The sequence below is a fragment of the Lissotriton helveticus genome, chromosome 1_2, assembly GCF_964261635.1.
Source record: "Lissotriton helveticus chromosome 1_2, aLisHel1.1, whole genome shotgun sequence".
Taxonomy (NCBI): domain Eukaryota; kingdom Metazoa; phylum Chordata; class Amphibia; order Caudata; family Salamandridae; genus Lissotriton; species Lissotriton helveticus.
The window spans coordinates 440,189,751-440,322,379 of record NC_136058.1 but is presented as its reverse complement, the minus strand read 5'-3'; the positions used below and the strand labels follow the sequence as shown (position 1 = coordinate 440,322,379).

The 132,629-nt window shown below is 46.6% G+C and overlaps 1 protein-coding gene and 1 long non-coding RNA gene across 4 annotated transcripts; both read left to right on the top strand.

Moving 5' to 3' along the window:
* The first annotated feature begins 17,398 nt into the window (after window positions 1-17,398).
* On the top strand, window positions 17,399-18,794 carry LOC144807677 (uncharacterized). Its single transcript, XR_013606377.1, has 4 exons — window positions 17,399-17,474; window positions 17,580-17,682; window positions 17,804-17,964; window positions 18,705-18,794. It is a non-coding gene; the product is annotated as an uncharacterized LOC144807677 (long non-coding RNA).
* A 9,015-nt stretch (window positions 18,795-27,809) lies between these two features.
* LOC144807675 (uncharacterized) lies at window positions 27,810-103,405 on the top strand. Of its 3 annotated transcripts, none has more exons than XM_078673311.1 (3): window positions 27,810-27,942; window positions 95,419-95,586; window positions 99,321-103,405. In XM_078673311.1, exon 3 carries the CDS (start codon window positions 100,037-100,039, stop codon window positions 101,216-101,218), a length of 1,182 nt encoding a protein of 393 aa, XP_078529437.1. In that variant the 5' UTR covers window positions 27,810-27,942; window positions 95,419-95,586; window positions 99,321-100,036; the 3' UTR covers window positions 101,219-103,405. The 3 variants fall into 3 exon arrangements, with proteins under 3 accessions (XP_078529437.1, XP_078529439.1, XP_078529438.1); XM_078673312.1 differs by having other exon boundaries at window positions 27,872-27,942; window positions 95,534-95,586; XM_078673313.1 differs by lacking the exon at window positions 95,419-95,586 and having other exon boundaries at window positions 27,818-27,942.
* The last annotated feature ends 29,224 nt before the right edge of the window (window positions 103,406-132,629 follow it).

Genomic DNA, 132,629 nt, shown 5'->3' with positions numbered 1-132,629 from the left:
TTTGTCCTTTTAGGGCTTAGAACCTCCGGCTGGAGGTCCTTGATAGATTTGAGCAACTTGTCCTGATGATGACCCTATGGATTTGATAAACCGACGTGGGACCGAAACGTCGACGCCTAACACCACCTAGTTGTCATTTGCACCACTCTTTTGTGTTGTTATAATGAATGAAGTGTATTGACACTAATTCCTCCCTACATGGTATTTTGTTTGTCCATGTTAAAAACAAAAGGTGTTGTATACTACTAGAAACGAAATCAGTATAGAGAGTAGTATTTATGTTGCCATTTTTATGTGTTTTGATAAAGAAAATAATCTTCAAAAAATAAAAAACAGTAAATACTGTATTTTCCTTGCATTTATTAAATGACGGTTCACTGTTGTGACCAATTTAGAATTTACTAAAAAATATTTAAGTGACTCCTATGAGGACAAATTGTAATCTTGTGATTTGCATATGGCCATGTCTGAACTGGGGTGGCGGAGTGAGCTAAAGAATGGTGATGGATTAAACCCAGATCAGTTGACTGGGTGTGAGTGTTTGTGACATTCCCTTGAAACAGGTAAGTAAATACGTTTTGGTTATTTTTGCAATTTAAAAAAATATTTTTAGATTTCAAAACTCCACACTTCGAAACATTTTGGAGAAAAAGTGTCCATGTAATCCTATGTAGGAAAAACAGGTTAACGGTTCTCAGGTAAGTAATTGACTGTGGGAGTTAAGGTTCTTGCGATAGACTCAGGGGGTCTCTTAGGGTCAGTGATGCACTGTTGTTGCAACCTCAGCGGCACTAGGACGGCCGGGTGCAGAGTGTTGAGGCCCAATGTTATCCTATGGAGGATAGGGGGGCTTCGTTTGGTGGCGGCTGGCAAGCAGGCCACAGGATTGTGGGAGAAAAGCTCCTGGGGTTTAGCTCAGGGCAAGGTGGGGACCAAAGGTGTACCCTCAGCGGCACTAGGACGGCCGGGCGCATGGGCTGTTTTGAGGTTGGGTGCCCTGTTGATTTTAATGGAGATTCTCCGGGACAAAGAAACACTGCAGGCTTGTGGACGAGGATCTTCCAGGAGCGACCACCACTTCGCGTGGTAAGTTGGGATCTTGTAGGTTGGTTAGGCACCGCTGGGTTGGGCACACAAGGCCGTGGGGCGTCGGATGTAGGGGTGCCTTTGGACGTCGGGTCCTCTGGATTGAGGCTACAGACATCTTCTGGAGGCTTGAGGCAAGTCATGGGTCACCGGATCTCGGGTCAGGATCGCCGGGGGGACCTCCTTGGGGTGTTTTTCCACTCGAGCTCGGGTCGGGTTCGGCGGGTGTGGAGTGGGCTGGATTCTCGGTTTCTGGCTGGCATCAGAAATTGCAGTTTAAACACGTCCGGTGTTCACAGTAGAAACAGTCTTGAAAGTGAAGGCAGGCAGGTCCTCTGGGGTTTGTGAAGGTGCTGGCTGCTGGAAAGGCCGGGGTTTCGCAGGAGAAGGTTCAAGGGGAGACAGGCCTATAGGGCTGGGGCCAAGTCAGTGGGCGTCGTCCTCTTGTTAGCTCTGCACGGCTTCTCGTCCTTCTTCTCTTCTTTTCTTGTTGTTGCTGGATCTGAGGAAGGAAGGTTCAGGCTGCCACTAAATACTAAATTTAGGGGCATTACAGGTAGGTAAAGGGCAGGGACCAATGGGTCCCTTCCCTGGGGTGGGTACACCCCTTATTCTGTCACTCTCCAGTGGGAGGGGGCAAGGAGCCTGTCCCTGGTTGGCTGGGTCCCCCATGCTCAAGATGGTGGGGACTCGAGGTTGTGCTTCACCTCGCCTCCCCCACCTTAGGGGTGGAGTTGGCAGAGGTGGGCACACCTCTCTTCCGCACTTGTTTTTCCCGCCGGTTCTCCCGCCCAAAGTGGGGGGTAGAACCAGTGGGGACCCATTGCTGAAAGCGGCAAATGGTCTGGAGAGTCTCATTAAGGTGGCATGGCTTTGAAGCTTCCCCTTTGTGAACACTGCCTATCCTGGGGGAGGAGGCTTGGCACCTCCTCCCAGGATGTGCATTGTTTCAGGCCCACGAGACCAGCAAGCTCTCGACCCAGGGGTCCAGAAACATGTCTGGTGGTGGCAGCCTAAGCAGCCACTCAGTCAGGTCCCTAGGAGTTGGTCGAGTTTGAGGGGGCATCTCTAAGAGGCCCTCTGTTGTACATTTTACATTAAATCCCACACTGGTTTCAGTGTGGGTTTAATGTGCTGAGAAGTTTGATACCAAACTTCCAAGTCTTCAGGGTAGCCATTATGGTGCTGTGGAGTTCGTAATGACAAGCTCCCAGCACCATATATTCTTAATGGCAGCACTGCACTTACAATGCCCAGGAATAGACTTGGGCACTGTAGGGATATAGGGCTCATGCACCTGTACACTCACCACTGGCATAGTGCACCCAGCTAGAGGAGTGACTGATGTATGCCAGGGCAGTGGTTTTTGGGCATGGCACACAAGGATGTGTGCCATGTCGACTCTTCACTTTGTTCTGCACCAAGTTACTGCAACAGAAACCCACTGTTCGAGGCATATGAGCTGCAGAATTCACACTCTGTGCATAGATCGCCATCTGGTGTTGGGTTTGGATGCTTGCACCTTGTTGTCTTTGAAGAAGTCTTTTGTAGTCACGAGATCGGTGACTCCTCTCTTGGACGATAGTGTGCATGGGCATCGACTCCATCCTCAGATTGTTTTTTTCCACCATCGGGTTCGGATGTAACTTCTGCGCTCCGGTTCGGCACCATATCTCCAAACCTTTTTGATGCGCAAACCATCATAAAATTCAACAGTATTGTTTCTCGATCGCGTGACCTTTGATGCGCTCCTCAAATATCCCATTCCGGTCGTCGACACGGACCGCTGGGCCTATCGACGCCATTCGGGCCTACGGCTCATGGAAAGGACTCCACACAGTGACCACCACAAGGTCTGTAATCTGGATCTCTCGACAGAGCACGACGAGAATAATTGCCATGCCTGTGCCTCCTTTTGATCCAAAAAGACCATCCGTGATCGTTGGGCCCGATGACACATCATGGTGCAGCAAGCAGCTCTGGTACCGGTGGACATCTTTGATGAAGGCCCGATGTCCCGGAGGAAGATTCGGAGGGACTGGAAATCGTGTCCGAAGCAGGCGACTCCAACTCAGACCACCCCATCCCTCCAGATCAACGAGTGAGTACCACTGCCGCAACCCCAACCCCACCTGCAAAAAAGAAGGCCCTGGTCAAGACTTCGCCTGTTGACCGAAAACAATATTCAGAAGCCCCACCCCAGGGCTCGGCTCCAAAGACAAAGGACAAGCCTTCAGGCAGCTCGTGACCGAGCAAGCTGCATGTTAGTGTCCCACAGGCTCCATCGGCACAGAAGTCGGGAGCACAGCCTACTCCCAGAAAGATATCCGCATCGACCACCCCGACACCGAAAGAAAAGGCATCTGATCCAAAATCAACACATTCGGAACGGAAAAAGATTTCCGCCTCCACATCGTAGCCGAAGGATCCAAAAATACCTTCCAAGGCTCCGGAGCAGACCTCGCTTGGACCCGAAAAGATCGGCACCGAAAGCATCTACCGAAGAGGAAGAACTTTTTCGACTGGATGCTATCGATCCAAATAAAAAAACACTCCACATAGACCCGAAACCGGACATGTGTCTACTGTTCCACACAAGAAGAGGAAACTGGACACCAGGCACCCTGCAGTGCCTGTTAAGAAAAAAACTGTGCTACTAAACCTATACAACCCTCTTCTCCTGCTCTTCCTACCAATCCTATCTCTCCTTCACACTCTCCTATACTTCCACCAAACTCACCATTACCACAGGTCGATGATGATTTAGGGGATGGGGGAGGCAACAATGAACCTTTTACAGACCCTGATACCAACAGACGTACCACAGGACGACTGGGACGATTATGATGACCTGGTCGACCCTCCAGACCTTCCTGATCCCCAGGTATACCCAACGAAGCTATCTCCCCCAGATGACAATATTGGTTTTAGTAAGTTGGTAAATAGGGCAGCTACATACCCTGGTGTTTCAATGCATTCAGACACTTTTGAGCAGTCACTAAAGACTGTACAAACCCTGCCAATGTTAAAAGGGGTCATTAAACATGCCCCTGACATATTTAAAGACCCTGTTAGAGCTAGAATTCTCAATCTGAGAATTGACAAAAAATATAAACCTCCTCTCAATCATCCCACCTACATCAAAAGTCAACTCCCTTAAGATTCCCTGGTGGTAGCTAACGCTAGAAAAACGGGCTAATTCTCAAACCTCTGGTGAGGCACCACCTCCGGACAAGAAGTATAAATTATTAGATGCTTCCAGCAAACGAGTTGCTGCTCAAGCAGCTAATCACTGGAGGATAGCCAACACACAAGCATTGCTTGCTAGGTATGATAGGGCTCACTATTACCAACTGGAAACCCTATTGCAACATTTACCAGATCAATACAAGACCAAGGCCAATGATCTCATCCAAGAGGGTAAATTAATAACCAATGCATCAATCAAGTGTGCCCTTGATGCAGCAGACACCGCCTCTAGGGCCTTTAACACTAGCGTGTTACTCAGACAACATGCTTGGTTGCACATTTCTGGCTTCAAACAGGAGGTACAAACAACTATCCTCAACCAGCTGTTCAATCAGCAACAACTTTTTGGACCGGCTGTAGACACCAAAAAATTAAAAAGGACACAGAGACTGCTAAATCCATGGGAGCATTACAGTCTCCATCCACACATGGTTCCTTTCGCCCCTCCTTCTATAGAGGATAATCCAAGAACATTGGTACAGACACTGCTTCCTCTTCATACAAAAACACCACATAAACATCTCTCAGTAGGGGATATATTTGAGAGGTGGATACAGGGAAAGTAACAACAAAGGGAGAGGTCGAGGTAACAACAACACTCACACCTCCCCCGCTAGGAAGCAGTGACTTCCCTCCAGCCCATTCCACTCCGGTCGGAGGGAGACTATCACAGTTCCTACCTGTCTGGAATTCCATCACTATGGACAAGTGGGTAAGACATATTATCCAGTATGGTTACTGCCTAGAACTTTCTGCTACTCCCCTCAACTTACCACCCAAACTGCATCCAATGTCCGGGGAACATCTAACACTCCTCAAACAAGAAGTTCTTTCACTGCTTCAAAAGCACGCAATAGAACCAGTTCCCATACAACATCAAGGAACAGGGGTTTACTCCCTGTATTTCCTAATTCCCAAAAAAGACTCTAAGACCAATACTGGACCTCAGACCTCTCGATTTTTATGTTCAATCAGATCATTTTCACATGATCACTCTTCAGCAGATCCTTCTACTGCTTCAAAGCGGCGACTTCCTTGCCACACTAGATCTCAAGGAGTCCTACTTCCAAATTCCCATTCACCCTGCTCACAGGAAATACCTAAGATGCACAGTGGACGGCCAGCATTATCAGCTCAAGGTCCATCCATTTGGGGTGACCACAGCACTCCGGGTGTTCACAAAGTACCTTGCAGTAGTAGCAGCGCACTTAAGAAGGCAGCAAATCCACGCATTTTCATACCTGGACGACTGGCTCTTAAAAGCCAAGTTACACGACTTAGGGATCACACTAAACTACACCAAGTCACACCTTCAACCCTCCTACATACATCAGTATCTAGGAGCTACAATCGACACTTGCAAAGCTCTAGCATACCCCAATCCAGCCAGGATAGCCAGCATGCAAACCCTCATCACCAAGTTTCAGCCTCAACACTCTCTCTAAGCACAAGTGTTTATGCAGCTAATAGGGATGATGGCCTCTTGCATTTTCATCGTACCTCACGCAAGGCTTCAGATTCGCCCTTTACAAGAATGTTTGGCATGTCAGTGGAATCAGGCTCAGGGACAACTTACAGATCTGATGTTGGTAGACAGCCAAACACATCGCTCTCTGCAGTGGTGGAACACACAAAACCTTTCCAAAGGATGGCCGTTCCTAGAGCCAGTTTCACAAATAGTGCTAACAACAGACGCATCATTCACCGGCTGGGGAGCCCATTTCCTAAATCACACAATTCAGGGCAAGTGGACCACTCAACAAAAAGCGCTCCACATCAATCACCTAGAACCACTGGCAATATTTCTAGTTCCAAGTACATCTTCTCAACAAGGCTGCCTAAGTCCGGATGGACAATATGACAGCAATGTACTACATACAAAAGCAAGGAGGAACACATTCTTTGCAGCTGTCTCACCTAGCGCAAAGTATATGGAGGTGGGCCATTACACAAAACATATATCTCCTGGCCGAACATCTTCCAGGAGTAAACAATCAGATAGCGGATCTGTTAAGTCGTAAAGTAAAAGTAAAGTCCACATTTGTAAAGCGCACAATCACCCGTAAGGGTCTCTAGGCGCTGGGGGGCCGTCGGGAAGATTAAGCGAGCTATTGCCCAGAGTCACATGGTGCTGGGCTGACCTGCCGCCGGAGCCGGGGATCGAACCGTGGTCCCCAGATTCCAGCGTCAGTCGCCCTGGCCGCGGCGCCACACCTCAGACTCAACAAATACACGAATAGGAACTTCATCCACAAGTCCGTCAACCTTTCTTCCAAATGTGGGGCCAACCAGACATAGATCTGTTCGCCACACATTCAAACACAAAATGCCACACCTTCGCTGCCAGGTTCCCAAACCCATTGTCCAAGGGCAATGCAATATGGATGAAATGGCCAGGGAGATTTGCGTACGCTTTTCCGCCACTCCCACTCATCCCACTAGTAGTACGCAAGCTCAAACAGCAGTCTCTCAAGATGATCCTGGTTGCTCCCACATGGGCACGGCAACCATGGTTCACAACACTCCTCGAACTCTCAATAGTTCCACACCAAAAACTACGTCTGTCCCCAAATCTTCTGACGCAGAACCATGGAGAGATAAGGCACCCAGATCCAGCACAACTGAATCTAGCAATCTGGCTCCTGAAATCTTAGAGTTCGGTTACCTGAACCTCCCACCGGACTGTATGAATATTATTAAAGAAGCTAAACGCCCCACTACTAGAGCTTGCTATGCAGCTAAATGGAAAAGATTTGTCATTTACTACAATAACAACAAAATTGACCCATTCGATGCTTCAATTCAGAACATTATTTGCTATTTACTACATCTACAAAGATGAAATCTTGCATACTCATCAATCAGATTACATCTAGCTGCTCTTGCAGCCTACTTAAAAAACAGGCAACATTGGTCATTGTTTAGGGTACCTGCTATCAAAGCCTTCATGGAAGGCCTTAAAAGAATAATTCCAACCAGACTGCCACCATCTCCAGTGTGGAACCTAGACAATGTTCTTACTAAGCTCATGGGTCCCCCATTTGAGCCTTTACACAAATGCGAATTACAATTCCTTACATGGAAAGTAGCTTTCCTTGTCGCAATCACCTCTCTCAGGAGAGTAAGTGAGATTCCGGCTTTAATCGTACAAGAACCATTTTTACAATTACATCGCAACAAAGTGGTTCTTTGCCGTTAACCAGAAGCGCGGAGAGAAGCCACAATAATTTATTAGTTCTTCAGAAATCTAACGTGGAGCATTGAAATTTCAAATGAATATACGAATCTTTTACTTATACTTTAAGTTCTTTGACTCTAAGTTCCCAGACTGATTGTAACAAAATGTAAATTTTTAGCTAGGACAAGTAAATACTGTCCTTATAGAATCCTTTTGGGATCGTAAAGAAGTGTCACACTCAGCGCGACTTCTTGCAAATTTGTTTTTCTACTGCCCTGCACTGAAAAACTAGGAAAGATGACATCAAAGATGGCATTATGAACTTTGGCACTGTATCTTATATAGCAATCCTAATTTAACTGATTTTCCTAATTATGTTACTTTGCCCTGTGGACAAAACATCGATCCACAGTTTTCATCTCATGCCGGCTGGTAAGTGAGTCTTAACATGCTTTCTAGTGTTGCGAGTGTTGAGATGAATGCATCTAAGGTAGTTGGGTTCTTTCCTGGTAGGAGGGTTGGCGGGCCGGATGCTGGTGAAGCTGCAGTTCCGGCAGGAGAAGGGTCCTTGGGTGCGTTTCGGGGCAGCCAGGCAGCAGGTGCATGATCGTCTGGGGTTGAGTGCGTGGAGGGAGCTAAAGTAGTTGCGGAGACGGGCGTCGTGGCGTTCGCGGGGGCTAGGTGTTCTGGCTCTGGGCGCGGTCCAGGCGCGGATGCCATAAGAAGGGGAGGTGGAAGGGAGGAGCAGCTGGGTGGTGGGGGCAGGCGAAATGGCAAGCGGGGGAGCAGGGGCGCAGCAGCGGGAAAACTGGGGAGGAACGGCGAGGATACAGAAGGCAGAAAAGGCACAGAAATGGCACAAGGGGAAAAGGAGGAACGGGAAGACAATCAACTAACAATTCAACAAAATGCAATACAAAATACACTAAGGCGAAGTGTATCAAGAGGGGGGGCGGGCCGGAGGGGACGCAGCAACGGAGAAATCATGGGAGGAATGGCAAGAAGGCAGAAGGGCACTGGGCACAGAAGTAGCGCAAGAGGCAAAAGGGGAAATGAAACAAACAAAATAAACAATACAACAAGCAATACAATGACACATAGCAACCTACCACTGGTCACCAGGGATGGGGCGCAGGTGGTAGCCTGCAGGTGGAGGAGGGCCCGAACTCACGTCCAATGCAGCTGCAGTGAGCTGGGAGACACGAGCAGACAGGTGGTGCTGTTGCGGCGTGAGGAGCCACCTGCCTGTGAAAGGGTCAAAGGTCGTTCTCCTCACCGTGCAGCAGCCGCCATAAGAAGGGAAGATGGGAGGGAGGAGCATTTGGGAGGTGGGGGCGCATGAATGGGCGAGTGGGGGGTTGGGGCCGCAGGGGGCGCAGCGGCGGGGAAACGGTGACCGGCGAGGGCACAGAAGGCAAAAAGGGCACAGAAATGGCACAAGAGGAAAAGGAGGAATGGAAAGGAAAACAACTAACAATCCAACAAAATGCAATACAAAATACACAAAGGTGAAGTGTAGCGAGCGGGGGGCAGGGCCGCAGGGGACACAGCGGCAGGGAAACCACAGGAGGAACGGCGAGAAGGCAGAAGGGCACAGGCCACAGAAGTAGAACAAGAGGTAACAGGGGGAATGAAGCAAACAAAATAAACAATACAACAAGCAATACAATTACACAAAGCAACCTACCACTGGCCACCAGGGATGAGGCACAGGTGGTAGCCTGTGGGTGGAGGAGGGCCTTGAACTCGTGTCCGAGGCAACAGCAGCGAGCTGGGAGACACGGGCAGACAGGTGGTGCTGTTGCAGTGTGGGGAGCGACCTCCCTGTGACAGGAAATCTATTGTACTACCTTCCCCTGCTCTGCCATGGCCCAGCAGCAGGAGGGGGACAGAATTGTGTCTGGCATCGGCAGCAGACCTAGGTTGCTGTTAGGCTCTGTAACGTCGGTCCCAGGAGCAGGGAAGGTTCCCCGGAAGAGCTCTCTTAAGACCATTTCACGGACCAACTGATCGATCTAATTGCTATACATGTGCTCTCCTCAAATACATTTCTTTTGTTGGGGGATTTTAATTTTCATGGTGAAAATCATACGAACCCTGAGGTTAATAAACTCCTCTCTACTCTTGACATGATTGAACTCACCCAAAGAGTTACAGGCCCAACTCATCCAGCTGGCCACTCGCTAGACCTAATCTTTTCTAATATTGATCATCTAACCTGTAACCTCCCAGACTCTCTGACTTGGACTGATCATTCAATGATCAGGTTCTCTATCCAACAGCCATGCCCTAAGAGCTCAGACTTAAGTGCAGGGAAGAAACAAGTGGCGCAAGACTGTGGCGAAATCTTTCTGTAGAAGCCTTTAATGAGGATTTTCACCTGGAATCACCAAAGAAGGATAAGAATGCTCCTACGACGTTGGAAGAACTTAATACCGCCTTCGTGACAGTTTTGGATTCTCCCCAATGTCCACCATCAGCCCCCTGGTGCACTTCGGAGCTAAAGATTGAAAAATCCAAATGCAAGAGATTGGAGAGACTTTGGCGAGTTAGTAAAGACCCACAAAACAAACTACGGTTTAAATAATTCTTGTCTAGCTGTAATCTGAATTTAAAATCAGCCAGACGTCTATTTATTATTAACCAAATTGAACGTGCCACTAACGTCCCAAAGGCCCTTTTTAATATAGTAAAAGACTTTGTATCTCTTCATGTCTGTAGACAATTGCCTATGGAAACCCAAGATTTTTGTAATTCATTAGCAATCTATTTTCAAGAAAAGATAATTAATATTTATGCTAACTTTTCATCGATCACCTCTCAAGACCTTGAAGCCTCTACTAGAACAGAGGGCTTAGAAAAAATGGCAGCTAGCACCTTAGATTGTTTCGAGTTAACCACGCTTGAGGAAGTTTCCAATGCTCTCTCCTTCTCAAAATCTGGCTCACCCTAAGATCTTTGTCCTCCAAAGACAATGGCCCTATTAGCCACTCATTGCGTGCCAGCAATTCTAAATATCAATAATTATTCAATACAATCAGGTACCATTCCAATAACATGGAAGGAAGCATTCGTACGTCCAATATGGAAGAAACCAACTGCGGATCCCCGAGAACTCAGCAACTACCGCCCTATTTCTTTACTACCCTTATTGGGCAAGCTGCTGGAAAGTATAATTAACAAGCAACTAAGTCTATGCCTGGAGTCCAACGAAATTCTGGATCAATCACAATCCGGGTTTCAACCGGGCTTCAGTACCGAGACTGCCATGCTCGCTGTAACTTCCTCGCTCAGACAGAAAATAGACATTGGAGGATACTGATCCTTCTAGATCTCTCCGCAGCTTTTGATACCATCTCACATTTAGTGCTCGCGGAGAGACTAGCTTCCTGTGGCATTCAAGGGACAGCCTTGAAGTGGTTGCAGAACTTTGTCAGACAGGACACAAACTATCATGCTAGGGCCATATCTGTTAGAATAATTTGTAGAACAGCTAGGTTTTGAGATAATTTCAGATGCTGATGATACTCGGCTTATATTTACTATTGGCCCAAAGATAGAAGCAGAGAAATTGCAGTTCTCCAGCGGAATGCTTGTAATCTCTAGCTGGATGACACAGAACTGCCTCCAGTTGAATCCTGGAAAAACCGAGGTCATGCTAACGGGGAAAGCCTTAGCTAGCTGGTCTGATGAATGGTGGCCCTCACAATTGGGACCAGCTCCTGTTCCTAAAACATGCGTTAAAAATCCAGGCCTAAAATTAGATCAGTCATTAACCATGAAAGACCACATTGCTGCCACTACTAGCTCCTGCTACTATAGTATGCGTTTACTCTGCAAATTCTTCCCTACTTGCCCACTAATCACCGCAGAACCTTAGTTCAAGCCATGGTCATCAGCCAATTAGACTATGGTAATGCTCTGTTGGCGGAAGTGGGAGAGACCCTGCTTACTAAATTACAAGTGATTCAGAACACGGCGGCCGGAATGTTACTGAACCGCCCTGCTGGCTCCCCTTCTGCTCCCTTGCTGAGAGAGCTGCATTGGTTACCTGTAAGGAAGAGATCCTTTTTCAAAATCTGTTGTCTCACTTACAATGCGCTGAATGGCAGAGGCCCTTACTATCTACAAAAGAAACTCACCTTTCATACACCGAACAGAAACCTCAGATCCAGTACTCTAGGCCTTCTACAGGTTCCTCGTATACGTTTGAGTCAGACTGGTGGAAAAGCTTTGTCGTATCTGGCCCCAAGATACTGGAATAAACTACTGCTGTCCCTAAACAAAATTTCCCTATACAGCACCTTTAGGAAACAACTAAAAGCATTCCTGTTCTAACTCTGTTCTGACCTTCAGTCCTCGGGCCAAATTTCTAGGCGAGCGCTGAGATTCCCCCGGGTGAGTCATGCGCTATAGAAATTAACGTAACATAACATGCCTGAATGTAGCTAAACCAGAACCCCTAAATGTGCGCTGCCAGCTTTGCTCAGTTTGACTTCTAATTATTATAGCAGCGCTTCAGCACTTGACAGTTCAGGAAGCCATACAAAATGTGTGTCTTTGCGTTTCAGTACGGTGATGCAGACCACCACATTGAAATGTGTTACTCTAACCCCTGATGCATGGTACTTGGCAGGCCTGTTCCCCTCTACGCAGGCACCCTTGCAGTATGGTGCAAGGCTGCCTGCATTGGTGCTAGGCAGCTAAATGCAGCACCAGCACAGGGAGAAATGCAGGGCTGCACCATATTCTTGTAAATACGGAGCAGCCCTGCATTTCAGAAGAGGACAGTGCGGCGTTAAGCCAAGGAGGCTAACGCCGTACTCCTCCACTTGCTTGTAAATATGCCAACGGCCTGACCTACTTTATCAAGAGACAGAAAATCCTCTCATTTCAGAAGATGCACCGCCTTGATGAAGCATTGCTCCAGGAAACACACCCGTCACCTATTGAATATGATGAATTCATAAGGGATTGGATGAGTACGGTACTATAGGCCAGCAGGATCCTGACTACCCTTACACACCCATCTACTCCTTTGGAACATAGGGAGAGTGGGTTGGACATCTTATTTCACAAATCTAGGGGGGTTTGCACACTGCAGACATGGCGGGACCCCCCTTGGCAGATATATAATTTTGCCAAGGTTCAGATACTCAATGAATCTTTGTGAGTGGGCTCTGTCTATGCCCCGGTGGCTGACCAAACTCCTGCTCTCCTTTAGACAGCCAGGGTATTCATGAGGGGGGTGCTGGAATATGGCACCTTGACAAATCCAGAAACCATACGACCAGGCAGCCCCGAGACCGGTTCATCCTCTCTGACATTATTGATGATCATGCCTTGATGGATCCATGGTGATTGACGCACCTGAGGCACGTGGACTATACTATCACCTCCTGCGTCCATTGCAAACGTTTACGCCTTGATCCTCCAAACAGTACCTCTGATCATGATCTTCTGCTACTCAACCATAAACTTTGATGGTTGCAAACCCCTCAGGCCCATTGGCCTATGCATACAGCACGGTATAAAGCCCCTGAAAACAAGCACAGATGGTGCCAATATCTGAGGCAGCCCTTTTTTTTTTAGTAGAGTTTTATATAGTGCGACTTGACCCGAATAGGGTATCAGAGCGAATTACATAGCACCAGTTGCGTTACATTAGGACACATTCATTTTTCTTAGGCACGGGGAGATTAAGTGATTCGCCCAGAATCACAGAATGTTCAGCGCATTGCCGAGGCTCGAATCCAGTTCCCTAGGTTCGAGGTCGACCACCCTAGCTGTTAGGCCAACTCCTCTCCCCTAACTTGGAGGAGAACGTTGGGTCCATCTCCTATGCACAGGTGCTGTGGGAGGTCAGGAAGGCCCTTGAGAGGTAATTCGATGAACGATTTGGCTGCCTATAAGTGCCACTGTGAGGCATAACAGTGTTGGTTGACTGACCTCCCGCTTCACCTGACTCAGACGTATAACACATTGCTGACACCTGCTCTTCTCAAGGAGCTGCTTGGAACAAAGTATGATCTGAACTCCGATTACACAGTGAAAGACCAGAGGGATACGCTCTGTTGACGATATAGTAGGGGACGGTGAGTTGGCCCCCTGTGGTACTCTCATGTGTGATTGTGGACTGCCACAGTCGCATCACTGACAGTACCGACAGCTGCTGCAGAGCCTGCGAAAGATGCTGGGTGCTCCCCCTTACGATCTTGAGACTGACCCAATGTTGCATTATATCCTGCTGTGGAAAGGATACAAGGAGACTGGTGGGATTGTATGTTACCACTATGGACAGCCTTTTTTCGAGCACCACTGCTGTTTGTGCCTCTCACTGTCTGAGCAGGACAGACACGACCTTTGGAAAGACCATGGCAGTTTCCTCCAGGAGGTCAGGTTGAAATTCAGTTATTTCAAGTTCCTACACCACTGGAACTGGACGCCGGAGTGGATCTATAAAGCACATACTGCAGACGATTTCAAGTGCTGGAGGTGTAGAGGGTTTGACGCACTCGCCTGTGACATTTTACATTTCCTGCGGACTGTACAGTACTTTGTGCTACTGGGGCTCCGTTTGGGATACCTTGATGAGCAACCTAGGGGTGGCACTGCAATTGATGGCCCGTCTGACCTTGCTACACAAAATGTCAGCATTCCAGGATTTAACCCACCACTGTAAGAGTTAGCTGGCTATGGCCTTCGTAGTGGGAGTTGGCTTTTTGGGGGCGACCATGGAGCTTGGCACCCTGACATTTTTTTTTCCTGTTCCCATGTCCCTTCCCCTCGTGTTCTCCCTCATCCTCCTTCCCTGATCATCTGGGGAATTTTCTGAGCCACATCACCTCTATCTAGCGGGGTTATTTCATTTATTGTTTTTCCTGTTTTCAATGTCTTCTCACAAGTTCTAGTTTACTGAAGTACTGGGTTTTCAGAACCCAGCGGTGCCAGGGGTACACCCTAAGACTTCGGGTCCTTCCTGTTTCAGACTACAGAAACACAGAGTCTTCTAGGTGAAGTCAAAGATCGAATTTATTGGCTGCAACCAAGTAACAGGCGTCCTAGAAGTACAACACGGTGTATATTCTCAGGAGACTGCTCAATCCTACAAAGCCAGCCTTCTCTTTTTATACAAAATATTATGCTTCAGGCAAACATTCTTTAGTTTACAGTTCACCATTCACATATTTTCAGTACAAAGAAAAAGCAGAATCATGATGACAAGCTTATTTTCAGTTTGTCCAGCCCACAATAAATTACCCGGCAAGGCCCAACATTTTCCCTCAGATATCGGCGGACCCCTAATAAAAACGGGCACCTCCTCCTCGTAAAGCAGGTCATAAAGTAAGGCACAGAGACAGGTGTGTGTAAGATTAGGCGTGGTTTGTGTGCGATGAAAGGTTTATGGCATGTTGTGCCTTGATACTATCTCGATCGGACACTGGGAGAGGAACTGACCGAACAGGTTTGGCCTTGGGCAGTGGAGTCAGCTTGCCCAGGTCGTGTAGAAGTCAGCAAAGGTGTACGTGTCCTTCTGACTCGTTTTTGGCCTTAGTCACCAGCCTATGTGAGGGCAATCACAAAATGGCTGCCGTATACAAAATGGAACCCGAGGGTTCAGGACGGAATCTCTGGTTTCGGGGTGAAATCGTCACTCGAATATGACAAAAATGCTTGTGCATACTATACTAGCCATTCTCGGTCTGCTGACATCAAAATCATCATGATACGACGATGTTTATAACACAGGTCCAGAATTTTAAGTACTACAGACCCTCCTTTTGCCCTTACATAGGCAATAACCTATACTCATGCTAATCTGAGTCCAGGTCTATATTCATAAAGTCATTGAGATGTTGCTGTAGCATCATTCTATTGCTTAGCTCGTCCCTTGATACAGGTTTCCTTATACATGATGTAGCACAGAGGCCACATATGGCAGGAGAACACTGTACGCACAGACAGAACAGGAAAAGAATGGCTAAGATCATCCCAATGACCATCAGAATCTTCCATCCCCAGGCGGATAACAGTTCCCAGAGCCACCCCATCAACGACCAATCTCCTTTATCCACATGAATAGATTCGGAGATCTTATGTAGTTTGGAGATGGCTTGGTACACTGTTGGAGCGTTATCTGGAATGAAAACACAGCAACTCGATTGGATCACCCTACATACCCCACCTCGGTCTGCAAGTATGATGTCTAACGCGACCCTGTTCTGAAGGGTCATAAGACGATCCGACTGGCGCTCAGCAGTCAAGTTACTAAGGGCACCGGCAGTTTCAACTACGGTGGATTCAACCACCCTCGTCAATTGCCTTATGTTCCTGCCGTTAATCATGGGTCCCCAAAACGGCAGAAAACCCTTAAAGAAGTCTCCCACTTCTTGTCCTGCAGTGTCTTCTTTGCTGAAGACACCTCTAACTATCCTTGTCTTATGGTAATCTGCCGCAGCTGTATAGGTGGGAGGCAACAGGAACGAAACAAAGCATGTGCCTGAAAAGTCAGGGGGCAACCATGTATAGGCTCTATCATGGCAGATGAAATGGGTACCCTTAGCTGCTAAGAACGAAGGGGAAGTCTGGGACGCAAAAACATATGTCTCAGTGCAGATGCTCTTCCCTAACTGAGCTCTGGGATTCTTGCCAGTACCTTGCAGACATAGGTGACCCTGATGGGGTACAATCCAAATCGGGGAGGGTCTCTTCGCTTGCTGTTTCTCACTCAGAGTAACTCCATATCCGGTCACGTTCCATCCAATATACACTAGTGTCTCATCTCTCGGGATAGTCTCATAGGAAATATCTTCCCTAATCATATCTACTATACCCTTAACTAGAGCACTATTCTTTGGATTATCTTTTACAGAACGTAGGGGGTAGACTTCATGTGCGTAGATGAACATTGTTCTGTATGCCCACACAGAACCATTGTGGCTGAATGGCAGGACCAGATAAGGGATACCTTTATCCGTTGTGTGAGGCATAAGACCACACACCCAGCAGTTAGTCGTTTTCATTACTAGTTGGTGTTGGTGCAAAAGCTGAACGAAGGAGTTATTAATAAACTCTAATCTCCTAACGGACTCATGTTCAGGAAAAGGGTGGAAAGAATGCGAGGAAACAGTAGGAGGAGGTATGGGCTGTGTAGTGGGTGCAGATGTCACTCGAAAAGAGAATAAAACATATCCTATTAAAAACATCATTACACTGAACAACATAAAAATGCATAATATCAAAAAGCTTTTCTTGGTCATCATTCTACATATTTTGGCTTTAAAGTTCATTGTTTTGGCAGGTCTCTCCATCTCGAAAAACTCCATCCTCTCTAAATGCTGCTCGCGATGGTAGGGTGTTCTATGCTAAGGAATGCTTCTGTCAGTCCAGGGCAACTCCCTTAGACCAACCAGAACTGTCGACCTAACATCTTCAGCTGCACTCCAAAGACTTGGGCAACCGCGACCCTACAGCTGAACCCGGATGGTGGTTCGAAAAACAAAAATAAAAAAGTTTCTCAGAAGGGAGAGCTGCACTTTCAAAACTTAGCAAAGAAAAGGAAAAAATTGTATTAGTCCATAGTTCTCGGCCTCAGATTATAGCGTTTCTTCCCAGGTACTGTCTGGTCCTGAAACAGGAGTTCAGTCTCTGTAGTGTCCAATCGAATTGACGGTAGCACAGCTTCTTGCAAAAGATTGTCACTTTCTCGTTCAGAAATTGTTCCTTTTATACGTGCATTACTGAACGGCAGAAAACGAGGCACAGTTTCAGTCTCTGAGTCAGCGAGATAGCCTTAGCATAGTGATTTTTCTCATGATATCTAAAGAAGTTACAGGATTACAACAAATATTTTCTACATTTATTTTTCACTTGGCAGGCCTACTGGAATACAGTGCCCACCTCCTCCTTCTGGGAACTTATAGGATTTGCTTGTCCTTGGTTTCCTTGTTAACTATTACAGGTAATTTTTCTTGTGACAGCTTCTCTGTCTTTATATCTTAATCTCAGGCTTTATTCATTTCTTGCCATTTATTCATTTATTTATTTTCCCTTACATGTTTTTCAGAACATGCATATGATGTTCAAACACATGAATTCCTGAGGAGTTCTTTTTTCCTAAACTCAGGATTCTAACCTGACCCAGTCCCGACCTAACAAATAGATATATAGTAAGTTAAGTCAATGTCCTAATTAGATATGTTTAAGCATAGGAGTCTCCTATTCTGTCTTTTATTTTCGTATATTGCCAAATCTGATTATATTTCTTTTCCTATTCTATGTCACTTGGAGGTACAACCTGGTTTGTTCCATACCGAAGGAGAAAAGGATACATCAGATTTTCTATACATCAATTCATACATATTGGATGACTGATTCTGTGAATACGTGGCCAAGGCATTTCAATCTCGTCATATTCTCACTCCTTATGGGACAGCTCACATTTACAAAAGGTAATTAGATATAAAGCATATACTTGCTTGTGTGAGACGGGTTTTTGATATGATTAAACCTGTCCAGATGTTTTTCAAGGCTGAGAGCAACTCCTATTGCGGTTCTCTTAAGAACATTAGAGCTCAGACATATTTTTACCTCGTTTGCTTTTTGAGCCCTGTATGACCTTTTGGCGGGGTTAGCTTTGAAGGAGGAAGAGGGGGAGGGGTAGGGGGAGGGGGTTGCCCACTCCTCTCAGCCCCCACATACCATGTAGGACCGGGTCAGACATGAGAAATTTCTGCCTTTGGTCAATGACTCCCCAAAAGTTATTATGAATATCTATCAAGTTTTGTTTTCCCTACCAATGTGCAATTACCTACCTTCGGTGATCATTACCACAAACTGTTTATATTGTACATAGTTTTATTTGTATAAAATAGTCCATCAATATATGAACATTGATCTGCAATTTCATCTATAGGCATTCTCCCTTTGCCTAACCAAAGAAAAGAAAGAAAAGAAAATTCTGTATATATATCCTCCGCTGTACATAGTTGTTGATATCCAAAGACGGTAGCCTCTTTCTCACTATGTTCTCTGAGGATTGAGGCTATTTGTTTGTACAAGCTCCTAGGTCCGTGTTTTAACATGTGTTGTTTTTAAAAAAATCTGTTTTGTAAATTGTGTTGTTGTTAAATTGTTTATCACTTAACGTAGCTAGTATAGTAATCACTTGTTTGTATGTTTTTACCGACAGCCCTGAAGAAGTCCCAGCTTGGGACAAAACGCGTCGGCTGTACATTGTTGTTTTGAATGCACTGAAAATAAAGATCATTTGAAGATTAACAACATCCTGTCATTGCAAAACGTTCTTATTCATGCTTATTAATAGCATTGTAATTTGCTCAATTTCTTCTTGTGGTGCACCTTTGCAGTGGTTTAACTAGTCAGCGACACCCTCCTGGACCCACCGGTCATACGGCAGAGGCAAAGGGACCCTCTTGCAGTGTACACCGTGGATCCAGTTTTTCTTTCCTTCCACTCGAACGGCTGATCTTGTTGAGAGAAGGACTAGATGAGGGCCGGTCCACCGGGGCTGGTCATTCTTTGTCCATTGAAAATTCTTGACCAGCACCCAGGATCCAGGATCGATGTGATGACCTGGACCTTCAGAGACCTGAGACAGAGTATCGTGAACCTGTTGGTGTAAAACACGCAATTTAGCCGTCAATTCATACAAATAGTCAAGCAGTACAGGGTGTTCGATCTCACTGAATTTTGTCGGCCTTGGCACTCCCCTATGTTGGCCGGGCGGCCGAACACTATTTCATAAGGACTAAGTCCCACTCGCGAATGCGCAGTCATTCTTGTTGATAGGAGTGCTAAGGGCAGAGCGTCAGGCCATTTAAGACCAGAGCTCGCTTGAATTTTGGCCAATTTTAGTTTTAGCGTACCATTATAGCATTCTACTAGTCCAGCTGATTGGGGTGATTTGCAGCGTGGAATTTTTGCTGGATACCTAGCCCTTCGCATACTTTCTTCATCACTCGACCCACAAATTCACTCCCAATGTCACTCCAGACCATTCTCGGCATTCCAAATCTAGGGAAAAACTCTTTCACAAGGGCTTTAGCTGTGGATAAGGCAGTGTTGTCTTTCAGGGGATATGCTTCTAACCATCTCGAAAAGGCACAAACAACAACGAGTACGTATTTCAAATTGTTGCACCTTTCCATGTGGATGAAATCTAGCTGCAAAACCTCGAACGGATACGTTGGAGGCGCAAAATGACCAGCTGGAGTTGGGGTTACCCTACCAGGATTGCAATTCTTGACCACATTCTCTGCACACTTAGGAATTCCAGCATTTTGCCATACTGGAGCCAACATCTTACAAATCCCTTTCACACTGATATGAGCCATTCCATGGGCCATTGTAACCACTGCAAGCACATACGCATCGGGTAACAACCATCGCTGATGCTCTGACAATTCAACCCAACAACCATTTGCATCTATTTTACCCGTACTCTCTCTCCACACACTCAACTCTTTCTCTGTAGCTTCAGCTTGAATATACTTCACACTCTCTATCGTGTCTTCACACATTCCAACGTCACCAATCCATCTTGCAGGGCCTGCAACATACATTCGACTCATCACATTCCTTGCTGTTTCTTTTGCGATTTGATCAGCAAATGCATTTCCACGACCAACATCATCAGTCACCTTCTTGTGTGCACTGCATTTTACAATCGCAACTTGCAACGGCAAAGTAAGTGACTCGAGAAGCTCATTCACCAACTGACCATGCTGAATCTTGGCTCCATGCGAAGTCAGGAACCCACGTTCTTTCCACAATCGTCCAAAACTGTGAGCCACACCAAATGCATACTGGCTGTCAGTATATATGGTCACTTTCATTCCTTTCGACAACACACACGCTCTCGTAAGTGCAATCAACTCTGCTGCTTGAGCTGAATTATGTGGGATACGTGCAGCTTCAACAATCGTATGCAAAGTCGTGACAGCATATGCTGCAGTCTTATCACCATTCGGAAGCTTGAAGCATGAACCATCCACCCATAAGGTACCATCACACTTCACAAGAGGAGTGTCCTGAAGGTCTACTCTCCCTTTCGTTTCTTCTTCTCTTCTGAGAAAACAATCATGCTGTTCAGAAGCATCTGTCTCTGCTACAATTGGCAACAACGTAGCTGGATTCAACGTGTTGAATCTCTTTATGTGCACATGACTTGCTAAAAGTGTCAACTCATAACCTGACAATCGAGCACTAGTTAAGTGCTGTGTCTTGGTCCTGTTTAACAACGTGTCCACTGCATGTGGAACCATCACAACCAATGTATTATTCATCACTAAACCAGCAGACTGTCGAATAGAAACAGCTGCTGCTGCTGTGGCTCTTAAACTACTCGACAACGCTTTAGCTACTGGGTCCAAAGTCAACGAAAAATACGTGCATGGACGCTGCTTGTTTCCGAACAACTGTGTCAACACTGACAATGCACAACCTTCTTTCTCATGGACATACAATGTAAAGGGCTTACTGTAGTCGGGGGTACCCAACACAGGAGCCGAACATAATGCATTGCGCAATTCGGAAAAACTTTTCTGACACTCTTCAGACCATGGAAGGGAATTCGGTGTATCTTTACAAGTTAATGCCACCAATGGTTTGGCCAACAAAGAAAAATTCGGTATCCATTGTCTGCAGTATGATGTAATGCCCAAGAAAGCACGCACTTCTCTCTGTGTTCTTGGCACACTCAATTTCGCAATTGCCTGAATTCTTTGTGGGGTCAGTTTCCTTCCCTCCTTCGATAAGAGATGACCTAAGTAGGTCACTTCTTGTCGACAATATTGCAATTTTGAAAGAGACACTTTGTGGTGCAGCTCAGACAAATGACGCAACAATGACAATGTGGCTTCTCTACAGATTTCCTCAGTATCTGCAGCAACAAGCAGATCATCAACGTACTGAATAAGTGTAGCGCCATCAGGTAAGACAATCGTATCAAGCTGTGTTTTTAAAGCTTGACCATATATCGATGGACTTTCACAGTAGCCCTGGGGAGCGCGTTTGAAGCGGAAGCTTCGGCCTCCTAAACTGAAGCCAAAAATATCCCTACTCTCCTCGGCAATCGGGATGCTGAAAAAAGCATTCTTCAAGTCAATCACCGAGAACCAGGTCGCGGAAGCTGGAATCATAGTCAATAGGGCAGTGATATCAGGAACAACTGGAAATTGTGGCACAACTATTTTATTCACCTCTCTAAGATCAATCACGAATCTGTAAACAGGTGGTTGGGAAGGGTCAGTACGCTTCAAAACAGGCAGAACAGGACTATTGCAAACGTTGCCTCTTGTCTCTTCAATTACATCTTTTTCAATCAAATCATAAATGATCGCTAGCAACACTTTTTCACCTTCACTAGAAATTTTATATTGGGGAATGCGTGGCATTTTAACATTGGCTTTCAATGTCACAACATATGGCAGTATTTCCAAAAGACCCACATCATTAGAACCAGTAGCCCAAAGAATATTAGGGAGAAACGACAGTTCTGTCGGAAGTTTATCCTTCGACAAATACATTGGAGAAACCACTTTCTTACCCAGTGTAAGTTGTACTCCCGAAGGAGAACTGTACAAAGTCGCATACAATCTTTTCAACAGATCCAATCCTAACAAGTTTTCACCACAACCTGTTGTTAGAATAAGGGGTGCTTCGAATTCGCAAGGTCCAACAGAAAGGGACATAGGACTAGAAATCGGGTTTCTAACCGGGGCGCCAGAAAAACCTACTGAAACATTCATTTCGGCAGACAAAGGTGCGCCAGGGAGTTTAGAGTGCATAATATAACTCTTTGTAGCACCAGTATCCAACAGAAGGCTCTGACACACCTGATGTAATCACCTCAACGTAAGGTCCACTCTGATTTACTGGAACTGAAACAACTCCCTCTCTTTGTCTATGGCTGTCCTAGCAATCATTACCTTCCATATTCTCATCTTCTGCATAGGAGTCATCAGCATGGTACTGAGCTGTCTTACCAGACGCGTTATTCTGCTGATCAAAACTATTCATTGAATTCTGAGGCGGAAAGGAACGTGCGTTCTGGGGGAAATTTCCACGTCCTCTACCTCTAGGAGCTTGTTGAACACCTCGACCTCTTGCACCAGAAGCACCATTCATACGCTGTAACAAAATAGGACAACTGTACTTGAAATGATCTTCTTCCTTACAATATGAACACTGATTGGGACCTACAGGAACACGCTGTTGAGGATACTCGAACTTTTGCGAGTTCCTCTGAAACTGTTGAGGTTGCTGATAGTTACTCTGACCACCACGTGGCGGATACGCCTGTTGTAAAAGAACCTTCGTTTTTAACTCTTTCGTTTTCTTGTTTGCTCTATCTTTCTCATCTTTGTCCCTATTTTTGTAGTACTGTGCAGTAGCCAATATCTGTGCTGAATAGGAAACTGCCCAAGAACTTTCTGAATCTTTTAATTTCTTACACAACTCGGGAAGCAAATTGTGCACGAACTTGTCAACGAACAACCGTTGACCACCTTCTGTACTCATACCTTGACCACTGTGGTCGATAAACGTCTCTTCAAACCTGGTGAAGAAATCAGACACCGTCTCATCTTTCTTCTGCTTACACGCAGACAATTTATCCCAATTCACACGCATCGCAGGCATTAAAGTTTCCATGTAATTAATGATCCTACCAGGAAGGTCTGCTACTAAAGGCTCGGGTTTAGCACCACCAACTTGTCGGTCATCTGCAGCACTAATATTAGCCCATGAATCACCTCTTGATCATGATCCGCATGACGAATCTTTCCCCATAAAGGCTGTGTAACAACATTTCCAAACAACATGTCTATATCAGCTAAATTCATAATGCAAGAGCCTGCAGTCTGTGACAATTCCTTGTAATACCCTGCAGGATTTTTACGGGGATCAGGCAATGTCTGTTTAAGGGCCAGAACTTCAGCTCGCTTCCATGGGACATGTACCCAGACACGCTGAAAGTGTGCCGGTATAGCTGGGGGAACATTATTCAGACCAGCCGCTACTTCTTCCTTCCATACTGGAGGTACTTCTCTCATGGGATATTGTCTCGCCTTCCTCTTAACAGAAAAATCAGACTCAAACAACTGTTGAGAAATAGTTCCACTCCTAAACGATAACAATGTCGCGACTGCTTTCTTAACATCTGAACCCACAATTGTGCCTTTCCCAAACTCGAACCGTACACGACACAACTCAGGCGGATTGGGCTCCAAATTGTTCTCCTCTAAGTCCTCACAAACAAAAGTACACATTTTCTCAAAAACGTACCTCTGTTTTGGTGCTTCCCACTGATGGAAGACATCCATAACAGACTCTAGCTCATATCTTGTCGGGTCGGTAACCCATTTATGTGCCAAATAATCCAACGTTTCCTGCTCTCTAGAGTCAGGCAGTTGACTACGGAACTGTTTGCGTGTTGAGACAGGGGTCATACTGGATGCCCCAAATAGAGGATATAGGAGACTAGCGACAGTGTCAGTCATTCTCTGTCGAACAGAAGAAGTCGACGAGAGAACAGGAGGAAAAACAGAGTGAGACAAGGTAGATGCAGATGCAGACGCAGAGGCAGTATCAGGAGGAATACCAGAAGGGGTAGTCGATGCAGCAGGTAAAGTCGTAAGAAGTGTAGGTAGAGTAGGTAGCAAAGTCGGCGGCCCTTGAGGAGGCTGCGCCAAAGGACTAGGAGCCAACTGAAGAGGAGCTGGCGGCTGTGGAAGAACTTGAGGCACAACAATCGGGGGTTGCACGACTAAAGGTTGCGGAGGTGCTGTAGCACTCTGCGCATAGGGGGTGGCGAACTCAATAAGTGTGACATTAGGGGGTCTTTTTTAAGGTCTTTTGCTGCATCTTGCTGAAGAGGCAGCAAAACTGGATAACATTTATCAATTGCCATTTTACGTTGCCTGTGCAACTGCTCACTTGCCTGTTCTTCTTCGTTATCTTTATACTGCGTAGCAGCTTGCATTATCGAGATACCCCTTTCTCTCTTATTTCTCTTTGCTAGTTTAATTTCTTTCTGTTTGGCTTCCTTACGCCATAGGCGGAAAGAGTCAAACATCGCCGGCCGGGCTTTCTTCTTAAAAAGTTTAACTTCGAGATTATCTAAGATTTCCGTGTCAAAGCTACCATATTGGGGCCATTTTAGAACACCATCCTTTCTGGTGTATCGGATCCATACTTCATTATATGTGATGGGGCCTACGCCATGTTTCACATCAAGTTCATAAGTTGGAGTTCCAATTGGAGGAACCGGACACGAGTCCTCCAATCGGGAATCCCTATTACAACCAACACAAAACAAATTTCCAAGTCTGCTAAGACCAGGCATCTTCGCACTCTGGTCTAGCTTCAAACTTTAAAGGATTATCGAATACGATAGTCTCGTGAATACACGAGTCCCTCAGCTTTGGTACTTGCAAGTTCCAAATCAAAGATCCCAAGGGGATAACCAAATTAAGAACCAAACTAAGGACTGGGAGACGCTCCACTTATACTTAACTGAGGTCTCGATGACGTCACCAGAAGACTCGTCTATCGTTTCGCTCTACCAATCATCAAGGGTCCAAAACAGGGCGATAGTCAGGGCAGCAGTCCTTCGTAGCCGTCGGGAAGCGGGGAACCTCGCAGCAAAGACTTTCGGACCACGTCGACATGCAGGGGTCGATGAAGTGGCGGCCTTCCTCCAGAATTTTCACACGAAGCTCCTCACGAACCTCTGGCTTGGACCGGTGCCGCTGATATCGCCCCACGTGGGGCGCCAGCTGAAGTACTGGGTTTTCAGAACCCAGCGGTGCCAGGGGTACACCGTAAGACTTCGGGTCCTTCCTGTTTCAGACTACAGAAACACAGAGTCTTCTAGGTGAAGTCAAAGATCGAGTTTATTGGCTGCAACCAAGTAACAGGCGTCCTAGAAGTACAACACGGTGTATATTCTCAGGAGACTGCTCAATCCTACAAAGCCAGCCTTCTCTTTTTATACAAAATATTATGCTTCAGGCAAACATTCTTTAGTTTACAGTTGACCATTCACATATTTTCAGTACAAAGAAAAAGCAGAGTCATGATGACAAGCTTATTTTCAGTTTGTCCAGCCCACAATAAATTACCCGGCAAGGTCCAACATTTTCCATCAAATATATCGGCGGACCCCTAATAAAAACGGGCACCTCCTCCTCGTAAAGCAGGTCATAAAGTAAGGAACAGAGACAGGTGTGTGTAAGATTAGGCGTGGTTTGTGTGCGATGAAAGGTTTATGGCATGTTGTGCCTTGATACTATCTCGATCGGACACTGGGAGAGGAACTGACCGAACAGGTTTGGCCTTGGGCAGTGGGGTCAGCTTGCCCAGGTCGTGTAGAAGTCAGCAAAGGTGTACGTGTCCTTCTGACTCGTTTTTGGCCTTAGTCACCAGCCTATGTGAGTGCAATCACAAAATGGCTGCCGAATACAAAATGGAACCTGAGGTTTCAGGACGGAATCTCTGGTTTCGGGGTGAAATCGTCACTCGAATATGACGAAAATGCTTGTGCATAGTATACTAGCCATTCTTGGTCTGCTGACATCAAAATCGTCATGATACGACGATGTTTATAACACAGGTCCAGAATTTTAAGTACTACATTACGCAGTATCTTGGACTCTGCTGGATCGATAAACTTCCATCCCTGTAATATGCTCATTGTATATGAACAATCAATAGAGAATTGAGGTATTTAAAAACGACACAGGGGGTGGTGTCACTTAGCATTTGACTTTGCCAATTCCAAAGAAAGAGACATTACTGCATTTATAGACATGATCAGCACACATGTAAAGTGATAATATTGACAACCAAGTCCCACTGAAATTCAATTCAATTCAATTCAATTCAATTCAATTTAACATTCTACTGAACTGTGTGCAGTACTCATGGTGAAATATGAGAAAAGTTTTGCACCAAAATATGGGACAGAGGATCTGCTCTGTGCCGAATAGTCATGTGTGAAGTTCTAGTTAATCCCAATAGTTTGGAAGAATGGGCCAGGTTTGTGTGAGACCTCAGCACGACCTCCAAATGTGTTAGTGTCACTCGTGATGAGTGACGCTTGAAGGCTCTGATATATGCACGTCCAAATTAATGTCGCTGTTGAGGCGCTCAAGGTTGCTTGCATGACAATACTGCAAAGAGTTGACACACTCTCTAATCAATGGTGTATTGATGACGAGTGTACTGTGATATAGGGGCCTATGTGAAGGAGTAGAATATTTTTGAGTATTGAAATGCTGCTCCCCTGTTCTTCCGACCAGTAATACCCACTCATTTTTATGATACAATGCAAAGTGTGTGAGAAATTTCCGGTTCATACTTGGCTGCCCTATCTTAGGAATGAATTGCTTCAAAGATAAATTGCTTTTTTTTTGTCAGTGAATCTTTGTTGAGAGAAGGAGGTGGTTACTGTGAACAAAACACCAAAGCCTGGAAGAGACCGCTATCTTAATATTTCAGGAGACAGTTGTGCTCTTAAACCAGAAACTCAAAACCTAATTAGAACCTACAATTCAGTCTTGTTTGAGGATATAAAAAAATAAAAAATAAAAAAACCATATTAAATATAAGGAATAAGCCACAGACATAGAAAAATTAGAAATAAGTTGTTCCTTCAATTGTCGCTTTGACACATGACCTATGCCTCATTGTCACTGATCTGGTGTTTAAAACTCCATGGTATTTACCCCTGTTTACTTTGCTATCTAGGACGTTGTGGATTTGAAAAACTGCAAATAAATTATTTAAAAGAATAAATAAGCTGCCCAGTTTAATTGGAAAACAGACTGATATTCTGATATATTCTTTGAAATACAGATATATTCATTGAAATACAGATATATTCCTTGAAATACTGTCTCTTCCAGTTGTCGTCACCATTCTGTAAATACTCTTAAGTCCTTTACGTAAGTGTTTGGGAGATGCTCATCTGAAGTGAAGCTATAAATACTTTTTTACAGCAGCAAAGTGTGAGGCCCTGTACTTGAACTGTCTGACCCTTAAAAACATTCACATCTGTGACATCTGAAATCCCAGGTCTTTACAGGCACCAATGCTTGTTTGTGTGAGCCTGGAGGCGGTGGTTCCGTCAGCGGCCACCAGAGGGCGATCCTTATCTGCTGATGAAACCCCCTGAGCTGCACATTGCATGAAAGGAGAAGGGTTTCCTCCTCCGGGTCAGCGGTGGCAGAGACAGCACTATCAGCGGTGCTGACATCACTTCCTGTCTCTCCTCGTGTTTGCAGCCTGCTTCAGAGAAGAAAGGAGCCCTGTCTGGTGGGCAGATACCTTCATCTTCAGACCCTCACAGACCCCAGATCTGCCCCCCCAGGAGGAGGAGAGAGCCCGGACAGGTTTCTGCTCAGGTAGGAGCTGCTAACTCACTTGGCTGCAATTTATTAATACATGGTTCAGATTACCCCCTCCCTGGCATTCATGGTGAGGTCAGGAGGGCTCAGCTCTTCCTCCTGCTGAGGCTGAGTGGGGAGCGGAGGAGGTGAGGCCTGTCAAGGGGTGCAGAGGAGGTGAGGCCTGTCCAGGGGTGCAAAGGAGGTGAGGCCTGTCCAGGGGTGCAGAGGAGGTGAGGCCTGTCCAGAGGTGCAGAGGAGGAAAGGCCTGTCCAGGGGTGCAGAGGCCTGTCCAGGGGTACAGAGGAGGTGAGGCCTGTACAGGGGTGCAGAGGAGGTGAGGCCTGTCCAGTGGTGCAGAGGAGGTGAGGCCTGTCCAGAGGTGCAGAGGAGGAAAGGCCTGTTCAGGGGTGCAGAGGAGGCGAGGCCTGTCCAGGGGACAGAGGAGGTGAGGCCTGTCCAGGGGACAGAGGAGGTGAGGCTTGTCCAGCGGTGCAAAGGATGAGAGGCCTGTCCAGAGGTGCAGAGGAGGAGAGGCCTGTCCTGGGGTGCAGAAGAGGAGAGGCCCATCCAGAGGTGCAGGGGGAGAGGCCTGTCCGGAGGTGCAGAGGAAGAGAGGCCTGTCCAGGGGTGCAGAGGAGGAGAGGCCTGTCCAGGGGTATAGAGGATGTGAGGCCTGTCCAGGGGTGCAGAGGAGGTGAGGCCTGTCCAGGGGCGCAGAGGAGGAGAGGCAAGTCCAGGGGTGCAGAGGAGGTGAGGCCTGTCCAGGGGTGCAGAGGAGGAGAGGCCTGTCCAGGGGTGCAGAGGAGATGAGGCCTGTCCAGGAGTTGCAAGGAAGAGTGGCCTGTCCAGGGGTGCAGAGGAGGCGAGGCCTGTCCAGGGGACAGAGGAGGTGAGGCCTGTCCTGGGGTGCAGAGGAGGTGAGGCCTGTCCAGGGGTGCAGAGGAGGTGAGGCCTGTCCAGGGGTGCAGAGGAAGAGAGGCCTCTCCAGGGGTGCAGAGGAGGTGAGGCCTGTCCAGGGGGGTACAGAGGAGGTGAGGCTTGTCCAAAGGGGGCACAGGAGGTGAGGCATGTCCTTTCAGGGGGGTTCGCAAAGAAGGTGACGCCTGTTCAAGAGATGCAGATGAAGTGATGCCTCCCCAGGGGGAGGAGAGGAGGTGAGGCCTGTCCATGGGTGCAGAGGTGATGAGGCCTGTGAAGCTGGTGCAGAAGAGTTGAGGCCTGTTCCGCGGGGTTGCATAGGAGGTGTGCCTGTTCAGGGGTGCAGAGGATGTGATGCCTGTCCTGAGGGGTGCAGTGGAGAGGCCTGTCCAGGGGTGCAGAGAAGGGTGGCGGCCGGTGTCTTTGAGAGCTCTGTCCACCCCATTCCATCAGGTCAGCAAACTGGGAGTTTGGGTGGACTTGCATCTGTTCCTAAAAGGATACATTAAAATCACCTGCTCTACAGGCTTCTGACTGCTGAAAGTTATCAGAAAAATACTTCCATTCATCCCTGCTTTATCTAGGAGGGACCTGGTACAGGTTCTGATTCTATCGAGAATGGATTCCTGCCTCACCTTATACGTAGGCATATCTGAATATCGCCTACATAGATTGTTGCTACTACAAAGACAGCAGCTGGGCTGGTTCTGAGGTTTATAAAATCAAGGTCGATCTCCAACAAACTGGTCAAATTGCACCGGCTTCCTGTCCTGAAAAGATGTCAATATAAAGCACTTTATGTCATAAACGCTCTACAATCCGGGGGTTCCTTCTTATATGTCCTCGTCTTTTCCTGGTATCAGCTGGCCAAGTGGTGAGAACCCATCATGCTTTGCGGCGTAAAGTCTCTAAGTTTATAAAAATCAGAATAGATGGCTGCTCTCTGCCTGTGGTGACTGCAGGTACCTGGAATGGAATGCCCTCCCACCTGCCCTGTGCGCCCAAGAAAACATGAGTTCTTTCAGGAAACAAATCAAAACCTTTCTGTTCACGTTTAGGGGCTGTGGGATTTTGATACTTATGTGCTTATACTAGCGCCAGGACACTTCTTTCCCAAACTAGTTATTCAGCGCTATATTAATTTGGTTTCACATCTAGTCATAAGCCATCGATCTCTGGGCAACAGATTGTTGCAGCTATAGACGCCCTAGGAGGAGAAAAGGCTCCGGGATCTGAAGGTCAGTTGTAGAGTTTTACAAAGCTTAGAAATAAATTCCTGCCTGAGGTGATGCGACCCGGCTATCCCTCCTACGAGAGAGAATTGTCTTCCCGTTACAGTTGGGATTTGTCCCACATAAACCCACAGCAGTTCATCTACGGACGGTTTTCGCAGTGCTGCATCGGGAAAACACACACATGAAGGCTGATGATGGCGATAAGGGGTTTGACTCCCTGGAACAGTCTTTTATGATCGAGACGTTTAGGCGCCTTGGTATGTCAGGGAGTTTGAGATCACGTAGGAAACTGCTGGACACACAGCCTATGGCCTGAGTTTACGTAAATGGGCTCAACTCAGACGCCATTCAGATCACCTGGGGCACTGGGCGGGGACGCCCTCTGTCAGCCGTTCTATATACCAGGAACGAACCCTTAGGCCCGTGAACTCCAAGAGAGGTATACCATAACCATACTTGGCTGAAACCTTTTAGACACTGAAACCAAGAAGAAAACACATCTTTATAAATTGACAGGTTTATAGTCACAGTGGCCAGGCCTGGAGGTGCGTTGAGAGTTGAGAAGGGCAAACGACGGAACTTCAAAAATCCTTGAAGTTAGAGGTTTTCTGGACAGGTCCACTGTCCTCTGGAGATCTGATCTTTATTGAAGAGTAGAAAATAAAATATCCTCTTGGAATCAAAAGTATCACCAAATAGGTATAGCCACTATTCAATCCACTCTACTCAATCACATCTACTCAAGATCCGTTAATCATACATAAATACCACCAAGAAAGAAATTCCACATAATAGCTTTAATATAAAAAAATACAACTCATGTTATTGTGTTTTTACTTAAAAAGGAGATTATATATGTGACTCCTTATAAACAGTTCTAATTGTAATCCCCCAGTACAAAATATAATTTGGCGCACTAAAACACTTCAGATAAAAATACATGAGGTACCGGCATCAGTGTGGGTTTAATGTGCTGAGAAGTTTGATACCAAACTTCCCAGGTTTCAGTGTAGCCATTATGGTGTTGTGGAGTTCATAATGACAAACTCCCAGCACCATATACCCCCTGGCTATAGGAAGCTTTATCTTCAATGGAGACACGGCTTCTACCAATCAGAGCCCTTACATGCAAATGGTGCCCACCTACCCCAAAAAACTGCCTAGGTTGTTCTGCGGCTGCAAAAAATTAATTGCATGTTGTCTTTTTCTGTCCTGGATATCAGATTCAAGGAATAAATGGATAGTTCCAATATGTAAGAATTTGGGGATTAGACAGTGCTCTGAATCATTCTGGATATTAAAAACTGATCTTTCTCCACCAATCGTTTTTGCTGTAACAAAATTCCTAGCAGCGATGTGGAATAAGAGACGGAACTATCTGAATGTTTAGTCCAGTGGGAGAAGGCATATATATGTATTAAGCCTCGGAGAGTTTAAAGTAAAGCCGGGGTGTTTTGATGATCATGTTTTTAAATGTGTCTTATGGATCTTTGTATTTTATAGTGATGTTATAGCTCAATGGAGATTTCTTATTGATGTTTTTAATCTAATGAATTGAACTGATTTGTGGTAATCTATATTGCTGAATTTAATATGTCTGCTTTTATGACAATGTTGTTGAAATAAAGATGATAAAGAAAAGATATACTCTTAATGGCAGCACTGTACTTACAATGCCCAAGAATGGACTTGGGCACTGTAGGGGTACCAGGCTCATTCACCTGTACCCTCACTACGGGTATAGTGCACCAAGCTGGAGTGGTGGCTGATCTAGGCCAGGGCCGTGGGTTGTAGGCATGGCTCACAGGGATGTGTGCCATGTCGACTCTTCATTTTGTTCTGCATCAAAACACGCAGCCTGCAAAGGCAGTGTGTGTGTGTGTAGTGGTACAGGGCCTCTAAGGGTGGTACAATAAGTGCTGCAGCCCTTAGAGGTTTTCCCTGGTCACAGTGCCCTGGGTACCTGTGGTACCATTTACCAGGGGCTAAACTGTGGCCAAAGATGCCCATTGGGTTAGTTTTGGGGAAAGTACACAGGCCCTGGGAACCTGATTGGCAGGGTCCCAGGGCACATCATGTCCAAGTGCATCAGTGGTCTGGCAAAAAGTGGGGGGCTTACTATAACAGAAACCCACTTTCCTACAGGTAGTCTTTGAACAAAATGTGGAGAAGCATACCATGCATTCTAACTTGTCATTTGCTGGTCTATTTTCCAGAAGGGTCTAACTTGGACTCCACCAAGCACGTTTCTTCATATTTTTCAGCAATTTATTTGGGTATCCGCGTTCCTATAATTTGTGCACAAGAATTTCTGCATTCATGAAATGATCACTTTTTCCTGAGCAATTCTGTCTTATCCCGAGAAATTGGCCCGAAGGCAAATTGGCACGTAAACTGCGTGGATGATGACTAGTATAATGCAGGGCATTGTTCCTAACCATTGATTTGGTAAACGATGTAGTTCATAATCGGCCATTGTGGCCAAAGACCGCTACATCCAAAAATTTGATAGGTGACTGGCTACTGAACACACAAAATTGTATATCTACTGATCTGGCATTCAACCATTCAATAAACACATTTAAGATATCATCTTGTCCATCCCAAATGCAAACAATTCCATCAATAAACCGAAACCATTTTCGGATATGATGCACAAGTGGATTGTTATCATAGATAAACTTCTCCTCAAATTTGGCCATGAATAGCAATGGCCAGCTGTGGGGCAGAAGGACAACCCATCGCTGTCCCTTTGAGTTCCTCTCCATGGGCAGCTCGCTGGTGTGACAGTGTCTCCATGACGACACGTTGAGATGTCTGCCCCAGTACTCATGGCGGAAGGTCGAGCAGTCGCGGTGGGAGGATCTCCATCTTGGGACTGAGGTGCTGGTGTTATTGCAGAAGTGCAACAACGGTAGAGTCAGCAGTGGTTGTCTGCATCTTCGATCTGCGGTCTCCGAATCAGCGTTTTTTATTTAGCAGTTGACAGTGGCAGGACTTCTCAGCACTCTGCCACATTTCCTCTGTTCCTTCTGGGCCGTTCCTCACAACGGGCTCTGCTGCTGGTCCTCCTCAAAGGGCAGGCAGACTTCTGCCGGACAAGGCTCTCTCCTCTTCCCTCTCATCAGACAGGCAGCTCACATGGACCACTGCCAGAGGCAATAGTTTCGTCCCGGAAGACTTGCAGAAACCAGGCAATGTGCCCTCGCCTACGGGGGAGTCACTATCAGTGATACTTATCTTGAAACAGCAGCTCTTTGTGTCGGACTGTAAAGCAAGTTGAGTTACAACAAAGCCAATATGTCTGTGACCCACTTTTCTGTGGTATTTTCAGACCCTGAATGCTTATTCCCTGTCTGGATTTTCCGGTTTCCCTGGTTCTATTTCATTGTCCATTTTCTTCTGCGGCACAAACAAGGACTTTGTGCAGGGTGATTGCTGCTCACAGCAGGTAGTGATGATGCTGCCTCCATGCGGGAATACTTACAACATGAGCACAGTAAGTGTGAACATTCTAAAAGGCGGTCCTGACTCCATCCCTCCACCCTTGTGTCCAAAGTTACACCCTTCTCATCTGGATTGCTGACAATATTGCCCATCTTGTGCCATGTTAGATGGTGGGCAATCAAACATGGATGTGACTGGTAACAACATACATACACATGTGTAAACAATATAGAGCCCTGCGACCTTATATTATAAATACATGTCTCAAAATTCAAACAGGGATGCAAATGCGAGGACTGGTCATGACACGTGAATGGAACTTTACTCAATCCCCTGTAAGCACCGCAGCCGCCCTCTGACAAGTAAAGTGACCAGTTCAGCTGGTGACCTCTAAGAACATGGTACGCTGCTACCACTACTCACTGTACGCAGCCAGGGACACAGACCGCAGTCTTTGCCCCATCAACAGAGTGGTTGTAGTATCCGTCAACGTCCCCAGAGCCATGCTTTGGGTCTTCGGGTCAATTTTGGACCTAGTCATGCAATGCACACACAGTATCTTCTGCCTGCTGAGGCCAAAATAAAATCAGGATAACAGAGTCACCTGCAGTTCCATCTCTCAAGGCAAGGGTGCACGGGCTTTGTGAGGTACTGGGTTTTCAGAACCGGTACTGATCCGGTAACCCAGCGGTGCCAGGGTACACCCAAAGACCTCGAGTTCTTCCTGATTCAGACCACAGAAACTCAGAGTCTTCTAGGTGAAGTCAAGGATTGATTTTATTGGCTGCAACCAAGGTAACAAGCGTCCTAGAAGTACAACACACAGGAAATATGTTCTCAGGAGACTGCCGCAATTCACAAAGTCAGGCTTCTCTTTTTATACGAAATATTGTGCTTTAGGCAAACATTCTTGACATTTTATAATACTACAGAGATGTTTCCATTACAAAGAAAAAGCAGAGTCATGATGACAAGGCCATAGTTCAGTGTGTACAACCCATAATAAATTACCCGGCAAAGCCCAACATTTCATCAGATATCGCTGGACCCCCAATAAAACCGGGCACCTCCCCATCATAAAATAAGCGAGAGAAGAGAGCAAGGACAGGTGTGAGCAAGATTCGGCAGGGTGTGTGTGCGATGGATGGGTTTATGGCCTGTTGAGCCTTGATGCTATCTTGCTCGGCCACTGGGAGAGGAACTGACCAAACAGGTTTGGCCTGGGGCAATGGTTCCAACCTGCCCAGGTCAGAGAGGAGTCAATTAAAGGTGTACGTGTCCTTTGGGATTGAATTGAGCTGCAATATAGGCCTATGTAAAGGGCAACTCACAAAATGGCTGCCGTACACAAAATGGGAGCCAAGGGTTCAGGAGGTAAATGAAGATTTCGAGGTGAAGTCGTCAATCAAATACGACGAAAATGCTTATACATAGTGTACTAGCCATTCTCGGTCTTTTGATACCAAATTCGTCATGTTCTGATGAAGTTTTATTCTCGAGTGCAAAATTATTACACGAGTCCAGAATTTTCAGAACTACAATCCCTCCTTTTGCCCTTACATAGGCAATTAATCTATCCTCATGTTAATCTGAGTCCAGATCTATATTCCTAAAGTCATTGAGATGTTGCTGTAACATCATCCTAGTACTTAGCTCGTCTTTTGATACAGGTTTCCTTACACATGATGTAACACAGAGGCCACATATTGCAGGAGCACACTGCACGCACAGACAGAACAGGAAAAGAATGGCTAAGACCATCCCAATGACCATCAGAATTTTCCATCCCCAGCCGGATATCAGTTCCCAGAACCATCCCATTAATGACCAATCTCCTTTATCCACATGAATAGATTCGGAAATCTTATGCAGTTTGGAGATGGCCTGGTACACTGTTGGAGCGTTATCTGGGATGAAAACACAGCAACTCGATTGGATCAATCTACATACCCCACCTCGGTCTGCAAGTATGACATCTAAAGCGACCCTGTTCTGAAGGGTCATAAGACGATCCGACTGGAGCTCAGCAGTCAGGTTACTAAGGGCACCAGCAGTTTCAATCACGGTGGACTCAACTACCCTTGTCAATTGCCTTATGTTCCTGCTGTTAGCCATGGATCCCCAGAACGGCAGAAAACCCTTTGCAAAGTCCCCAAATTCTTGACCTGCAGTGTCTTCTTTACTCAAGACACCTCTAACTATCCTTGTCCTGTGGTAATCTGCCGCTGCTGTGTAGGTGGGAGGCAACAGGAATGAAACAAAACATGAGCCCAAAAAGTCAGGGGGCAACCATGTATAGGCTCTATCATGGCAGATGAAATAAGTACCCTTAGCTGCCAAAAATGCAGGGGAAGTCTGAGACCCAAAAACATACGTTTCAGTACAGACACTCTTCCCTAACTGAGCTCTGGGATTCTTGCCAGTACCTTGCAGACACAGGTGACCCTGATGGGGTACAATCCAGATCGGGGACGATCTCTTAGCTTGCTGTTTCTCACTCAGAGTAGCTTCATATCCGGTCACGTTCCAATTTATATATGCAAATATCTCATCGTCCGGGGTATTTTCATAAGAGATTTCTCCCTTAATCATGTCGACTATACCCTTAACCAAAGCGCTATTCTTGGGATTGTCTTTTACAGAACGTAGGGGTTGGACTTCACGTGCGTATATGAACATTGTTCTGTATGCCCACACAGAACCATTGTGGCTGAAAGGCATAACCAGATAAGGGATACCTTTATCCGTTGTGTGAGGCATAAGACCACACACCCAACAGTTAGTCGTGTTCATTACTAGTTGGTGTTGGTGCAAAAGCTGAACAAAGGAGTTATTAATGAACTCTAATCTCCTATTGGATTCATGGTCCGGAAGGGGGTGGAAAGAATGAGAGGAAACAGTAGGAGGAGGAGGTGTGGGTGATGCAGTGGGTGCAAAGGTTACACGAAAAGAGAATAAAACATTTCCTATCAAAAACGTCATCACACTGAATAGCATAAAAATGCACAATATTAAAAAGCTTTTCTTTGTCATAGTTTCACATAATTTGTGTTTAAAGTTCGTTGGTTAGGCAGGTCTCTACATCTCGGAAAACTCCATCCTCTCTAAAGTGCTGCCCACGATGGGAGGCTGATTCTGCTAAGAAATGCTTCTGTCAGTCTAGGGCAACTCCCTTGGACCAACCTGAACTGCCGACCTAACGTCGTCAGTTGCACCCCAAAGACTTTAAGCAATCGCGGCCCTAGCAGCGGAACCCGGATGGCGGTTCGAAAAACAAAAATAAGCAAGTTTTCAGATGGTAGAGCTGCACTTTCAAAAATAGTACTTGGAGGGAAAAAAGAAAATTTTATTTATTTGTCCATAGATCTTGGTCTTAAATTATAACGTTTTCTTCCAGGTACTGTTTGATCCTGAAACAAGAGTTCAGGCTCCAAAGTGTTCAATCGCTTTGATGGTGGCACAGTTTCTTGCAAAATGTCTTCACTTTCACGTTCAGAGTTAGTTCCTTTTACTCGAGCATCACTGAAAGGCAGGAGCTTTGGCACGGTGCTAGTCTCTGAGTCCGCAACACCCTTCTGGACCCACTGGTCATAAGGCAGGGGTAAAGGGATCCTTTTACAGTGGACCCCGTGGATCCAGTGCTTCTTCCCTTCCACTCGAACTGCCGATCTTGTGGAAAGAAGGACGAGGTGCGGTCCGGTCCACCTGGGCTGGTCGTTCTTTGTCCGTTGGAAATTTCTGACCAGCACCCAGGATCCAGGGTCAATGGCGTGTCCTGGAGTTTCAGAAACAGGAGGCAGGGTGTCGTGAACCTGTTGATGCAAAACACGCAATTTAGCCGTCAATTCATACAGATAATCAAGCAGAACAGGGTGTTCTAATTCGCTGAACTTGGTGGGCCTAGGCACTCCCCATATATTGGCCGGACGGCCAAAGACTATCTCGTAGGGACTCAGTTTCACTCGCGAATGCACAGTCATTCTGGTAGATAGGAGTGCTAAGGGTAGAGCATCAGGCCATTTAAGACCTGTGCTCGCTTGAATTTTGGACAATTTTAACTTAAGCGTGCCATTGTAACATTCAACTAATCCAGCTGATTGGGGGTGATTTGCAGCGTGGAACTTCTGCCGAATGCCTAGCCCTTCACATACATTCTTCATCACACGACCCACAAAATCACTCCCATTGTCAGACCAGATAATTCTAGGCATTCCGAATCTTGGGAAGAACTCTTTCACAAGGGCTTTCGCTGTGGATAAGGCAGTATTGTCTTTTAGGGGGTATGCTTCCACCCATCTCGAGAAGGCACAAACAACAACGAGTACATATTTTAAATTGTTGCACCTCTCCATGTGGATGAAATCTAGCTGCAAAACTGCAAACGGATACGTAGGAGGCGCAAAATGACCAGCTGGAGTTGGGGTTCCCCTACCAGGATTGTGTTTCAGACACACCATGCAATTCTTGACCACATTCTCTGCACACTTGGGAATTCCTGAATTATGCCATACTGGAGCCAACAACTTGCAAATCCCTTTCACGCTGATGTGAGCCATTCCATGAGCCATTGTGACTACTGCAAGCACATATGCATCGGGTAACAACCATCTCTGATTCTCTGACAATTCAATCCAACAACCATTCGCATCCATTCTACCCGTACTTTCTCTCCACATGTTCAACTCTTTCTCTGTAGCCTCAGCTTGAATGGACTTCACACTCTCTATCATGTCTTCACACATCCCAACATCGCCAACCCATCTTGCAGGGCCTGCAACATACATTCGGCTCATCACATTCCTTGCAGTTTCTTTCGCGATTTCATCAGCAAATGCATTTCCACGACCAACATCATCAGTCACCTTCTTGTGAGCACTACATTTCACAATCGCTACTTGCAGAGGCATGGTCAGTGATTGAAGAAGCTCATTCACCAACTGACCATGCTGAATCTTAGCTCCATGCGAAGTCAGGAACGCACGTTCTCTCCACAATCGTCCAAAACTGTGAGCCACACCAAATGCATACTGGCTGTCGGTATAGACAGTCACTTTCATTCCTTTCGACAACACACATGCTCTCGTAAGTGCAATTAATTCTGCTGCTTGAGCTGAATTATGTGGAATACGTGCAGTTTCGATAATCGTATGCAAAGTCGTGACAGCATATGCTGCAGTCGTGTCACCATTTGGGAGCTTGAAACATGAACCATCCACCCATAATGTACCATCACATTCAGCAAGAGGAGTATCCAGGAGGTCTATTCTCCCTTTCGTTTCTTCTTCTGTCTTAAGGAAACAATCATGTTGTTCTGAAGCATCTAATTCTTCTACAATTGGCAACAACGTAGCTGGGTTGAGTGTATTGCATCTCTGTATGTGCACATGACTCGCTAATAATGTTAATTCGTAACCTGACAATCGAGCACTAGTTAAGTGCTGTGTCTTGGTTCTGTTTAACAATATGTCTACTGCATGTGGGACCATAACGATCAAGGTGTTATCCATCACTAAACCAGCAGACTGTCGAATAGAAAAAGCTGCTGCCGCTGTTGCTCTTAAACAACTTGGCAATGCTTTAGCTACCGGATCCAAAGTCGAAGAAAAATATGCACATGGACGCTGCTTGTCTCCAAATAACTGTGTCAGTACTGATAATGCACAACCTTGTTTCTCATGGACATACAATGTAAAGGGCTTACTGTAGTTGGGGGTACCCAACACAGGAGCCGAACATAATGCATCACGCAGTTCAGAAAAACTTTTCTGGCACTCTTCAGACCACGGGACGGGATTGGGTGTATCTTTACATGTTAATGCCATCAAAGGTTTGGCCAATAACGAAAAATTTGGAATCCACTGTCTACAGTATGATGTAATACCCAAGAAAGCAAAGTCAAAGTCAAAGTCAGAAGATTTATATAGCGCGCTACATACCCGGAGGGTCTCAAGGCGCTTGAAGAAGGGTGGGGAGTTACTTGTCGAATATCCAAGTTTTAAGTTGCTTTCTGAATGCTAGATGGTTCTGAGTGAGACGAAGGTGAGTGGGGAGTGAGTTCCAGGTTTTAGCTGCGAGATAGGAGAAGGATCTACCTCCCATGGTGGTTTTATTGATGCGAGGTACGGTAGCAAGGGCTTGGTTGGAGGATCGTAGCTGGCGGGAGGGGGTGTAGAAGGAAAGTCGTGTGTTGAGGCATTCGGGTCCAATTTCGTAAAGTGCTTTGTGTGCGTGGGTTAGGAGTCGGAAAGTAATCCTCTTATTGACGGGGAGCCAGTGGAGGTTTTTCAGGTGACTAGAGCACGCACTTCTCTCTGTGTTTTTGGCACACTCAATTTCGCTATTGCCTGAATTCTCTCTGGGGTCAGTTTCCTTCCCTCCTTCGATAAGAGATGACCTAAGTAGGTCAATTCTTGTCGACAATATTGCAGTTTGGAAAGTGACACCTTGTGATGTAAATCACACAGATGACGCAACAATGACAACGTGGCTTTCTTGCATATTTCCTTAGTATCTGCAGCAACAAGCAAATCATCAACATACTGTACAAGAGTAGCACCATCAGGTAAAACAATCGTATCAAGCTGAGTTTTGAGAGCTTGACTGTATATTGATGGACTTTCACAGTAGCCCTGGGCAGCGCGTTTAAAGCGGAAACTTCGTCCTCCTAAAGTGAAGCCAAAAATATCCCTGCTCTCCTCAGCAATGGGGATGCTGAAGAAAGCATTCTTCACGTCAATCACCGAAAACCATGTTGCAGAAGCTGGAATCATAGTTAATAGGGCAGTAATGTCGGGGACAACTGGAAATTGTGGCACAACTATTTTATTGACCTCTCTGAGATCAATCACAAATCTGTACACAGGTGGCTGAGAAGGATCAGTTCGTTTCAAAACAGGCAGAACAGGACTATTGCAAACGTTGCCTCTTGTCTCTTCAATGACATCTTTTTCAATTAGATCGTAAACGATCGCTAGCAACGCTTTTTCACCTTCAGTAGAAATTCTGTATTGGGGAATTCGTGGCATTTTAACATTGGCTTTTAATGTGACAATATATGGTGGTATTTCTAAAAGACCCACATCATTAGGACCAGTAGCCCAAAGACTATCAGGAAGAAGCGACAATTCTGTTGGAAGTTTATCCCTTGACAAATACATTGGAGAAACCACTTTCTTACCTAAAGTAAGTTGTACTCCTGAAGGAGAACAGTACAAAGTCGCATACAATCTTTTTAATAGATCTAATCCCGACAAATTTTCACCACAACCTGTTGTCAGGATGAGGGGTGCTTCTAATTCACAAGGACCAACAGAAAGGGACAAAGGGTCAGAAATCAAATTTCTAACTGGGGCGCCAGAAAAACCTATAGAAACATTCATTTCGCCAGACAAAGGTGCGCCAGGGAGTTTGGAGTGCATAATAGAACTCTTTGTAGCACCAGTATCCAACAGAAAAGGTTCTGACACACCTGATGTAATCACCTCAACGTATGGTCCACTCTGATCTACTGGAACTGAAACAACTCCCTCTCTTTGTCTATGGCTGTCCTAGCAATCATTACTTTCCCAATGCTCATCTTCTGTATAGTAATCGTCAGCATAGTACTGAGCTGTCCTACCAGATGCATTATTCTGCTGATTGAACCTATTCATAGAATCTTGAGGTGGAAGGGGACGTGCGTTTTGGGGGACGTTTCCACGTCCTCTACCTCTAGAGGCTTGCTGAACACCTCTACCTCTTGTGTTTGAACCACCATTTGCACGCTGTAACAGAATAGGACAATTATTCTTAAAATGACCTTCTTCCTTGCAATACGAACACTGATTGGGACCTACAGGAACACGTGACTGAGTATACTCAACTCTTTGTGAGTTCCTTTGCTACTGTTGAGGCTGTTGATAATTACTCTGATAGTTATTCTGACCACCATTATTCTGGCTACCACCACCACGTGGCGGATAGGCTTGCTGTAACAAAACCTTCGTTTTCAACTCTTTGGTTTTCTTTTCTGCTCTATCTTTCTCGTCTTTGTCTCGATTTTCGTAATACTGTGCAGTAGCCAATATCTGTGCTGAAGATGAAACTGCCCAAGAACTCTCTGAATCTTTTAACTTTTTACACAACTCTGGAAGCAAATTGTGCACAAATTTGTCGACGAACAAACGCTGACCACCTTCTGTGGTCATATCTTGACCACTGTGGTCGACAAACGTTTCTTCAAACCTGGTGAAGAAATCTGACACCGTTTCATCTTTCTTCTGCTTACACGCAGACAGTTTATCCCAGTTTACACGCATCGCAGGCATTATCGTTTTCATGTACTCAATTATCCTACCAGGGAGTTCTGCTACTAAAGGCTCAGGTTTAGCACCACCAGTTTGTAGGGCATCTGCAGCAGCAATAGTAGCCCATGAGTCACCTAACTCCTGATCATGATCTGTATGACGAATCTTTCCCCATAAGGGCTGTGGAACAACATTCCCAAATAACATATCGATATCGGCTAGATTCATGATACATGAACCAGCAGTCTGTGACAACTCTTTGTAATACCCTGCAGGATTTTTACGCGGATCAGGCAATGTCTGTTTAAGGGCGTAAACTTCAGATCGCTTCCATGGCACATGTACCCACACACGCTGAAAGTGTGGCAGAATAGGTGGGTTAGCATTTGCGTCACCCTCTCTCCATTGTGGGGGAACCTCTCTCATGGGGTACTGTCGCGCCTTTTTCCTACCAGATGTATCACGCTCAGATTGAGATCCAGAAGTGCTCCCCTTACTCCGATATGACAACAATATCTCAACCGCTTTCTTGACATCGGGACCTACAATCATGCCCTCTGCGAAGTCGAACCGCGCACGACACAATTCGGGCGGGTTACATTCCAGATCATTGTCTTCCAAATCTTCACAGAGAAAAACACACATTTGTTCAAAAACGTATCTTTGCTTTGGTGCTTCCCATTGACGGAAGACTTCCATGACAGACTCTACATCATATCTTACAGTGTCCATAACCCATTTATGCGCTAAACGATTCAGTAAATCTCTCTCTCGATAGTCAGGCAGTTGACTTCGCAACTGTCTTCGTTCTGTGTTAGGGGTCGTATTAGGCGACCCGAGGAAAGGTGAGAGAAGATTAGTAACAGTGTTGGCCATTCTTTGTCGAACGGAAGGAGAAACTAACGGAAGAACGGGCGGAAAAACAGGATGAGATAAGGTAGGAGCAGAGACAATAGCAGGGGGAGCATTAGGAGAAGTAGAAGGTGCACTAGGCAAAGTCGTAGAAAGCACAGGTGAAGCAGATGTGATCGGTGAGCCTTGAGGAGGCTGCACCAGAGGAGTATGAGCCAGCTGAAGAGTAGCTGGTGGGTGCTGGTGAGGAGGAGGCAATGCAATTATAGGTTGCGCAACTAAAGGTTGCGGAGGTGCCGTAGCATTTTGCGCATAGGGCGGTGGCGAACTTAACAGATGTGTCATTAACGGATCTTTTTCAGGCTCTTTTGCTGCATCTTGCTTAAGAGTCGGCAAAACTGGATAGCATTTATCTATTACCATTTTACGTTGCCTGTGCAACTGCTCACTCATCTGTTCTTCTTCATTGTCTTTAAACTGCATAGCAGCTTGCATTACTGAAATACTCCCTTCTCTCTTATTTTTCTTCGCTAATTTAATTTCCTTTTGTTTGGCCTCCTTACGCCATAGGCGGAAACAGTCAAACATCGCCGGCCGGGCTTTCTTCTTAAAAAGTTTAACTTCGAGATTGTCTAGAATTTCGGTATCAAAGCTACCGTATTGGGGCCATTTTAAAACACCATCTTTTCTGGTGTATTTGATCCACACTTCCTTATATGTGATGGGGCCTACTCCATGTTTCACATATAATTCGTAAGTTGGAGTTCCAACCGGAGGAACCGGACATGAGTCCTCCAATCGGGAGTCCCTATTATTACAACCAAGACAAAACAAATTTCCAAGTCTAAGACCAGGCATCTTCGCTCTCTAGTCTAGTTCCAAACTTCGAAGGATTATCGATTACGATATTTCTCGAGAATACACAAGTCCCTCGGTTTTGGTGCTTGCAAGTACCAAACAAAACGATCCCAAGGGATACCCAAAACTAAGAACCAACTAAGGACTGGGAGACGCTCCACTTATACTTAACTGAAATATCGATGACGTCACCAGAAGACTCGTCTCAGTGTTTCGCTCTACCAAACTTCAAGGGTCCAAATCAGGGCGATAGCCAGGGCAGCAGTCCTTCGTTGCCGTCGGGAAGCGGGGAACCTCGCAGCAAAGACCTTCGGACCACGTCGACATGCAGGGGTCGATGAAGTGGTTGGCCGTCCTCCGGAATTTTCACACGAAGCTCCTCACGAACCTCTGGCTGGACCGGTACCGCTGGAATCGCCCCAAACGTTGGGCGCCAACTGAGGTACTGGGTTTTCAGAACCGGTACTGATCCAGGGTACACCCAAAGACCTCGAATTCTTCCTGATTCAGACCACAGAAACTCAGAGTCTTCTAGGTGAAGTCAAGGATCGATTTTATTGGCTGCAACCAAGGTAACAAGCGTCCTAGAAGTACAACACAGTGGGCAGAAGTGGGCAGCTTCTGGGACTTTCCACTGTAATGTAAGATATCAGACTCGGTACTGTGTCATGAAACAATTTGCATATCATTAGCACGTACCAGAAATGTTTCTAATCATGATATGCTGAAATACTTCTGCCGAAGCTTGCATGCTCCTCGGTTCCAGTGGCTTCCTAAGCAAGCCTTGCGTTACAAAAGCAGTTCTACTGAAGCTTAATGGAGAAGTACCAAATATCTTGTGCGGCTATGCTTATGTCAACTTAACAGGGCCTGAAGCTTCAAGCATTTGGTATAATTAAAAGAAAATGGTTTCTACACTTGCATAAAGTACAAGCCCGAAACCCATTGACCTATAACTTCCAGGATAAACACCTAACGAGAAGAACAAACGCAGAACTCAAATGTTTTGATAGGCCAATGTCATAGTCACAGTTTGATGCGCTGTAGTTGTTCACTGTATTAGCAGGTCTTTTGTAACCTACCTGGAGACGGTTGTTATGTGGTCACTATTAATAAGGGTTTATTGTTCCACATTGCGGATACACTGTCTACTTTGATACTTCTGCTTTTCCTTAACTTTTGTGTTGTTCTAAAAGTACCAGTAACCTTTATAAGCCAAGTTGGTAAGCTTTATAATGTGGTCTATCAGTTGTCACTTTATCCCCTTCTTGTTAAATATGCCAACCAAACTTGAAATAAGTACATTTTGTTGCGACAATAGCTATTGTTGCCGGTGATTTATTTTATTGCAGCACAGCAATGCCTCTATTCTTAATTGAACATTGATTATTCAAATAGTATTGATTTAATTCCAGAGTGTCTTTTGCACCATTAAGAGTTGGATCATTTTATCCTGTTAGAGTCCTGTCCTTCATCGTTGTTTTCTAGTGAGCGGCCTAGGCTCTAGAGGGTCATACGGGCTCTCCCCCTCCCTTTGCTTCGACAGTGTTTGCCTTTAGAGATGCTGATATGCAGTGCGGAGACCTGCAGTTAAGCGGCTCTGAACGAGTGAATGAAATCCATGCTGGTGGTTTGAGCTGGGAACGTGCCTTTCATGTTTATTGCTTCCATCCATCCTCCTGTCCACATTGTCAGATCAGGGGACAGAGGCACAGGAAGAGTAGGATTCGCCTGGTACTAAACAGTTTAAGTCTGATGAACACAGAACTACTTTTTCCAAAGTTTATTACTTGGCCACGTTACATTCTGGTGAATAGTCCATGAGAGTGGGCGCTGTGTACCCCCCCAGAGGCAATGTCTATGTTGTAATCAAACTCTCGTGTCATCGGTAGGCTAAGGGTAAGATTTATTCACCACTCACCCAACTGCACCAGGAACATAACTGCTGGGAACACTCCTGGCAACGCATCAACAACAACATTCCAGGAGCCGCTGGAAGGAATCTATAGTTAAAGAGGCATCACCACAGTCTGGGCCCATTTTTAAAAGCACAGCTTTAGGATGGTTGTAAATACCCCCGATCTTGGACATAAATGGGGGGAGAAGCATACATTTACTTAGTGATTCCTGAAGCTCACTATTTTACAAATTGGTAGGTCAGGGTTAAACACAGAGTCTCCTGGTTGCACAGTTTCCTAGTGCAGTAAACCACATGTGGGGTGGTGGAGATCGTGAGGGAGAGGCCGAGGGACTACAATCCTAGGATAAGGACCTGTATAGTGGCCCTGTCGAGAAGTAACATTTGGTGTTTATTTCCAGCATCTTTAGGTAAAGTGGTAAAGCCGGGATTAGATGTTATGTCTCCCCTCAGCCCCTCCTAGGATGATTGGTCTGTTTGTAAAGGCGCTTTCGTGTACTGCGTACATGTGAGGTGCAGAGCCCATTTCAGGTGTCTCCCTGTATCTAAGTAGCCTCTAAAGTTGTGTGCTGTTCCATAACGTTAGTGATACTCTGCATTCTCTCCTCTCACTGCATGTCCCGTCGCTGCTTTTTAGAGTCACTCCTTGTATTGCAATTCTTTGTAAAGCAGATGACCCTTGAAGGGAAGATTATAATCTCTCTGACAAACCTTGGTACGTAATATCCCATACCTGGGCCAAAAAACAAAAAACTGACTCTGCATGATTTACTATATGGTATTACTTCCTTAAAATATTGCTCACTTTGCCCATGCTTCAGTCCATATGAAGCTACTCTTTGCCCTCCCACCCTCTAGTCCACATAGTACACTAGATCCCGCCAGGTATTACATGCTCACCTGCATCAGATTCTCCTCGTGCCTTGCCTCTGTTATTGCATTATTTGCATCAGATTCTCTTGCTTCTTGGCTTGTGTTATTGCATTGTTTACATCAGATTCTCCGAGTGCCTGACCAGTGTTATTGCATTGTTTGCATCAGATTCTTCTCAAGCCTTGTCTGTGTTATTGCATTGTTTGCATCAGATTCTCCTAGTGCCTCGCCTGTGTTATCGCATTATTTGCGTCAATCCATGTGCCTGGTCCGTGTTATTGCTTTGTTTGTGTCAGATTCTCATAGTGCTTTGCCCGTGTTATTGCATTGTTTGCATCATATTCTCATAGTGCCTGTTCTGTGTTAATGCATTGTTTGCGTCAGATTCTCCTAGTGCCTGGCCTGTGTTATTGCATTGTTTGTTTCAGATTCTCATAGTTCTTGGCCTGTGTTATTGCAGTGTTTGCATTAATCCTAGTGCCTGGCCTGTGTTATAGCATTGTTTGCATCAGATTCTCCTAGTGCCTTACCCTTGTTATTGCATAATTTGCTTCAATCCAAGTGCCTGGCCTGTGTTATTGCATTGTTTGCATCAGATTCTCCTAGTGCCTGACCAGTGTTATTGCATTGTTTGTGCTGTATTCTCCTAATGCCTGGACTGTGTTATTGCATTGTTTGTATCACGTTTTTCTAGTACCTGGTCTGTTATTGCAGTATATGCGCTGCTTTTGGTGTGTTATTATTCTGATAGTTGCAGCTTTTCTAACAAACATGGTACCTTTTATTCCAATCAAGTGCATCTGACTGCAAGGACACTGCACTCTCCCTGCAGTAGCAATCTACTTCCTATTTATGTAGCAACAGACAGCACAACATGCCTGCCAGAGATATCGTAGGGTCAGAAACAGTACATAGGTCAGTAGTGAGTAAGATTTTAAATAAAGAAGCTGCTGTGATAGACGACACAACATCCATCTCGAAACAACAGCAGTAGGACAATGGTTCATGGAATGATAATGGTAGAGTTATTTACACGTCTGTGCAGTCCGTGTCACTTAATGTTCTTTTCTTCCACTCTCATGAGATGGTTTTACAAGGCAACTCTGAGCTCACTGAGTGTGGAGCTTCCACGAATCCCAGAGACGGGCCGTTCCAAAGACGGTAACAGAGAAGGTTGAAAGATCTGAGTCTTGATCCTGGCAGATGGACGGGTGATCCCTGAGGGCGTATTTATTTATTTATTTATTTATTTATTATAGTGTTTTGTATAGCGCGAACAAGACCCGTGGGTATCAGAGCGCTTTACAATGAGTGGTAGGTTAAAGATTAACATATATAGTAACAATTTAAGAGCAAACAGATATGAGGTAGGTAATTATATGGTGGCTTTAGGAGGAGAGTATATATATATATATATATATATATATACATAACATGAGCGTTTACATTATGAGATAGGTTAAAGGTTAGCATAAATAGAAGACGATTTAAAAGCAAACAAATATGAGGTAGGTAATTATAAGGCATTCGGGTGGTGAGTATATAAATGTAAGTATTCATATTAGCATGAGGTAGCAGTAAGGATACAACTAGGTCCCATGGAGTGACTCCTGTCCTGAGTCATCGTACAGTATTAATCTTTGTTCAGGTCGGTGTCTTTCCCTTCTAGCGACGTAGATGCTCTGTATCAGGGCAACAATAGATCCTATCTGTGCTCATCAGTCTTCACTATGTGAGGTATTTACTCATCAAGATGCTTTTCACTTCCCTCTTAAATGGTGCTGTATTTTGAATCTTTCTAATGTTTGGAGGGAGTGAATTCCAGATTCTGGGGGCTGCTCCCGAGAACGCTCGGTCGTAAGTATTTTTTTCCGGAAAATGGCTGGCCGCAACAGCAGCTCCATGGCACTCCTGGCTGGTCTGTTTCCTCCTGATAGTTCAATTTTCCCGGCTAGGTATCTTGGTGTGTTGTAGTGGAGCGCTTTAAGGGTGATACACGCTATTTTTAGTTGAATTCTGGCTTCATAGGGTAGCCAGTTTAATGCTTTCAGGTGAGGAGAGATATGGTCGAATTTCCTCGATCCAGTGATAAGTCTTGCCGCTGCGTTGAGACATGCTTTTAGTGGTGCTATGGACGTTTTTGGTAGACCGGCTAAAGTGGTGCATCCATATTCAATCCTTGAGATAACTAAGGATTGGACTGCCAGTTTAAGATCCGCCTCTGAGATGAATGGTTCAGTTTTCTTATGTAGTTCAAGTGGAAACTGGCACTTTTAGCCATTGATTTAATGTGGGCTTGCATGTCGAGGTTCTCATCTAATGTGATTCCTAGCGATTTCGCTGAGTTGACTAGGGTTGTGAGGTACTGGGTTTTTAAGAACCGGTACAGAACCGGCAACCCAGCGGTGTCAGGGTACACCCAGAGACCTCGAGTCCTTTCCTGATTCAGACCACAGAAACTCAGAGTCTTCTAGGTGAAGTCAAGGATCGATTTTATTGGCTGCAACCAAGGTAACAAGTGTCCTAGAAGTACAACACACGGGAAGTATATTCTCACGAGACTGCTCGAATTCACAAAATCAGGCTTCTCTTTTTATACAGAATTTTAAGCTTCAGGCAAACATTCTTCGAATTTACAGTATACTATTCACATTTCTTTGTTACAAAGGAAAATCAGAGTCATGATGACATGTCCATATTTCACTTAGTCCAGCCCACAACAAATCACCCGGCAAGGCCCAACATTTCATCAGATATCGGTGGACCCCCAATAAAAACGAGCACCTCCCCATCATAAAGCAAGTGAGAGAAAAGAGCAGGGACAGGTGTGAGCAAGATTCGGCAGGGTGTGTGCGATGAAATGGGTTTATAGCCTGTTGTGCCTTGATGCTATCTCATTCGGCCACTGGGAGAGGAACTGACCTAACAGGTGCGGCCTGGGGCAATGGTTCCAACTTGCACAGGTCATAGGAAAGTCGATTAAGGTGTACGTGTCCTTTTGGAATCGAATTCAGCTGGATTATAAGCCTATGTAAAGGGCAACTCACAAAATGGCTGCCATACATAAAATGGAAGCCGAGGGTTCTGAACGATAATGACGATTTCGAGGTGAAATCGTCACTCGAATATGCTGAAAATGCTTGTACATGGTGTACTCGTCATTCTCGGCCTTTTGATACCAAATTCGTCATGTTTCGACGAAGTTTAATTCTCGAGTCCAGAATTATTATATGAGTCCAGGATTTTCAGAACCACAGCCCCTCCTTTTGTCCTTACATAGGCAATTAATCTATCCTCATGCTAATCTGAGTCCAGATCTATATTCCTAAAGTCATTGAGATGATGCTGTAACATCATTTTAGTACTTAGTTCATCTCTAGATACAGGCTTCCTTACACATGATGTAACACAGAGGACACATATTGCAGGAGCACACTGTACGCACAGACAGAACAGGAAAAGAATGGCTAAGACCATCCCAATGACCATCAGAATTTTCCATCCCCAGGCGGATATCAGTTCCCAGAACCATCCCATTAACGACCAATCTCCTTTATCCACATGAATAGATTCGGAAATCTTATGCAGTTTGGAGATGGCCTGGTACACTGTTGGAGCGTTATCTGGGATGAAAACACAGCAACTCGATTGGATCAATCTGCATACCCCACCTCGGTCTGCAAGTATGACATCTAATGCGACCCTGTTCTGAAGGGTCATAAGACGATCCGACTGGAGCTCAGCAGTCAGGTTACTAAGGGCACCAGCAGTTTCTATTACGGTGGACTCAACTACCCTTGTCAATTGCCTTATGTTCCTGCTGTTAGCCATGGATCCCCAGAACGTCAGAAAACCCTTTGCGAAGTCCCCAAATTCTTGTCCCGCAGTGTCTTCTTTACTCAAAACACCTCTAACTATCCTTGTCTTGTGGTAATCTGCCGCTGCTGTGTAGGTGGGAGGCAACAGGAACGAAACAAAACATGAGCCCGAAAAGTCAGGGGGCAACCATGTATAGGCTCTATCATGGCAGATGAAATAGGTACCCTTAGCTGCCAAAAACGCAGGGGAAGTCTGAGACCCAAAAACATACGTTTCAGTACAGACACTCTTCCCTAACTGAGCTTTGGGATTCTTGCCAGTCCCTTGCAGACACAGGTGACCCTGATGGGGTACAATCCAAATCGGGGAAGATATCTTAGCTTGTTGTTTCTCACTCAGAATAGCTCCATATCCGGTCACGTTCCATCCTATATAGGCACGTATCTCATCTTCGGGGGTAGTTGCATAAGAAATACCATCCTTAATCATGTCAACTATACCCTTGACTAGAGCACTATTCTTAGGATTGTCTTTTATAGAGCGTAGGGGGTAGACTTCACGTGCATATATGAACATTGTTCTGTATGCCCACACAGAACCATTGTGGCTGAAGGGCAGAACCAGGTACGGGATACCTTTATCAGTTGTGTGAGGCATAAGACCGCACACCCAACAGTTAGTTGTGTTCATTACAAGTTGGTGTTGGTGCAAGAGCTGAACAAAGGAGTTATTGATAAACTCTAATCTCCTAGCGGATTCGTGTTCAGGAAGGGGTTGGAAAGAATGTGAGGAAACAGTAGAAGGGGGAGGTATAGGCGATGAAGTGGGTGCAAATGTTACTCGAGAAGAGAACAAGACATAACTTATTAAAAATATCATCATACTGAATAACATGAAAATGCACAATATCAAAAAACTTTTCCTTGTCATTATTTGACAGATCCTGTGTTTAAAGTTCATTTCCTTGGCAGGTCTCTCCATCTCGGAAAACTCCATCCTCTCTAAAGTGCTGCCCGCGATGGGAGATTGATTCTGCTAAGAAATGCTTCTGTCAGTCCAGGGCAACTCCCTTAGACCAACCAGAACTGCCGACCTAACGTCGTCATCCTGCACCCCAAAGACTTTAAGCAATCGCGGCCGTAGCAGCGGAACCCGGATGGCGGTTCGAAAAACAAAAATAAGCAAGTTTTCTCAGATGGGAGAGCTGCACTTAAAAAAAATAGTACTTGGAGGAAAAAAAGAAATATATTTATTTGTCCATAGGTCTCGGTCTTAAATTGTAACGTTTTCTTCCAGGTACTGTTTGATCCTGAAACAAGAGTTCAGGCTCTGTAGTGTTCAATCGAACTGACGGTGATACTGCTGGTTGCAAAATATTGTCTCTCTCTTGTTCAGTTAGTGTTCCTTTTACACGTGCATCACTGAAAGGTAGGTGACGTGGCACGGTTTTAGTTTCTGAGTCAGCGACACCCTTCTGGACCCACTGGTCATAAGGCAGAGGTAAAGGTATTCTTTTACAATGGCCCCTGTGGATCCAGTTGGCCTTCCCCTCCACTCGAACGGCTGATCTTGTGGAAAGAAGGACGAGGTGCGGTCCGGTCCACCTGGGTTGGTCGTTCTTTGTTCTCTGGAAGTTCTTGACCAACACCCAGGATCCAGGGTCGATCCGATGTCCTGGAGTCTCAGAGACCGGAGGCAGGGTGTCGTGAACCTGTTGATGCAAAACACACAATTTAGCCGTCAATTCGTACAGGTAGTCAAGCAAAACAGGGTGTTCAATCTCGCTGAATTTGGTGGGTCGTGGCACTCCCCATATGTTGGCCGGGCGGCCAAAAACAATTTCATAGGGGCTAAGTTTCACTCGTGAATGCACAGTAATTCTGGTGGACAGGAGTGCTAGGGGTAGAGCATCAGGCCATTTAAGACCTGTGCTCGCTTGAATTTTGGCCAATTTAAGTTTTAAAGTGCCGTTGTAGCATTCTACTAATCCAGCTGATTGGGGGTGATTTGCAGCGTGGAACTTCTGCTGGATACCTAGTCCTTCACATACTCTCGTCATCACTCGACCCACAAATTCACTTCCATTATCACTCCAGACCATTCTAGGCATTCCAAATCTGGGGAAGAACTCTTTCACAAGGGCTTTCGCTGTGGACAAGGCAGTATTGTCTTTTAAGGGATATGCTTCTACCCATCTTGAGAAGGCACAAACAACAACGAGTACGTATTTTAAATTGTTGCACCTCTCCATGTGGATGAAATCTAGCTGCAAAACCTCGAACAGATACGTAGGAGGTGCAAAATGACCAGCTGGAGTTGGGGTTCCCCTACCAGGATTGTGTTTCAGACACACCATGCAATTCTTGACCATATTCTATGCACACTTGGAAATTCCTGAATTTTGCCATACTGGGGCCAACAACTTGCAAATCCCTTTCACGCTGATATGAGCCATTCCATGAGCCATTGTAACCACTGCAGGCACATATGCATCGGGTAACAACCATCTCTGATGCTCTGACAATTCAATCCAGCAACCATTTGCATCCATTCTACCTGTACTTTCTCTCCACGTGCTCAACTCTTTCTCTGTGGCCTCAGCTTGAATAGACTTCACACTCTCTATCGTGTCTTCACACATTCCAACATCACCAACCCATCTTGCAGGGCCTGCAACATACATTCGGCTCATCACATTCCTTGCAGTTTCTTTCGCGATTTCTTCTGCAAATGCATTTCCACGACCAACATCATCAGTCACCTTCTTGTGAGCACTACATTTCACAATCGCCATTTGCAGAGGCAAGGTCAGTGATTCAAGAAGCTCATTCACCAACTGACCATGCTGAATCTTAGCTCCATGCGAAGTCAAGAACCCACGTTCTTTCCACAATCATCCAAAACTGTGAGCCACACCAAATGCATACTGACTGTCGGTATAGACAGTCACTCTCATTCCTTTGGACAACACACATGCTCTTGTGAGTGCAATCAATTCTACTGCCTGAGCTGAATTATGTGGGACACGTGCAGCTTCAACAATTGTATGCAAAGTCGTGACAGCATATGCTGCAGTCGTGTCACCATTCGGGAGCTTGAAGCATGAACCATCCACCCATAATGTACCATCACATTCAGCAAGAGGAGTATCGTAGAGATCTACTCTCCCTTTCGTCTCTTCTTCTGTTCTAAGAAAACAATCATGCTGTTCTGAAGCATCTGATTCCTCTACAATTGGCAACAACGTAGCTAGGTTTAAAGTGTTGCACCTTTTTATGTGCACATGACTTGCTAACAATGTCAATTCGTAACCTGACAATCGAGCACTAGTTAAGTGCTGTGTCTTGGTTCTATTTAACAACGTGTCTACTGCATGTGGGACCATCACGACTAGTGTATTATTCATTACTAGACCAGCAGACTGTCGAATAGAAACAGCCGCTGCCACTGTGGCTCTTAAACAACTTGGCAATGCTCTAGCTACTGGATCCAAAGTCGACGAAAAATACGCGCATGGATGTTGCTTGTCCCCAAATAACTGAGTCAGAACTGACAATGCACAACCTTCCTTCTCATGGACATACAATGTAAAAGGCTTACTGTAGTTGGGGGTACCTAACACAGGAGCCGAACATAATGCTGTGCGCAATTCAGAAAAACTTTTCTGACACTCTTGAGACCAAGGAAACGGGATTGGGTGTGTCTTTACACATTAATGCCACCAAAGGTTTGGCTAATAACGAAAAATTTGGAATTCACTGTCTACAGTACGATGTAATGCCCAAGAAAGCACGCACTTCTCTCTGTGTTCTTGGCACACTCAATTTCGCTATTGCCTGTATTCTTTCTGGGGTCAGTTTCCTTCCCTCCTTCGATAAGAGGTGACCTAAGTAGGTCACTTCTTGTCGACAATATTGTAATTTGGAAAGTGACACCTTGTGATGCAAATCACACAAATGACGCAACAATGACAATGTGGCTTTCTTACATATTTCCTCAGTATCTGTAGCAATGAGCAGATCATCAACGTACTGTACAAGAGTAGCACCTTCCGGTAAAACAATCGTATCAAGCTGTGTTTTTAGAGCTTGACTATATATTGATGGACTTTCACAGTAGCCCTGGGGAGCGCGTTTGAAGCGGAAGCTGCGTCCTCCTAAACTGAATGCAAAAATATCCCTGCTCTCCTCAGCAATCGGGATGCTGAAGAAAGCATTCTTCAAGTCAATCACCGAGAACCAGGTGGCAGAAGCTGGAATCATAGTCAATAGTGTAGTAATGTCGGGGACAACTGGGAATTGTGGCACAACTATTTTATTCACCTCTTTGAGATCAATCACAAATCTGTACACAGGTGGCTGAGAGGGATCAGTTCGTTTTAAAACAGGCAGAACATGACTATTGCAAACGTTGCCACTTGTCTCTTCAATCACATCTTTTTCAATTAGCTCGTAAACGATCGCTAGCAAAGCTTTTTCACCTTCACTAGAGATTCTATATTGGGGAATTCGTGGCATTTGAACATTGGCTTTCAATGTTACAACATATGGTGGTATTTCTAAAAGACCCACATCATTAGGACCAGCAGCCCAAAGAATATCTGGAAGAAGCGACAATTCTTTTGGAAGTTTATCCCTTGACAAATACATTGGAGAAACCACTTTCTTACCTAAAGTAAGTTGTACTCCTGAAGGGGAACAGTACAAAGTTGCATACAATCTTTTTAACAAATCCAATCCCTACAAGTTTTCACCACAACCTGTTGTCAGGATAAGGGGTGCTTCTAATTCACGAGGACCAACAGAAAGAGACAAAGGGTCAGAAATCGGATTTCTAACTGGGGCGCCAGAAAAACCTACAGAAACATTCATTTCGCCAGACAAAGGTGCGCCAGGGAGTTTGGAGTGCATAATAGAACTCTTTGTAGCACCAGTATCCAACAGAAAAGGTTCTGACACACCTGATGTAATCACCTCAACGTATGGTCCACTCTGATCTACTGGAACTGAAAAAACTCCCTCTCTTTGTCTATGGCTGTCCTAGCAATTATTACCTTCCAAATACTCATCTTCTGTATAGTACTCATCAACATAGTATTTAGCTGTCCTGTCAGATGCGTTATTCTGCTGATCAAACCTATTCATAGAATTTTGTGGTGGAAGGGGACGTGCGTTCTGGGGGACGTTTCCGCGTCCTCTACCTCTAGGCGCTTGTTGAACACCACGACCTCTTACGCTACAAGCACCATTTGCGCGCTGTAACAGAATAGGGCAATTATACTTGAAATGACCCTCTTCCTTGCAGTATGAACACTGGTTGGGGCCTACAGGGACACGTGGCTGAGTGCACTCGACTTTTTGCGAGTTCCTCTGATACTGTTGAGGCTGCTGAAAATTATTCTGATAGTTATTCTGACCGCTATTATTCTGATTACCACCACCACGTGGCGGATATGCTTGCTGTAACAAAACCTTGTTTTCAACTCCTTAGTTTTCTTTTCTGCTCTATCTTTCTCGCCTTTGTCTCTATTTTCGTAATATTGTGCAGTAGATAATATCTGTGCTGAAGACGAAACTGCCCAAGAACTTTCTGAATCCTTTAACTTTTTACATAACTCAGGAAGCAGATTGTGCACGAATTTATCGACGAACAGTCTCTGACCACCTTCTTTGGTCATATCTTGACCACTGTGGTCGACAAACGTTTCTTCAAACCTGGTGAAGAAATCTGACACCGTTTCATCTTTCTTCTGCTTACATGAAGACAACTTATCCCAATTTACACGTATTGCAGGCATTATCGTTTTCATGTAATCAACTATTTTACCAGGAAGTTCGGCTACTAAAGGCTCAGGCTTAGCACCACCAACTTGTCGGGCATCTGCAGCAGCAATATTAGCCCATGAGTCACCTAATTCCTGATCATGATCTGTATGACGAACCCTACCCCATAAAGTCTGTGGAACAACATTCCCAAATAACATATCGATATCGGCTAAATTCATGATACATGACCCTGCAGTCTGTGACAACTCTTTGTAATACCCTGTAGGATTTTTACGGGGATCAGGTAATGTCTATTTAAGGGCTAAAACTTCAGCTCGCTTCCATGGGACATGTACCCACACACACTGAAAGTGTGGCAGAATAGGTGGGTTAACAGTTGTGTCGCCCTCGCTCCATTGTGGGGGAACTTCTCTCATGGTGTATTGTCGCGCCTTTTTCCTACCGGATGCACCATGCTCAGATTGCGATCCAGAAGTGCTCCCCTTACTCCGATATGATAACAATATCTCAACCGCTCTCTCGACATCGGGACCTACGATCATGCCCTCTCCAAACTCGAACTGTACACGACACAACTTTTGCGGGTTGCATTCCAGATCATTGTCTTCCAAATCCTCACAGAGGAAAACACACATTTGTTCAAAAACATATCTCTGTGTCGGTGCTTCCCATTGACGGAAGACTTCCATGACAGACTCTACATCATACTTTACAGTATCCATAACCCATTTATGCGCTAAACAATTTAGTAAATCTCTCTCTCGATAGTCAGGCAGTTGACTCCGCAACTGTCTTCATTCTGTGTTAGGGGTCGTAGTAGGCGACCCGAGAAAAGGTGAGAGAATATTAGTAACAGTGTTGGCCATTCTTTGTCGAACGGAAGGAGAAACTGACGGAAGAACGGGCAGAAAAACAGGGTGAGATAAGGCAGAAGTATCGGCAATAGCAGAGGGAGCATTAGGAGAAATAGAAGGTGCACTAGGCAAAGTCGTAGAAAGCACAGGTGAAGTAGATGTGGTCGGTGGGCCTTGAGGAGGCTGCACCGAAGGAGCAGGAGCCAGCTGAAGAACAGCTGGTGGTTGCTGTAGAGGAGCAGGAGGCAATGCAATCACAGGTTGCGCAACTAAGGGTTGCGGAGGTGCTGTAGCATTCTGTGCATAGGGGGGTGGCGAACTTAATAAATGCGTCATTAATGGATCTTTTTCAACGTTTTTCGCTGCATCTTGTTTTAGAGGCGGCAAAACTGGATAGCATTTATCTATTGCCATTTTACGTTGCCTGTGCAACTGCTCACTCATCTGTTCTTCTTCATTGTCTTTAAACTGCATAGCAGCTTGCATTACTGAAATACCCCTTTCTCTCTTATTTTTCTTCTCTAATTTAATTTCCTTCTGTTTGGCTTCCTTACGCCATAGGCGGAAAGAGTCAAACATCGCCGGCCGGGCTTTCTTTTTGAACAGTTTGACTTCAAGGTTATCTAGGATTTCGGTATCAAAGCTACCATATTGGGGCCATTTTAAGACACCATCTTTTCTGGTGTATTTGATCCATACTTCATTGTATGTGATGGGGCCTACTCCGTGTTTGACATATAATTCGTAAGTTGGAGTTCCAACCGGAGGAACCGGACATGAGTCCTCCAATCGGGAGTCCCTATTATTACAACCAAGACAAAACAAATTTCCAAGTCTAAGACCAGGCATCTTCGCTCTCTAGTCTAGCTCCAAACTTCAAAGGATTATCGATTACGATATTTCTCGTGAATGCACGAGTCCTTCGGCTTTGGCACTTGCAAGTTCCAAAAATGATCCAAAAGGATACCCAAGACTAAGGACCAACTAAGGACTGGGAGACGCTCCACTTATACTTGACTGAGATATCGATGACGTCACCAGAAGACTTGTCTTAGTGTTTCGCTCTACCAAACTTCAAGGGTCCAAATCAGGGCGATAGCCAGGGCAGCAGTCCTTCGTAGCCGTCGGGAAGCGGGGAACCTCGCAGCAAAGACCTTCGGACCACGTCGACATGCAGGGGTCGATGAAGTGGTTGGCCGTCCTCCGGAATTTTCACACGAAGCTCCTCCCAAACCTCTGGCTGGGCTGGTACCGCTGGAATCGCCCCACGCTGGGCGCCAGCTGAGGTACTGGGTTTTTAAGAACCGGTACAGAACCGGCAACCCAGCGGTGTCAGGGTACACCCAGAGACCTCGAGTCCTTTCCTGATTCAGACCACAGAAACTCAGAGTCTTCTAGGTGAAGTCAAGGATCGATTTTATTGGCTGCAACCAAGGTAACAAGTGTCCTAGAAGTACAACACACGGGAAGTATATTCTCAGGAGACTGCTCGAATTCACAAAATCAGGCTTCTCTTTTTATACAGAATTTTAAGCTTCAGGCAAACATTCTTCGAATTTACAGTATACTATTCACATTTCTTTGTTACAAAGGAAAAGCAGAGTCATGATGACATGTCCATATTTCACTTCGTCCAGCCCACAACAAATCACCCGGCAAGGCCCAACATTTCATCAGATATCGGTGGACCCCCAATAAAAACGAGCACCTCCCCATCATAAAGCAAGTGAGAGAAAAGAGCAGGGACAGGTGTGAGCAAGATTCGGCAGGGTGTGTGCGATGAAATGGGTTTATGGCCTGTTGTGCCTTGATGCTATCTCATTCGGCCACTGGGAGAGGAACTGACCTAACAGGTTTGGCCTGGGGCAATGGTTCCAACTTGCACAGGTCATAGGAAAGTCGATTAAGGTGTACGTGTCCTTTTGGAATCGAATTAAGCTGGATTATAAGCCTATGTAAAGGGCAACTCACAAAATGGCTGCCATACATAAAATGGAAGCCGAGGGTTCTGAACGATAATGACGATTTCGAGGTGAAATCGTCACTCGAATATGCTGAAAATGCTTGTACATGGTGTACTCGTCATTCTCGGTCTTTTGATACCAAATTCGTCATGTTTCGACGAAGTTTATTTCTCGAGTCGATAATTATTATATGAGTCCAGGATTTTCAGAACCACAGTTGGAGTGCAGTTTAGCGCTGTCACCAGCTTGGTCCATTCCTTCATTTCCGTATGGCTCCTTGGTGGTGTAATTAATAGGAACTCAGTTTTGTGAGCATTCAGCTTCAGATGATTGGTTGTTAACCATTGCAATGTCATTTTTAACGTCTCATTCATTAGTTCAATGTCTTCAAGGGAAGCGATCTTTATGTATATTTGCGTGTCATCCGCGTACATGTGATAAGATATCTGTGAGTTACGGAGAATTTCTGTAAGAGGTTCGACATACAAGTTAAACAGGTCTGGGGATAATGTCGATCCTTGAGGGACTCCAATTGAGTTAGGGCATGATGGTGAGAGTGATTGGTTGACCAGGAATCTCTGTGTTCTGTTTCGCAGGAATGACTCGAACCATTTCAGCACATTTCCAGACATTCCCATCCTGTCCTGCACAGTAATGCTTCGTGGTTTACAGTGTCAAATGCGGAAGATAGGTCCAGGAGAATCAGTAGGCATGCTCGATTTTGATCTAGGGCCTGTAGTGCGTCGTCAATAATATGGAGGATCGCTGTTTCCGTGCTATGTCCTGCTCTGAATCCTGATTGGTAATCGTCTAGTAGGGAGAAGTTGGTGATGTGTTGGCTCAGTTGTCCTTGCACGCATTTCTCAATTAGTTTGGCAAGTAAAGGTATGTTGGGCACAGGGCGAAAATTATTCGGATCTGTTGCATCCGCTGTAGGTTTTTTGATTATCGGGACGACTTGTTCTGTTTTTAGGCAGTCTGGGAGGATCCCTTGTGATAGCGATGCATTTATAATTTTGGTCCAGATTGGAACCACAATATGGCTGATTTCTTTTAGGCATTTCGCGGGTAGAGGGTCGTGATAATGGTTATCAGGTTTGATATCTTAGAGCGTTTTGGCGACGGTTTTATGGTCATATAATTTGAATCTATCCCATTGTGCCTTGTTTTTAATCTTATTACAATCTGTTTTCAAGCTGGTGTCGATCGTAGCTACTGGTTGGGTGGGTAGGTTATCCGCAGCGCTTCTAAGCTCTTTCTCAAGCGAGTTGGCCTTCTCCCTGAAAAATGTAGAGAATTCTTCGCAGCTTAGTAGAGTTTTCGTGTTCTCTTGGGCAGATTTTGATAGTTTATTTGATTGTTGCTTTGAGATTTCGAATAATTTCCTTGGTCTGTTTTTGGCATTATCAAGTTCAGATCTTATAAATTCCTTTTTGGAATTGATGATCTTTTTGTTATATTGGTTTCTAATTTTTCTGAGGGATTTCAGCTCGGTGGATGATGGGTGTTGTCTCCATTTTCTTTCAGCTTTTCTCAGTTTTCGCCTTTCTTCGTTCAGTGACCCATTAAACCATGGATTTTTTATCTTCTCTGAGACTCTTTTCAGTTTTAATGGCATGGTGTTGTTGACAATTTTTGAAACTGATGTTGTGTAGTGATCTGTCAGATCATTTACATTCTGCAGGTTGCTAGGAAGCTTTAGGTCTCTCTCACAGCAATCTATTAGTAGCTCAATATTCTCCTCTTTTGTGTCTCGAATCCATTTTTTGAGCTTGACGGGTTGCGAGGTCTTGCTCTTTTTCAATGTGGGTATCAAAAATGTTATGGCATGATGATCTGACCAGTCACACGGGTCTATTGAGAGGATTGATGTGTCTTTGTTTCTTGAAATTATCCAGTCTAACGTTGCTCCTTTCGAGTGTGTAGGTTGCGTGCATGCTTGAGTGAGGTTTAGCTCCGAGAGGAAATCTTTAAGCGCGTTGACTAATTTGTCATTGCAGTCATCCCAGTGTAAGTTGAAATCGCCTAGGAAAATGTTATTAGCGTCGGTGTTAGAGTTGGCCATTATCATCTCCATTAACTGATCTGTGAATTTGGCGTTCTCTCCTGGTGGGTGGTAAAGCGCATGCAGGTTGCATCTCTGATTGTCTGCTGATCTTATATTAAGACCTAGGTATTCACAAGATAATAGTGGGTCGGATTGTATTTGGTTGATCTCAATATCCGATCGGTGAATGCAGGCTAAACCTCCTCCTATCTTCATTATTCTATCTAGTCTTACAATGTTATACTGAGGAGGTACTAAGAGATCCATGGTTGGAGATGATGACTCCTATAGCCACGTTTCTGTAAGGATTGCCAAATCAATTTCCTTGTTGATGATGAGGTCTGCTATGTCTGATGCGTGTTTGGTTGCAGAGCGACAGTTGAGTAGAAGGCATATCATAGGTTTCCCTGAGTTACTGGGGTTCAGATATTTAGATTCGGCGGTTAGCTGAACTTGTTGTAAGTTATTAAGGTTGGGTTTTCTTTCATTCTGTCTGGATGTTCTATTGTGATCGATCGGTACTGTTTTGATTATCTCCCCTCTCTTGCGGTTCGATGGTTCATATGATCGGAGTAGGGCAAGGGATCTCCTCCTACGACCAGGAATTCGTCCTAAGTGGTCGGTTGTGTCTATTTGATAGTGGCATGGCCGTCTCGTTGCTCTTTCTTTGTGAGGAGTGTACCAGATGTTGGATATGTGTGACCTTGGAGTGAGTGCTTACCGTCATTTCCAGTATTTTTTCCATCGCTTGTCGAGTACTAAGTGTGTCTTGTGCCATGTTGCCAATTAGTTTCTGAAGCTCTTTGATATCTTTCTGATTTTAGAGTGATCTCTTAGGGATGAGTAGCCTTTCTGTTCGCGATTTGCATTTTGCTATTCTTTGTTTCTGAACAGTTCTTTTAGCCGAAATCCTTTTCTTTTTATCCTCGGTATGGATGTCAGTGCCGATTCTGATTGCGATGTGGGATGTGTTGTCTATATTTTGTGACGTTAAGAATGCATTTGTGGGTGATGTTCTAGGTGTCTCTTGAGTTGTACCAGAGAGAGGTAAGGAATGGTTGATACCTTGTACTCTATTTGTTTCCCGGTTATCATTGAGTGGCTCCGCGCGGAGTGAGGTGTCTCTTCATTTGGGAGCGGCGTCGATTCCTCCCTTTGGAGTTGGTTCTGTTCGTTGTTCGCATGTCTTGAAGACCTCTTTGACCTTTTTGTCTTCTTCTCAGAAGTTTTCACTCCTATTTCAGTATTGTCTCCTGTTTTTGTAGCTTGATCCCGATTTCCTCCATTTCTTTTAGCGACTCTAGTAATAGTGTTGTTAATGTCTGGATTGTCTTCTGGTGGGGTCCGGTGTAGTTGATATCTTGATCCCTCTAATGGAGTCTCTTCATTTGGGAGCGGCGTCGACTCTTCTCTTTGGATTTGGTCCTGTTCTTTGTTCGCATGACTTGTAGGCCTCTCTGTCCTTTCTGTCCCATTCTCAGATGTTGTCATTCCTATTTCAATTTCATTTTTTTCTCCTAATCTTGTAGCTTGAGCCTGATGTCCTCCATTTCGATTGACGCCTCTGTTAATAGTATTGTTATTGTCAGGATTGCCTTCTGATGGGGTCTGGTGAGTTGACATCTTGCGCCCTCTAATGATTCCTTTAAGGTCGGAAATACATTGTCGAACTTATCTAGCTCGTTGTTGGCTGCTTGTATCAGCACTATTCCAGTTTTATACATGGTAATGCATAGTTCCGCTTTGCATCTTTTTGACGGTGAGATCATCATTTTTGTGCCATGTGGGATATTTTTTATAGCTTTTGTGTTAAGCAGTCTTGTGAAGGTATTGCGCCATTTAGCCGTTTTATTTGTGAAGAATATCAGGTCGTTCACTATAGTGCCTTTATCTATGCTAACGTAGAGGTCGGAGATCAGTGTGTCTGGGTTATTTCTCAAGAAGTTATGTTTGAATTTTTTTGCTGCCTTTTTGGACAACTTAGTTGGATATTTTATGGACTGGGCATTCGGGCCAAAAGACTCTAAGTAGTTTTCGTCCATGTTTGCTCCTCTTCATTGGTCTTGTGGTGACTCTTCTCTATTTGACTGCGTGAGTTCCTTCTTCAGTTGGTGTTGTAATTCTCTTAAACTTAATTACTGGCTAATGGTAGTCATAATTATATCCAATATTATGACACTAGTATTATATAATTATATCAGGTGTTGAGACAAATAGGATTAGCTTAGTAATTGTGGTGAATTGCAGTAATCCTTGATATATTCCTGATATAGATTTTACTTCCCTGTAGTTTCATCTATATTCATTAGAATGTGCTCTCATCATACTGATTGAGCAACTAGCTCCATTTCAAGATGTCCGCCGATTTGGATGTTCTTCTGTGAGCTGCACCCTTTCTTTCTCTCTACTCTTGCCTTTGTCCTCTTTCCCTTTTCATCATCTGTTTGGGGTTAGTTCCTTCCTTCCTGCCCCTGAAAAATGTGTTAGTCCTCTTTCACTTGCTCCTGCCTCAGCATTGATGCCATTTTGAGGTCCTCTCTTTATACATCTGTTCTGTTTTGTTTGGGGTCAAGGTTTGGTTCCTTCCTTCCTGCCCCGGAGAAATTCGTTAGTCCTCTTTCCCTTGCTCCTGCCTCAGCATTGATGCCATTTTTAGGTCCTCTCTCTATATGCAGTAGGAGCTAACTTTCCTTGATTATTGTGGATAGTCAAGACAAGTTTGTCCTAGGCGGCCGCCATTTTAAGGTCAGGCACGCCGCTTCGGGATTTATCTTCCAACAATTTCAAAAAGTGCACTTATTTCAGTCCCGGCATGTGTTGTTTCCGCAATCGCCGAGATCCTTTTAAATAATTGCTAAGAGATGTACCTTCACTCCACTTACGTTACCGCCCCTTGTCCTTGCCCGGTGCTGCCTCGGAGCTCAGCGCTCTCTTAACTCCTCGATCCCCTTCCTCCCGATCCATGGTACTCTCCGCTTCCATCCCCACTCCAGTCCCAGGGGCAGCGCAGAGAGTATCCTACTGTCGGCGCGGCGGATGTCTATGGCCGCAGATGCATTCACGGGGTCTGCTCTTCTGAGTGTCCTGAGTCCTCGCCGGTGCCAGTCGATCGTCGGTGCCACGGAGGATCGTCCTGTAGCCCTCTCGCGTCCTCGAGCTCCCTCGGCAGCTTTCGATGGTGGCAGTCTCGTCGTAGGGGGCAGCTACGCTACACTGTGGTCGTTTTCTGCCCGTCGTAGCAATTCTTCTTCTTATGCCTCTTGATCTGCTGATATCTCTGTGTCCGGTGGGTTGTTGGGGGGGGGGGTTAATCAGGGATTTAAACTGTATAAAGTTATCCCGAACCCGAGGAACCCCAGGAGCTCTCGTAGTGAGCCGTGTTGTTGGTCTGTGTTTCCACGGCTGTCCAGGGGGTGTAGGAAAATGTCAGCAATTTGTGGAGGTCCCTCTTTTGGGTGAGAACCACCCAGCTTCATGCAATACGGACTAGAGCAGGGGTCTTAAAACTGTGGGGCGTGACCCCCAGGGGGGCCGTGGAGCGATGCAAAGGGGTTGCGCCTTCACAGTGTCACTTCTGCCCTGGCCTCCAGGGCTTCAGCCCCCTTCCTCCCCCATCCTGTGTCTCGGACCGGGCTGCTGCAGTGCAGCTCGCGCTCCTGGGGCCTCGGCTGGGCAGTGTCTGGAGTCTTATCTCCGGCCCGAGTTTTTCACAGGTCTTTAAAGACCATTAGCATATTTACATGCCTTTGTTAACTGATTACCAAAGCTTAGTTTTTTTATAGTTCCAGTACCCCCTGGGCCCCACTCTGCCTATTCCTTACATTTGTCTTTTTACACTTACTGCTGTAGTGTGAGAATGCATTTAATTAAAAGAAATACAAGCATTTACAATGCAACGGTTTTGCCTTTGCAAAAGTTTGAGCTATTGGCATTGTAAATGACAAACTTTTTATTTATGTGTTAGTTTTGAAAACAGATAAATAAACGGCATTGTCATTTACAATGGCAATATCTTAATCTCTCGCAAATGCGAGACCTATTGCATTTTCAATGCAATAGGTCACGTATTTAAGCAAGTTTGTGCTATTGACATTGCAAATAATTTGTTTTATTTATGTTTCAAAAACCAAAACATAAATAAAAGGTCTCACACTGCTGACTCTGCCTTGAAAACTCCCACTGATGTCTCTCTCACACACACTGCTGTTTCGCACACACTGCTGTCTCTTATACACACTGTCCTCCAATCGGGAGTCCCTATTATTACAACCAAGACAAAACAAATTTCCAAGTCTAAGACCAGGCATCTTCGCTCTCTAGTCTAGCTCCAAACTTCAAAGGATTATCGATTACGATATTTCTCGTGAATGCACGAGTCCTTCGGCTTTGGCACTTGCAAGTTCCAAAAATGATCCAAAAGGATACCCAAGACTAAGGACCAACTAAGGACTGGGAGACGCTCCACTTATACTTGACTGAGATATCGATGACGTCACCAGAAGACTTGTCTTAGTGTTTCGCTCTACCAAACTTCAAGGGTCCAAATCAGGGCGATAGCCAGGGCAGCAGTCCTTCGTAGCCGTCGGGAAGCGGGGAACCTCGCAGCAAAGACCTTCGGACCACGTCGACATGCAGGGGTCGATGAAGTGGTTGGCCGTCCTCCGGAATTTTCACACGAAGCTCCTCCCAAACCTCTGGCTGGGCTGGTACCGCTGGAATCGCCCCACGCTGGGCGCCAGCTGAGGTACTGGGTTTTTAAGAACCGGTACAGAACCGGCAACCCAGCGGTGTCAGGGTACACCCAGAGACCTCGAGTCCTTTCCTGATTCAGACCACAGAAACTCAGAGTCTTCTAGGTGAAGTCAAGGATCGATTTTATTGGCTGCAACCAAGGTAACAAGTGTCCTAGAAGTACAACACATGGGAAGTATATTCTCAGGAGACTGCTCGAATTCACAAAATCAGGCTTCTCTTTTTATACAGAATTTTAAGCTTCAGGCAAACATTCTTCGAATTTACAGTATACTATTCACATTTCTTTGTTACAAAGGAAAAGCAGAGTCATGATGACATGTCCATATTTCACTTCGTCCAGCCCACAACAAATCACCCGGCAAGGCCCAACATTTCATCAGATATCGGTGGACCCCCAATAAAAACGAGCACCTCCCCATCATAAAGCAAGTGAGAGAAAAGAGCAGGGACAGGTGTGAGCAAGATTCGGCAGGGTGTGTGCGATGAAATGGGTTTATGGCCTGTTGTGCCTTGATGCTATCTCATTCGGCCACTGGGAGAGGAACTGACCTAACAGGTTTGGCCTGGGGCAATGGTTCCAACTTGCACAGGTCATAGGAAAGTCGATTAAGGTGTACGTGTCCTTTTGGAATCGAATTAAGCTGGATTATAAGCCTATGTAAAGGGCAACTCACAAAATGGCTGCCATACATAAAATGGAAGCCGAGTGTTCTGAACGATAATGACGATTTCGAGGTGAAATCGTCACTCGAATATGCTGAAAATGCTTGTACATGGTGTACTCGTCATTCTCGGTCTTTTGATACCAAATTCGTCATGTTTCGACGAAGTTTATTTCTCGAGTCGATAATTATTATATGAGTCCAGGATTTTCAGAACCACAGTTGGAGTGCAGTTTAGCGCTGTCACCAGCTTGGTCCATTCCTTCATTTCTGTATGGCTCCTTGGTGGTGTAATTAATAGGAACTCAGTTTTGTGAGCATTCAGCTTCAGATGATTGGTTGTTAACCATTGCAATGTCATTTTTAACGTCTCATTCATTAGTTCAATGTCTTCAAGGGAAGCGATCTTTATGTATATTTGCGTGTCATCCACGTACATGTGATAAGATATCTGTGAGTTACGGAGAATTTCTGTAAGAGGTTCGACATACAAGTTAAACAGGTCTGGGGATAATGTCGATCCTTGAGGGACTCCAATTGAGTTAGGGCATGATGGTGAGAGTGATTGGTTGACCAGGAATCTCTGTGTTCTGTTTCGCAGGAATGACTCGAACCATTTCAGCACATTTCCAGACATTCCCATCCTGTCCTGCACAGTAATGCTTCGTGGTTTACAGTGTCAAATGCGGAAGATAGGTCCAGGAGAATCAGTAGGCATGCTCGATTTTGATCTAGGGCCTGTAGTGCGTCGTCAATAATATGGAGGATCGCTGTTTCCGTGCTATGTCCTGCTCTGAATCCTGATTGGTAATCGTCTAGTAGGGAGAAGTTGGTGATGTGTTGGCTCAGTTGTCCTTGCACGCATTTCTCAATTAGTTTGGCAAGTAAAGGTATGTTGGGCACAGGGCGAAAATTATTCGGATCTGTTGCATCCGCTGTAGGTTTTTTGATTATCGGGACGACTTGTTCTGTTTTTAGGCAGTCTGGGAGGATTCCTTGTGATAGCGATGCATTTATAATTTTGGTCCAGATTGGAACCACAATATGGCTGATTTCTTTTAGGCATTTCGCGGGTAGAGGGTCATGATAATGGTTATCAGGTTTGATATCTTAGAGCGTTTTGGCGACGGTTTTATGGTCATATAATTTGAATCTATCCCATTGTGCCTTGTTTTTAATCTTATTACAATCTGTTTTCAAGCTGGTGTCGATCGTAGCTACTGGTTGGGTGGGTAGGTTATCCGCAGCGCTTCTAAGCTCTTTCTCAAGCGAGTTGGCCTTCTCCCTGAAAAATGTAGAGAATTCTTCGCAGCTTAGTAGAGTTTTCGTGTTCTCTTGGGCAGATTTTGATAGTTTATTTGATTGTTGCTTTGAGATTTCGAATAATTTCCTTGGTCTGTTTTTGGCATTATCAAGTTCAGATCTTATAAATTCCTTTTTGGAATTGATGATCTTTTTGTTATATTGGTTTCTAATTTTTCTGAGGGATTTCAGCTCGGTGGATGATGGGTGTTGTCTCCATTTTCTTTCAGCTTTTCTCAGTTTTCGCCTTTCTTCGTTCAGTGACCCATTAAACCATGGATTTTTTATCTTCTCTGAGACTCTTTTCAGTTTTAATGGCATGGTGTTGTTGACAATTTTTGAAACTGATGTTGTGTAGTGATCTGTCAGATCATTTACATTCTGCAGGTTGCTAGGAAGCTTTAGGTCTCTCTCACAGCAATCTATTAGTAGCTCAATATTCTCCTCTTTTGTGTCTCGAATCCATTTTTTGAGCTTGACGGGTTGCGAGGTCTTGCTCTTTTTCAATGTGGGTATCAAAAATGTTATGGCATGATGATCTGACCAGTCACACGGGTCTATTGAGAGGATTGATGTGTCTTTGTTTCTTGAAATTATCCAGTCTAACGTTGCTCCTTTCGAGTGTGTAGGTTGCGTGCATGCTTGAGTGAGGTTTAGCTCCGAGAGGAAATCTTTAAGCGCGTTGACTAATTTGTCATTGCAGTCATCCCAGTGTAAGTTGAAATCGCCTAGGAAAATGTTATTAGCGTCGGTGTTAGAGTTGGCCATTATGATCTCCATTAACTGATCTGTGAACTTGGCGTTCTCTCCTGGTGGGTGGTAAAGCGCATGCAGGTTGCATCTCTGATTGTCTGCTGATCTTATATTAAGACCTAGGTATTCACAAGATAATAGTGGGTCGGATTGTATTTGGTTGATCTCAATATCCGATCGGTGAATGCAGGCTAAACCTCCTCCTATCTTCTTTATTCTATCTAGTCTTACAATGTTATACTGAGGAGGTACTAAGAGATCCATGGTTGGAGATGATGACTCCTATAGCCACGTTTCTGTAAGGATTGCCAAATCAATTTCCTTGTTGATGATGAGGTCTGCTATGTCTGATGCGTGTTTGGTTGCAGAGCGACAGTTGAGTAGAAGGCATATCATAGGTTTCCCTGAGTTACTGGGGTTCAGATATTTAGATTCGGCGGTTAGCTGAACTTGTTGTAAGTTATTGAGGTTGGGTTTTCTTTCATTCTGTCTGGATGTTCTATTGTGATCGATCGGTACTGTTTTGATTATCTCCCCTCTCTTGCGGTTCGATGGTTCATATGATCGGAGTAGGGCAAGGGATCTCCTCCTACGACCAGGAATTCGTCCTAAGTGGTCGGTTGTGTCTATTTGATAGTGGCATGGCCGTCTCGTTGCTCTTTCTTTGTGAGGAGTGTACCAGATGTTGGATATGTGTGACCTTGGAGTGAGTGCTTACCGTCATTTCCAGTATTTTTTCCATCGCTTGTCGAGTACTAAGTGTGTCTTGTGCCATGTTGCCAATTAGTTTCTGAAGCTCTTTGATATCTTTCTGATTTTAGAGTGATCTCTTAGGGATGAGTAGCCTTTCTGTTCGCGATTTGCATTTTGCTATTCTTTGTTTCTGAACAGTTCTTTTAGCCGAAATCCTTTTCTTTTTATCCTCGGTATGGATGTCAGTGCCGATTCTGATTGCGATGTGGGATGTGTTGTCTATATTTTGTGACGTTAAGAATGCATTTGTGGGTGATGTTCTAGGTGTCTCTTGAGTTGTACCAGAGAGAGGTAAGGAATGGTTGATACCTTGTACTCTATTTGTTTCCCGGTTATCATTGAGTGGCTCCGCGCGGAGTGAGGTGTCTCTTCATTTGGGAGCGGCGTCGATTCCTCCCTTTGGAGTTGGTTCTGTTCGTTGTTCGCATGTCTTGAAGACCTCTTTGACCTTTTTGTCTTCTTCTCAGAAGTTTTCACTCCTATTTCAGTATTGTCTCCTGTTTTTGTAGCTTGATCCCGATTTCCTCCATTTCTTTTAGCGACTCTAGTAATAGTGTTGTTAATGTCTGGATTGTCTTCTGGTGGGGTCCGGTGTAGTTGATATCTTGATCCCTCTAATGGAGTCTCTTCATTTGGGAGCGGCGTCGACTCTTCTCTTTGGATTTGGTCCTGTTCTTTGTTCGCATGACTTGTAGGCCTCTCTGTCCTTTCTGTCCCATTCTCAGATGTTGTCATTCCTATTTCTATTTCATTTTTTTCTCCTAATCTTGTAGCTTGAGCCTGATGTCCTCCATTTCGATTGACGCCTCTGTTAATAGTATTGTTATTGTCAGGATTGCCTTCTGATGGGGTCTGGTGAGTTGACATCTTGCGCCCTCTAATGATTCCTTTAAGGTCGGAAATACATTGTCGAACTTATCTAGCTCGTTGTTGGCTGCTTGTATCAGCACTATTCCAGTTTTATACATGGTAATGCATAGTTCCGCTTTGCATCTTTTTGACGGTGAGATCATCATTTTTGTGCCATGTGGGATATTTTTTATAGCTTTTGTGTTAAGCAGTCTTGTGAAGGTATTGCGCCATTTAGCCGTTTTATTTGTGAAGAATATCAGGTCGTTCACTATAGTGCCTTTATCTATGCTAACGTAGAGGTCGGAGATCAGTGTGTCTGGGTTATTTCTCAAGAAGTTATGTTTGAATTTTTTTGCTGCCTTTTTGGACAACTTAGTTGGATATTTTATGGTCTGGGCATTCGGGCCAAAAGACTCTAAGTAGTTTTCGTCCATGTTTGCTCCTCTTCATTGGTCTTGTGGTGACTCTTCTCTATTTGACTGCGTGAGTTCCTTCTTCAGTTGGTGTTGTAATTCTCTTAAACTTAATTACTGGCTAATGGTAGTCATAATTATATCCAATATTATGACACTAGTATTATATAATTATATCAGGTGTTGAGACAAATAGGATTAGCTTAGTAATTGTGGTGAATTGCAGTAATCCTTGATATATTCCTGATATAGATTTTACTTCCCTGTAGTTTCATCTATATTCATTAGAATGTGCTCTCATCATACTGATTGAGCAACTAGCTCCATTTCAAGATGTCCGCCGATTTGGATGTTCTTCTGTGAGCTGCACCCTTTCTTTCTCTCTACTCTTGCCTTTGTCCTCTTTCCCTTTTCATCATCTGTTTGGGGTTAGTTCCTTCCTTCCTGCCCCTGAAAAATTTGTTAGTCCTCTTTCACTTGCTCCTGCCTCAGCATTGATGCCATTTTGAGGTCCTCTCTTTATACATCTGTTCTGTTTTGTTTGGGGTCAAGGTTTGGTTCCTTCCTTCCTGCCCCGGAGAAATTCGTTAGTCCTCTTTCCCTTGCTCCTGCCTCAGCATTGATGCCATTTTTAGGTCCTCTCTCTATATGCAGTAGGAGCTAACTTTCCTTGATTATTGTGGATAGTCAAGACAAGTTTGTCCTAGGCGGCCGCCATTTTAAGGTCAGGCACGCCGCTTCGGGATTTATCTTCCAACAATTTCAAAAAGTGCACTTATTTCAGTCCCGGCATGTGTTGTTTCCGCGATCGCCGAGATCCTTTTAAATAATTGCTAAGAGATGTACCTTCACTCCACTTACGTTACCGCCCCTTGTCCTTGCCCGGTGCTGCCTCGGAGCTCAGCGCTCTCTTAACTCCTCGATCCCCTTCCTCCCGATCCATGGTACTCTCCGCTTCCATCCCCACTCCAGTCCCAGGGGCAGCGCAGAGAGTATCCTACTGTCGGCGCGGCGGATGTCTATGGCCGCAGATGCATTCACGGGGTCTGCTCTTCTGAGTGTCCTGAGTCCTCGCCGGTGCCAGTCGATCGTCGGTGCCACGGAGGATCGTCCTGTAGCCCTCTCGCGTCCTCGAGCTCCCTCGGCAGCTTTCGATGGTGGCAGTCTCGTCGTAGGGGGCAGCTACGCTACACTGTGGTCGTTTTCTGCCCGTCGTAGCAATTATTCTTCTTATGCCTCTTGATCTGCTGATATCTCTGTGTCCGGTGGGTTGTTGGGGGGGGGGTTAATCAGGGATTTAAACTGTATAAAGTTATCCCGAACCCGAGGAACCCCAGGAGCTCTCGTAGTGAGCCGTGTTGTTGGTCTGTGTTTCCACGGCTGTCCAGGGGGTGTAGGAAAATGTCAGCAATTTGTGGAGGTCCCTCTTTTGGGTGAGAACCACCCAGCTTCATGCAATACGGACTAGAGCAGGGGTCTTAAAACTGTGGGGCGTGACCCCCAGGGGGGCCGTGGAGCGATGCAAAGGGGTCGCGCCTTCACAGTGTCACTTCTGCCCTGGCCTCCAGGGCTTCAGCCTCCCTCCTCCCCCATCCTGTGTCTCGGACCGGGCTGCTGCAGTGCAGCTCGCGCTCCTGGGGCCTCGGCTGGGCAGTGTCTGGAGTCTTATCTCCGGCCCGAGTTTTTCACAGGTCTTTAAAGACCATTAGCATATTTACATGCCTTTGTTAACTGATTACCAAAGCTTAGTTTTTTTATAGTTCCAGTACCCCCTGGGCCCCCACTCTGCCTATTCCTTACATTTGTCTTTTTACACTTACTGCTGTAGTGTGAGAATGCATTTAATTAAAAGAAATACAAGCATTTACAATGCAACGGTTTTGCCTTTGCAAAAGTTTGAGCTATTGGCATTGTAAATGACAAACTTTTTATTTATGTGTTAGTTTTGAAAACAGATAAATAAACGGCATTGTCATTTACAATGGCAATATCTTAATCTCTCGCAAATGCGAGACCTATTGCATTTTCAATGCAATAGGTCACGTATTTAAGCAAGTTTGTGCTATTGACATTGCAAATAATTTGTTTTATTTATGTTTCAAAAACCAAAACATAAATAAAAGGTCTCACACTGCTGACTCTGCCTTGAAAACTCCCACTGATGTCTCTCTCACACACACTGCTGTTTCGCACACACTGCTGTCTCTTATACACACTGTCCTCCAATCGGGAGTCCCTATTATTACAACCAAGACAAAACAAATTTCCAAGTCTAAGACCAGGCATCTTCGCTCTCTAGTCTAGCTCCAAACTTCAAAGGATTATCGATTACGATATTTCTCGTGAATGCACGAGTCCTTCGGCTTTGGCACTTGCAAGTTCCAAAAATGATCCAAAAGGATACCCAAGACTAAGGACCAACTAAGGACTGGGAGACGCTCCACTTATACTTGACTGAGATATCGATGACGTCACCAGAAGACTTGTCTTAGTGTTTCGCTCTACCAAACTTCAAGGGTCCAAATCAGGGCGATAGCCAGGGCAGCAGTCCTTCGTAGCCGTCGGGAAGCGGGGAACCTCGCAGCAAAGACCTTCGGACCACGTCGACATGCAGGGGTCGATGAAGTGGTTGGCCGTCCTCCGGAATTTTCACACGAAGCTCCTCCCAAACCTCTGGCTGGGCTGGTACCGCTGGAATCGCCCCACGCTGGGCGCCAGCTGAGGTACTGGGTTTTTAAGAACCGGTACAGAACCGGCAACCCAGCGGTGTCAGGGTACACCCAGAGACCTCGAGTCCTTTCCTGATTCAGACCACAGAAACTCAGAGTCTTCTAGGTGAAGTCAAGGATCGATTTTATTGGCTGCAACCAAGGTAACAAGTGTCCTAGAAGTACAACACACGGGAAGTATATTCTCAGGAGACTGCTCGAATTCACAAAATCAGGCTTCTCTTTTTATACAGAATTTTAAGCTTCAGGCAAACATTCTTCGAATTTACAGTATACTATTCACATTTCTTTGTTACAAAGGAAAAGCAGAGTCATGATGACATGTCCATATTTCACTTCGTCCAGCCCACAACAAATCACCCGGCAAGGCCCAACATTTCATCAGATATCGGTGGACCCCCAATAAAAACGAGCACCTCCCCATCATAAAGCAAGTGAGAGAAAAGAGCAGGGACAGGTGTGAGCAAGATTCGGCAGGGTGTGTGCGATGAAATGGGTTTATGGCCTGTTGTGCCTTGATGCTATCTCATTCTGCCACTGGGAGAGGAACTGACCTAACAGGTTTGGCCTGGGGCAATGGTTCCAACTTGCACAGGTCATAGGAAAGTCGATTAAGGTGTACGTGTCCTTTTGGAATCGAATTAAGCTGGATTATAAGCCTATGTAAAGGGCAACTCACAAAATGGCTGCCATACATAAAATGGAAGCCGAGGGTTCTGAACGATAATGACGATTTCGAGGTGAAATCGTCACTCGAATATGCTGAAAATGCTTGTACATGGTGTACTCGTCATTCTCGGTCTTTTGATACCAAATTCGTCATGTTTCGACGAAGTTTATTTCTCGAGTCGATAATTATTATATGAGTCCAGGATTTTCAGAACCACAGTTGGAGTGCAGTTTAGCGCTGTCACCAGCTTGGTCCATTCCTTCATTTCCGTATGGCTCCTTGGTGGTGTAATTAATAGGAACTCAGTTTTGTGAGCATTCAGCTTCAGATGATTGGTTGTTAACCATTGCAATGTCATTTTTAACGTCTCATTCATTAGTTCAATGTCTTCAAGGGAAGCGATCTTTATGTATATTTGCGTGTCATCCGCGTACATGTGATAAGATATCTGTGAGTTACGGAGAATTTCTGTAAGAGGTTCGACATACAAGTTAAACAGGTCTGGGGATAATGTCGATCCTTGAGGGACTCCAATTGAGTTAGGGCATGATGGTGAGAGTGATTGGTTGACCAGGAATCTCTGTGTTCTGTTTTGCAGGAATGACTCGAACCATTTCAGCACATTTCCAGACATTCCCATCCTGTCCTGCACAGTAATGCTTTGTGGTTTACAGTGTCAAATGCGGAAGATAGGTCCAGGAGAATCAGTAGGCATGCTCGATTTTGATCTAGGGCCTGTAGTGCGTCGTCAATAATATGGAGGATCGCTGTTTCCGTGCTATGTCCTGCTCTGAATCCTGATTGGTAATCGTCTAGTAGGGAGAAGTTGGTGATGTGTTGGCTCAGTTGTCCTTGCACGCATTTCTCAATTAGTTTGGCAAGTAAAGGTATGTTGGGCACAGGGCGAAAATTATTCGGATCTGTTGCATCCGCTGTAGGTTTTTTGATTATCGGGACAACTTGTTCTGTTTTTAGGCAGTCTGGGAGGATCCCTTGTGATAGCGATGCATTTATAATTTTGGTCCAGATTGGAACCACAATATGGCTGATTTCTTTTAGGCATTTCGCGGGTAGAGGGTCGTGATAATGGTTATCAGGTTTGATATCTTAGAGCGTTTTGGCGACGGTTTTATGGTCATATAATTTGAATCTATCCCATTGTGCCTTGTTTTTAATCTTATTACAATCTGTTTTCAAGCTGGTGTCGATCGTAGCTACTGGTTGGGTGGGTAGGTTATCCGCAGCGCTTCTAAGCTCTTTCTCAAGCGAGTTGGCCTTCTCCCTGAAAAATGTAGAGAATTCTTCGCAGCTTAGTAGAGTTTTCGTGTTCTCTTGGGCAGATTTTGATAGTTTATTTGATTGTTGCTTTGAGATTTCGAATAATTTCCTTGGTCTGTTTTTGGCATTATCAAGTTCAGATCTTATAAATTCCTTTTTGGAATTGATGATCTTTTTGTTATATTGGTTTCTAATTTTTCTGAGGGATTTCAGCTCGGTGGATGATGGGTGTTGTCTCCATTTTCTTTCAGCTTTTCTCAGTTTTCGCCTTTCTTCGTTCAGTGACCCATTAAACCATGGATTTTTTATCTTCTCTGAGACTCTTTTCAGTTTTAATGGCATGGTGTTGTTGACAATTTTTGAAACTGATGTTGTGTAGTGATCTGTCAGATCATTTACATTCTGCAGGTTGCTAGGAAGCTTTAGGTCTCTCTCACAGCAATCTATTAGTAGCTCAATATTCTCCTCTTTTGTGTCTCGAATCCATTTTTTGAGCTTGACGGGTTGCGAGGTCTTGCTCTTTTTCAATGTGGGTATCAAAAATGTTATGGCATGATGATCTGACCAGTCACACGGGTCTATTGAGAGGATTGATGTGTCTTTGTTTCTTGAAATTATCCAGTCTAACGTTGCTCCTTTCGAGTGTGTAGGTTGCGTGCATGCTTGAGTGAGGTTTAGCTCCGAGAGGAAATCTTTAAGCGCGTTGACTAATTTGTCATTGCAGTCATCCCAGTGTAAGTTGAAATCGCCTAGGAAAATGTTATTAGCGTCGGTGTTAGAGTTGGCCATTATGATCTCCATTAACTGATCTGTGAACTTGGCGTTCTCTCCTGGTGGGTGGTAAAGCGCATGCAGGTTGCATCTCTGATTGTCTGCTGATCTTATATTAAGACCTAGGTATTCACAAGATAATAGTGGGTCGGATTGTATTTGGTTGATCTCAATATCCGATCGGTGAATGCAGGCTAAACCTCCTCCTATCTTCTTTATTCTATCTAGTCTTACAATGTTATACTGAGGAGGTACTAAGAGATCCATGGTTGGAGATGATGACTCCTATAGCCATGTTTCTGTAAGGATTGCCAAATCAATTTCCTTGTTGATGATGAGGTCTGCTATGTCTGATGCGTGTTTGGTTGCAGAGCGACAGTTGAGTAGAAGGCATATCATAGGTTTCCCTGAGTTACTGGGGTTCAGATATTTAGATTCGGCGGTTAGCTGAACTTGTTGTAAGTTATTGAGGTTGGGTTTTCTTTCATTCTGTCTGGATGTTCTATTGTGATCGATCGGTACTGTTTTGATTATCTCCCCTCTCTTGCGGTTCGATGGTTCATATGATCGGAGTAGGGCAAGGGATCTCCTCCTACGACCAGGAATTCGTCCTAAGTGGTCGGTTGTGTCTATTTGATAGTGGCATGGCCGTCTCGTTGCTCTTTCTTTGTGAGGAGTGTACCAGATGTTGGATATGTGTGACCTTGGAGTGAGTGCTTACCGTCATTTCCAGTATTTTTTCCATCGCTTGTCGAGTACTAAGTGTGTCTTGTGCCATGTTGCCAATTAGTTTCTGAAGCTCTTTGATATCTTTCTGATTTTAGAGTGATCTCTTAGGGATGAGTAGCCTTTCTGTTCGCGATTTGCATTTTGCTATTCTTTGTTTCTGAACAGTTCTTTTAGCCGAAATCCTTTTCTTTTTATCCTCGGTATGGATGTCAGTGCCGATTCTGATTGCGATGTGGGATGTGTTGTCTATATTTTGTGACGTTAAGAATGCATTTGTGGGTGATGTTCTAGGTGTCTCTTGAGTTGTACCAGAGAGAGGTAAGGAATGGTTGATACCTTGTACTCTATTTGTTTCCCGGTTATCATTGAGTGGCTCCGCGCGGAGTGAGGTGTCTCTTCATTTGGGAGCGGCGTCGATTCCTCCCTTTGGAGTTGGTTCTGTTCGTTGTTCGCATGTCTTGAAGACCTCTTTGACCTTTTTGTCTTCTTCTCAGAAGTTTTCACTCCTATTTCAGTATTGTCTCCTGTTTTTGTAGCTTGATCCCGATTTCCTCCATTTCTTTTAGCGACTCTAGTAATAGTGTTGTTAATGTCTGGATTGTCTTCTGGTGGGGTCCGGTGTAGTTGATATCTTGATCCCTCTAATGGAGTCTCTTCATTTGGGAGCGGCGTCGACTCTTCTCTTTGGATTTGGTCCTGTTCTTTGTTCGCATGACTTGTAGGCCTCTCTGTCCTTTCTGTCCCATTCTCAGATGTTGTCATTCCTATTTCAATTTCATTTTTTTCTCCTAATCTTGTAGCTTGAGCCTGATGTCCTCCATTTCGATTGACGCCTCTGTTAATAGTATTGTTATTGTCAGGATGGCCTTCTGATGGGGTCTGGTGAGTTGACATCTTGCGCCCTCTAATGATTCCTTTAAGGTCGGAAATACATTGTCGAACTTATCTAGCTCGTTGTTGGCTGCTTGTATCAGCACTATTCCAGTTTTATACATGGTAATGCATAGTTCCGCTTTGCATCTTTTTGACGGTGAGATCATCATTTTTGTGCCATGTGGGATATTTTTTATAGCTTTTGTGTTAAGCAGTCTTGTGAAGGTATTGCGCCATTTAGCCGTTTTATTTGTGAAGAATATCAGGTCGTTCACTATAGTGCCTTTATCTATGCTAACGTAGAGGTCGGAGATCAGTGTGTCTGGGTTATTTCTCAAGAAGTTATGTTTGAATTTTTTTGCTGCCTTTTTGGACAACTTAGTTGGATATTTTATGGTCTGGGCATTCGGGCCAAAAGACTCTAAGTAGTTTTCGTCCATGTTTGCTCCTCTTCATTGGTCTTGTGGTGACTCTTCTCTATTTGACTGCGTGAGTTCCTTCTTCAGTTGGTGTTGTAATTCTCTTAAACTTAATTACTGGCTAATGGTAGTCATAATTATATCCAATATTATGACACTAGTATTATATAATTATATCAGGTGTTGAGACAAATAGGATTAGCTTAGTAATTGTGGTGAATTGTAGTAATCCTTGATATATTCCTGATATAGATTTTACTTCCCTGTAGTTTCATCTATATTCATTAGAATGTGCTCTCATCATACTGATTGAGCAACTAGCTCCATTTCAAGATGTCCGCCGATTTGGATGTTCTTCTGTGAGCTGCACCCTTTCTTTCTCTCTACTCTTGCCTTTGTCCTCTTTCCCTTTTCATCATCTGTTTGGGGTTAGTTCCTTCCTTCCTGCCCCTGAAAAATTTGTTAGTCCTCTTTCACTTGCTCCTGCCTCAGCATTGATGCCATTTTGAGGTCCTCTCTTTATACATCTGTTCTGTTTTGTTTGGGGTCAAGGTTTGGTTCCTTCCTTCCTGCCCCGGAGAAATTCGTTAGTCCTCTTTCCCTTGCTCCTGCCTCAGCATTGATGCCATTTTTAGGTCCTCTCTCTATATGCAGTAGGAGCTAACTTTCCTTGATTATTGTGGATAGTCAAGACAAGTTTGTCCTAGGCGGCCGCCATTTTAAGGTCAGGCACGCCGCTTCGGGATTTATCTTCCAACAATTTCAAAAAGTGCACTTATTTCAGTCCCGGCATGTGTTGTTTCCGCGATCGCCGAGATCCTTTTAAATAATTGCTAAGAGATGTACCTTCACTCCACTTACGTTACCGCCCCTTGTCCTTGCCCGGTGCTGCCTCGGAGCTCAGCGCTCTCTTAACTCCTCGATCCCCTTCCTCCCGATCCATGGTACTCTCCGCTTCCATCCCCACTCCAGTCCCAGGGGCAGCGCAGAGAGTATCCTACTGTCGGCGCGGCGGATGTCTATGGCCGCAGATGCATTCACGGGGTCTGCTCTTCTGAGTGTCCTGAGTCCTCGCCGGTGCCAGTCGATCGTCGGTGCCACGGAGGATCGTCCTGTAGCCCTCTCGCGTCCTCGAGCTCCCTCGGCAGCTTTCGATGGTGGCAGTCTCGTCGTAGGGGGCAGCTACGCTACACTGTGGTCGTTTTCTGCCCGTCGTAGCAATTATTCTTCTTATGCCTCTTGATCTGCTGATATCTCTGTGTCCGGTGGGTTGTTGGGGGGGGGGGGTTAATCAGGGATTTAAACTGTATAAAGTTATCCCGAACCCGAGGAACCCCAGGAGCTCTCGTAGTGAGCCGTGTTGTTGGTCTGTGTTTCCACGGCTGTCCAGGGGGTGTAGGAAAATGTCAGCAATTTGTGGAGGTCCCTCTTTTGGGTGAGAACCACCCAGCTTCATGCAATACGGACTAGAGCAGGGGTCTTAAAACTGTGGGGCGTGACCCCCAGGGGGGCCGTGGAGCGATGCAAAGGGGTCGCGCCTTCACAGTGTCACTTCTGCCCTGGCCTCCAGGGCTTCAGCCCCCCTCCTCCCCCATCCTGTGTCTCGGACCGGGCTGCTGCAGTGCAGCTCGCGCTCCTGGGGCCTCGGCTGGGCAGTGTCTGGAGTCTTATCTCCGGCCCGAGTTTTTCACAGGTCTTTAAAGACCATTAGCATATTTACATGCCTTTGTTAACTGATTACCAAAGCTTAGTTTTTTTATAGTTCCAGTACCCCCTGGGCCCCCACTCTGCCTATTCCTTACATTTGTCTTTTTACACTTACTGCTGTAGTGTGAGAATGCATTTAATTAAAAGAAATACAAGCATTTACAATGCAGCGGTTTTGCCTTTGCAAAAGTTTGAGCTATTGGCATTGTAAATGACAAACTTTTTATTTATGTGTTAGTTTTGAAAACAGATAAATAAACGGCATTGTCATTTACAATGGCAATATCTTAATCTCTCGCAAATGCGAGACCTATTGCATTTTCAATGCAATAGGTCACGTATTTAAGCAAGTTTGTGCTATTGACATTGCAAATAATTTGTTTTATTTATGTTTCAAAAACCAAAACATAAATAAAAGGTCTCACACTGCTGACTCTGCCTTGAAAACTCCCACTGATGTCTCTCTCACACACACTGCTGTTTCGCACACACTGCTGTCTCTTATACACACTGTCTCTCACACTGCAGGTGTGGGTTGTTTCCAGCTCATCCCGGCTCTCACAGGCACCACCTCCGGGGATTGATAAACATGCAGGGACGTGCCTGCTTCGTGGGAGAGCAGACCAGCGGGATGTGCTAGCGCTGAGAAGCCATGTGACGAAGGATGCGCCTACCATGTAATCAAAGGTCGAAGTGCATTAAAAAGTATGGGAAGTGTGGAGGGGAGTGGATGCAGGGTCAAAGGCGTGGGTAAAAACACAAACTAGTGGGACCTGGTGCAAAAAAAGGACAGTCTCTGCCCCGGTGCCACTGAACCTGCCGCACATTAATAGCTTCGGTCCTGAACACAGGACTTGTGATGCTGGTATAAAACACATAGAAGGAAGTGGAGGCGAAAGCAGGCCGTGGGCTTGTATTTACGACAAATGGGGCCGTGATGGGTTTGCAGGGATGTGTCAGTGTCATTAACAACAAACAACCAGAACCCGGGGACTTTGAGATGGCTTCTTGGCTTTGCGCCACTGAACCAATCCCTTGCATTCATAAAACGATCAGATGGGTGGAGATGCAGCTCATGGAAGTGTATTCAGTAAATGTAGCTAAGAAAAAACAAAGTTTTGTAAGGTAGGACTGCCTTATCAGGTCTACTCACTGGAGCCTTGTGGCCTTTGTCTTTGAGTGACGGGACAAAACATGTAAAATAATCATTCTAATATAGACGGGCGAGCCATTTTGACACGGAAACGAGAGTGAAATTCCAAACTTAAACCTTGTTTGCTATAGTACAATTTTAGGTTAATTTGAAAGAAGCACTGAAAAACATCACTAGAGTAAGGTAATAAAAAACTAATAAAGATTCCAACCCCCCAGACATGCTAATGTTGCAATCTGTCCTACCTCTGCGGCTTCTCGGTAGAGCTGCTGTGCTCAGGAGCTTCCAGCCCTGTTGCAGAATCTCTCGGGGTAACCCTGTGATTCTCGGCGCGTGCTTGCACAACTTTCACGGCGCAGGCGACATGGCCGTACCCCGGGCCCTCCAGCTGCCCACCTGCTTGGTTCTGAATGGTCACCCCACACATTGCGCGAGCCACCTCTCACTCCAGCTCCCTGGGCGACTACCTCGCGTGCGTGCGCATCTCTTCAACTGAGTTTCTGCAAAGCCACCAACAGCTGAAACACCGTGCTTCAAAAGCAAGAGGCATGTAGCAAATGGAAGTTTACTACGTGCAGGTAGGTCTGCAATCAGAGGAAAACCCATAGAATTCCCAAAAACGTGCACTAGAACGGTAAAAAAAAACTGCAACCAGTTACGTGCACAGACATGTGGCTATGTCATGCTTCCCTAATAATTCACCAGAGAGTGTAGTGACGCTTTCTAGTTGTTGCACGTCATGTACCGACGTGACGTGCGGCCGCCATGTTGAGGGCTGCGCGCGCAACGCGCATTGAGAAGCGCGAAAGGCCGACAGGCAGCAGATGCGGCTCGGTGCTCTTTAGGCGACCTGTATTTAATAAAGACCCGTTTTCCATCTAAAGCTGTAGCGTCCTCATTGAGAGAAAGATCTTCATTACAATGGCGACGAAGGTGGGATAGTAGACCCCCTGCCCCACAGAGAGCTACACCACCGAGGAAACAGCAACAACCTGTGGCCAGAGGGCCCACAGCAAGGAACAGGACCACGGGAAACATGTTACCAGGAGGAGCAGGCGGTCGAGAGGTGACCAGCAGCCCCCACACAGGTACAACATCCTAAAGAGCGTGGCAGAGCTCAGCATAACCCAGGGGAAGGATTGTCAGCCCGAAGTGGTAGCTCAAGCCCCGGGGACGCCAAGCTAGCGCGCCTGAGCACGCGACGACCCACCAGACAGGGAGAACCGCGCTGGATCCCCCAGGCAAGATCGAGGGGGCTGACGAAGGTAGTCCCCAGGCTCAAACAGGCAAGGTAGAGCGGGACAACACGCCAGGGAGTCCCAGAGGCCAAGGGAGCGCGCATCCCACGATCAAGAGCGAGAGAATGAGTGCGCAGGCGGGGTACGCGATGGCGCCAGTGCAGTTCCTGCCCAGACCAGGAGACCCGCTAATGAAGTGGGAGGACTGGAGGGAATACATCAACAACTTCATCGGAGTTTTGGAGGATGAAAATGAAGAACAATTCAACGCCAAGAGGAAGAAATGCATATTGTTGCTCAACCTGGGCCCAGAAGGCCTGAGAATTTACAAAAGCCTAGTGCCAAAAGAAAGAGGAAGCACCGACGGGGATGTGTATGCCCATGCCATCGAAGACCTGAACGAGCACTACAGGCCGGCGGTGTGTGTCTCAGTGGACAGGTTCAATTTCCAGCAAAGGAAACAACGCACGGGAGAGACAGTAGAGGAATACGTTGCGGCCTTGAAGAGACTAGCGTCCACGTGCAAATATGATAACTGGGAAGAGGAGTTCATCAAAGATCAGGTGGTGATGCACACCACGAGCACAGCGGTGCAGGACAAGTTGTGGGCCAGTGGTGACACCACCCTAAAAGAGGTGATGGTAATCGTCAAAAGGGCAGAACTGGCGCGCAGATGCGTGGAAGCAACGAGGAAGGAGACAGCGCCCAACGCCATGGTGAACAGAATAGACGAGGAGGTGCCCCGCAGGGACTACAAGAACAAGGGTTCGGTGGCAAACGGGCCCATGAAATGGCAAGGCAACCCAGGCCCTCCAGGGAAACAAGCGGGAAGTAGCAAGAAACTATGCTATTGGTGTGGGAGCTGGTCGCACGAGGCGCATGACAGGAAGTGCCCAGCATTCCGCGCCAAATGTCTGTACTGCGGGATAGTGGGCCACTATGAGAAGGTGTGTCGGAGGAAGTCCTCGAAGAGCATGGTGACGTATGTCGGGCAGGACAGCGAAGAACAAGAAGAGAGCGCAGAGGAAGACGTGGTCACAGTCATTTACATAGAAGACCAAGTACTAGGCGTGGAGGGCCAGGTGTTGAGCGTTGACGGCAAGAGAACGATGAAACCGGTCTTGGAGATGCAGATTGGCGGAATACCGATAAAGGTTGTGGCTGACACCGGCTCACCCTACACCATCATCCAAAGAGCGGTGTGGGAGGAGAGTTTTGCACCACACCTAGGCCCTGAGCTGGAGAGGCTGGACATCCGCCCAGTGACGTACAACGGGTACCGCATTCCTATGGCCGGATTCAGACCATTGAACTTTGAATTCAGAGGCCGGTCAGCGTTCTGCAAACTGTACATATCGGAGAGAGGACCCTCGGTCCTAGGGTGGCTCGACCAAGGCGACCTGGGCATCAAGCTGGACCCAGGGGGCAAGGAACAGATACTACTCGCGGAACCTGGAACTTGGCCTGACCTAGACAAATGGAAAGAAGAGTACCCCAGGGTGTTCGGAGGCACAGTAGGAAGAATGGAGAAATTTGCGCACAAGATAGTCTTGAAGGACAATGCAGTACCGGTCGCCCACAAGGTGAGAAATGTGTCAGGATCACACTCTGCAGGATCCGCATACAGCAACAATGCTCCACCTCCGGACCCTCCAAACACCCTGAAGTGTAAACACAGGGTGTTCAGACGATACGGTGAGGGAAAAAACCCCAAAAGGGGAAAAACCCGAAAGAATAAAGAGGAGAAGGAAGGGGCAGCAGGGATAAAGAAACTGGAAGACACAAGTACATAGGTTAATATGATTCTTAACACCTACACTCATATAATTCTCGCTAGACCACAACCCGTGGATTCATCTGTAGAGAACTGTGCACATACACCATACACTGCTGTGTTTCCAGCCTTCCTTCTGTCCTGCATAAACATAAGAGAACGTATAAGACATAAGGCATAACACACCATCTACCTAAAACATTAGTTAATGCTAGTAACATACCCCCTAGCCATTACTCGGCTGACTCTGAAGAATACAGTTCCATAAGCGAAATAAGAAATGCACCAGGAAGTTGTAGCACACCAATACCAAGAGAAAAACAAGGAGAGCCTCTTTATTTACGCTGTATTCCTCCTTTGTTGCAAAATAGTTGTAATTGTCACCAGCTCTTAATCAATACTCGAAGGTTAACCCAAACACGGCATGACGTAGTTCCTGCACTACAGTCATCCGCTTTGGTACTTAAATCCAAAGTAAACAAAAGGTCTAAGCACATCCCACGTCACTGTCTTCGTGACGGTAGTGTGGAGGTCCTAATCCCCCCCTGCACTCCGCCACTTGTGAATGTCCCACAATGTACCAACCCGCTGTTACTTCACAGCGTCTGTACCTCGGGCGGGTCTTTGGATTTCCAAGCCAGGATTACCGAAGCTCCACAGGAATCTCCAGGAACACAGAGGAGCGGCCGCTACCTCTGTCTACAGCAAAATCACGAGCCCTGTTTGTCAGGCTCCGCCCCATAATATCCTGTGTTCCCGCCGGGGATTCTGGGAACAGTAGTTCTGAGCCCAATGTTGATGGGACTTGTAGTCTAGGCAGGCGCGGTGACCTGCTATCTGACAAAATGTGCCTTTGGCGGTGAGGGGTGCAGTGCAAGAAGAACTACAAGACCTGGAAAGGAAAGGGATCATCGAACCCATCACGTGCACGGAGTGGCTCGCACCCTTAGTGGTAGTGAAGAAGCCCAGCGGGAAGATCAGGCTGTGCATCGACCTACGCGAGTTGAACAAGAGCATAGTGGTGGAAAAGTTCCCCCTGCCCCGGATCGAGGAGATGGTGGCCAAAATCAGGGGAATCAAATGGTATTCCACCATAGACTTGACCTCCGCCTACCACCAGATCGCCCTGCATCCGGAGAGCCGAAAACTCACTTCCTTCACCACCCCATTCGGGTGCTACCAGTTCCGCCGCATGCCGTTCGGACTAGCCTCGGCGGCTGCGGTGTTCCAAAAGTTAATGCACCAGCTGTTTAAAGACACCGATGGAGTCCAATATTTCCAGGACGACATCCTAGTAATGGGACGAGACAGACCGGATCACGACGGCAAACTAGGAAAGGTGCTAAAGATCCTTGAGAGTAAGGGTCTCACAGCCGAATGGACCAAGTGCCTGATAGGAATGGAGTCCGTGACTTACCTGGGACATGAGATAGGGGTGCGAGGGGTCACCCCGAAAGCAGACAATGTGAGAGCCATCTGCGAAGCGCCACCGCCTTCCAACAAAGAAGAAGTCCGATCGTTCCTCAGAATGGCGGAATATTATAGTTAGTTCGTGCAGCACTTCGCATCCAAAACCCATCACATGAGGCAGCTGACACGAGACAACACAGAATTCTGCTGGTCGGAGGGAGCGACATGGGGCTGGGTGCCGTCCTTATGCAAGATCGAGGTCAAGGAAAAAATGGAAACGATCAGAGATTCTGGCGGTCGTATGGGCCATGACCAGGTTCAGGCAGTTCTTGTGGGGCACACGTTTCTTGTTAAAGACAGATCACAAACCCTTACTGAAGGTGCTAACGTCCAGCGGCCACGCAAGTGCCACTCCACGGATCTCAAAGATGACCCGAAAACTGCTGGAATTTAGGTACGACGTGGAACACATCCCGGGCAGTAGGAACAGGGTGGCAGCCTACCTGAGTAGAGCAGCGGCCATGGATCAGAGTGGAGAGGACCAAGCAGGAGCAGAAGAAATGGTGGCACTCATGGAAGACCAAAAGAGAACCATAGGACATCAGGAATGGAGGCAGGCTTATGGAAAGGATCAAGTTCTTGAGGAAGTAAAATCATACATCACAGGAGGGTGGCCTGATAAAAGAATAACCCGTGGAGGCCTCAACCCATACTTCGAAGTCAGAGAAGAGTTGTCGATGGACGACCAAGGAGTGTTTGTATACAGAGGGGAAAGAGTCATCCCCCAGCAGAAATCATCCCCAAACTATTAGACATGCTCCACGAGGGACACTTGGGGATAGGATAACTTAAACTGAGGGCCAAGCAAAACTACTGGTGGCCAGGGATGGACGTAAGGGCCGAGAGGCACGTCAGGGACTGCCCACAATGCCAAGGGGCAGACAAAACGCTCAAACCACTCCGCCCAGCCCTCGGCAAATTTGATCCCCCAAGGAATCCGTGGGAGGAACTGTCGGTGGATATACTGGGCCCTATCCTGGATGTACACGGAGTCCAGAAGTACGTATGTGTCTTGGTGGATAGGTACTCGAAATGGCCTGAGTTGAAAATAGATGAGGCAATGGATACAGAAACCATCATAAAGTTCCTGGCGGACACTTTTGTGAGGGAAGGCATCCCGAAGTCCATCCTAAGCGACAATGGCCCCCAATTCAGGTCAGAGAAATGGAGCAACTTTATGCAAAGAAATGGGATCCTAGCAAAGCACACGTCCATATACCACCCGGCCGGGAACGGACTGGTGGAGCGCTTTAACAGAGTGGTGATGGGCTCTGTGCAGGCAGCTATCTCCAACAACAAGGACTGGGAAAGAGAGATTGAACGCATGGTGTGGGCGTACAGGATCACCCCCACAGGGACAGGGTACAGCCCTTTCCAGATACTTAGGGGCCGCGAACCATTCACCCAGGACAACCGCGTGTGGAAGGAAAAAATCATAACAAGCGAATGGTCCCCTGCGGTAGTGCGAGCCAACCTGGAAAAAGCACAAGCCATTTACTCTAGACACTACAACGCCCGGAGAAATGTGAAAGAGGCAGAGCTGGAGAAAGGAGAATGGGTGCGAGTAAAATTGGCCACGCTAAGGAGGAAGGGAGAGAGCAAATACAGCAAGCCCCTGCAAGTCAGGGAAGTGATGGGTAGAGCGGCGTTGCTGAGCGATGGCAACGTGTGGTCACAAGACCGCATGGCAAGATGCAACAGAGTGCCAGGATGGGACCGAGGTGGAGAAGACCCAGAAGATGTGGAAGAAGGGTCTCAGGAACAAGAACGACCAGATGGAGAGTTAGAAGTGAGCAGAGGAGAACAGCGAGGAGAGAGAATGGACTATGGCGAGCAGGGATCAGTTAGGGAAGCAGAAATGAGCAGACGAGATAGAGGCGCCAAGGCGCTTGAAGGTGGAGGAAGGAGCGAAGAGACGCAGGAAGGGGTGATCCCACCTGACCCCCTGAGACTTACACGGAGTGGTAGGGCGGTGACGAAGCCCGCAAGATTCCGAGACTTTGTTATGAGCGACGGACTGTGAGTTATTGGTTTGTTTGGGAAAAAGGGGAGATATGTAGTGACGCTTTCTAGTTGTTGCACGTCACGTACCGACGTGACGTGCGGCCGCCATGTTGAGGGCTGCGTGCGCAGCGCGCATTGAGAAGCGCGAAAGGCCGTCAGGCAGCAGATGCGGCTCGGCGCTCTTTAGGCGACCTGTATTTAATAAAGACCCGTTTTCCATCTAAAGCTGTAGCGTCCTCATTGAGAGAAAGCTCTTCATTACAGAGAGGCCTGTTTATTTCGCCCCGGACCCGGCGCTGGTACAGTCAGGGTCGAGGTGCCTGTAGCTAGGCTGACACTACGCAGACAGGTATTCACAATCACACCCACAGCTTTAAGTAATGATTCCCGCTGATGTTCCTAGCTGCGGGTGTGAGGAGCAGGGGTGCGTTGAATGGTGCAAGTCTCAAGCAGGCTTGACATATCTTTGACCTTTGACCCCGTTAGTGCTCAGACACAGAAGCACGAGCAGTCAGTGGAAGAGACGGGGAAACACCGGACTCCACATTTCTTTCGGATAGTAATTCCAACTGCCTCCCTTGCTGTACATTCGTCTTTAACCCGCATCTCGTCCAGTCCAGTGCGTGTTAAAATGCACAATTACAGAAATAGCTTCTTTAAAGAGAAACCCACAAGCCAGTTAAAAAAAGTATCTTTGCATTAAGCCCAATTCTTTTCACAATAATCACAAACAAGCACATGCAAAGCAATGGAGGGGGGGTGGGAACGGAGACACGGACAGCGGGAGGGGGGCAGGGGGCGGGGGAAGGCAGGACAGCAATACAGCCACGAGCCACGCAAAGACGGAAAACAAAAAGGACAGACACGAAAACGCACAACAATACAAGGAGACAACAGAACACCAGAACACGGAGGCAAAGACGAAGACGGAAACGGAAAACAATGCTGCTTACCTGATCGCAATTTGAAAGTACTTCCTGGCAACTTCAATCGCGCAGACCACTCCTGCAAAAGACACTTCGAAAAAGACCAAAACATGCCATTCTTGATAAGTTTACCAGGTGACTCCATCACACTGATAAGTTTACCAGGTGACTCCATGACACTGATGATGCAACACCAGCGGCGGCTCCTCTGCAAAGGCAAAGGAGCTCCGCCCCACTGCCTCAGTCAGCAGCTGTTTACTTTCAGCTACTGGCTGAGCAAGTGTGTGTTGGGAGGGGCGAGGCCAGGCATTAGGAGCGAGGAGGAATGAAGTGGTATTTGCACTTCTAAGTGCGCTTGTCTGTTTGGCCGGCCTTCTCAGGTCAGCCAAACAGGCATGCGCAGTTATTTTTCTCCAACCCAGCTGTATTGCACAGTAAGCTTCGACAAACAGCCTAGACTCCCCGTGCCTGAGCGAGCATTAGACCAGCCCACTCAGGCGAATTCCTGCACTGATCTCATGCTGTTGGTAATAAGATGATAGCAGAGCAAGGATTGCACATGTAGTCTCTGATGCTGTCCCAGTGTCTGCTGGGACCAGGAAGCAGAGGAACACCGAGGCGTGAGGCGGCCAGCAGCATCAGGTGGCTGACTGATGAAACACTGACTCCTAGGGCTCCCAGTACAGCTTTCATTAGAGGTATGACAGCTAAACTAATGAGAGATGGAGCGTGAAAACTATCAAAAACACCCCATTCGATTTCCACGCCCTGAGCTTGATAACTACTTTTACACAGCACTACATACTACACTTCTGCCGTGTTTAGGCACTGTATGTCAGATGTTACCATCACCCAATTTTTTGGTACCCTGATTTTGATGTTTTTGTTTGCCATTTCTTCCAACCTGTTGTATAAAAAAGCTTTGTTTCTGAAGAATTTCTTTCAATTATGTTTAAATATCCCTGTAGTTAAAATATCTGTTATTTAGACAAATAGTCGTGTAACATTTATATAAAGCTTACTATGACTATATGAGGCGATCATGTGCTTGCATACATGGATAGCACATGATAGCATGTAGGTATGGTGCGTGGCTTGAAGGGTTTGCTTTTGCTATGATCCTATGCCGGAAGTGCTTCCATGTTGTGTGTGATGACCAGTTTTCATGTTAAGGGACATAGCGCCTTGAATAAGTGAGAGAGCCGGGTAGTAATGCAGGTTATGGCTTCCGGTAAGTAACTCTGCAGGTCCCTCTTTGGTATTTCTTACGATCACAGTCCACTAAGCTGGTTTCCACATTGGTCCTAGGAAGGCACACGTTGGAGGGAGAGAGGTGGGAGTGGCCAGCCTTATTGACGTTTGGTGTCCAGGTCTGCGTTCAAGAGAAGAGAGTTTATTTGCACTCCAAATCAGCCACATTCAGCACCAAGCAACAGCGCGCGCCGCCTCGGACGACAACACTCAACAAGTCTCTGAACAGTAGAAGCAACAACCATCCTGTGCAGAAATAGGTTTCCAGGGCAAACTGGCTGCGCCCGAGCACGGCCAACGCCGACATGTTATCTACGGCTGCTCCCAATGTGGTACCAATCAGGGCTTGAATGAATCACGCCAGTGAGGGAAACAGGACCCGGGGGCTGTTTCTTTCATTCACAGGGAGGCCGGCCCTGCCGCCGCCTGGACAAAGACACCCCGCCCACCAGACCCCCGGAGCAGGACCACGGGGCGGCAGGGAGGGAGCCGGGAGCAGCACGAGGGAGCTTGAGCGTCTGCAGTCTGAAGTGAAGGAAGGAAGGGTACGCCCTTTGTGTTCACTGGGGGCTGAAGAGTATTAGAAAGCCCCCCGGAACATAACCCCAGAGAGGTAGCTCTTCACAAGTCAAGCTGCAATCACTGAGATTTATAGGCAAAGTGTGGTTGTGTTAAAAAAAAATGCATGTTTATTATACACAAATCCCAGTATGAGGGGTGGAGGGTGGGGGGCTTTCAGTGAACACAAATGCACGTGAAAGTGTGCTATTTAAGGGCTCATACATGAGTGAGGCTCAAGTATAAAAATCATTCCACAGCGCGTCGCCCCTCGGTTACAGTTCTGTCTCTAGCGCCGTGAGGCATTTTGCTCCGCTAGATATGACTGTACTAATCCAATAACCTTGACGAGTTCGTCTCACATGCGGCGATCGTTTTAATGTATAGGTACAGAAGCCCATTGCAAATCATGCGCTTCCATGCGTCCTCGAGGGAATGAAGCGCTATTCAACGCTTCCAGCAGTTTACTTGATGAGTGTTGCAGCCAACTAAACAATATGCAAAGCCGACCTACGAAAATGGCGGCATGACTTTACGACAACTGACAGGAAAAAACGAGCACCTACGGGCACATGGACAGCGGGAGGGGGGGCGGGAACGGACAGTGGGAGGGGGGCGGGAACGGGCACACGGACAGCGGGAGGGGGGCAGGAACTGGCACACGGACAGAGGGAGGGGGGCAGGAACGGGCACACGGACAGCGGGAGGGGGGGCGGGAACGGACAGCGGGGCATCGCGCAACCCACCACTGAAAACGACACTTTCAAAATGGGCAAAACAAACATTAAAAAAAAAAACACCGCCCACCGCCGCAATGCCGATTGCAAGGGGGCGGAGAGGGAAAAAATTTACGGAACGCCAACGAATCGCCTCGGACAATGACGGACGCCACTCTTTTCCAATGGCTAGCCTCCATTTATGGAGCAAGCCAATGGAAAAGAGAGGCGGGACAAAGGCACATACTGTTCTCAAAAGATTTCGCCTGCGCGAACGCTGCTGTGCAGCGGATCGCCAGGCGAAACCTAATAAAGTTGGGTTGCCAAAAGAAACATGCCTGCTATATGTTGTTTAAAGATCTTGCAGAGACCTGCTCTTGACACTAAATTGAGTTACAAAATAAAAAAGTATGTATTAATTAGTTATGTGACTTTTCTGTCTTTATTCTCTTTAATTTTTAGTCATGGATCATTGAGGCATCTCTAGAACACAATTAAAGTGCTTTCTATTTATATTTGCTGTTCTAAGTATTCACAGATAAGTGCAAAAAATACAGCTGTATGTGACTGCTTATTTCTGGGCCATCAAAATAATGAGCTGGTAACCCTAATCATTAGACTGGAAGTTTGTTGCAGGATCAGCACATTATTTATTTCCTCCACCCTCGAACCCTGATTAATGCCATTATAGCAATAGTTTAACTTATATCTGAAACCCTACGCTTCAAGTTTCTGGAAATGCACCCTGCTTTCAGACTACTCACTTCTCATTCTCGCCTTCACTTTCACGTTCACCCTGCACTCCCAGCGATCACAATGCACTCACACTGATCACCATGCACTCGTAGCAATCACCATGCACTCATATCGATCACAATGCACTAACACTGATCACAATGCACTCACACTGATCACAATGCACTCACACTGAACACCATGCACTCACAGCAATCACAATGCACTCACACTGATCACAATGCACTCCCACTATGCACCCGCTCACCCTGCACTCCCACTGATCACCATGCACTCACACTGATCACCATGCACTCACACTGATCACCATGCACTCACACTGATCACCATGCACTCACACTGATCACCATGCACTCACACCATTCACCCGCTCGCCCTGCACTCACACTGATCACCATGCACTCACACCAATCACCATACACTCACACCAATCACCTTGCACTCACACCATTCACCCGCTCACCCTGCACTCACAGTGATCACAATGCACTCACACTGATCACAGTGCATTCACACTGATCGCCATGCACTCACAACATTCACCCACTCACCCTGCACTCACAGTGATCACAATGCACTCACACTGATCACAATGCACTCACACTGATCACAATGCACTCACATCATTCACCCGCTCACCCTGCACTCACACCAATCACCATGCACTCACACCATTCACCCGCTCACCCTACACTTACCGTAATCACAATTCACTCACACTGATCACCATGCACTCATGCCATTCACCCGCTCACCCTGCACTCACAGTGATCATAATGCACTCACACTGATCACAACACACACTGATCACCATGCACTCACAACATTCACCCACCCACCCTGCAGTCACAGTGATCATAATGTACTCACAGTGATCACAATGCACTCACACTGATCACCATGCACTCACAACGTTCACCCGCTCTCCCTGCTGTCACAGTGATCACTCTGCACTAAAAATTTGCTTGCATTGTTCACTCTGTACCTCACCCTGCAGTCACACGAGCACACTTCTCACCCTGCACTCATGTGACACTCCACTCACCTGTCCCCCCCCTTACTGCTCAGTCTGTAGCTCACTCAAACAAGGCCATCACTAACCATGCACTAATTCGTCCCACTCTGCACTTACAGCCGATCCCAAATTCATATGGTCACCTCACTCACCCTGCAGTCACTCCTTTTACCCTACTCTCACACGGTTGCATTGCTCACCGTGCAGTCACATGGGCACTCTTGTCACCCACACAGTGCAGAAGGTTAAGGTGCCTGGTACAAAGAAGATGTACCATGCACATCACAGAACTGAGTGTGAGTAAACTATGAGTAGCGCTATAAAAAAATGAAATGTTTGTCAGACAGGTGCTATAGAGAGATGAGGTGAATTGTTGGTGAGTGGTAGTGAGGGAATTCATGGAGAAGGTGGAAAGACTGTTGCACCGTGTGCGACCAGTGCTTGGACAAGCCCTGGCTGGGAGTGTTAACCCCCCCCTGAAGTTCGGGTCTAGTGGATCCCCTGCTTCTGCCTATTATTTACATTTGTAGTGCGCTACTGTTACCAAAAGGTGTCCTGGGGCTAATAACCATCTGCCTGCAATGTGAGAGAGGGATCCAGGGTTGGGAGAGGAGAGAAGAGAGGGATGGAAGGAAGGGGGTGAGAGGAAAGGGGCATGGGTAAACTGCTTAACTCTGCACAAGACCACCATGGTTTAAATGCACCCTTGCTGCTCCCGGCCATGGCCAGGTGAGCTTCTAATGTGGCAGCACGTATTACTGAGGATTGGGAGGCCCTTCACAGAGGTTGACTAGACATCTTTATGATGTTAATTGCTGTATTTTGGTTATAAACTGGTACTGATCGGGTAAAATCTTTCCTCAGTTTTACTATGTTTAAAAAAATTCTAAATAATAAAGCAATGCTACCCCAAAATACGCAGCATCATAGAACATTATTTACATTTTCTACTCACACAATTTAGTCAAGCCTGTCGCGTAATTTGGTCCTCACCTTCCTCATAACCCAGAGGTTTAGACATTTCTGTCAGGAGGGGGTCCTTACGTTTGAAAATGTTGACAGGGGGGTCTCGGCATCCAAAACTTTGAAGACCTCTGGACTAGAGGGTTTGTGTCTGCGCAGGAGGAGTCACATTCTGATAGCAAAATGGAGGACCTTGTCCAAAGGGGATTGATGTTACCAAGGTTTAACATCTTCAGTTACGACAGATAGAGAAAGTCCATGTAACTCGAGGTGCTTGAAAAGCTTACTGCACTCTGCTGGTGCAGGCTGCATGTTTATTCTCTAGTTGGCGTTTGCCAGGGCATGTTCAAATACAGTGGTTGAATTAAATCTTGGAGCAGCACTTGAAACGTTGAATTTTGGAGTCTTGTAGTATGTGCTGGATGCGGTAGAACTGTCTCAATGCTCTACGGAGCTCAGAAAATCCAGACTCTCCGTCCTCTCAGAGCACGAGGTCTGTGGCTTGAACAGTAGGACTGCAATAAAGAAGATGACCTAGACCGGTTCTACCTCTCCCGACCTTTGAACTACTGATCATTGAGGAAAGAAGCCCTTGTCTGGAAAGCAGATCCGCACAAGGTGCAGCTGACAGAAGTTCTGCCTCGAAGGAAGATCTGCACAGGGCATCGCTGACAGAAGCCCTGCCTGGAAGGAAGATCTGCACAAGGCGCAGCTGACAGAGGTTCTTACTGGAATGCAGATCTGCACAGGGCACAGCTGACAGAAGGTCTGCCTGGAATGCAGATCTGCACAGGGCGCAGCTGACAGACGTTCTGCCTGGCGGTGACCACAATGCAGTGAGAAACCCACAAAGCAAAAGATCCTTCAAGCCCAGCTAGCCACACTGGACTCAATGTACACCAAAGGCCTGATTTAGAGTTCAGCGGATGGTTTATTTCATCACAAATGTGACAGGTATCCTGCCTGCCCCATTAAAAATGCATTGCATCCTGTGGCAATTATAATAAGGCAGGCAGGATATCTGTCACATTTTTATGATGCCTTGGTCTAGTTTGCAGAGTTTTACTCTGCGGAATTCCACGAAGTGCTAGGGAAACTCCCCGCACTCTGCACACTTCCGCTACTGGCAGAGTTTGTTAAGTTACGCTGCTCTCACTGATTTTTAGTGCCAGGAGTTTAACCCGCACTGTAAAATCAGCACAAACAGCACTACGCGTCGCACCAGAGGGCGATGCTGCTTCTGCCACTCTAATTGATATTCTAATCGAATGGCAGCTTCATCAGAGAGAATGGCAGATTTTAACACTCGATTGGTTGCGACCTGCCGTGACCTCCCGCAATGAGAAATCTCACCAGTAGGAGGTCTAGCGCGTTATATTTTCTCACAAGCACTCGCCACCTTACCGTTGGCGAACCGCTTGAGAAAAGAACTCCGTTTTGCATGGAGTTTTTTGGACCAACTCCGCACAGAGTGCGGAGTGGTCAAAACTTTGCGAGGTCTGCCGGCAGAGCGGAATTCTTCACCCAACTCTAGTTTTGAGGGAATAATCTGTTGGACATACTCCTAACTAGGCCCTTTGTCTGTAATAAGTGTTGTAGAAGAAGTGAGATCCATGGCCTAGTGAGTATGAGGCAGTTATCTGACTTCTGATGAACCCCACGGAGTGAGTGCACAGCCAGAGGGCAGTAGGGGGGCCGAAGGACATGAAATTAGGTAAACTTGAATATGAGAAATATGGAAAGGTAGAAATGCCGCATCACCTGTGGATAACTGACACCTCCTCCTGCTCTTCCAAATGCCCATCCAGTCACAAATGGCATCCTGGGCCCCAAAAGTACAAAATCATGCCAGATGCCATGTAATGTTGGAAAAGGGGGTAAAAAGAGTAGAAGGCACACATCTGCTTCGGGGATATGTCAGGTAAATTATTGGTTGTGATGGATTCTCTATAAGTAGTAAATGACTGATATCGTTGAATAATAAATTATATGAATCAACTTTTGTTTGCCTTATCTGCGCTTATAATGTATAGGACAGGCCTTACATTGAACCCCTCGTTCTGTTTTACACAAAAGCCCCAGAAGGAGCTGCATCTTACAGAACTTTATCTGCTTTAGGAAGAACTAAAGACTTGCTTTTTAAAGTTGTCTTTCAGGGCCAGAAACGGGTGCTGTAAGCTGCACTAGTTTCAGGGAGATGGACAGATGTTATGGCGATAGGAAACCTCCCTCAACTCACAATAATGTTCCAATCTTCCAGGTTAGAAGAAACCAGAAATGCTTGAACCAAGGGAGCTGTTGAAAGTGTCAAAGGTAACTTATGAACTTATTAAGTGAATAGGAAAGGAACGAGAAGAGGTGTGTGAATGGAGTTACTTTGTTGTATACTTTGTAAAGAGTTACTGGAAATTTTGCAGCCCTTCCTGATCCATCTCTTTTTCTGAAATCTATTGTTGTTTCAATGAAATCTTGACCCTATGCGTCTATCTTAAGCTATACCTCAGGCACTTGGGTGCTCCGTGAGCGCCCTTACTTTGCTAAGTTACTCTGTAAACACTGGAAAATCACCTCCTTTTCAGACATTAATAAGATGTCAATAAACCAAACCGAAAACAGGGAGTCCATGAGCACAACACAAATGGCTAAGCTGCTAACACCCCTCTCAGTGGGTGTCAGGGATGCCCTAGTCATCCTCCAGCAGCTATCGCAAATCTCAAAAAGCACCTAAAGTATGAAAAAATACATCAAAAATAAATTCAAAGGAGAATTGGTCGACAAAATCCATAACCATCTGAACGTGGATGACCATCAAACAGACTCAGTGAACAGTCCTATCATCTGGCTGTTCCACTTGTGCATCAGCAGGTCTCTTGATCATCGAGACCTCATGCCGCACATTAATGGTACCGGATCTGGTCCACACAAACCTATGAACCGCCTTATGATGGCTGATTATTGATGGTTAGAAACTAAATTAGAAAAACAGTGCAACATAAACAAAACCTTAGTGACTTAAAATAGGATGGTGTGTCCTCAAAAACTACTATTTTAATACCTGTCAGGGCACACCCCCTGATTAAAAAGTAGAACAGTGCAATTGACAGTGTGACCAAATAACTGTCAAATAAATGGGCCAACATGTTTCTGCCTTGTGGGCAAACCATCCCCGGCTTTCATCAGGGCCTCTGCTCATACAAAGTTGCTACTGTTATTAACGTGAACAAATAAACATATTTAATTAAATAATAAATGTTGGTAGCGATACAACCTGTACCAACCGTGATTCTCTAATCCTCCTTGTCAGTAGATGTATGACGATCTGTGAGGAAAACATATATTTTTAATTAAAATGTATATATCAAACCCCAGTGCTCTCTGAAACAATTTCTGTAGAATATCAAATTCTTTTCTCACCTAAGTTGACAGGGGAAAAGACCTCACCTCGCCTGGACAAAGCTCAGGACTAGGAGGCCCCGCACTGTGGAAACAGGTACAAACAGACAAAAGACAGACATTCTGTGTGACTCCTTATTCAGCAAGTATCCATGTCAATGTCTATTGACTGCTTTCTGTCACCCTACTCCACTCCAACACAGTGAATCAATCGGTGATCTGTCCTAGTGAATGACCAAAGTCTCAGTGTTCACAAAATATATCTCTCTATGACAAACTTACATGTTTATATCTAAAGAATTCATCTATTCTTACTCCAAAATGCGATTTTACTTCCTTATTATTAATTTGTACACTTCCCAAATAAACTAGATTGCAAGGAATAATATCGTGTCATAACTACATCGCAACTTCAGCAGTGTATCTGGAAAAGCAGTACAATTAAAAAGAAGTATGCCTCTGGAGGTGACACGCACACGAAGGTGAAATAGTGCCGGGGGAAGAATCGCAAAGGATAAAACATCTTACATCTCGAGCCTCGGTGCCTCCCCCTAGTCTCAGGAGAGACATAGAGGTACCGACGGAGAGGTGAGCAGCTGCTCTTTTCAATTATCCTTCTTTTTAATTGTACTGCTTTTCCAGATACACTGCTGAAGTTGCGATGTAGTTATGACACGATAATAGTCCTTGCAAACCAGTTTATTTGGGAAGCGTACAAATTAATAATAAGGAAGTAAAATCGCATTTTGGAGTAAGAATAGATGAATTCTTTAGATATAAACATGTAAGTTTGTCATAGAGAGATATATTTTGTGAACACTGAGACTTTGGTCATTCACTAGGACAGATCACCGATTGATTCACTGTGTTGGGGTGGAGTAAGGTGACAGAAAGCAGTCAATAGACATTGACATGGATACTTGCTGAATAAGGAGTCACACAGAATGTCTGTCTTTTGTCTGTTTGTACCTGTTTCCACAGTGCTGGCCTCCTAGTCCTGAGCTTTGTCCAGGCGAGGTGAGGTCTTTTCCCCTGTCAACTTAGGTGAGAAAAGAATTTGATATTCTACAGAAATTGTTTCAGAGAGCACTGGGGTTTGATATATACATTTTAATTAAAAATATATGTTTTCCTCACAGATCGTCATACATCTACTGACAAGGAGGATTAGAGAATCACGGTTGGTACAGGTTGTATCACTAACAACATTTATTATTTAATTAAATATGTTTATTTGTTCACGTTAATAACAGTAGCAACTTTGTATGAGCAGAGGCCCTGATGAAAGCCGGGGATGGTTTGCCCACAAGGCAGAAACATGTTGGCCCATTTATTTGACAGTTATTTGGTCACACTGTCAATTGCACTGTTCTAGTTTTTTAATCAGGGGACACACCATCCTATTTTAAGTCACTAAGGTTTTGTTTATGTTGCACTGTTTTTCTAATTTAGTTTCTAACCATCAATAATCAGCCATCATAAGGCGGTTCATAGGTTTGTGTGGACCAGATCCGGTACCAATAATGTGCGGCATGAGGTCTCGATGATCAAGGGACCTGCCGATGCACAAGTGGAACAGCCAGATGATAGGACTGATCACTGAGTCTGTTTGATGGTCATCCACGTTCAGATGGTTATGGATTTTGTTGACCAATTCTCCTTAGAATTTATTTTTGATGTATTTTTTCATACTTTAGGTGCTTTTTGAGATTTGCGATAGCTGCTGGAGGGTGACTAGGGCATCCCTGACACCCACTGAGAGGGGTGTTAGCAGCTGAGCCATTTGTGTTGTGCTCATGGACTGCCTGTGTTCGTTTTTTTTTTTTCATATAGTGTAGCTGGGGATGTGAACCAGGTTAGGGTCTTTAAACTTTGGATCCCTTTGACCCCTCTTTCTTGGATTGTTCGTACACATTAATAAGATGTCACCAGAACTTTTAGATAAATATCTGTGTTTGATGAAATATTCCTTGCTAAGTTTCAAAAGCGATAAAGAAGAAGGGGGTGATTTACTAAGAATTTGCACTGTGTTTGTGTCACAAAAGTGGCACAAAATCGTTTTTTCCTAATTTACTTTCCAGCGCTAAACTTGTTTAGCGCTGGAAATATCGTTAAAGTAATGTGACACTGCGCATAGCATTGTTTTGCATTACTTTGTGCCATGGGGGCCTGCCAAGGGTGGTGCATGGGCGTTCCTGTGCAACCACAAAACTAGGTGCAAGGAAGGAGAAATACTTTGACGTTGCATGCTTGCTACACTGTGCAACACGTATGCAAAATGGTGAAAGCTTTCCCTCATGTCGAGGCATAGTAATTTGTACAGGAAGGGTGTCCTTCCTGTACAAAATCCATGCTGGACTCACACACACACCCTAGCGCTCTGGTGCTAATGTGTGTGCATGGCGCAGGGCCGCTGTAATCAGTGCCGACACAAGGGAAAGGGAAGGAGAGAGCCATATCTCTGAAAATATGTTGCTCTCCTGTTCCCTTCCTGTCGCGCCACGCAGCGTAGCCTCGCGGGGGAGGGCTGCGCTGCATTGTGTGGAGATTTGGTAAATCTCCCCTGAAATGTCTTTTACAACCAGTTAAACATTGTGAATTCTCATTCCATTATGTTTCAATTTAGTAATTTTAAATATCTTTACATCCAACAGAAAACAAGCGTGTGTGTGAAATGACTATCAATAAAGAAGTGAATGCTGTAAATCTTGAATAACAGCAGAAATAATGAGCTACAGTATTCAGGAAAACCTCACCGCAGTCGGCGACAGAGGAACCTGCACACAAATTGACAGATCCCGAATGAAGCATCAAGGGCAGTTCAGTGATTGTAAGAGCCTGAGCTGAGCACCTCCACACCACAAGACGAAGAAATGACCTTAGGAAAATTAAGGAAACAACAATAACAAACCACCTCCTGTATAAACACGTGTCAAATACCAACTTTAATCATGGGATCGGTATGATGTGATTACCGCAGTGCTCCGTTTTCTAAAATGAAGACAAGGCATCATTCCGTGCTCTAGGTGAATTGTAAACTCTTTCTGGACAAACCACAGCAACCAGAGAAGAGCACAACAGAGCGGAGCCGGACAACTGACGGGTAAAGGAAAGAGGAGTTCTTCAATCTACAATACAACAGACTGTCCCAATTTGTACCGGCCAGAAGGAAGATACATCTTTACCCGCAAGCGTGCATAGCCATAATCCAATCTAAAGGCACAATTACCTACAAAAACACCTTCTACATATTAGGAGTGTAGCAAATATTTGGTGGCTATTGCATTTTATTATTAAAACAGAAATCAAACGTGTAAAATACCGCACACATATAAAGTGTGTGAAAAAAAAAACAAGTGCTTCATCAGTCATGTTGGCCCATCAGGAAATACAGTCAAGGGATGTAGACAAATATATACCCGACCCACAGACACTAACCAAGAAAGAAGAATCATACACATACAGCGGGAGCTTTCGTTTGTCATCACTACTCAAGCTTAATCAGCACACGTACACAGGACAAAAACCATTCAAGTGTAGTGAATGTGTCAAGAGTTTTAGTAGGTTATCAGAACTACAAAGTCACCAGCGAACACACACAGAGGAAAAGCCATTCAAGTGCAGTGAATGTGTGAAGTGCTTTAGTCGCTTATCAAACCTCCAAATTCATCAGCGAACACACACAGGGGAAAAGCCATTCAACTGCAGTGAATGTGTGAAGTGCTTTAGTCACTTATCAAACCTCCAAATTCATCAGCGAACACACACGGGGGAAAAGCCATTCAACTGCAGTGAATGTGTAAAGAGCTTTAGTCACTTATCAAGCCTTCAAATTCATCAGCAAACTCACACAGGAGAAAAGCCATTCAAGTGCAGTGAATGTGTAAAGAGCTTTAGTCAGTTATCAGACCTAAATAGTCATCAGCGAACACACACTGGGGAAAAGCCATTCAAGTGCACTGAATGTTTGAAGAGCTTTAGTCGGTTATCAAGCCTTCGAAGACATCATCGAACACACACAGGAGAAAAGCCTTTCAAGTGCACTGAATGTGCAAAGTACTTTAGTGAGCTATCAAAACTTCGAAGACATCAGCGAACACACACAGGGGAAAAGCCATTCAAGTGCAGTGAATGTTTGAAGAGCTTTAGTCGGTTATCAAGCCTTCAAATTCATCAGCAAACTCACACAGGAGAAAAGACATTCAAGTGCAGTGAATGTGTAAAGAGCTTTAGTCACTTATCAAACCTCCAAATTCATCAGCGAACACACACCGGAGAAAAGCCATTCAAGTGCAGTGAATGTGTAAAGTGCTTTAGTCAGTTATCAAGCCTTCGAAGACATCACCGAACACACACAGGGGAAAAGCCATTCAAGTGCACTGAATGTGCAAAGTACTTTAGTGAGCTATCAAAACTTCGAAGACATCAGCGAACACACACAGGGGAAAAGCCATTCAAGTGCAGTGAATGTTTGAAGAGCTTTAGTCGGTTATCAAGCCTTCGAAGACATCAGCGAACACACACGGGGGAAAAATCCCTATCATTGTATTGAATGTGACAGTAGTTTTCGCGACTCTTCAGCATTAAGGAATCATCAGCGAACACACACAGGAGAAAAACCATTCAAGGGCAATGAATGTGTGAAGAGCATTTTTAATCGATTATCAGACCTACAAAGACATCAGCGAACACATACGGGAAAAGCCATACCATTGCAATGAATGTGTGAGGAGCTTTAGTCAATTATAAAGCCGTCAAAGACACCAGCGAAGACACACAGGGGAAAAGCCATTCAAGTGCAGTGATTGTGCAAAGGGCTTCAGGACGTCATCACTCCTACAAAGTCATCAGCGAACACACACAGGAGAAAAGCCATTCAAGTGCAGTGAATGTTTGAAGAGCTTCAGTCAATTATCAGACCTACAAAGTCATCAGCGAACACACACGGGGAAAAACCCTATAATTGTAGCTAATGTGACAGTAGTTTTCGCAGCTCTTCAGCATTAATGTATCATCAGCGAACTCACACAGGAGAAAAACCATTCAAGTGCAATGAATGTGCAAAGTTCTTTAGTCGGTTATCACAACTTCGGAGTTATCAGCGAACACACACGGGGAAAAACCCCTATCATTGTAGTGAAAGTGACAGTTGTTTTCGCTTCTCTTCAGCATTAAAGTATCATCACCGAACTCACACAGGAGAAAAGCCATTTAAGTGCAATGAATGTGGGAAGAGATTTAGTCGATTATCAGAGCTACAAAGTCATCATCGAACACACAGGGAGAAAACATAGAAGGGCGCTGAAAGTGTGAAGAGTTTTTGATAGAAGACCCGACTAGCAGTAAAGAAGAAAAACAGATAAGAGTATTTGCAGAGTAATAAAAGTGTTAGTTTCCAGAGATTGTTCACTTCCGTACACAAAGCAAAGCGACATGATGCACCAGGATACACAGAGGGAAGCGAGCACAATGTGGATTAAAAGAAAAGCAACATTCTTGATTTTTATTTGATGAAGAAGAGATACAAAGAAAAAAGTTCAATCACACCTGATCACACTTCCTGTAAAAGCAACACTGAACAATACAGGGACTAACCACTGTATTTTCAGCTATCTTGTAGGATTAGTGATAAAATCTATAAACCCAACACACCCAAAGTAGGCATGTTGTCAGGGCTCTGGAGATGGAAGCTTCATTGGTAAAATGTATGTATTACTATTAACAAATGCCACTGCAGTATATGTAATGAACTCAAGTGAAGCACAGGTGTTCAAGAAATAACCTATTTTTAGATATATCAGAGCATATACCTTGTTTTTAAGTAACGTTTGCTGCATCTTTTACACACTGTTTTTGGTTGATGGATCAGCTCGTGTCTCAGGTCTTATAACTAAGTGTGACCCATGGCTCCTCTCCAACTGGGCTCTCCCTATTCATTTTGTGACTTGCCAAACTCAATTTGTTACCAGAATTGAGCCACTGTTAGCAGCAGACTCTGTTTGAAGAATGTGGTGAAATAGCGAAATTCCACATCAAAAGCATATATGTGCTAGGACAATCTGTTGAACTCCGAGCAAATCGTCTTCCACACTGATTGTCCTTTGTCCTGAATTGTGCCTCAGGATTTGTCATATGAATGCCAGCAGTGACATTCATGAAGCTAAAGGTAACAGGAGTGTGTGGGAGATAGAGAGGGGGAAAGATACAAAGAGCGAGAGAGACAAAGAAAGGGGGTGAAAAAGAAAAAGAAATGGAAGGAGGGGGAACGGCAGGTGATTTGTATTCAAATAGAAGATGCAGCCGAAAACTTGTCAATGTGTGACATCACCATAGAAACGGGCTGAATACCTGTGAATTTATATAATTATTTTTAATATCTATAGACCCATGTCATTTAATAAACGGCACAAATAAGGAAAATAGTGAAGGAGCCCATTATCATATGCAAATCACAATGATGTCACAAGTAGTGACGTCACAAGAATTGATGTCAGGCCCTTATAATAATTTTCACATGAAAGATCGACGGCCTGTTTTAAAAACAAAAAGCAAGAAACATAAAACATTGTAAAAAGAAGATTTTGGTATCAGTTTTTATACATGATGTGTTTTTCCCACTATCAGTTTGAAACTAAACTCGGAAATGACTGAAAGTGTAAATATTTTTAAACAGATATGTGGAACTTGGAAATTACATTTTTAAACAGTTTTCAGCGAATAAATAAGATGTGCTTTAATTTGTGTTTGTTTCCTGACGTTCTTTATCCAGCCCCTAAGCCCCAAAGTGTTTCACATTTACAGTGTATTAAACATTAGAGGGGCTGATTTCTCTGTTCCTCTCTTGCGCCACTCACACAAATAAATAAAGGGATCACTGCTAGTTGGACAGACAGTTACAAACACTCTGAGGCCTGTGTCTGCAGATGCAAGAAACAAAGTACGAATTCCAAGTCGCAGGCTAAAGAGCTAGGTGGAACTGTGTCCCTTTTCTAGATAATAGTGGGGGCACCTCTTCAAACTGTGTCAACCCCCGACTTGTGCCGTGCTGAAAAAGCAATAGTGAATTTGAGTAATTTACGATGAATTGAAATGAGAGAAAGAGAAGAAGAGAGCGAGGTGCAGGACATATTGAAGAAAAAGAAAAAAGAGACACAAGATTTTACCCTGTTCTGTGTACAAGCATTTTACGTAAACATGCTGTGCTGTGCGTTGTGAACAGGCTGTCGCCCCCCTTTGTATGTAAATGAGCTTCTGTAACCAGACACCCCAGGCTCCCATCTCTTCTAGCGTGGATGATAATGTGAGCACTGTAAGGTGATCACAAACAAGGGCTCTACTGAGAAATAATTGGCTTCCAGGTCACACAGCTGTGGTTATGTAGTTCATTATTAGTTAATTTACTTTAAAGTGCAGCAATTCTCCAGGTTACTTTTTTTCAATATATCGCTTTATATCGATTGTTGCTCTCCATCAGTTAAAGGTGAGGTTCGATGTAGGATTTGTTGTTAGTGTTCCTAGATCAGGTCTCAATCCCTTTGTCCTCGATTTGTCGGCATGTGTTTTGTCCACACACTGGTCTAGGATGGACCTTCTCAAGGTAGAAGACACTGTAATAGGAATAATAAATCAGATATATATGAAATTATATGTAAACAAATATGGGCCTTTTAGTTATCAGGCACCACCAGACTCACATCTACACATGTAATTGAGCACCAGACTAAAGTGACTCCTCCCTATATAAATATGTGCCATCAGAAATCGGGCTGATGGTTCCGCTGATGCGCACAGCTAATACAGTTTCTGAGACTGTGTCGCATTGGACAACATTTTAATTGTTGAAGTTTCACACAATGTCGCTGATGCGCTCAGCTTATAAGGTTTGTGGATATTGTGCACTGTAACCAGATCACTGAAGTTCAAACCAGGTCAAAACATAGTACATACATAATGCAAAATGTTACTGCCCCTCCCTTCTTTTTGACATCTCCAGGAGTTCCTCCTCTCTCGTGGCTGAAGTGGAAGGTTTTCACACATTATGCTCGTGTCTTTGGCACTTCCTTCATTGCACAGAGGAAAGCCTCATGGTTAATGCATTGTTTTTGCTCTGAGGGACAATAATTCTTTGAACACCTTCCTGAACTCTCTGATAGTGCCTCTACCACTCTTAATGAATACGAGATCTGCATCAAAAAGTTGGACTTGCACTATCTCCCCAAAGTGAGTACTGTCCTTGTACGATATCACTTTGGGAGAAGGATGCAAAGGCAGAATGAGTCAGTCAAACAGTACATAACTAACTTGCACAATTTGGCTTCCATGTGCAATTTTGGTGCTGCTTAAGAGGAGTGCATAAGAGATCAGTTCATGTTGCGATGCGCCCTTGACAAAACAAGATACGCCCTGTGGCAAAAAGACACGGAATTGCTTCAAGAAGTGCTGACCATAGCCAAAAGTCACAAGCATTCAAAAGCGTGTGTTGATGTCATACACAAAAACAGTTCAGGTGATAAAAACGAGAACATTAATGTCAAGGTGGTGGTGGATAGAATCGTTAAACCCAAATCAAGCACCACTTCAAAGCCCTTTAACACAAATAATTTTCAGGTGAAGTGCTTCAGGTGTGGCAACCCTGCCCATGTAGCCAACTTTAAAGACTGCCCAGGCTGGAAGGCAATGTGCAAAACTTGTGAGAGACAAGGTCACGTCTCAAAGAGCTGCAGAACGGGCAACAAGCATGAAAAAGTCAGGGAAGTTGATCTTTATGAAGAAGAATTGGAAGGAATCAATATTCTCCCAGTCACAGGGAATGCTAGTGATGGCCCTCAGTAGCTAGTTTTGATTAATGATGCTCCAGTGAGCATGCTCTTCGACTCTGGGGCCAAGATAACTCTAGTCCCCAAAACATTTAATGAGCGTTATCTGCTGGGCAAAGTCACCCTTTTAAAGCCAGACATTAGACCAAAAGGTTAAGGTGGGGTGACTATTGAGTTGCTGGGTTATTTCTGGTGCACCATTGACTTCAAAGGGAGAGCCTTGCCTGGTAAAATCTATGTCTTGATGAAAGGGGATTCGCTCATAAGTTGGTTCCATCAGCATGATCTACATATCTGCCTTGATCACAATGAGAACTGTCTGCGTAAAAGAATTACCACCAGTTAGGGTTGTTAGTAATGCTAATCGAGACTGGATCAAGGAATTCCCTGAGGTCTTTGCTGGTGAGCTGGGTGTGTCTCAAAAACTATGTACATCGGATAAAGGTCAAATCTAATGCTGTTCCAAAAACAGCTAAGGTTAGGAATGCACCTCTGTTAGTAAAGGAGTGCATGAAAGTTGAATTTGTCAATCTCTTAGCCAAGTGCATCATTCAAGTAGTTGAAGCAACAGAGTGGGCCCCTCTTGTTATAATGGCCCGTAAGCCAATGGGGAAGCCAGGCTCTGTGTCGGCTCGAGGGAGCTCAACAAAGCAGTTATTGTTGATCATTACCCTTTACCCAATATAACTAAAATGCTGGATTCTCTTGAGGGGGCAAGGCATTTTTCATCCTTGGACTTGACCTCCGCCAATTGTGAAAAATAGCGAATCTCCTGAGACCACCGATCCTGCCCGGCAAAAAACACCTTTTATTCACCTTATAGATATCTATCAAAATAACGAGGTGGGCACTGGCAACTGGAAGGCAAGAAACAGGTTTATTACTTCAGAGGAGAACACATCAACTCAGACACCGGGATGTCGTCGGGAGGTGCTCTAACTGCATCACTGTGGTTCGCTCTTTTATACACATTGCACCAGTTTATTAGCATGGTAAAACATCCTTGGAATCCCCGCCTCAGTCAGGTTCTCACACAAACCAAGCAGCAATCGTGTCCCCACCCAGATTTAACAGATGATCGTTATCTCGCAGCTGGACATTCCGACAGGATCTAGAAACACGTGGGATCGGTCAGATCTAAGGGTTCATGTCATTGATTAAATCAGGCCCCTTTGTCAGTGAAACAAGCCCTGCCATGTGTGGGTAATAAACCATGTCCGCAGGGGTGGGTTAGTGCCTGGGATTGGATTGAGTAGCCAGGTGCGGGGAAGGAGTTTATCAAAAGGGCTTGCCCGAGCATGGAGGATGAAAGGACAAACGGGTTTGGTGCGGGAAGTGACTCCGGGGCTTTGTCATGATGACAAGGTTTTACAACCCCAGTACATTTGTTCAAGCTTGGTCAGAGCGCTGGGGGATGATAGCGAGGTCGGGGTGACACATAGGTGACCAGCAGAGTACGAAATGGCTGTGATGTCTAAAATGGTTCCAGCTTACGCGCACGTAAAGGCCCTCGCTAAACAAGATGGCGCAGGCAATGTTCATGTTTGTCGTTTTACTTTCTACAGTCCTCCCTTTGAACAGAACTTAGCCAGCTTGCTAGTCTATTTCAATGTCCTGTATCTCTTTATCGTTCATTACTCTCATCTTCGTGAGTTTAGTGTCCATAGTCTCAGGGTGCAAACAGTTTAGACAAAGAGAACACAAAAGTGGTATAAAATGTATCCCCAAACAACAGCCACATATTGCTAATATTGGAACCAAGAGGATCATTATTATTTTCCAGCCCCATTCTTTCAAAGTGCCCCAAAACCAGCTTCCAAGTGTCCAAGTCTCTGATTCCTGATGGATTTCTGACGCCAGCCTGTGGAGATGTTCAATTGCTTTGAAAACAGAAGGTGAGTTGTCAGGGACATAAGTACAACAACTGGCACCGATGATGCGGCATGCTCCTCCATGGTCCGCTAGTACCACATCTAGAACAATGCGGTTCTGTAAAGTCACCAGGCGGACCGCCTGAAGCTCAGCAGTGTTGTTGGTAAGGATACCAGCTGTGACGTTCAAGGCTGTTTCAACTGCTTGAGATAGGTGCCTGATGGCTCGGCTGGTTGCCATCGGACCCCATAGTGGGACGAGTCCTTTTGCTGCATCGAGGAATTGTGATGCAGCAGAGTCCACTTGGTCTGTGTCTTTGGAACGCCTTTCTCGGTGGTGTTCTGCAGGTGCTGTGTAGGTTGGAGGCAGAACAAAGGCGATATAGCATGTGCCCCCACAGCCTTTTGGGTACCAGGTGTAGGCTTTGGTACCACAGATGAAGTACATGTTGGGTGATGCAACAAATGTAGGGGGCTCGGCAGTGTTCAGAGTTCCTGTAATTTGACATGTGCTGTGACCCATGATCTTTGTCCCGTGGCCTTCAATGCAGACAAGTCCAGAGACCACCGATTGCGGCAGTTCTTTTCTTCAGATAGGAAAAGGTAGGTCTGGCTGAGTTGTTGAACACTTGCATTTCTACTCGCTCTTTGGAGGGTATGTTCATTGGGAAGGTTGCATTGGAGGTGTGAGGGCAAAAGGGAGCGGTCGTTCTTCCTGTTTTGTTCAGCCAGAACTCGTAGAATTGTTTGATTGTCTCATTGGAGGTGGCATTGTCTCTGTAACACTTTTGTAGGAGCATTAACCAGGCGAGGCAGGATCCATGAACAGAAAAGGGTGAAGGGATAAAAGGAATGGAATGTTCAGTGGCATGAGGTAGCAGTCCACGGACCCAACAGTTGGTGGCATTTGCGGCAAGATTGTGCTGGTGCAATAGCTGTACGAAAGAATGATTCCAGAATTCTTTGTGTCGTTCTCGGAGACATGGTGACAGTGACACCAGATAGTGTTCTTTCTTTGTGATGGGTTGCATAGTGGGCGACATTGTCCTGTAAGCATGAGCACTCTCTTCAACGATCCAGACTGTGACCATTAGCAAGAGACAGGTGAGAGATGCTGCTACTAGTGCGATTGTCTGTGTGCTGTGCAATTTGGCAGTTTTGGAGTCTTTGCAGTTGTTCTTCGGACATCCGGGTTCTTCATTCATCTTCAAGGGGCTCAATGACTGGCAGGACCACATACCTTTGTCTAGCTCTTTTTCTGGTAGCATTTGTAGATTTTAGTTACCGATCCGAGATCTTTGACTCAGTTAGTGGCCTGCTCGTCGAAGCGCCCTCCTTTTGTCGATCTCAAGTTGTACCCTTTCTTGGATGGTACTGTGGGGCCGGGAAACTCTGCCAGTTCAAGTGTCTCTGTTTCTGGGTAGCAACTTAGGGCCGGTCAATCTTTGGTCAGCAATTCTTCTTGTACGTCCACTTCTTCGTGGGTAGCCAGTGTTGGGGATACTTTCTTACAATGATGAGTGTGCAGCCAGTTTCTTTTTCCTTCTACTCGAAGGGCAGTTTGGGTGGTGATCAAAACTTGCCAGGGGCCCGTCCACCTTGGTTCCAGACTCTTTGTCCTCTGAAAATTTCTTGTCAGCATGAAATCTCCAGACTTGATATCATGTCCTGGGCCCCTGGATACGTCTGGTATGGCTTGCTGCACCTGTTGGTGGATACGTGTCTGTTCGTTCGTCAATTTATACAAATAATCGGACATTAGTATGTCCGGGACATCATTAATGGAGGTTGGTTTTGGTGCTGCCCAAATGTTCATAGGCCTGCCGAAGACCACCTCATACGGGGTCAGGCGGTGTTTGGTTGGGGTGGAACGCATTGATAGCAATGGCAATGGGAGTGCGTCGGGCCATTTCAACCCGGTTGTGGCGACTATCTTTCCTAGTTTCAGTTTTAGTATGGCGTTGTGTCTTTCTACCAGGCCCGCTGACTGGGGGTGGAAGACGGCATGGAACTTTTGTTTACTCCCAACCCCTTCAGTATGTTCTGTATGACTCCTGCTATGAAGTGGGGGCCATTGTCGCTACATAAAATTCTACAAAGGCCATATCGGGGAAGAACTCCTTCAGTAATACCTTTGCAGTAGCTAAGGCGGTGTTGTCGCAGGTGGGGTATGCCTCCACCCATTTGCTGAAGGCACACACAATCACTAGAACATATTTTAGACCATGGTACCTCTTTAGTTGGATGTAATCCATTTGGAGGACTTCAAAGGGATGGTCAGGGACTCCAAACCCTCCCCGTGGTACTACTGTCCCTTTCCCTGGGTTGTGTTGCAGGCAGACTATGCATTGTTGCACTAGGCACTTTGCCGATTCTGCTATCTTGTCGTTATGCCATACTCTGGTTATTAGTTTGGTCATTGGGGCTGATCCTATGTGCGCAGGTAAATGTGCCATGGTCAATATAGGGATCAGATAGGCATTGAGTAGCAGCCATTTGTTTCCGTCTTTTGTCCCCCAGCAGCCTTCCTCGTCTTTTAGTCCCACCCGTGCCCACTCGGTCAGTTCGTCTTGTGTGCCTGTCGTTTGTATATCCCTTACAGTTGTTCTAGCGTCAGTCCATTGTTCAGCTTGTTACTTGGTCACATACATTCGTGTTGTGGTTCTGTCCTTGGCTGTGACTCGGGCAGTAACGTCGGCTAGTGCATTTCCCAGTCCAATGAGATCAGTCACTTTCTTATGTGCTTGGCATTTAATCACTGCTAGCTGCTTGGGGAGGAGGACTGCTTCTGTCAAGGCGGACACTAGATCTCCATGCAGGATGGGTGTGCCGTGTGAAGTCAGGAACATTCTTTCTCCTCCACCCGGAGCCCAAAATGGTGAACCACCCCGAAGGCGTATTGGCTGTCGGTGTAGATGTTTACTGTCGTGCCAGCTGCTAAAATGCATGCTCGTGTGAGGGCAATGAGTTCTGCTGCCTGGGCGGATCAGTGGGCAATGTGGGCAGTTTCTAGAATGGTTCGGGCTGTGGTGACAGCATATTCGGCTGAGGTGGTGCCGTCGGGGAGTTTGATGCACGAACTGTCTACCCATAGTTCCCCATCTGGCTCTGAAAAGGCAGAGTCTCTGAGATCCACTCTACTCTTTGTTTGTTTGTCAGTGAGTGTCACGCAATCGTGCAGTGGAGTCACACTAGGGTCATTTTTGGGTAGGGGTAGCAATGTGTCTGGATTGAGAGTGGTGCATCGCTTCTGAGTGATGTGTGGTGCCAGCAGGGTCAACTTGTCTCCTGTCAGTCGGGTGCTAGTCAAGTGTTGGGTTTTGGTCTGGTTGAGTAGTGTGTTGACTGCATTAGACACTAACACAGTGATTGGGTTGGAGAGCACTATTCCTTCGCTCTGGCGTATGGATACTGCTGCAGCTGCCACAGCGCGCAAGCACGCTGGCAGCGCTCTAGCTACTGGGTCGAGGGTGGCAGAGAAATATGCACAAGGACGATGTTTGTGACCAATTGACTGTGTTAAGACGGATAATGCACATCCCTCCCTTTCATATGTGTAGAGAAAGAATAGTTTGGAGTAGTCTGGGGTTCCTAGAACAGGTGGCGAACAAAGGGCATCCCGTAATTCTTTGAATGCTGACTGGCATTCGGGTGTCCAGGGGAGAGGTGAGGGGATGTCTTTGGTTAGGAGGGAGAGAAGGGGTTTAACAATGAGGCTAAAGTTCGGCAACCATTGTTGACAGAATGAGTTGAGGCCTATCAAGGAGCGGACTTGTTTCTGATTTTTGGGAACGGGAGTGTCTAGTATTGTCTGGATCCTGTCGGGTGTGAGTTTCCTCACTTCTTTCGATAAGAGGTGACCTAAATAGGTTACCTGTGGTTTGCAGAACTGCAATTTCTTTCGGGAAACTTTGTGACCATTTTCTGCAAGGAAATGTAGTAGTTGGATGGTGGCCGGGACGGCTATTGGAGTGGTGTCTGCTGCTAGAAGGATATCGTCTTCATATTGTATCAACGCCACCCCGTCTGGCAATTGTACGGCGTCCAACTGACTTTTGAGCGCCTGGCTATAGATACTCGGGCTCTCTGTGTATCCCTGGGGTGCTCTACAAAATCTATATGAGTGGGATCTTAGGGTAAATACGAAAAGGTAGCAGCTGTCTTGGTGAATAGGTATGGAGAAGAAGGCGTTTTTGAGATCGATGACGGTGAAAGTGGTATCAGTGGACAGAATTAGGGTCAGGATGGTGGTGATGTCAGAAACTACTGGGTACTGTGGCACTACAATTTTGTTTATCTCCCGCAGGTCGATGATAAAGCGGTAGGCTTTCCCATCTCCCTCTCCCTGTCTCTTTATGATCGGCAAAATAGGACTGTTACAAACATTGCTCACTACCTCTTCTACCACCCCTGCCTCTACCAGTGAGTATATGATTTCGGTCAGTGCTTTCTCACCCTCTGGCGATATCTTGTACTGCGGTACTTTCGGTTGTTGGACCCGGCCTCGTGGCGTGGTCCTACCCCTCCCGCATGGCGGGCCCCGGTCGACATCGGCCCTCCACCCAGCCCGGGTCGGCCCTGGGCACACCTCTGCACAACCCGCAAACCACCAGATCCGCCACCCGGCGGCCCACCACCACTGACGCGGCACCCTTGGGCCGCCCCAGCGTTACCGGTCCGGTGGCCACCGCGGACCCACATTCCAGGCCCGACGCCATCTTGGGCCCATCACGTCACAGACACGTGGTCCCGGCCCAGCCGCGACCACGGCCCCAGCGAGCCCGCCATCGAGGCACCAAGAACCTCCGGGTGGTAGAGTGGCCACTCAACCAGAGACAAGGAGAGGGGAGTTTCGATGGCTCTCCAACCATCCCCGGACGCCTGGTATCGACCGCCCTCCGGCCTCCCTGGGCGCTGGCTCCACCCCCCTGCTGGGTGTCTGGACACCATCATCCCGGCCCCTCTGACCTCCAGGCGAGAGGGTCCGGACATCAAAGAACTCCAGACCTATATCTGGGCCAGCTCCGGAGTAGGACGACAGTTGTATCCCGGAGTCGAGAAGCCCTGCTGACGCTGTCGACTGACCCTGAGACAAACTCACCTTGCTGCTCTACCAGGAACCTGCTGGCGCTGCCGCGATCCATCTTCACTGTAACCACCTTGGAGCCTGCTGGCGCTGCCGCGGTCCATCTTCGCTGTAACCACCTTGGAGCCTGCTGGCGCTGCCGCGGTCCATCTTCGCTGTAACCACCTTGGAGCCTGCTGGCGCTGCCGCGGTCCAGCTTCGCTGTAACCACCTTGGAGCCTGCTGGCGCTGCCGCGGTCCATCTTCGCTGTAACCACCTTGGAGCCTGCTGGCGCTGCCGCGGTCCATCTTCGCTGTAACCACCTTGGAGCCTGCTGGCGCTGCCGCGGTCCACCCTCGCTGAACCACCTGAGAGCCTGCTGGCGCTGCCGCGGCCCATCCTTGCGGAACCCCCCAGCTCGAGGATTGAGAGCTGTGCGTAGGGTCTCCTTACCACCGACCATCTATAAGACTGTCCCGCTACCTTACCCCTTGTCACGAGACTTTCCCGGTCCCAGGATCGGCTGTACATATTGAAACGATACTTATTGCCAGATAAAGCTTGAAAACTCTATCTACGTGTTGTGTACTTTTGTAGTGGTGTAGTTACTCTGCTGTACGATTCTAGAAGAGGGCCCCCACGTCGGAGGCCCCTCGATACCGCTCGGTGCCTTCTCTGAAGGAGGGGTAGACCTCGGGGTGGTCAGTCAGACACCTTCTGCCGCCCCCGGGTTCTCCTTTCTAACATTGGTGGCAGGCGCTGCGATCCGAGCCCACGCAAAATCGTACAGAGAGGAATCTACCCGCTGCAGCGAAAAAGCACACTGAGACCATGACGACCCAAGGAACAAATCCACCTGTCGAATTCCAGAAAGAAAAGATGGAAGAATACAGCCACAAAGAACTAAAACAATTCTGTAAAGATATGGGTATCGCCACCACTGGCCTGAGCACAAAAGAGGACTTCAAATAGGCCCTACAAGCCTGGGTGGAAAACCGAGACAGGCCACCCCAAGAGGAGAATAGCCCAAATGGACAACCGGAAACCAGCGCACCCCCGACGGGGGAAAGAACCACAACCCTAAACGCGGACCTCATCTATGAAGACGCTCGAGAACGAGAGCGCAACCGACTACACAAACTGGAACTTGCACGACTCCGGTTAGACGGAGAACTCCAGCTAGCGGAGAAAAAGATAGCCCTCGAGCAACTACGGCTGGAGGGGGATCTAGAAGAAAAACGAAGACAACGTGACCTCGAAGAAAAACGATTAGCCTATGAACACGAACGAGGCCTGAAAGAACTCGAAATCAAAGCCAAGCTAAACGAAGATAGCGCAGCCGGGGCCAAGACCTCGGCCCCTCCCGTGGACACCAAGGTTCACCTACCGAAATATGTAGTCAAAGAATACTACAAGAACGACGACATCCAGCAGTGGTTCAAAGCCTACGAGGTGGCCATGACCGCCCATCGGGTGCCCCTGAAGGACTGGGGCGCCGGCCTGTGGGGAAAGTTCGTCAACGAAGGGAGCGACGCCCTGCTAGAACTCCCTGACACCGAAATGATTTCCTAAGAACACATGAAAACGGCCCTACTCACACGCCACTGACTCACCCCCGAGATGTACCGGCAGAGGTTCCGAGACTGTAAAAAAATCCCCGGTACAACTTGGGTGGAATATGTGAACTTTTTTAGCAGAGCCTTCGAGGGGTGGGTCAAAGGCAGTCAGGTCACTACCTACCAGCAGTTGGTCGACCTGATATTATGGGAGCACCTCTCCAACAACTGCTTCATTGAACTACGACAACACCTCCTCGACAGCAAGATGACCGAGCCGCGAAAACTAGCGGTCGAGGCAGATCGGTGGGCGAGCACCCGTGTCCACAGGAACACCACAGGAGAATACGGACGAGGGTCCCCGGGGAACCACCGGCCGCGAGGCAGCGGGTCGGGCATCAGCCGAGGCCGAGACCTCCTGCCGGGGTCTTCGCCCGCCTCCGCTACCCCAGCCTCCGGCCCGAAGGGGGCCCCTCCAGCCTGACCGGGACCACGCCCCAACGTTACGTGCCACAGATGCCAACGGCTGGGTCACTATGCCAATGATCCTCTCTGCCCCATGAACCAACGGCCCGGCCCCACCGGTCCCCCCGGTCGACAAATCACTGCAGCCGCTCTAAGCGAAGAAAGAGATGAAGAAGAAGAGGTCCCTATGGAACCAGAAGAATGGGAGTCCGCGGCCATGTGCCTCGCCTCCCTGGGCGACAAAGACATGATCCCTCGGGACCAGATCCCGATCAACACCCAGAAGTACCGCCAGTGGGTCACCATCAACGGACGCCGGGCCGAGGCTCTCCGCGACACGGGGGCCAGCATAACTGCCGTCCGCTGCCATCTGGTGACCCCAGACCAAATCTTGCCACACGTTCTGTGCCCTGTACGGTCAGCGGACAATTCCGAGAGCCTGTGCCAGATGGCCCGCATCCCCTTCGAGTGGGGAGGAGTGTCCGGCATACTGAAAGTCACCGTCCGAGATGATGCCCCAGTAGACTGCCTCCTAGGGAACGACCTGGAAAGTTCCCCCTGGGCACAAATCGAACGAAGAGAGCACCTGGGGATGCTAGGCCTTCCTGAATGGGTTTGCGTAACGACCCGATCCATGTCCACCCGGGACGCCGTCCCCACCGAAGACGATATGCCCGAAGAACCGGAATGGCCGGCACCTCCGCCACCCGCCACGGCCACAACCGAACCCGAACTGGGGCCGCGGGGCCCCGGCCATGAAGAACTTTCCGAGCTCGGGCCCCTTCCCGAACTAGCCCAGTGGCGCCAAGAAGGGGGCCCCACCCGTGAACAGTTCCGTCAGGAACAAAGGACCTGTCCTTCCCTTGAGGGACTCCGACAACAAGCCGCCACCCAAGCCACAGGAACCCCCTCGGGGTCCCACTGGGTCTATTGGGACCAGGACCTCCTATACAGCGAACAGAAAATCGCCGAGCTGGGGGCCGGCCGAGTGCTAGTCGTCCCCTCCCCTTCAGGGACTTTTTCTTAAATCTGGCACATGATGTGCCCCTCGCTGGGCACCTGGGGCAGGACAAAACCTACAGCCGCCTGGTGACCCACTTTTATTGGCCGAAGATGCGCAGCGATGTGTACAACCACTGCCGAACATGTCCGACCTGCCAAGCCAGTGGAAAGAGTGGGGGGAAAATCAAAGCCCCACTCCAACCGTTTCCCGTGGTGACCACTCCCTTCAAGCGAGTAGGGATCGACATCGTGGGGCCCCTGGATCCTCCAACCTCTCAGGGGCACCGCTTCATCCTCGTCCTGGTGGACCATGCCACCCGCTACCCAGAAGCTATCCCTCTCCGGACTATCACAGCCCCCGTAGTGGGGCGAGCGCTCATGGGGATCTTCTCTAGAGTCGGCTTCCACCGAGAGGTCATAAGTGATCGGGGCACAAACTTTATATCAAAATATATGCGGTCCCTATGGCAACAGTGCGGGGTCGCATATAAGTTCAACCGCCCCGTATCACCCTCAAGGGAATGGACAAGTAGAGCGGTTTAATAGGACCCTGAAAGGAATGATCAAGGGCCTGGAAGAACCACTCCAGCGCAAATGGGACGTTCTGCTGCCGTGCCTCCTGTTCACCTACCGGGAGGTACCCCAGAAGTCCTTGGGGTTCAGCCCCTTTGAACTATTATATGGACACCCTGTGCGAGGCCCCCTCAGCCTGGTCAAAGAAGGCTGGGAGCTGGCCCCCTCCGATGCTCCGCCCGATGTTTTCCGATACCTCTTGACTCTCCGGAACCAGACTCGGAAATTCCGGGAACTGGCCGAAACCAACCTAAAAGCCAGTCAAGAGGAGATGAAGCGCTGGTATGATGAAAACACCTCGTCCATTGAATTCGAGCCGGGCCAACAGGTCTGGGTCATGTCCCCAGTCGACCCCGGCGCCCTCCAGGACAAATGGACCGGGCCCTTCCGTGTGGTGGAGCGCAAGAGCCCCGTCACCTACCTAGTGGACATGGAGTCCCCCCGTAACCCCCTCCGGGTCCTACACGCCAACCGGCTCAAGCCCCACTTTGTCCGCACCGAACTGAGCCTGTTGTTGGCCACCGATGACGGAGCAGAGGACGACTCCGAGCCTCTACCAGACCTCCTGAGTACCTCCGAGAAAGATGGTTCGGTCGAGGGGGTCCCCCTCTCTCCCACGCTGACCCCCAAACAGCGCCAGGACTGCCAGAAACTGCTGGGTCAATTTGCGAACTTATTTTCCCTCACCCCCGGGGTCACACAGTGGTGCGTTCACTACTTTCACACTGGGGATAGTCCGCCCGTGCAGCACCGAGCCTACCGAGTCCCCGACCGAGTCCGGGCCTGCATCCAAGCCGAAGTTTCCAAAATGCTAGCCCTAGGGGTAGTCGAACCCTCAGACAGTCCATGGGCCAGTCCTGTCGTCCTGGTCCCTAAGGCCGCCGCCCCCGGAGTGCCCCCGGAGCTGCGGTTCTGTGTCGACTATCGGGGGCTGAATGCAGTCACCAGGACCGACGCCCCTCCCATCCCCAGGGCGGATGAACTGATCGATCGCCTGGGAGCCGCCAGGTACCTCAGCACCTTCGACCTCACGGCCGGATACTGGCAAATCGGCCTCACGCCAGGAGCCCAGGAACGGTCCGCCTTCTCGACCCCGGATGGCCACTACCAGTTCAAAGTGATGCCCTTCGGCATGAAAAACGCCCCGGCCACCTTCCAGAGACTCGTGAATAGGGTGCTGGCGGGGCTGGAAGAGTTCAGTGCCGCCTATCTCGACGACATTGCAGTGTACAGCCTTCAGTGAGATGAACACCTGTCCCACCTCTGGAAGGTCCTGACGGCCCTCCAACGGGCCGGACTAACAATAAAAGCCAGCAAGTGCCAGATCGGTCAAGGGTCCGTGACCTCTCTGGGACACCAAGTGGGGAGTGGCCAAGTGGCTCCCCTTCGACCCAAGATCAATGCCATCCAGGCCTGGGAACCCCCCGTCACCCAGACCGCCGTCCAAGCCTTCCTGGGGCTCACGGGATACTATCGGCGGTTCATAAAAGACTATGGGAGCATTGTGGGGCCCCTCACAGGACTAACCTCAAAGAGACTACCCCCGAAGGTGCACTGGACCCCCGAGTGCCAAGTAGCCTTTGAGACCCTCAAAACTGCCATGTGCACCGCCCGGTGCTCCAGGCCCCCGACTACAGCCGAGAGTTTATCGTCCAAACGGACGCCTCGGAACATGGCGTTGGGGCCGTCCTCTCCCAAATGAACTCTGACGGAGTCGACCGTCCGGTAGCCTTCATCAGCCGGCGCCTGCTGGCCAGAAAACAACGATGGAGCACCATCGAGAGGGAAGCCTTCGCCGTCGTATGGGCCCTAAAGAAGCTCCGGCCCTACCTCTTCGGCACCCACTTCCGAGTACAGACCGACCACCGGCCCCTGCGGTGGTTGATGCAGATGCGGGGCGAGAACCCGAAGTTGCTGCGTTGGTCCATCTCCCTTCCAGGGATGAACTTCACCGTGGAATATCGCCCTGGCAACGACCACGCCAACGCTGACGGCCTCTCCAGATCCTTCCGCCTTGGCGAGGAGAATCCCCAAGAAGATGGGTGACTCTCCCCTGCCTTCAGCTGGAGGGGACGTGTGTTGGACCCGGCCTCGTGGCGTGGTCCTACCCCTCCCGCATGGCGGGCCCCGGACGACATCGGCCCTCCACCCAGCCCGGGTCGGCCCTGGGCACACCTCTGCACGACCCGCAAACCACCAGATCCGCCACCCGGCGGCCCACCACCACTGACACGGCACCCTTGGGCCGCCCCAGCGTTACCAGTCCGGTGGCCACCGCGGACCCACATTCCAGGCCCAACGCCATCTTGGGCCCATCACGTCACAGACACGTGGTCCCGGCCCAGCCACGACCACGGCCCCAGCGAGCCCGCCATCGAGGCACCAAGAACCTCCGGGTGGTAGAGTGGCCACTCAACCAGAGACAAGGAGAGGGGAGTTTCGATGGCTCTCCAACCATCCCCGGACGCCTGGTATCGACCGCCCTCCGGCCTCCCTGGGCGCTGGCTCCACCCCCCTGCTGGGTGTCTGGACACCATCATCCCGGCCCCTCTGACCTCCAGGCGAGAGGGTCCGGACATCAAAGAACTCCAGACCTATATCTGGGCCAGCTCCGGAGTAGGACGACAGTTGTATCCCGGAGTCGAGAAGCCCTGCTGACGCTGTCGACTGACCCTGAGACGAACTCACCTTGCTGCTCTACCAGGAACCTGCTGGCGCTGCCGCGGTCCATCTTCACTGTAACCACCTTGGAGCCTGCTGGCGCTGCCGCGGTCCATCTTCGCTGTAACCACCTTGGAGCCTGCTGGCGCTGCCGCGGTCCATCTTCGCTGTAACCACCTTGGAGCCTGCTGGCGCTGCCGCGGTCCATCTTCGCTGTAACCACCTTGGAGCCTGCTGGCGCTGCCGCGGTCCACCCTCGCTGAACCACCTGAGAGTCTGCTGGCGCTGCCGCGGCCCATCCTTGCGGAACCCCCCAGCTCGAGGATTGAGAGCTGTGCGTAGGGTCTCCTTACCACCGACCATCTATAAGACTGTCCCGCTACCTTACCCCTTGTCACGAGACTTTCCCGGTCCCAGGATCGGCTGTACATATTGAAACGATACTTATTGCCAGATAAAGCTTGAAAACTCTATCTACGTGTTGTGTACTTTTGTAGTGGTGTAGTTACTCTGTTGTACGATTCTAGAAGAGGGGCCCCACGTTGGAGGCCCCTTGACACCGCTCGGTGCCTTCTCTGAAGGAGGGGTAGACCTCGGGGTGGTCAGTCAGACACCTTCTGCCGCCCCCGGGTTCTCCTTTCTAACATCGGTAAAGTTGCATCTTGTCGTATTGTCACTTGTATTGGGTCAATCAACATTCGTCCTACGTCTGAATCAGCCCTAGCCCACAGATGTAATGGCAAAGTGTCCAGTAGGGATGTGTCTGTCTCGGAAATGGGATACATGTGTTGGGAAGGATTATCTCTCGGGTGTTGGTGGTTGTCATATAAGATGACCCGTACCCCGTCCGGTGAACATCTGATAGTTGCACGGAAATATTTCAACAGATCGAAACCCATAAGGTGTCTGGGGTGAAAGGAGGAGAGAAGGAATGTCGTGTCGATAATATTGTTTTCAAGATTAGAAGGGATCGGTCTGGACAAAGGGTTGGTGGAGGGCATACCGTCAAATCCTATTGAAGTCACATGTGAGCCAGACCAGGGTGCCCTTGGAATCAGTCGTTTGGATAGTGCACTACGTGTTGCTCCTGTGTCTACCAAAAATTACGACTCTGTGCCCAGAACCTTTGCGGTAACATAAGGGCCTTGCTGATCAACATAGAGCTCAACTGGATGCCTCCCTTGCCCTTGGCTGTCCTACGCAAAGTCATACGTCTTGTCGTAATCTGACTGTTGGTATTGATTGTCTGAGATGGTCAAATGCGTTCGCTCTTCCTGGCCTTTCCTCGCTAGCTTCATTTGTGTAACCTCTCCCACGTCCACTTCATTTCTATATGCTTACTATTTCCCTCGCCCCTCTGACCCTACCAATTCCTAGCAGAATCGGGCATTGGGATTTCCAGTGTCCGTACTCCTTACAAAATGCGCATTGATCCTGTCCTAAATCTTGATCTCCTGTATATGGTGTTGCTACTTCTGGGCAGCTGCACCCTAGGGGTATTCTGCTGGTATCCTCCCTTATATTGCTCCCTTCCTGTATTCACCCCTTGAAGCTGCGCTATCATTACCCTTTCCTTCAAGCCCTTCTTTTTTTTTCTGTAGCCCTATCAATTTAATTTTTCTGGTGTTCATACTACTGGGCCTGCTGGAGGATGGCCGCTGGTTTAGAGGCTGCCCAGCTGCTTTCGCAGGTCTGCAGCTTCTGCGATACTTCCGGTAGCAGTCCCTTAACATAATTCTGTACAAACAAGTGGTGTCCGGTTGCGGTGGATATGTCTTGTCCGCTGTAATTGGAGAACACTGTTTCGAATCTGGAGAAATACTCCGAGACATCCTCTTGTGGTTTCTGGCGGCACGCGGTTACAATGGACCAGTCGATCTTTTTCTCCGGGATCATAGTTTTTACTTTCTGTACTATCTTGTCGGGGAGGTCATATAGCTTTTAGCGGTTTCTGACCAGGGTTTCGCTGCTTGTCTAGAACACTGAGTTGTTCCCAGGTGTGGCCGAGCAGCTCGGTGTGGTCTATTTTCCTAATTTGTTTCCACACATCCGCTGGCAGACATAGCCCGAAGAATACGTCGATGTCGGCGAGTGTCATGATGGTTGATCCCAGAGCGGTACCTAATTCTGTGTAAAATGCGGTGGGATTTTTACGTAAATCCGGCAAAGATTTACGGAATGTTAGAATGTCCTGTCTGTCCCATGGCTGATATACCCAATTGTAGACCATACTTCCTTTAGCGTCCTTATGGTTTATATCATCATTGTTCCCTTGTCCTCTAGGTGGGACCCAATAAGGGGCAGCCTCCTTTATTGGCATCATGTTAACTGGTTTTTCTATCGGGGGCCCTGTCATTATAGATGTCTTGTCCTTAACTGCCAGTCCTTGTTCTATGAGATGGCGGAATACCTCTAGTGTGTACGAGAAGAGTTCCGCCACATCACAGTCATTTTCATCTCCCGTATCTACTTTCCTATAAAGAGACATTAGTCGTCCGGGATCTACATCCTTGTACTTTTCTTCGTAAGCTGTGAGAATGTGATAACAGAGACGTACAATGAAGTGTCGCTTGTGGTTTTCGACATAGGAGTTGCATATGTTGGAGTAGTGTGGCTCACTGGTTAGAGGCGGCAGACCCGGGAGCAGAAGTCGGCCCGGGACCAGGGTTCAATTCCCGACGCGGCAGGGTCATGGACTTGGGTCAGCGGACTCGATAATTCTCGCTTTGGTGCTTACTCTAATCAGGGGTTCCACTCGGCAACTCTGGGCATTAGCTTACCTAATCTCCACAACGGCCTTCCGGGGATGCCTGGCTCCACCTTGGGGACTCCCAGCAGCGACCATCCCACAGGGAATGCCAGGACGGGTTCCCCAGAGTTATACAGCGCCAGGAAACCTGCGGACGGGTAGCAGTGCGCTTTACAAGCTCAAATACATACAAATACACATGTTGGTTATATACTCTTCGGTCTCTTTCCTATCTTCAAGTGTTTTAACTATTTTATCGATGCCTGCTTGTTCGTTTTTACTTTATCGTGGGATCCTCGGCAACCCTTTCTCTTTTGATTCAACTCCTACTGACGCGTCTTTTGATGAGGCATTAGGCACAAGAGACTCGGTCGGTGCAGAGACAAGCAATGGTGCTGCCTTCGACTATGCTTTGGGATTCCTGACGTTGTACTACAGGATGAATGGGGGCATAAGGAGGTGGCATGTAGATGATCGGAGGACCTAATAACAAATCGTTATTTACTTTTTGTTTCATTGGTAACTCGGGGTAAAGAGTCGAGGGCGTTCTAACAGGGTATTGACCTGAAATCTTTGACTCTTGTTAATTTCTATCAGTTTCTCTTCCTTTTATGTCTTCTTCTAACTTTTTACAAGCTTTGTGAGCTGATTTTAGCATCTCTCTGTCAAATCTGGCTTTGTTTCTTTTCTTTCATTGGGCTGCTTCTTTCTGCCACAAACCAAAACTGTCAAGCATGGCTGGCGTAGTTTTCTTTTTGTGAACAGCTATTTTTAGCGTTTCCATTGTATCGGGGTCGAAAGATCCCGTCAGTGGCCACTGATTTTCCCGGTCCTTCCTAGTGGGTTTATGCCATAGTTTACTATAAGCTACAGTGGTTAATCCATATTTTACGTACATGTCCTTATTAGGCGTGCCTTCCGGCGGTGCCGGATGACTGACCTCTAATAAACAGTCCGGTCCAAAACAATTACCAAACAATCTAGAGAAACCAGGCATGACGTATTAAAGGTCATAGCGAATATCTCAAACAATCAATTTTAGGCAAAAAGCCCGCACTACCTGTCCATCGCTGTCTGCAAAGAGAGAGAATATTCCTTCTTCTCTGTTGTTTGCAAGCAGGGAATGTCTCAAATAACTTTAAAGGGGAATACTAGTATTCGATTAAACTATTCAAACAATCAATCAATCAAATAAATTAAAGCCAATTTTTAACGACCTTACCAGGACCGTATGGACAGTTCTTCGCCTTCCCCTTCCAGCGCCCGTTTGTCCTCTTACTCCAACAATCAGTGCGGCGTTCCTCTAAGGTCCCAGTCAGGACCGCAGGTCACTCGAGAGAGGTCCGTTCGGAGCCGATGATTTTCAGTTGATCGGCAGCCAGACGAGGGTCTCTTTTAGGCAGGTATACCCCAATTGTTAGATGTTCACTCCTTCGTTAGGACCACTCTACCGGACCCACGTGTCGCTGATGGACCCCGACGTTGGTGCGCCAATTGTGAAAAGCAGCGAATCTCCTGAGACCACCGATGCTGCCCGGCGCAAAACACCTTTTATTCACCTTATAGATATCTATCAAAATAACGAGGCGGGTGCTGGGAACTGGAAGGCAAGAAACAGGTTTATTACCCCAGAGGAGAACACATCAACTCAGACACCGGGATGTCGTCGGGAGGTGCTCTAACGGCATCTCTGTGGTTCGGTCTTTTATACACATTGCATCAGTTTATTAGCATGGTAAAACATCCTTGGAATCCCCGCCTCAGACAGGTTCTCACACAAACCCAGCAGCAATTGTCCCCCCACCCAGATCTAACAGATGATCGTTATCTCGCAGCTGGACATTCCAACAGGATCTAAAAATACGTGGGATCGGTCAGATCTAAGGGTTCGTGTCATTGATTAAATCAGGCCCCTTTGTCAGTGAAACAAGCCCTGCAGTGTGTGAGTAATAAACCATGTCCACAGGGGTTGGTTAGTGCCTGGGATCAGCTTGAGTAGCCAGGTGCGGTGAAGGAGGTTATCAAAAGAGCTTCCCGTGCATGGAGGATGAAAGGAAAAACAGGTTTGGTGCGGGAAGGGACTCCGGGGCTTTGTCATGATGACAAGGTTTTACCACCCCAGTACATTTGTTCAAGCTTGGTCAGAGCGCTGGGGGATGATAGCGAGGTCGGGGTGACACATGGGTGACCAGCAGAGTACGAAATGGCCGCAAAGTCTAAAATGATTGAAGCCCAGGCCAGGCTTCAATCAATCAATCATAGCATTTGTAAAGCGCACTACATACCCTTGAGGGTCTCAAGGCACTAGGGGGGGGGGTGCTGCTACTGTTCGAAGAGCCAGGTCTTGAGGAGTCTCTTGAAGTTTAGAAGGTCTTCGGTTTTCCGTAGGCGGATGGGGAAGGTGTTCCAAATCTTGGAGGCGAGGTGGGAGAATGATCTGCCACCGGCGGTCATTCTTCGAATGCAGGGGGCGGTGGCGAGGGCATGGTCTGCGGAGCGGGGCTGGTGGGCGGGATTGTAGAGGCTGAGCAATCTGTTGAGGTACGCTGGTCCGGTGTCTTGGAGTGCCTTGTGTGCATGGGTGAGGAGCTTAAAGGTTATCCTCTTGTTCATGGGGAGCTAGTGCAGGTCTTTCAGGTGGGGTGTGATGTGGCTGCGATGGGAGATGTCGAGGATCAGGCATGCTGAGGCGTTCTGGATGCATTGGAGTGGTTTCAGGAGTTTGGCTGGGGCTCCTGGGTAGAGTGCGTTGCCTTAGTCCAGTCTGCTGCTGATGAGGGCCTGGGAGACCGTCCTTCTAGTTTCGTTGGGGATCCACTTGAAGATCCTGCAAAGCATGCGGAGAATGTTGAAGCAGGAGGAGACGGTGTTGACCTGCTTTGTCATGGAGAATGTGGAGTCGAGGATGACCCCTAGGTTTCGTGCGTGGTTGGTGGGTGTAGGGGTGCTCCTAGTGCCGTCGGCCACCAGGAGTTGTTCCAAGACGAGGGGGTGGAGCCGAGGATGAGGACCTCCGTCTTGTCCGAGTTCAGCTTCAGTCGGCTGTTCCTCATCTAGTCGGCGATGGCCTTCATTCCTTTGTGGAGTTTGTTTTGGCAGTGTGGGGGTCCTTGGTGAGCGAGAGGATCAGCTGGGTGTCGTCGGCGTAGGAGATGATGTTTAGGTCGTGCTGTTAGGCGACGTGGGCGAGTGGTGCCATATAGACGTTGAAAAACATTGGGCTGAGAGATGAGCCTTGGGGTACGCTGCAGATGATCTTGGTGGCTTCAGAGGGGAAGAGGGGGAGGCTGACGCTCTGGGTTGACCCGGAGAGAAAGGAGGTGATCCAGTCCAGGGCCTTCTCTTGGATACCAGCATTGTGGAGGTGTGCTCTTAGTGTGCGGTGGCAGACTGTGTCGAAAGAGGCTGACAGGTCCAGGAGGATGATGGCCGTGTTTTCTCCGTTGTCGAGCATGTTCCTGATGTTGTCGGTGGCGGTGATGAGGGCAGTTTTGGTGCTGTGGTTGCTCGGAACCCTGACTGGGATGAGTCCAGGATGTTGTTCTCTTCAAGGAAGCTGGTCAGTTGTATGTTGAGAGCCTTTTCGATGACCTTCTCTGGGAATGGGAACAGGGAGATGGGCCGGAAGTTCTTGAGGTCCTTGGGGTCCGCCTTGGGTTTCTTTAGTAAGGCGTTGATCTCTGCGTGCTTCCAGCTCTCCGGGAAGGTCGCTGTCTCGAAGGAGGTGTCGATGGTTTTCCGAAGGTGGGGTGCGATGGGGCTGCTGGTTTTGTTGTAGATTTGGTGTGGGCAGGGGTCTTCCGGGGATCCGGAGAGGACGATGTTCATGATCTTGATGGTGTCGTTGTCGTAGATGTTGTCTAGGTGCGCAGGCGGTTGATACAGGCCGATTGGACGAAAATGAGTGTTGGATTGATTTGTCAGGAAAGCAGCAATGGTTACTTCCTATGCACTTCCTGTTGTTACAATGGCCCATGGTCCAGCACATATTAGCAGTAAAGGAATATGTAAATTGTTAGACCCTATATGGCAAAATGATAATATTAGCAAGGTAGCTCAGCACCTAGGAAGACTTGTATTATTTGTTTGGAGCACAATTCATGAAAAGGCATTCCTACGCCCACTGGTAACTTTGCCCCACCTTCCTTCCCATTTGATGACCTTCAAATGGATTATATTGAAATGGAACAAGTCAATAATTTGAAGTACGTGTTAGTGGTGGTCTGCGTAATCAGTAAATGGATTGAGTCCTACCTTATTAAGAGAATACAGCTGTGGTGAAGGCCCCTTTAAAGGAGTACTTCCCGAGCTACGGATTGCCCTGCGTGATCTGGAGTGATAACGGAAGTCACTTTAATGCTAACGTGATTGAATTGGAGTGCAAGGGTTTACAGATTACACAGAAGTTTCATGCAGTGAACCACCCTCAGACAGCATGCCTGGTTGAAAAGTACAATGGTACTCAAACTGAAACTGGCAACAATTCAAGAAAGTACAAGATTGCGATGGCCAGATGCGCTTCCCCTAGCCCTGTTATCTACTAGAGCAACTGCACATTCCCGAGTAGGATTGTCGCCCTATGAAGTGGTTTTCGAGCACCCTGCTAATATTGGGGGCATTCCATTTTTTCTGAGATAGAGTATCTCTTGCTTCTAGATTATTTATATGAGTTGTCTAAAGATCTCCGCTCTCTTCACCAACAGGTGCATGCCACATTGCGACCAGTACCAGATGGGCCCGGGCACTGCATACAGCCCAGCGATTATGTAATGATCAAGAATTTTCAGAAGAAGAAAAGTCTGGAACCGTGGTGGAAATGCCCACTTAACGTCTTGCTTGCCACCCGCTCCTCAGTAAATGTGTAAGTAAGGAAGCACTGGGTGTACGGAAGCCACGTAAAGAGAGTGCCACTCTCACTTCCATATGACCGCTGAGTCAGCGACGGCATTCCTGATCAAGAATATGGGCAGGTGCCCCGATTTGTTCCTTTCACTAATGCTCGATTAAGGGGGGCGCAGACGGATGAGGAGATTGACACAGTCCTGCTTAAAGCAGTTCCTAAGGAGATAAGGGCTGCCTCAGATCACTCTGCCCCCAAAGCGCCTGTTTCAGAGCCCAGATCTTTGCCTGACCCTGAGTTCCTACCCCTCTTTGCTGATGACACAGTGTCAAGTGTAACCGGGTATAACTTAAGGCCCGGAAGAAGAACGGGACAACAGCTGAACAGTTTAGGAGCTAGTGAAGGACTTGAATTTAGGGCACAGGTGCTGTGCCTAAGGTGCCTGTTAGAGTAGAACGAACGTCATTGGTGCACTGTGTGTGAACACTGGACAGGATTCATTGAGGGTATCCTCCAAGGAGGGAGGGGTGCCCTATCCTGCAAGAAGAGACTTTTGAGTTCAGAATACGAGCTCAGCGAGCAGCTCCAACGCCAGTACTCAACTGCACCTACGCCTGGTGAACAATAGGAGTCTACCAGTGCAGGGTCATTAAATGGACACTGGAAAGAAGATTTTGCTTTTGTTCCCTCTGATAATGTAGTTACAATAGTGGCTCTAGCCTGTGAACATTTTTTATCCTTATAGTACGTATAGGTTGTTTGAAGTTTTATTGAAGTTTTATTGAAAATGCTCCCTTGTGGCCATCTAATTATGAGAGAGGAACAGCCCCTGATGGTTCCACCACCTAGACAGAATGGTAATGGGTGGTCCGGGTGGTCAACAGGAAGTAAGGTAGGGGTGGTAGTGTTTATCCTCATGGTGATGAAAATGCTGCTCGGGTGGTTTGGTATTTAGAGGAACAGCATCCGTTGCATATTTTATGGTTCAAATGTCTTTATTGATTTTTAAACACATAAGCATATCCATATACAATTGGCTAGTGCCAGGCAATATCTATGCAATACAACCGGACAGTGTCAATTGAGGGCACGAGCCCAGCTTCAGACAGAATCAGTTTGTTGCATGTATATGGAAGGAAACAATAATAAGCAGAATAAGGAACAAAACAACCCTCTTTCCTTAGAAACCCCCCTCTCCCCTGGTCCAGTGTCCCTTATCTTTCGCCAACCCCCTCCCCTTCCTCCCTGCCACGCTATCCCCCTGATGACCCATTTAGCAATCCGTCTTCCGTGGTTCTGTAAGACGTAGCAATCTAAGATATCGTGGGCATGTTACTTTACTCCATCGCCAAGAGCGACAGAAATGGGCGCCGAAGCTCATCATAGGTAGATCCCTCTCCCGCCATCGTAAGGGTCAACTTCTCCATCCCAAGGACATGCCACAGTCGATGAAGCCAACCCGCGAAGGAAGGTATGTTGGGAGTGCACCAATGTGTAAGTATATTTTGTACCCCTGAGCCTAAAGCAATAGATATCTGTCTGCCTCTACGGGATTTTAGCGGGTAAGTTAGGGGGTTAGGAAGAGCCAAGAGCACATAAACTGGAAAGCGCGGAATTTCTGTCTCAAAATGCTTATCCACTTCCGCCGGCACCTGAGTCCAGTAAGGTTGGATATGTACGCATTCCCACAACAAGTGCACCAGAGTGCCTAATTGGCCACAGCAGTTCTCCTCTCGTTGGCGATCTAGTGCATGTAGCCTCTCCGGAGTATAGTACCAATATGTCACTACTTTTGTGAAGGTCTCCGTCAATCCCATATGGTATGCAGAATGTCGAGCCCGGTAGTATATCCCCTCCCACTCTTTGCGGCTGAGCGTCCTGCCAAGTTCCCTCTCCCACCTTTCTCTGCCAGGACTATACGTGTGTGTCCGGTGCATATTTTAGTGGGAACTACCCCATCCCCATCTGAGCATATGTTTGTTTCATTAGCACCGCATAAGGAGAGACACTGACAGACCTATGTTGATAATGCATTTATTCAAATGCTTCATCAGGTGCACAGTGGCAACTTCAGTTCACATAAAGGAAAACTTCTTTGTGGAGTCCCTCAGGGCTCTTCTCTTTCGCCTCTCTTATTTAATTTATATCTGCAACCTTTGATCTGTGCACTACAGGAAATGGATGTCTTGGCATTCAACTACGCAGATGACCTGCAACTTATTTTCAACATACAATCTACTACTGCTTCTGAGGTCAATCTGCAGTCTGTCATGACATACATTAGCAACTGGATGAGCCTGAACCAGTTGAAATTGAATCCCGACAAAACTGAGTTGATTTTGACAGGTGGCGCCTGTAACCCATGGAGCTCTAATTTTTGGCCCCCCTGTTTGGGTTCCACGCCTGTCTCTACCCCTACGGTAAAAGGTTTGGCGATAAAGATTAGTAACGACCTGTCAATGCAATCTCAGATTAGCTCTGTGGTGTCGGCCTGCTTCCGTCTCCTGCGGAAAATAAAAAGAATAAAAAGATTCCTTTCTACAGAAGCATTAACTCTGGTTGTTCTAGCACTCATAATATCCCATTTGGATTATGCTAATTCCCTTTATGTGGGTATCCCGGCTTATCAAACACAGCGCCTGCAACTCATCCAAAATCAGGCTTCTAGATTAATTTTGCATCTTCCTACCCGCCAGCATGTCAAACCTTCCTTGAAAAAACTGCACTGGCTCCCTGTGAGCCAACGCGGCGTTTTTAAGCTTGGATGCATTACATATAAGGCGCTGTCAGATGCCTTCCCTAAGTACATTTCCAACAGGCTTAAAAAATATACTCCCAATTGCGGTAGTTGGGTTTTAACAGGCCTACATATTCTGCAAACTCACGATACCTTAAAACAGAAATTGGCACGGAAACTGGAATACAAAAGACAAGTTTATTAAGACGCATGGAGTGGTGGTACATTCCAACAGCACCCTTCGGTAATGCAAGAAGTATCACACCGAACATTGAGCACATGGCTCTTTTATACCCGTACAAGGGTTTGAAAAATAGGCGGTACACACATAAGACGATTTTAGGTACATATAAGGGCATTTTTGGAACACTGCCAACAGATGTGACCTGAGTGCGCATGAACAAGCTTGAAAATAGCTAAAAATAGCCTGTTGCTGGGCAGACCAAGTGGTCATCTGGCAGAGAGGAAGGACGAAAGGGCATGCTGACCACGAGGCAGCGCATTCACTAAAATGGAGGCCGGGAATACAAAATGGCCTCCAGAACATAGTCAATTTAACAGGGAAAACTGGCATAGCTGAAGCAAATGCTAATCCAATCGCTGTCAAACTACGACAGACAGCCCTTTTAGCATTTAGCTGAAGCTACCCTCATATCTGAAATAGTCTGGGTGCTCATCATCAATATTAATAAGCATTATGTTTGTTATTTCTTTACTAATCATTTGCTCATTTTTGGCAATAGCTCTTCTGGACGGAATGCAAGCAGTGATACATATAGAACATAGTGCTGGGCCACATTGTATACATAAGCAGAGCATAAAGAATATTCCGATGATGACACATAAAATAGTCAATAGTTTCCAACCCCAGGTACTAAGCAAAGTCCAGAACCAATTTGAGAATGTCCATGTACCATTTTTGGGGTGTATTTCAGCAGCAATTTTGTGCAGTTGAGAGATGGCACCATACACAGAGGGCGAGTTGTCGGGTACAAACACACAACAAATGCTACCGATAATATGACATGCACCCCCATGATCAGCTAACATAACGTCTAGAACCATGCGGTTCTGGAGCGTCACAATCCTGGCAATTTGAAGTTCTTCAGTAAGGTTGCCTAGAGCAAGGGCAGTTTGGTTGGCTACAGCTTCCACAATGCGTGTTAGCCGTCTTATTTTTCTACTATTTAGGGATGCTCCCACAAACGAAAATAAGCACAAATTAAAATAAACATATTGCTGCAGTGAGGTGTCTGTCTGGTCTACGCCACCAATCTCTATTGTTCGCTTTACTCTATTTAATATAAAATCATGATATAGCACAAAATCGTTGTGGTACATAGGCGGGGCTATAAACACAGGGGGTAACACAAAAGATACATAACATGTTCCTGACCATCCTATTGGAAGACGGTGATAGCCTTTACCCCCGCAAATGAAGTAAGTGATGTTACAAAAGCAACATTATTTGGTGCATCAAATACTAGCGTTGTTATACATTTGCTATCACCAACTGGGATAATACCTTTATTTCTGACACATAAATCTGCTTTCGCTTTAATAACAGTGATCACAAATAAACTAGACATATTCACAACTCTTAGATTAGTGAAAATACGTGGTGAAGATACATTGTCTGGTCGATACTCTTCCCATTCAAGTTTAGTCCCTTCTGCTTGTGGATGAGCATCTTTATCATTGTGGCAAACTTTATTGAGTCGGGAAAAACAAGAGCGTATACCAAGCATTGCAGGAACCATTATGAGAAAACGGAAGAGGAATAAGAGGAGTTCCTCCTTTCTTTTGATGTCCAGGCAACATCCCACATACCCAACAGTTCGTGGTATTTGTCATGTTGTGGGTGCGGTGAAGAATCTGAATGAAACTATTGATCATGTCTTTGTTTCTCTTCATGATAAGGTAGAGTAAAATGAAAATGTTCAGATGGAACTGGAGCGGTAAGAAGTAAATATTCTCTCGCTGGGGCCATTCGTTCTACAACCCAAGCTATTATCGCTATCGCCACTACTGTAGAAATCAAAATTACAGCACCAAGGATCTTCTTATTTCTTATCATGTTAGACGCCATAGTAAATATTCTCTGTCTCAAAACAAAATAATTGAAGTAAAACTAAAAACAAAATGAGCGCTGAGACCCGGGGCAGCCGTTGTTTTCTTCTCCGAGGCCCAAGACGGGTGTCGCTACACTGGACAGAACCGATTCCCTCCTTGGCATTCTCGGTATCCGTTTCACTAACCCCAGGGCGGTAACTCAACCAGTCTTGTACAAAACAAATGCTTTTCTTGATCTTAGATTATATTTTGCTGCACCAGAAACAGTGTGGTCCGGTAAGGCTTCCTCAGATTCGCTGGGCGTGATGGCTGGACTCTTTTCCGCATCCAATATGTCTTGATAATCAGACAGTGCAGCAGGTTTCACCAAATCCGGAGAGACGCGGCGGCTGTGTGTTGCGTGGACCCACCGCTTCCGATTTGTCACCCTCACTGCTGTTCGTGTTGTCACTAGGACCTGTTCCGGTCCACGCCACCTCGGCTCTAGACTGCTGGACCTCTCAAACGACCCGACCATAACATGGTCCCCAGGTCGGAGATCGTGAGCCTCACCCGTTGATTTGTCTGGAAGAGCCTCTCGAACCTGTTGATGAATAGAAAGCAAATATTTGTTAATCGTGCCAAATAATCGTTCATCATTATACAAGGCACATCATGTATTGGGCGTGGCTTAGGGACGCCCCAAATATTCATTGGCCTTCCAAGCACCACCTCATAGGGTGTGAGGCCAGATCGGAAGTGTGGTACTGATCTTATAGACAGTAATGCTAAGGGCAAGGCATTCGGCCATTTCAAAGACGTGGATTCCACGATCTTCGCTAGCTTCAACTTCAGAGTAGCATTGTACCTCTCCACCAAACCTGCTGACTGCGGGTGAAACACAGCATGTAATTTCTGCTTTATTCCTAATCCTTTCAGGATATACTCCACAATCTTCCCCACAAAATGGGGCCCGTTGTCGCTCCATAAAAATTTACAAACACCAAATCTGGGGAAGTACTCCTTCAGTAACACCTTAGCTGTTATCAGCGCTGTATTGTCTTTCGTGGGGTAGGCCTCTATCCATTTACTGAAGGCACACACCACCACAAGGACGTACTTCAGGTTATTACAGCGCTCAAGCTGGATGTAATCCATCTGTAGTACTTCGAATGGTGCAGTCGGTGGAGCAAACCCTCCTTTAGGAGTGAATGTCCCTTTGGCAGGATTATGCTGTAAGCATTTCAAGCAGGTTTGTACTACTCTCTTGGCCGTGCTGGCAATCTCAGGATACTCCCAAACTCGTGCAAGCAATTTGGTAATTGCGAGAGCTCCAACATGTGCCAGCCGATGTGTCATTTGGACCATTGCTTGCAGGTATGCGGCAGGCAATTTCCATCTCTCCATATTTTTGCAACGCCAACAGCCCTCATCATCCAACACTCCCTCTGTAGACCACTGTTTGAGTTCTGCTTCAGAAGCAGACTCTGTATATCTAATATTTTGTCTCTGGCATCATGCCATCGCTCAGCCTGCGATTTCACCACATACATGGGAGAAGCATTCTTTAACATT

Excerpts from the sequence above, each read along its gene's own strand:
- LOC144807675 (XM_078673311.1), top strand. The coding sequence starts at position 100,037 with ATGTTGGCCCATCAGGAAATACAGTCAAGGGATGTAGACAAATATATA.